Genomic DNA, 144,179 nt, shown 5'->3' with positions numbered 1-144,179 from the left:
AATCTGTAGAAGGTTTTTGATTGACCAATATTCTAAACCATTTTCATTACTAAATAACCATTTCAATCTTGCCTCTAACACACTATCAATCCTCTCATACACACCATCAAATCCTCTCATACTCACCATCAATCCTTTCACACACAACATTCGATAATGTGTGTGAGAGGTAAGACCTAAATGGCCTCTCATAAATAACCCTTGAAGAACATTTGTTTCCAATAAATAGGAAATAAAACTGCAAACTATACAATTCTCTTCATAGGTCAAGTATCTTGCCACCTTAGGGGGGCATATCCTTGGAGATTCAGTAAGACATACAATGCGCACAATGGCGTCCTCAAGAATATGGGCTTCATTTAGTCTGAAAGGAAAAAAAGGGAAAATTTCACTTCAGAACCTAACCATTTACAGAGTAATAATGAGTAACTGCATTTCTCTGCAGTGTTGATTGAGTTTAAAAATATTTGATTCATCTATGCAGAGGCAGTGATGAGAAGTCAACCAGGGTCAAACGCAGCAGACATTGAAGCTCACAAAGCTGAAATTCTGAAGCATGCACCAGAGATTGCGCTGCGAAAAGGGAATGTAAGTAAAAATCTAGTGAAACATGCAGTGTGTAAGCTTTAGGAGATTTATTAGCAGAAATTCAATACAGAGTACAAAACCATATACTAATTAGAGTATAATCACCTGTAACTACAAATCTGTGTGCTAGAAACATTATGTAGCGTATGTTGGTCATACGACGATAAATATAAATATATTTTTATATTTATATTTATAGTTTGTGTTTATAGCGTTGACCTTATCCAAGCTCTTATGATCTCTGATATTGACTTAATGATATTAATTAAAGTTTATAATTGGCTTAAGCAATTAAAACTTTAATAATTAGTTTGAGAATGGATTATAATCAAGCTAAGTGAGTACTTCAGGATTTTCAGGAAAATTAATGAACAAACTGTACACACTGTAATTACAAATAATGAAAGTTTTATTAATAAGAAGAAAGATATTTAATTAACATAGCATGACCTTGTAATCTCACGGCCTCACCGCAGGGGAAACCGATTTGACCTTAAAGGTGAGCTAGGCACTTCTGGCTTGTGACTAAAGTGTTGCTAACTGAGGTTTAATTAATATAAAAATTTATCAAGAGATTTGATTCAATTTTCAGCTCTGTAGGTGCGTAAGTTTAGCTTACTTTTTTGTCGATTCTCACCACTCGTTGAATACCGAGGCTCTCTGAGGTCCTGGGGGTGAAGGCGTCTCACTTAGTTTCGCGGTTCTCTCGCGGAAGTTTCCAGGCTGAGTCAGCGTGGAGGTTTTTCTTCGTAGGTTGAGTCGCCTCGGCGTACTCGGAGCGTGATGACGCAGGCGGCAGGATCCTCTCTTTGGCTTACGGTCTTGAGCAGGAGTGTCCAACCATATGGACGTTTTGGATGAGAAGTTTCGCTAGTTACTGCAGATCCAGAACTGAAAATCGATTCAATAAACTTACTTATTCTACGACTTTCTTTATCTCGGCGGTGTTTCTCACTCTGGCCACGAATAAGTTCACCTGCTTTGATCAGTCGTGAGATTAAACTTAGATTGGGCGATAAAACATAAACACGATTAAAAGAAAAGAAGATATTCAAATCACTCGACGTATTATTAAGGCTTCATACTCTTAGCTAATTCAAGACGTCTCTTGTGAGCTTTGATGAAGTCTTTAAGGTTCTTCTTTGTTCGTTCGTCGGCATGGAAAAGCGTCTCGCTTGGAGAGGTTAAGCTTGAAAAAGAACAAAGAGAACGCGTGCAGGCGTTCAGAGCGGAAGCGAAATTGAGAGTCAGAGAGAGACAAAGAGTTGAGATGAGTCGAATTTCCGATCTTCTGAGCTGAACCGCTGAATTGTGTTGTTCTCTTGTCTCTTTCTGTTCTGCTCGACTCTCCTTTTTTTTCAACTCACTTCACTTCGTTTTTCACTCTCCGTCTCTCTTTGTCAACTCTGCTCACTGTCTGTGTGCCGAGCTGAACTGTTTTTCAAAGCCAGCGCGGTCATGCCCTCATGGGAGGCGTCCTTTTCCGATTGAATGCGAGCTCGAGGCTCACGTGACTCTCACGAGAGAGAGAGAGAGAGAGAGGAGGGGTAGTTTGAATCAGCGATTCACAGAAACGGAATATAAATTTCGCGTATTGAAATTCCTTATATATGTTAGTAATATACAACACTGAGCGTACTGGATTATTAATATCAAACATTTACATAAGATTTCATCTTGGGTACGTTGTGTTTACGTCCTGGTTACAATAATACATTAGAAGTATTAATTCTGGTGTTATTTCACTTTTCTAATCAGAAACATAACTTCTTTTCATGGTTGACAACAGCAATACACATCATTTCATTAGAAGGTGGGCGTTCATCTGAGGACACAGAAAGTGACATTAATACATTTGTTTATACACATTAATCAGAATTTGATTTCATTTCCGCTATTGTTTAGGCGACCCCGAGCGAGGCGTTGTTTCGCCAGTGTCCATTTGGGGTCGCTGTTGGTCCATGCCGTTGGTTGTCGTGTAGATGAGTCAACGGGGGTTCAACCGAGGTCACTTTTGGTTAACCATTTGTTGATCCTGTAAGCGATAACAAGCGAGACCCTTAGGGGCCCCTGTCGTAAAAGGGGGCAGTAAAAGCTCCCTTCTTTGTTCTGTGTTCCTGTTTCTCACAAACATCATAAACTGGTTATCTCTTTAGTTCCTGAAGAGAGAAAGGGGGTCGGGGCCATGTGTCCCAGTCCGTCTTTTGATGTTTAGATCTTATGCGTGTGCGTAAGGTTCTGTGAGTGTGTGGGGGCTGCAGGATCTTTGCATCCCTGTGGTTTGTGGAATGTTGGTTTCGGGACCAGACGAAGGTTCTAGTCAGAGTGAGAAAGATTTAATTCAAAACTTTTCATTTCTTTATTTCTTCATTTTGATTTTTCATTGTCCGGTCCATACTCCACTACAATTATGAGAAGCATTATTAGGTACTATTTTTTATTTTTTGGGCTGATACTATAACCAATAATTAGCAACTTAGCGTGAAGCTTAGTAACAGCTTCCCATTGCAAAGTCTCAGCAGTGGTTTGACAGCTAAAACATAATTTTAGGAGGCAAAAACACTGCACAGAGCTTGCTTGAGGTTCTTGCACCAGTCAGATGTCAGTCACTTTTACTGTTAACTTTTCACACTTCCAGTCCCAGATACTTAAGTCCTCACCTAGGACTGATTCTGTAATTGGTTGGGAAAGAAGCTCATAGCTGGTTTACTTTTACATACAGGAACTCCATCTGAACCTTGGATTGATTTTGTAATTTCATACATCACTTTTATGTAGGTTTGCAAAATGGCAGGAAGAAGCTTCATGCATTTCCTGCTTTTCATTATTTTTGTTGGATATAAACGCTCGGGGGCTTTTGGGATGCATGGCATTTCATAGTGTATGACCACCTGCAAACAAGGAGCCGTTCTCCAAAGTTATAATAAATGAAATAAAACCTTTTCAGATGGTTATGTTCAAGAGTTTTTTTTTTTTTTTTTTTTTGGCAAAAACCTCACAGAACGTGAACTCAGTGATCCATTTTCATAGATGATGATGTTTGGCCATGCAGGTGCTGCAGTTTGAGACATGCTTTTTTGGCCTTGCTCTCAGTACATACACCAAACTTGGAAAGGGGAGTAACGCTATAAATTGAAGCAGTCACATTACAAAATGAACCAATCACACAATCCCACTAAGTAAGGACAAATATCTGTGTAGTAAAAAAAAAAATGGAAGGAATGAGCCCCACTAAAAGATTTTCCATTTCACTGCTAGATGTCACTAAATCTTACAGTGTTCCTTATATGACAATTCTAGCACAACTATAGGGATACAAGCAATGTTCATCACTTGTGAATTGTCTCATTTTTTTTCCCCCACATCCTTTGGCGAACCCAGACCCAGTGGAATCTGAAATGTAGCCAATGATTTCATTAGTCTATATGTATATGATATCTATAGCAGTTGAACCTAGTTATGTTACTTTTGTTAGTCCAGAGTTTATAAGGCTCACATCCTATAATTTCTTTACTTCTACACAAAAGTACTGTTCCTTAGAATTCAACAGACAGTGTTTGTTGTATAAATAAGTTAACTTTGTTCTGACTGACTCCTGTTTATTGTGTATTTAAAATGCAGTTGTTCTTAACTTCAATATGAGTGGATGGAGCTTAACTGTTGTAAAGAGTGTATGTTTGTTTATGTGTGTTTGTGTGTAATGTGTATAGACGTGCATCCTCTTTTTATAAAATTATTTTTGATTAAACTGCATTCTGAATTTTATTGTCATTGTCTGATATTTATGTTTATGTAATGTTTGTAGTTATGTTTTGCATCATTCTAACTTTGGAAACAAAACTATGCCTAAGTACATTATCATGTAATTATGCTTAAATATGAAAACAAAATGGATGACACAGATTAAATATGTTTTTTTGTTTTTTTTTAAATGTCTCTGTTCTTGCCACAGTGTCCATATTTTGTAAGACTAAAAATTATTGATGACGTGGAACAGGACAAATGCACTGACACAATGTTACTATGAGAAATATAGAACAGTATTTGCATAATGTTTTGATGTAATTTTATGTCTACATTTGACTATGAGTAATTAAATTTTAGGTTGTCCGAATGTGGCAGAATACATGAAAGTGGCCTTCTGGAATGTTGCAAATCTGTTGCTGAATGGTAGTGTAATATTGCACAAAAACATTGTGCCAACCCTATAAAGTGTTTCATTTTGACTTTCAGACAATATTTACACAACGTTCCAAATGACTAATGTAGTGGTTTTACCACTTTTTGAATAGGTATTTGTGTTTGCTGGAATCTATACACGTTAAAAAAAATGTGTAGACGTAAATATATGCTGTCTGTTCACGGAGAAAATATCTCTGCAGATACATAAACGTAAAAGAAATACGTCTCAATACATCAGAACGCACATATTTTACGTCTGTACACGTAATATTTATACGTGTACAGGCGTTAGAATTAAGACGATTTTGGCCCTAAATACATGCCATACGACTGTCCTCGTGCAACATGGGTGCTTCAAGTGCTGTGAAGAATGTCGAGAAAAGCGTCGCTCCCCACAATTCTGCGAACATTTCTTCCATATGTGGCAGAGGAAAACTGTCCACTACCACTCCCATGTTCGGCTCTCTTAAGTCCACACACAGTCTAACTCCCCCGTTTACTTTCTGGGAGAGACCCATACAGATGCTTCAATTGGCTCTATTACATCTCGTTCAACAAACTGCCTTAACTCAGCTGAAACTGCTTCGCGCACTGAAAATAGCAGGCATCAGGAGAAGTTAACTTTTAATGTTAAACTTAACAAACCAGCTTTTTTCATTCCCATTTTTGCCTCCCTCCTTCATCACATCCGGCAACAACTCTTCTCACACAACTCCGGATGCCCCTAGCGGTCCTCCTCAGACAAAGCACAACCCAAGGACCCTGGAGCTGTTTGATAGCAACAATACTTGTTGTGCCACAGTGACGCCTTTAAGTATTTTTAAAATGTTCTTTTCATATTTTATATATTTTATATAAAAGGTGTATATATATATATAGGGAATTACATTTTCATTTTGACAAATAAAATAAATATTTTGGACCCGAATTTGTGTTAAATATCTGCTTGAGATCTCGTTGGATGGAGTGACGGCAAAGACAAAGGCACTATTTATGCCAGATTTAATTATTTTACAAAATTACACAACATGCTGCCTCTCTTAGCAGAATATTGTATTGCCAGCCAAAATTGTATTTGGGTAGAATAATCCTTTAGATCTAAATTATAAGCGAATAGATAAAGTTCTATTTGGGCAAAATAAGCGTTTATAATAAACTGTAGGCTTAATGAACCTTTAAATCTAAATTATAACTTAGAATATTTGGGTTGAATAAGCCCTTAAAACGAAATTATAAGCATTTATATAGAGTACTAGGTGGATTCGGCATTTAAAACTAAATTATAAGGTTGCGTAAATTAGGGTTTGGGCTGAATAAGCCTTTAAATTGTAAGCCAGTAAAGCTTATTTTTGGGTCTAATGAAACTAGGTAAAAGTAGGTATATAGGCGGAATAAGTGTTTAAATTACAAGCAGATAAAGCTTATTTTTGGGTGGAATAATTTTAAATATACATTTTTATCTCTGTTAATAAAAGCCTTTAGGTACATCGCTAATGGGGTCCTATAATTGTGGTACTAAAACTACAGTCTTGTCGCCTCCTGTACCATTAGAGGGCAGTGTTACGAAAACACAGGGTCCTACACTTGTGGTCCTAAAACTGTAGCCTCTGGTACTGCAGGAACTAATGATTTTGGCTCTTGTGGCTCGGCTCTTCATAAAGAGCCGACTCTTTCGGCTCCTAAATGGCTCTTTGTTTTACCACTTATTTCCACTGGTACAGAACAATATTACCTACATTTTACATGACTATATGGACAAAATATTATTGTTCAATATTAAAAATAATAAATAGTGTTGCAATGGCCAATTGTTTTTATGTCTGTCTTGTAATAACTCACTGATTGCACTCACACATTCAATTGTATAAATAACTGTTTTTTTATTTAAACACCTTAATAAAAAATCACTTGTAAACTCTGAAATATAACCAATGGAACCCAAAAGTACAAAATAGCTTATTAAATTAAATAATCATCCATTTCTGGGTAATAAAATAAACAAATACTCTGCAAAGTGCAAAACAGCAGCATTCAATGGTAGTGATTAAAACAACCACAATTTTCAACAAACATTTAACTGATTTAACATTTTCTTCAACTATTTCTTGGAAGGCAGATTGGCATTCGGGAAAACCAAGTGTCTTCCAAGATTTTCGTGTGTAAGAAACTAGTGATTTATGGAGGACAAAACCTGCCAAAACTAAAAATAAATAAATGAATGAATAAAAGTGGAATTAAAGAAAGAAAGAAATGGGAAATATTAAATAAATAAATACTGAAATAAAAATGGACTTAACCCAGTGGGCACAGGTCAATTGAAATGGCGTTGAGACGACGTCTTTTCCTGACGTCAGCTGACAGTCGAAATATGGTTGATTTTGGAAGTTTTTGAGAACCCACATAATATGTGAAAGTGCAGTACACACACAAATATACACAGTGTGAGATTAAAGCAGAATATGACTGCATCTGTTACGTGGAAACATTTGCAAACGTATTTCAGATAACTTCCCCACCTGTTTTAAGCACCGTTACATTATGAGGCCGATCCGATTTGCTGTATTGCGGACGTTAACAGGTGTTTTTACATCACCTGTGAGTGGTTTTTATGTTATGGATGATCTGTTTATCCGAGCACGACCGGTTTGAAGAGCGTATGAAGTAAAATGAACGGTTTAGAACTCTCCAGTGTTTTGATTTGAACGTCTGTGAGCTGCTGATCTCCAGCTCATTTTACTCCGCAGCTGTGGCTGTGTTTGAAAAGAACTGGATCCAAACTTTAAGCAAAATTTTAGTTGCAACCCCAACCAAAATTCAGTACACTGCTTAAAATGTCTACAAATTCAAGTCGCATTTCAACGTCGTTATATCGACATCATATGCACAACCAAAACGTTGTGTATCTACTGGGAATATGGGACACCAACCAAAAACAAATAAATAAATCATGTGGGTGTATAATATAATTTATAATTTGTATATTTATCCATATATTTTTTTTACATTTATTTATTACTCGTTATATTTATTTCTGTGTTATTATAGTGTGTATTTTTAAACTTTTGTTTGATTTACTTTTTCATTTTTCATTTATTCATTCTTTTGTTCATTTATTAATTTATGTATTTCTTCCTCAATTTATGCAAAGGAAGGGGGCGTGTTTTTCACGTTCAGGCTTAGCCTCATGAACCGATTTTGTTTGAGGGAAATTTATTATGTTTTCCCATGTAATGAATAAGTGAATGGAATGGATGTTGTTGGTTTATATTCAGTTGACTTTGTAAAGTGATTTCTGATTAAGTTTTAAAAATTGAGGGACAAAGAATTGTCACCAAGATTTGTTTACAGAAATTACTTGAACTTAAACTGACTAAGACTATAATAATAAGAATTGAATATATTTTTAGCGCTATAATATTTACATTTATATCCTAAAAATATATGCTGAAATATTTATTAAAGGGCACATTATGCAAAACTATTGTGTTTTGTGTGCCTTTGTATTTGCATTTGGGTCTCTACTACTATAAACACTCAAGGCATGAAAACAAACTATCCATCCATATTCTGTGAGTCTGAAAGGTTTTGGTGTCAGGAATCATGCTTCTACAAGCCGTTTGGATGGCTCCCTTATTGTGATGTCACAATAAGGAAATTTTCATAGAACCACCCTGGCACCACCCCTCACCTGAGTAAACATGGGATGGGTGGGGTGTGGCCTTAAATGGCTCATTCTGAAAGGGACTGAAACTGGCATAAATAGAGCTGGCAAGATCTCTTTATGTGAGATTGATTTCATGCAAAGAACTTCATGAACATGTTTTATAAAGAGATATAATATGTCCCTTTTAATACATGGTATGTGTAATATATAAAATTTATTTCATTCATTCATTATCTGTAAGCGCTTATTCAGTTCAGGGTCACAATGGATCCAGAGCCTACCTGGAATCATTGGGCACAAGGCACCCTGGAGGAGGCGCCAGTCCTTCAATGGGCAACACACACACACTCACACATACGGACACTTTTGAGTCACCAATCCACCTACCAATGTGTGTTTTCTGAACTGTGGGAGGAAACCGGAGCACGCGGAAGAAACCCATACGAACACAGGGAGAACACACTATACTCCTCACAGACAGTCACCCGGAGAAAACCCACGCAGACACAGGGAGAACACACCAAACACCTTACAGACAGTCATCCGGAGTGGGACTCGAACCTGGAGTGTGACTGTGACACTACCTGCTGCACCAAAGTGCCACCCTAAAATTAATTTCAAATTAATTAAATTTTTTCCATTATGCATCTTAATTTGGTCTTTGTTTTGTCTTGGAATGGGCTCTTGACCACAACATTGCTAGTGACACTTACATCTTACATCTCTCCCTCTCTCTTTGTAGGAGGTCATTAGTCTGAAGCTGTATGAGAAAATAAAGAGATAAAATGGCGACTGCAAGCAACAGTGAGCCAAACATCCAGATTTTGATCAGTTTTTTATATTATTATTGTTTCCTGTAACAGATTTAACTGTGAACATTGTGATGTGTTTTCCTTCACAGCGTTTAAACTTATTGGGGCCTGTGATGATGAATATGATTTAGACTCTGCTGTTATTTTCTCCTGTCACCTGTCTCCTGAAGTCAGTGCTGTTGACCTGAAGATCCGATGGTTTAAGGAGAAGGAGTGTGTTTGTCTCTATAAGAACACACAGGTGACAGAGGGGCGGGGCTACGAGGGCAGAGTGAGTCTGTTCACTCAGGAGCTGCAGAGAGGAAATGTCTCCTTACAGATCAGAAACTGCACATGGTCAGATACAGGACATTACCTGTGTCAGGTCACTGATGGAGACACAACAGTGGAGTGTACAGTAGCAGTGGGTAAGTATCTCAGAACTCCCCTCTGTATAAATTCAGCCTCATCATCAGTATCTCATTTCAGAATAAAACATGAAAAGACGAGTGAGAAACACCGATGTTGAGAAGTGAGTTGTGTTCAGAAACAGGAGGTAAATCACACAGAGGATAAATGATGTTAATGTGGAGTGAAGGACAGACGGAGCATTTCAGTAAAATAAACAGTAACTCTGTTTCTGATAGAAATCTCCACACGGCTCAGAGACTCAGTCAGAGTTCTGTATTTAAACTTCTATAGTAAAAAAATAATTAAAATAAAATAAAGAGATTAGACAAATCTTATCCATTTTACTGATCACACTCAAAGCAATCTCAGAATACATGGACTATAGAACAAAACACTTTTAAAACAAAAAAAAACATAACTTTTAATAATGGTTTAATTGCTAATAATTAAAGATCCATTTTTAAAACGGAATAGTAAACAAATATATCTTTCGTCATGCTTTCAGTAAGATGTTATATAGTTAAACTGAGATGTTTCACTTCACAGGAGGTCACTGAGTTTAAAATCCAGTGACCACAACAAACACATACACTCAAAGAAAAGACTAGGTAAGCCTAGTTTTGCCGGACTGCCATTAGCCATATAACTATATTCACAGAGATGTTTCTGGTATTTCAAAAACAGGAACGCCAAAAAAATAACTCCCCTTGTCACTGGAAGGTCTGGAGAGGCTTTGGTGCTTCATATCAATGTCTTTGTTTACATGTGGTTTTTATGTTGTTATTGTGTTCTACAGAAAATATGGAGGGCAGGACTAATAAATGCAGGAATGAAAAAAAGGAGCACAAAGTTTTGTTCATAAAATATAACACTGGCATTAGCATTTTTCTTGTTCATTTTATTTAAAAATAATATACTGGATGATCTACCACCAAAGAACAAAGAAGACCAAGAACATTTTGTTGATATCAAAAATTACAATTACTTATTTATTCAATGTAACAGATTAGAGTAAAACGTGAAGTTTAATGTGGCTGTGCACAGCTATATCTGGTTTTATAAACACACTAATGCCAAAATAAATGTCTCCCCACCACTTCCTTTTACAATATTTCAGGCAAAGTCTTCCTCTCTCTGTGACATATAACGTGTGTGTAAATGTTGAGTTCTGAGTCATCCTGATGAGCTTGTGAACAGAGGAGAAACATAGCTAATCAACGTAGAGCCAAACACAGCCCCAGAAACACACACAACTGGAGCATGTATTGTCTTATTTCCTATTTATTTATATGAAATGTTGTAAATGTCCCCATCCAGCTCCACTGGATAAAATGAAATCTGGCAACATCAAGGTTAAAAATGTAATCATTTGAAACACTGATTCAATTCAAATGCTGCTGTGCTGCTTTGAAAGCACAAATTGGGATATGTTTTAAAAGCAGCAAGGGTGATATGAATGCTTTTATAGAATCCATAACTTGTTATCTTTCCTATTGTGGGGACTCTTTCATCCCAATCAGACAGGCCAAAGTATATCCTAATAATAAACCTTGGGTCACTAAGGATTTAAAAACCTGTCTAACACAGACAGAAGGTGAATTTTACAGGGTTTTGTACATAAGGTCCAGGAACTAGAGAAGGAGTTCAGGCAGAACCTTAAACTTGCTACAAAATAGATAAAATACAAAAAGAAGATAGAGTTTATTACAGGGTATGTTAGCAAGGCACAGCAAGGACTTAACACTATGATGGGAAATTTTCTGACCCTGACTCATTTGTGGAAGACTTGAACAATTTTTATGGTAGGTTTGATAACTATAGCAAGGCAGATAATTAATTTTTCACTCTCCAGCACAGACTATCCACTAATTAAGGTAGAACAAAGGAAGGTGATTTCAATTCTTGCCAAAGTAAACCTGTATATAGAATGTGGTCCAGATGGGCTTAGAGGTAGGGTGCTTAGGGATGTGCAGTCCAGTTGGGGAACATTTTATCAAAACAATATCAGGAGCTTTTAGATTCAAGTTGGGTTCCTCAGATATGCAGAGAATTTGTTATTAGACCCATTCCTAAGAAGCCAAATTCCTCAGCTTTAAATGAATTCAGGCCTGTAGCACTTAGAGTGGGTACGGACTATGAGAAATAAGATTCTCTGATTTAATGAGATGAAGATTGAACTTTCTGGTGTTAATTCTAAGCGGTATGTGTGGAGAAAACCAGGCACTGCTCATCACCTGCCCAATACAATCCTAACAGTGAAACATGGTGATGGCAGCATCATGGTATGGGGGTGTTTTTCAGCTGCAGGGATAGGGCGACTGGTTGCAATTGAAGGAACGATGAATGCGGTCAAGTACAGAGATATCCTGGACGAAAACCTATTCCAGAGTGCTCTGTGCCAAAGGTTCATCTTCCAACAAGACAATGACCCTAAACGCACAGCTAAAATAACAAAGGAGTAACTTCAGAACAACTCTGACCATTCTTACCATTCTCACATTCTGAAATGTGAAATTTCAGTTTTTCTTTTTTAATACATTTGCAAAAATTTCTATTTTTTATATCAAGATGGGTAGGGGGGGCAGTGTACATTAATGAGAAATAAAATTAACTTTTTTTTATTTTAGCATGAGTGAAAAATTTAAAGGAGTCTGAATACTTTCCGTACCCACTGTACATCTGTGCTGTGTTCATGTATGCTGAGAGTGGTGTGTGTGAGCATGTTTACATAGTGATTAAGGATAAACTCTATCCTCTGCAATTTGCTTTCAAGCTAAAGTGTGATAGTTGAAGAAGTTTGCCTTACCCTTCTAGAAAGTGTGACTGGACATCTGGACAGGACAAATTCCCGTACCAAGATTGTATTTATGAATTTTATATCTGCTTTTAACACAGTAAGAATATCAACCTTGTTTAGTCATCTTGAACGTCTACAGGCCTTTGTCTACATGGATTTTATGGATTAAGAGCTTTTTGTACAATAGACAGCAGCATGTGGTTGTTTGTGTTTTAAAATCTAATTTTAAGGTTTTAAATATAGGGCTTTCACAAGGATGTGCTCTATCCTGTTGTTTTTTCCATTTACATAAATGGAATTTTCTGTAGAAGGGAAAAGCTGTCTGTCCTACAATATGCAGATGGTATGGCCCTAGCGACTTTTTTTTCTAAATGAAAAGACTCCCCTGACCATATATCAAAAATGTGTGGACTCTGTGACTGCTACCATTGAGGAGAGCTCTTTAGAGCTTAATATATTTACAACCCCAATTCCAATGAAGTTGGGAAATTGTGTAAAACATAAATAATGACAGAATACAATGATTTGCAAATCCTTTTCAACCTATTTGAATACCTCAGTTGAATACACATACCTCAGTTGAATACACTACAAAGACAAGATATTTAATGTTCAAACAGATAAACTTTATTGATTTTCTGCAAATATTCACTTTTGGAACACGTTCAAAAAGAGTTGAGATGGGGGCAACAAAAGACTGGGAAATTTGTTAGTGCCCATGGCATGGGTAACTTGCACATCTGTGAAGGCACCATTAATGCTAAAAGGTACATACAGGTTTTGGAGCAACATATGCTGCCTTCCAAGCAACGTCTTTTTAAGGGACGTCCCTGCTTATTTCAGCAAGACAACGCCAAGCCACATTATGCATGTGTTACAACAGTGTTGCTTCATATTAAAAGAGTGTGGGTACTAGACTGGCCTGCCTGCAGTCCAGACCTGTCTCCCATTGAAAATGTGTGGCGCATTATGAAGCGCAAAATACGACAACAGAGACCCCGGACTGTTGAGCAACTGAAGTTGTACATCAAGCAAGAATTGCAAAGAATTCCACCTACAAAGCTTCAACAATTAGTGTCCTCGGTTCCCAAAAGCTTACTGAGTGTTGTTAAAAGGAAAGGTGATGTAACACAGTGGTAAACGTGCCCCTGTCCCAACTCTTTTGGAAAGTGTTGCAGGCCTCAAATTCAAAATGAGTGAATATTTGCCAAAAAACAATAACATTTATCCATTTGAACATTAAATATCTTGTGTTTATAGTGTATTCAATTGAATATAGGTTGAAAAGGATTTGCAAATCATTGTATTCTGTTTTTATATATTTTACACAACATCCCAACATCATTGGAATTAGGGGTGGAAGATTTTAAGGTTGTAAGGCCATAAGGAACCAAGCACATGACACTCCTTATTATCTTGTTAAGCCTAAAAGGGAATTTAGTGGAGCAGGTTGAAATCCATAAGTATCTAGGCATGGAGATAGACAAATCCTGTCTAAATTCTTGAGATTGTTCATGTAAAGTCTAGTTTAAATGTAAGTGTAGCCAGAAATTGACCTTTGGGTGAGCCAGGGCTGAAGTGCATGGACGCAACTATTCTTCCTAAAATAATAAACAAATGCAAATTTTAGGGGTTTGGAGGAACTGATTTCAGCACCTGCTTTGGTGTGCCATTGTGTGCTTTACACATTGTATTGGTCTAAGAGGTCTAAAAGACTCATTACATTACCATATTTAACTTCATCATCATCATCATCATTTTCTTCTCCGCTTCTCCATTTCAGGGTCGCGGTCATATTTAACTTATGTTCAGCAAAGATGTCATATAATTAATTATGTTTAAACATTTGCTGCCATTGTTTACTGCTATGTCCTAAGTTTAATATACAGACTAGCCTGATTATTTAGGACTCCTATATTTGTCTCACAATTTGTCACACTTTTGCTGTTTCCTAGTTTTTGTCATGTGCTTATTTAGCACATGGCTCTGTTTTGTTTTGGTTCTTGTCTCCTCCCTTAGCACCTAGCCCTGCCTTAGCCCCACCTTGTCATTAGTGTTCCCACCTGTGTTTCCTTTGTTGCCCTGCCCTCTTGTTATCCTTCTCAGGTGTCCCTTGTCTGTGCTCCTTGTGTATACCGGTATGTATAATGGTGTGAAAGAAATGATTGCTCCCTTCATGATTTCTTATTTATTTATTTATTTTATTTGATTAATTAACTTATTTATTTATTCACATGTTTTGGATGTTTTGCATGTTTGTCCATCTTAAATGTTTCAGATCATCAAACATCTGAACTGAAAGTCTGACGGACGGAGTTGCAGTAAATAAGAGAGACAGGGCTTTCTCACACTTTACAAAAAATACATTGTCTATAGTGTTTATTTTGTACAGTCAACATTTCTCTCTAACATTTAATCTTTTTATCTTTCTTTCTCTTTGATGTTTTAGGAACGTTATCAGGTAAGTGAATGTTGTGTATTTCTGCTGAAAGTACTGGATGTAATTTGTTCATTCATTCATTCATTCTCTGTAACCACTTATCCAGTTCAGGGTGGCGGTAGGTCCAGAGCCTACCTGGAATTGGGCGCAAGGCGGGAATACACCCTGGAGGGGGCGCCAGTCCTTCACAGGGCAACACACACACGCACACACACACACACACACATTCACTCACACTACAGACACTTTTTGTGTTGCCAATCCCCTACCAACGTGTGTTTTTGGACTTTGGGAGGAAACCCACGCGGACAACACAACAAACTCCTCACAGAGGGTCACCCGGAGTGGGAATGGAACCCACAACCTCCAGGTACCTGCAGCTGTGTGACTGCGACACTACCTGCTGCGCCACCGTGCCGCCCGATGTAATTTGGATGGTTTATAAAATCATAGGTCAGTTTTAATCCAAGTCAAACTCTCACATAAAATCCAGGTTCATCAGTTGCTCATGTTTTTAATAAAATTTGAAATGAGAGCTTTTAACTTCCATCTCCCACCTTCCTTCCCACAATGCACTGCATAATCCCACTGCACTGCAGGAACTTAGAGACAGTGAAGTTTACTGATGAGAAAAAGACACCAGAAGTAAAAGCAGTGGTCACTCTGTTGGGAGTGATTCCACTGTTCTTATGTGATGATACAATATTTCAGGTGTGTTATTATCAGTACATCACTCAGTCTCCTGCTTTATGTCATTTTCATCATCATCACAATGATCATTACAGTTTTCCCCATTACATGATCAATACAGTCTTTCTCATTACACCATCATAACAACACTCGCCCTCATTAAATAATCATTAAAGCCTTATTTATGGAGCTAAATCAATGACATAAGTATTTAAATTGAATTTTCATTATTTGAATTATATATTTTTTTATATTATATTTTATATCTGTTTTTTTTTGTCTGGCATTTGATAAACTTGAATTTTGAAGGTGGTGAAATATTCAGATTAGAAAAATGCACATTAAAAATATTTAGATTACAAAAATTCAGAGTTAAAAAATCTGCTTTAAAAAATACGGACCCATAAATTCAAGTTGAAAAATTTCAGATTGCAAAAATACAAATATAGGCCACAGGTCAAACAGTGCATGTAAAAGTAAACTTCCACAGAGTGATCGACTGCAGCATTAACCAATCACAGTGCCCTCTTCTTAAGGCCACCAATCACAGAGCTGTCTCATACTGTCCCAAATCCTGTCCTGAAACCTAAATACAAACCGGATTCCAAAAAATGTTGGGACACTAAACAAATTGTGAATAAAAACTGAATGCAATGATGTGGAGATGGCAAATGGCAATATTTTATTCGTAATAGAACATAGATTGCAGATCAAACGTTTAATCTGAGTAAATGTAACATTTTAAAGGAAAAATATGTTGATTCAAAATTTCACAGTGTCAACAAATCCCAAAAAAGTTGGGACAAGTAGCAATAAGTGGCTGGAAAAAGGAAATTGAGCATATAACGAACAGCTGGAAGACCAATTAACACTAATTAGGTCAATTGACAACATGATTGGATATAAAAAGAGCTTCTCAGAGTGTCAGTGTCTCTCTGAAGCCAAGATGGTAAGAGGATCACCAATTCCACCATTGTTGCGCAGAAAGATAGTGCAGCAATACCAGAATGGTGTTACCCAGTGTAAAATAGCAAATACTTTTAAGTTATCATCATCAACTGTGCATAACATAATCAAAAGATTCAGAGAATCTGGAACAATTGCTGTGCGTAAGGGTCAAGGCCGTAAAACTCTACTGGATGCTCGTGATCTCTGGGCGCTTAAACGTCACTGCACCTCAAACAGGAATGCCACTGTCAAGGAAATAACAGAATGGGCTCAGGAATACTTCCAGAAAGCATTGTCAGTGAACACAATCGACCGTGCCATCCGCCGTTGCCAGCTGAAACTCGGCAGTGCAAAGAGGAAGCCATTTCTAAGCAAGCTCCACAAGCTCAGATGTTTGCACTGGGCCAGGGGTCTTTTAAAATGCAGTGTGGCAAAATGGAAGACTGTTCTGTGGTCAGATGAGTCACAATTTGAAGTTCTTTATGGAACACTGGGACACCATGTCATCCGGACCAGAGAGGACAAGGATAACCCAGGTTGTTATCCACGCTCTGTTCAGAAGCCTGCATCACTGATGGTATGGGGTTGCATGAGTGCTTGTGGCATGGGCAGCTTGCATGTCTGGAAAGGCACCATTAATGCAGAGAACTATGTTCAGGTTCTAGAACAACATATGCTCTCATCTAGATGTCATCTCTTTCAGGGAAGACCCTGCATTTTTCAGCAAGATAATGCCAGACCACATTCTGCAGCAATCACAACATTATGGTTACGTAGGAGAAGGATCCGGGTACTGAAATGGCCAGCCTGCAGTCCAGATCTTTCACCTATAGAGAACATTTGGCGCATCATAAAGAGGAAGGTGCGACAAAGAAGGCCCAAGACAATTGAACAGTTAGAGGCCTGTATTAGACATGAATGGGAGAGCATTCCTATTTCTAAACTTGAGAAACTGGTCTCCTGTCTCCAGATGTCTGTTGAGTGTTGTAAGAAGGGGGGATGCCCCACAGTGGTAAAAAATGGCCTTGTCCCAACTTTTTGGGGAATTGTTGACGCCATGAAATTTTGAAACAACATATTTTTCCCTTAAAATGATACGTTCTCTCAGTTTAAACTGTTGATCTGTGATTTGTGTTCTATTCTGAATAAAATATTAGATGTTGGCACCTCCACATCATTGCATTCAGTTTTTATTCACAATTTGTTTAGTGTCCCAACTTTTTTTGGAATCCGGTTTGTATTTAAACTAATGCCTTCTCAGTAAGTGTGGTGCTTGTATAAAGTTATAAATTATCACAGTAAATACAAAATACATAATAATATAAAACAAATAAGGAATATAAGATCTTTTTTTTTCTCTAAAGTAGTAGGTAAGAGTGAGTTTGAAGAGCAATGTTTTGTTCAGATTCTCCTTGATTGAATTAAATTGTTAAATCAACAGCACACATTATTTAAAATCATTATTTATTAACCGGCAAAACTAGGTATTGGATGATAACCTCAAATAACATGGACTGCCATGAGGAGAGTTTTGGAAAAAGTTAAATCAACACATTCACACACAAAAATCACACTCACTGGAATAATGTTATAAACTTTTGATCTATTCCATTCAGTATTTCTTCATAATTTGTTTAGTGTCCCAACTTTTTTGGAATCCGGTTTGTACTTCTTTGAAGTAAGCACTTTAATGACAGTGTAAGCGTAAGCAAAAGGTGTCCAATGTTTAAGTGATGAAGGGGTCTGAAAGTAGAACGGGGTCACTTCGCCTAGTCACTTTGTGGCCATCACTACGGTGTTTAGCTGAGCTCTGCTCAACAGTACAGTGTTTTGCTGGACGTTCAGTCAGAAATGTGTTGAAAGTTGTTGAGATTTTAATCATAATCTCTTATTCATGTGTGGAGGTATTTCTGTGACAAGTCTTTCACTTAGGACTGGTGCCCCCTCCAGGGTGTATTCCCGCCTTGCACCCAATGATTCCAGATAGGCTCTGGATCCACTGCAACCCTGAACTGGATAAGTGGTTACAGACAATGAATGAATGAATGAACATCTTTCACTTTCTGAATGGAAAGTCAGCTCCTCTGTCCATAACCCACAGACTGCTACTACTTTTCTGACGGGTTTACCGAATCTTTTCTGTTTAACTTTAGAGAAAAACAGACAAGATCTCCAAATTAAGCCACAATATCAGAGAGCAAGTGGTCTTTTATGTAGAAATACTTATATTTTTATTATTGTCTGATTATTAAATTGCTGTGTGTAATGGAGGTCCAGTGGCCTCATGTTAAACTAGTGAGACAAAAAATAAACACGCACTCGTGGCTTTATCATCCGGACATTTGCCCTGTTTTGGTGTAAAGTTAAACAGAAATGCTCTGTAAATTGGTCATAGGTTCAGTCATTTATCCAGTTAAACAATGTGATCGATCTCTCTGTGGAAGCCCATTGGTTGACCTCTGGTCTAGATTCAAAATTTTGCAATCTGAATTTTTATTTACTTGAATTTATGGGTCTGTATTTTTTTAATCTGATCTTTTTTTTTATTATTTGAATATTTTGAATGTGAATTTTTCAAATCTGAATATTTCACCACCTCAAAATTTCAAGTTTATAAAATGCCATACAAAAATAATAAAAAAAAAATATTTAAACAAATATTATTAAAATATTTAAATTCAGACAAATATAATTCAAATATTCAAATTTCAGACAAATATAATTCAAATATTCAAAAATCAGATTCAAATACTTATGTCATTGATTTAGCTCCATACTTATCACAACATCAATAGCCTACCTCATTACATCATCATTAGGATTTTTTCATTACATCTCAATAAGTCACCCTTATTAAATCATTATTAGTCTTCCTCATTACGTAAATAAATATCCTGTATGATATTTTATTATATTTTGTTTATGAGGATAAAACAGGAGTTGAGCTCTAAACCGTAATTTATTTACAAAATGGATGACCCCAGGTCTGAACTGAAAGTCTAAAGGACAGAGCTGCAGTAAATAAAAGAGATAGGACTTCTCACATTCATTGTCTCTAACAGTTTAGGTTAGGAAACTCAGAGAAAACCCACGCAGACTAGAGGAGAACACACCAAATTCCACCGCGGTCACGCCATCTGCACTTCGCGAAAACGCAGTCACGCCATCTACACTAGAATTTCTTGTGCGCGTCTACATCACGGTTTACAGTAGAAGGTGTGCGAGCGAGAGGGGGGACTCGCAGAAAAGCGCAGATATTGAAATTTCATATTGAAGATCCATAAAATGGAGGGAATACAGTTTCACTGAAATTAAAATTAAAAATCAAATTGTTACCAGAAAATCTCACTGTTGTATTGAAAAACATGTCCTCAGCTACACAGGGTATAATATTTATGTGTATTTACTGTAAGAATTAGAAGTAATAGGCTTGAAAAACGCTTCAAAAAACCCTATGGATATTAAATTCCATAAAATGGTTAAATCAAACTGTTACCAGACCACTCCACTGCATTCTTGAAGAGCATGTTCTCAGGTACTCATGGTATAATTTTCATACATTTTTATTGTAGGAATATGAAGTAATATTATTTGATGATGTTTAATTTACATATATGGACAATTTTGAGTTCTATTAAAGGGTTAAATCAAACTGTTACCAAACCACTCCACAGCAGCCTTGAAGAACATGTTCTAGAGTACCCAGAGAATAATTGTTATACATTTTTACTGTAGGAATTTGGAGTAATATCATTTCAAACTCATAAATATGCTGTTTAATTTACAAATATTGCAGAATTTTGAGAGCTATTAAAGGGTTAAATCAAACTGTTACCAAACCATTCCACTGCAGCCTTGAAGAACATGTTCTCAGGTACCCAGAGAATAATTTTTATACATTTTTACTGTAGGAATTTGGAGTAATAGCATTACAAACTTCATAAGAATAACAACACAATTCCACAAATTGCAGAATGCTGAAGGCCATAAAATGGTTAAATCAAACTGTTACCAGAACACTCCACTGCAGTCTTGAAGAACATGTTCTAGACTACCCAGAGAATAATTGTCATACATTTTTACTGTAGGAATTTGGAGTAATATCATTTCAAACTCATAAATATGCTGTTTAATTTACAAATATTGCAAAATTTTGAGAGCTATTAAAGGGTTAAATCAAATTGTTACCAAATCACTTCACTGAAGCCTTGAAGAACATGTTCCAAGGTACCTAGACAATAATTTTTATACATTTTTACTGTAAGAATATGTATATATGTAATATATGTAAGAAGAGTAAGAGCATTTCAAATTTCAGTAAAAATTGTTTAATTTGCCAATATTGCAAAATTGTGAGCGCTATTAAATGGTTAAATCAAACTGTTACCAAACTATTCCACTGCAACCTTGAAGGACATCTTTTCAGGTACCCAGAGAATAATTTTCATACATTTTTACTGTAGGAGTTTGGAGTAATATTATTTCAAATCTCATAAAAATGATACTTAATTTACATATGTGGCCAATTCTGAGTGCTATTAAAGGGTTAAATCAAACTGTTACCAAACCACTCTACTGCAGTCTTGAAGAGCATGTTCTCAGGTACCCAGAGAATAATTGTTATACAATTTTACTGTAGGATTTTGGAGAAATATCATTTCAAACTTATAAATATGCTGTTTAATTTACAAATATTACAAAATTGTGAGAGCTATTAAAGGGTTAAATCAAATTGTTACCAAACAACTTCACTGCTTCACTGAAGCCTTGAAGAACATGTTCCAAGGTACCCAGAGAATAATTGTCATACATTTTTACTGTAGGAATTTGGAGTAATAATATTTCAAATCTCATTAAAATGATGTTTAATTTACATATATGGCAAAATTGTGAGTCCTATTAAAGAGTTAAATCAAATTGTTACTAAACCATTCCACTGCAGCCTTAAAGAATATGTTCTCAGGTACGCAGAGAATAAGTTTTATACATTTTTACTGTAGGAATTTGGAGTAAGAGCATTTCAAATTTCAGTAAAAATTGTTAAATTTGCAAATATTGCAAAATTCTGAGAGCTATTAATGGGTTAAATCAAACTGTTACCAAACCACTCCACTGCAGTCTTGAAGAACATGTTCTAGACTACCCAGAGAATAATTGTCATACATTTTTACTGTAGGAATTTGGAGTAATATCATTTCAAACTCATAAATATGCTGTTTAATTTACAAATATTGCAAAATTTTGAGAGCTATTAAAGGGTTAAATCAAATTGTTACCAAATCACTTCACTGAAGCCTTGAAGAACATGTTCCAAGGTACCTAGACAATAATTTTTATACATTTTTACTGTAAGAATATGTATATATGTAATATATGTAAGAAGAGTAAGAGCATTTCAAATTTCAGTAAAAATTGTTTAATTTGCCAATATTGCAAAATTGTGAGCGCTATTAAATGGTTAAATCAAACTGTTACCAAACTATTCCACTGCAACCTTGAAGGACATCTTTTCAGGTACCCAGAGAATAATTTTCATACATTTTTACTGTAGGAGTTTGGAGTAATATTATTTCAAATCTCATAAAAATGATACTTAATTTACATATGTGGCCAATTCTGAGTGCTATTAAAGGGTTAAATCAAACTGTTACCAAACCACTCTACTGCAGTCTTGAAGAGCATGTTCTCAGGTACCCAGAGAATAATTGTTATACAATTTTACTGTAGGATTTTGGAGAAATATCATTTCAAACTTATAAATATGCTGTTTAATTTACAAATATTACAAAATTGTGAGAGCTATTAAAGGGTTAAATCAAATTGTTACCAAACAACTTCACTGCTTCACTGAAGCCTTGAAGAACATGTTCCAAGGTACCCAGAGAATAATTGTCATACATTTTTACTGTAGGAATTTGGAGTAATAATATTTCAAATCTCATTAAAATGATGTTTAATTTACATATATGGCAAAATTGTGAGTCCTATTAAAGAGTTAAATCAAATTGTTACTAAACCATTCCACTGCAGCCTTAAAGAATATGTTCTCAGGTACGCAGAGAATAAGTTTTATACATTTTTACTGTAGGAATTTGGAGTAAGAGCATTTCAAATTTCAGTAAAAATTGTTAAATTTGCAAATATTGCAAAATTCTGAGAGCTATTAATGGGTTAAATCAAACTGTTACCAAACCACTCCACTGTAGCCTTAAAGAATATGTTCTCGGGTACTCAGAGAATAATTTTTATACATTTTTACTGTAGGAATTTGGAGTAATATCATTTCAAACTTATAAATATGCTGTTTAATTTACAAATATTGCAAAATTGTGAGAGCTATTAAAGGGTTAAATCAAATTGTTACCAAATCACTTCACTGAAGCCTTGAAGAACATATCCCAAGATACCCAGAGAATAATTGTCGTACATTTTTACTGTAGGAATTTGGAGTAATAGCATTACAAACTTCATAAGAATTTTGTTTAATTTGCATATAAGGCAAAATTGTGAGTCCTATTAAAGGGTTAAATCAAACTGTTACCAGACCACTCCATGACAGCCTTGAAGAACATGTTCTAGAGTACCCAGGGTACAATCGTCATAGATTTTTACTGTAGGAATTTGGAGTAATAGCATTGCAAATTCAGTAAAACTTTTTAATTTGCACATATTGCAATATTGTGAATGCTATTAAAGGGTTAAATCGAACTGTTACCAGACTACTCCACTGCAGCCTTGAAGAACATGTTCTAGAGTACCCAGATTATACTTTTCATACATATTTACAGTAGGAATTTGGAGTAATATTATTTTAATTCTCATAAAAAATGATGTTTGATTTACATACATAGCATTTTTGAGTGCTATTAAAGCGTTAAATCATACTGTTACCAGACTATTCCAATGCAGCCTTGAAGAACATGTACTAGAGTACTCAGAGAATAATTTTTACAGTAGGAATTTGGAGTAATAGCATTGCAAAATTCACTAAAATATTATGTTTAATTTGCACATATTGCAAAATTGAGTGCTAATAATGGGTTAAATCAAAATGTTACCAGATAATTTACAAGAAACTGTCCACTGTAGTCTTGAAGTACATATTTTCAGTTTCCCTGGGTATAATTCTCATAACTTTTTACTTTTTACAGGAATTTGGAGGAATAGTATGGTAAAATTCAGAAAAAATTATAATTTAATTTTATGAATCTCGTAATGTTTAAGACCGTAAAAAGTTTATAGTACTAGGTACTAATTACCAGGGATATGTACTGCATTTACAAAGAACATGGTCTCAGGTAAGTATATGTTTTTTTGTTTGTTTGTTGTTGTTTTTTTGTTTTGTTTTTTTGTGTGTTCGGAATAGTAATATTTAAAATTTCCCTAAAAATTATGGTTAAATACAATTGCAGTGTTACCAGGGAGCCAAGTGCAGTCTTTAAAACCTTTTTTCTTAGGTACAATGTGCATACGATTTCATTATCGTTTAGTTTTGGTATTGTGGGTAAAAGCAGTTAATGATTTTCTCCTGCTAGTAATTCATATTTCCTGAAAATGACAGTTATAATAGAATAACAATAAGACAATAACTTTCAAACTTTAAAAACTCTTTTCAAGACTACAGACATGATCTCTAGCATTTTTTGAATTTAACATTTTTAAACATTTTTAAAATGTATGACAATTCTTTCCTGTCATTTTCAGGAAATATGAATTACTAGCAGGAGAAAATCATTAACTGCTTAAAATGTATGACAATTATTCTCTGAGTACTCTAGTACATGTTCTTCAAGGCTGCATTGGAATAGTCTGGTAACAGTATGATTTAACGCTTTAATAGCACTCAAAAATGCTATGTATGTAAATCAAACATCATTTTTTATGAGAATTAAAATAATATTACTCCAAATTCCTACAGTAAAAATGTATGACAATTATTCTCTGGGTACTCTAGAACATGTTCTTCAAGGCTGCTGTGGAGTGGTTTGGTAACAGTTTGATTTAACCCTTTAATAGAACTCAAAATTGTCCATATATGTAAATTAAACATCATCAAATAATATTACTTCATATTCCTACAGTAAAAATGTATGAAAATTATACCATGAGTACCTGAGAACATGCTCTTCAAGAATGCAGTGGAGTGGTCTGGTAACAGTTTGATTTAACCATTTTATGGAATTTAATATCCATAGGGTTTTTTGAAGCGTTTTTCAAGCCTATTACTTCTAATTCTTACAGTAAATACACATAAATATTATACCCTGTGTAGCTGAGGACATGTTTTTCAATACAACAGTGAGATTTTCTGGTAACAATTTGATTTTTAATTTTAATTTCAGTGAAACTGTATTCCCTCCATTTTATGGATCTTCAATATGAAATTTCAATATCTGCGCTTTTCTGCGAGTCCCCCCTCTCGCTCGCACACCTTCTACTGTAAACCGTGATGTAGACGCGCACAAGAAATTCTAGTGTAGATGGCGTGACTGCGGTCAAATTCCTCACAGACAATCACCTGGAGCAGTGCTCTGTCACGGCTGCGCAGGGAGGACGAGGAGACGGACGTAAACGCAAGGAATTTTATTTAACACTGACAGAATCAAAATAAACACGGGTAGTAAAGACAAAACTATCTAAACAGAGCTTAACAAGGACAGGGAAGAGCCATGAACCGGAGTAGACACGTGAGAACAGAGAGACTGTGAAACACATATCTAATATATATATATACAGAGAGAGAGAGAGAGAGAGAGAGAGAGAGAGAGTATGGCAAGCCAAACAGGAAATATTTAATGAACTTTGATATATATAGAATGAACTTTCACTGTCTCGTTTCCGAAGGCTTTACTGCTATCTGTTTATTGTTGCCATGGAGGCAATCATCAGCCTCGCGGTGCGCGATTTCAAAATAAGAGCGGACAGCGCGATTGAAAAAAAAAATCATAATAAAAAAAAAACTTTTCAAAACAGCTCTCGTGCCAGAAATAGATGACCAATGGGCCTAAAAAGGCCAGGAGGCCGCTATTTGAGTATGGGGGATATAGAATGAACGCTGATATATATAGAATGATCATGGCCAAGGACTTCCGAACCATTCTGGAGGACCATGTGCATTCAATGGTTCAAACATTGTATCCTGAAGGCGATTCCGTGTATCAGGACGACAATACACGAATACACAAGCTGGGGACAAGAGACTAGACCGTAACTGACACTGGACAGGACTAGACACAGGAGACGGGACTCGTGACAAGACAGGGTGCTGGACCTTAGACGGAACACTGAATGGGGACTGAGACAGAACAGGAGCAGAGACATGAGACCGGACTTGGGACAAGACGGGAGCAGAGACGGGACTGGACTATACTGGAAACGGGGAGAGACACTGGACTGGAACATAGACTGGACAGGTGATGAGACGGCGGATCGATACTGGGAGTGGACAGGGGACTGGACTTGAGGCAGGGGAACTGGGACCAGGACATTCACAGGGACAGACACAAACACGGTGACAGGGACCGGAACAGAGACAAAGGCAGACACAGGTACTGGGACAAGGACAGAAATAGGAACCAGGACAGGGACAGACACGGGAATGAAGACAACTGGGGGGTACCCAGGACTGGCAAAAGTCTGTGCAGAAGTCCGAGGGACCAGCCTGGGCACAGTTCTGGGAATCGGCTTGGAAGTCCGCTTGGCCAATTTAGGGACACAAACTGAAGTGGCCGTAGCCAACGTCACAGGGGCAGAAGTAGCTGAGGAAGCCTCCCTCGCTGGGACAGGAGCGGCTGAGCAAGCTGCCTCCGCTGGGACAGGAGTAGCTGAGGAAGCCACCCTCTCTGGAGCAGGTGCGGCCGTGGAAGCCGCCCTCTCTGGAGCAGGTGCGGCCGTGGAAGCCGCCTTCTCGGGGACAGGAGCGGCTTGAGGCGCTGCTCTCACGGGGACAGGAGCGGAGAGTCCTGTGGAGACGTCCTTGGAGACATGGACTTGGGCTGCTTGCAAGGCACGTGCTGGAGCTGTTGAGGGTTTGAGAGGTCCAATGAGCGCATTTATGAGGAAATCCTAGATGTCATCTGAACAAGGATCCTCACGAAATGCGACCGTTAGCCTCAGCTCCTTTGCCCTGAGGCTTGAGGCTAACAATACCAACCCTCAACAAATTGAGCAAATTTTCCCAGGACTTGAGGGGGTAGTCAACTGGCGAGGGAGAGACTCCAGCATGCTGCTTCTGCCAACTCTGTTGTTTGCGGGGTGTAGAGGACACCTTAGCCTCCATTACATACCCCGCTGGAGTGCCCAGCGGGGTATGTAACCCCAGATCCCTAGAGCTGTGTGACAGCGATACTACCTGCTGTGCCATCGTGCCACCCGACTTTCTCACAGTTTGCAAATAATACATTATATATAGTGTTTATATATTGTGTAGAGTAAACATATCTCTCTTAACATTTCACTTTTTATCTTTCTTTCTCTTTGTTGTTTTAGGGACCTAAAAGGGTAAGTGAATGTTATGTATTTCTACTGAAAACACTGGATGTAATTTGTGTGGTTTATAAAATCAGAGGAGAGTTTTAATCCAAGTCAAGCTCTCACATAAAATCCAGTTTCATCAGTTGCTCATGTTTTAAACAAAGCTTGAAATGAGAGTTTTTAACTTCCATCTTCCACCTTCCTTCCCACAATGCACTGCTGTATAATCCCACTGCACTGCAGGAACGTAGAGACAGTGAAGTTTACTGATGAGAAAAAGACACCACAGATAAAAGCAGTGTGGGCTCTGTTGGGAGTGATGTCACTGTTCTTTCGTGATTATGCAATATTTCAGGTGTTATGTCATCAGTACATTGTCATTCAGTCTCCCTCATTAATTAATCATTATCATCATCATTAGTCTCTCTAATTACATCATAATTAGTCATCCTTTGTGATTATCATTTGTTTTATTCATTACATTATTGTTACAATCTTTATATATTATTACATCACCATTAGTCTCTCTAATTACTTCATCATTATTGCACTCTCTGATTACATCATTACAGTTTCCCTCATTATTTCCTTATCATCATTTTCATTACATTATTCTTAATAACAACACCATTAGTCTTCCCTATTGCATCATCATAACAGTCTCCCTTATTAAATCATTATTACAGTCTTACTCATTACAACATTATAACAATCTCCCTAGTTGTATTGTCATCATCGTCATTAGTTTCCCTCAATATATCACAACAGACTTCTTTATTACATCATCATTACAATCTCCCTCATTACATGAACAAACATCCTGTAAATGTTAAAGAGGATAAAACAGCGGCTGAGCTCTAAACGTTCATTTATTTACAAAGTGGATGACCCCAGGTCTAAACTGAAAGTCTAACGGACGGAGCTGCAGTAAATAAGAGAGACAGGACTTTCTCACACTTTACAAATAATACATTCTCTATAGTGTTTATATATTTTGTACAATCAACATTTCTCTCTAACATTTCATCTTTTTATTTTTGTTTCTCTTTGATGATTTAGGAAAGTTTAACGGTAAGTGAAAGTGTTACATTTCTACTGAAAGTACTGAATGTAGTTTGTGTAGTTTATAAAGTTTGTCTTCGGCAGCAGGGATTTCTCCTGCATCTAGAAGCTGCAAATCTCTTTTCTGTAAGTGGGAGTCACAAATTTTCACTCATTCTAATCCTCTGTTATACAGACCTTCCATTAAGGTTAAACACACACTGACTGTGATGAAAATCTGCTGTATTGACTGAGAAATTTAAACCCTGTGCTAAATTAGATAAATACTTTAATGTAATCCATTAATTTTACAAATGTAACTGTTCTGAATATTGTCTTTTCTCATTTAATTGTAACAGAATACAGTTACTTATATTTTGTATTCTAAATACGTAACACTGTTACATATATTCCATTACTCCCCAACACAGTTATATATCATTATTGCAGTCTTCCTCTTTACATCATCATTCCAGCCTCTCTCATTTCATCATTCCAGTCTCCCTAATTACATCATCATTACAGTGTCTGTTGTTACATCATCATATGTCATCCTCTGTTAAATTATTAAATTATTATTTTATTTTATTTTATTATTATTTTATTATTAAATCATTAAATTATTGTTACAGTCTTCATTCTGACACCACCATTACTGTCTCTCACTTCATTATTACACTCTCTGATTACATCAGTAGTCTCCCTCATTACATAAACAAACATCCTGTAAATTTGTAAGAGGATAAAACAGCAGCTGTGCTCTAAACCTTCATTTACTTAAAGTGGATGACCCCAGGTCTGAACTGAAAGTCTAACAGACGGAGCTGCAGTAAATAAGAGAGAAAGGACTTTTTCACACTTTAAAAATAATACATTGTCTATAGTGTTTATATATTGTGTACAGTCCACATTTCTCTCTAACATTTCATCTTTTTATCTTTGTTTCTCTTTGATGTTTTAGGGTGCTGGAGTGGTAAGTAAATATTGTGTATTTCTACTGAAAGTACTGAATGTATTTTGTGTAGTTTATAAAGTCAGAGGGGAGTTTTAATCCAAGTCAAGCTCTCACATAAAATCCAGTTTAATCAGTTGCTGATGTTTTAAGCAAAGCTTGAAATGAGAGCTTTTAACTCCCATCTCCCACCTTCCTTCCCACAATGCATTGCTGCATAATCCCACTGCACTGTAGGAGCATAGAAACAGTGAAGTTTACTGATGAAGAAAGCACCACAGATGAAAGCAGTGTGGACTCTGTTGGGAGTGATGTCACTGTTCTTGTGTGATGATGCAATTTTTCAGGTGTTATATCATCTGTACATTGTCATTCAGTCTCCCTCATTTCTTCGTCATCATCATCATCATCATTATTACAGTTTTCCTCATTACATCTTCATTAGTCACCCTCTTCATGATTATCATTGCGTTATGGTTAAAGTCTTCCTTATTACATCACCATTACAGTCGTTCTAATTACTTCATCATCATCATCATTGCACTCTCTCTGATTATATAATTACATTTTCCATCAATACATCATCATCATCATTTTCATGACATTGTTCTTAATTATATCACCATTACAGTCTCCCTCATTACATCATCATTACACTCCCTCATTACATAAACAAGCATCATATAAATGTTTAAGAGAATAAAACAGCAGCTGAGCTCTAAACCTTCATTTATTTACAAAGTGAATGACCCCAGGTCTGAACTGAAAATCTAACGGACGGAGCTGCAGTAAATAAGAGAGACAGGACTTTCTCACACTTTACAAATAATACGTTGTCTATAGTGTTTATATATTGTGTACAGTCAACATTTCTCTCTAATATTTCATCTTTTTATCTTTCTTTCTCTTTGATGTTTTAGGAAAGTTACATCATCATTACTGCTTTATTAAATCATCATTACAGTTTTCCCCATTACATCGTCAATGTTTTCCTTGTTATATTATCATAACTATCTCCCTTTTTATGTCATTGTTACATTCTCCCTCATTTCATCATTACAATCTCCCTAATCATCATTAGTCTCCATCATTACATCATCATTAGTTATCTTTTCATTGTTATCATTACAGTTTTCTTCATTAAATTATTGTTACAGTCATAGTTATTACACAACCATTAGTCTCTCTAATTATTTCATCATCATCATTGCACTCTCTCTGATTACATCATTACAGTACTACATTATCATCATTACAGTCTTCCTCATTATGTAAACAAACATCCTGTAAATGTTAAAGAGGATAAAACAGCGGCTGAGCTCTAAACTTTCATTTATTTACAAAGTGGATGACCCCAGGTCTAAACTGAAAATCTAACAGACGGAGCTGCAGTAAATAAGAGAGACAGGACTTTCTCACACTTTACAAATAATACATTGTCTATAGTGTTTATATATTGTGTACAGTCAACATTTCTCTCTAATATTTCATCTTTTTATCTTTCTTTCTCTTTGATGTTTTAGGAAAGTTTAACGGTAAGTAAATGTTGTGTATTTCCACTGAAAGTACTGGATGTAGTTTGTGTAGTTTATAAAGTCAGAGGAAAGTTTTTATCCAAGTCAAACTCTCACATAAAATCCAGTTTCATAAGTTGCTCATGTTTTAAACAAAGCTTGATATGAGAGCTTGTAACTTCCATCTCCCACCTTCCTTCCCACAATGCACTGCAGGAACTTAGAGAGGTTTATTGATGAGAAAAAGACACCACAGATAAAAGCAGTGTGGACTCTGTTGGGAGTGATGTCACTGTTCTTATGATGCAATATTTCAGGTGTTACATCATCAGTACATTGTCATTTAGTGTCCCTCATTTCATCATCATGAAATCAAATTTATTTTTATAGTGCTATTTACAACTGATGTTGTTACAAATCAGCTTCACAGAATTCCAGTAAAGACATAAATTTTAACAGGAAATGTAAAAAAACATGTCAGCCAGCCAGGGGTGATCCAGAATTCCAAAAAACAGGCAGGTACTGAACCACAAATTCCTGCGACTCTCACCAGTGAAGTTTTACTGGACTTTTCAAATAATAAAATAAAAAATATTAATAAATTTCAACCCATGTTATTAAATACGACTCGACTGTCATCTGACGTGACTGATATAAAACAAAACCTTGTTGCAGAAGAAAGACTAGAAACTTTTTACCCACTCCCACAGGTACAACTACAGAAGATTATCACCTTTGCAAATTTTACAACTTGCACACTTGTAGCAATTCCCTCAAAATTACTCAAAGTACTACCAGTCATTATCAGTGCTCTTTTAACTATAGTAAACTCATCCCTTAACCTGGGCCGTGTACCCAAAGCTTTTAAACTAGCAGTCAAATCAAGAAACCAAATATTGGTGCTAGTTTATTGTCTAATTACAGGCCTATTTCAATCCTACCATTTATATCTAAGATCATAGAAAAAGCTTTGGCCCAACAAATTATGGCCACATAATAGCACTGAGACAGCACTAGTTAAGATAACAAATGATCATCTTCTTGCTTCTGATCAAGGTCACGCATCCCTGTTGGTGCTACTTGACCACAGTGCAGCTTTTGATACGATAGTCTACAATATTCTCCTAGGGACAGGGACAGACCTATAGTGGTTCAAATCTTACTTAACGGAACATTATCCGTTTGTAAAGCTAAACTATTTATCTTCCAGTTATTCTAAAGTAAGATTTAAAGTAAGTTCTCTGCAAGACTCTGTTTTAGGACCATTATTATGCAGACAATACACAATTTTATATATCAGCTAAGTCTGATGACAAACCCAGATTAAAGGAGCAATCTGTAATTTATTTATTGTACTTGGTTATAAAATGTCCCGAGAGCATTGCTGGAGTAGTATATTCTCTTTGAGAAGTGCCCAGTCCAGAGCAGAGCTCAACTGTTATTTCAGCCTATGATCCCACCTTCTTTCCAAACACATTACAATTCAAATCTATGCATTGCCACTTCTACAAACATAGTGTCTTGCAGCCATGAAAAGTCCAAGTGAACAGAGTTAACGTAATTTTTTACTGTACCCAAAATGCCCCATATCATGACCAGTGGTGGAGTAAAATGAGAGGAAATATTGGCCTTGTGTTTGAAAAATGGAAGCAGTGTAGGATCAACAACACTGCAGAACAGAGGCAGAGCTGGTTAATTTTCTCCTGAACATTCATTCATTCATTCATTCATTCATTATCTGTAACCGCTTATCTAATTTAGGGTCGCGGTGGGTCCAGAGCCTACCTGGAATCATTGGGGGCAAGGCAGGAATACACCCTGGAGGGGGCGCCAGTCCTTCACAGGGCAACACACACACATTCACTTACACACTCACACCTACGGACACTTTTGAGTCACCAATTCACCTACCAACGTGTATTTTTGGACTGTGGGAGGAAAATGGAGCACCCGGAGGAAACCCACGTGGACACAGGGAGAACACACCAGCTCCTCACAGACAGGAATCGAACCCACAACCCCTGGAGCTGTGTGACTGCGCCACCATGCCACCCACTTCTCCTGAATAGTTAACAGCAAATAATTTCAGAAAAAAATATAAAAGTACATATGCCTATGTATAGATTAAAATGAGTAAATACCATAGGTTGTGTATTTTATATAAAAATTGAGGCATAACAACATTTGAAAGGCGTCAGCACTGTGTTTTGTGTGTTTTATACGAAGAAGGTGAATAACAACATGATTGAATGGTGTAAATACCATTGTTTTTTCATTGCATATTCATCTATTTAAGGTGGAATGGAGAATTCAAGCTTGGTATTACACAGCAAATATAAGCGTTTCACTAATAGGTAGATGTTTTAGTGACACGTATATATAAAGTGTTACAAGACAGGTTTTGTTTGTGACCACAGCAAATTACGAATTGAAGAAATCTGTGGAAGATTAATAATTGATAAGAACAGAAATAACAGAAGAAACATAAAAGGGTATGCAAAACAGATTCTTCCAAACAAATCCAGCCAACATGTACAGGAATGGCCAAACGAGTTGCCAGGTCATCATCATCATCATCACCATCTTCATTTACAACGTCATTACAGTCTCTGTCATTACATCCATTACATCATCATTAATCATCCTCTTTTGATGGTTATCATTACAGTCTTCTTCATTGCATTATTTTTAGTCTTTTTTATTACATCTTTACAGTCTCTCTAATTGCTTCATCATCATTACACTCTCTCTGATTACATTATTACAGTCTCCCTCAATCCTCATTATTATTACAGCCTTCTTAATTACATCATTAGTCGCCCTCATTACATCATCATAATTACAGTGTCCTTTATTACATAAACAAATGTCCTGTAGAGGTTTGAGAGGATAAAACAGCAGCTGAGCTCTAAACCTTCATTTATTCACAAAGTGAGCTGGAGAAAATAAGAGAGGCAGGACTTTCTCACACATTACACATAATACATTGTCTATAGTGTTTATATATTGTATAATGTTATAGTGTACGGTTAACACTTCTCTCTAACATTTCCTCTTTTTATCTTTGTTTCTCTTTGATGTTTAAGAGATTATTGGAGGTAAGTGAATGTTGTATATTTGTGCTGAAAGTGGATGTAGTTTATAAAATCAGAGGAGAGTTTTAATCCAAGTCAAGCTCTCACATAAAATCCAGTTTCATCAGTTGCTTTTTTTTTTAAACAAAGCTTGAAATGAGAGCTTTTAAATTCCATCTCCCACCTTCCTTCCCACAATGCACTGCTGCATAATCCCACTGCACTGAGAAAAAGACACAGATAAAAGCACTATCGGGAGTGATGTCAGTGTTCTTATATGATGATGCAATAATTCAGATGATAGAGCCTTAGAACTATTGATGAGTTACAAAACATCAACTGGGTGAAAAGTGGAGAAGTGATTAACAAATGCAGGATGTGTAAGAATTCAGTGGGCTAGGAGTAGTCTGAAAATTTGAATAAATTTTACTGAGCTTGTTAAAGACAGGCAGGAAATCATTATAAAAGACTGTTGATGGTTAATGGGAAGCTGTGAGCAGACTGCAGCACCTTATTAATTTGGAAAAGAGCAGTTAATTGAGCAGTTGGTAATATTAGTGGAATGGAATTCAGCCTTTGCTTTTTTTCAGAGCAGGTCTTTCAAAATGTGCTCTTTATAAGCAACTGTATGTACTGTGTCAGTTTAGTGTTTTGATTAAGGTGTTACAGTTGATGTCCCCTTGCTTTCATTAACCCAAGCTTAAGGATACACCAGGGCGCAGGATGACAGAATGTCACAATACTTGTTTGAGGAGGAGCATGCTGGATAAGCTAAACTAAAACGTTGTCAGTTTAATGATTTACCAGGGTCACAGGTGTAGTTAATGACTGTGGGGTGAGGAACCGGTTGAAGGTGTTTATAAAAGCTTCAGGACAGACCTTTCTAGTATTCCTAAATATGATTCTACGAGGAGTGTGTATCAGAGTGAGATTGATAAATCAAATATAACAACTGATTGATCAAAAATATGAAAATCAGTAGCTTGCATGTTGGAAGGAAAAAAAGTCACGCATATGTCTCTTAATGTGTGTCGCAGGCGCTACATGTTGGGAAAGTTCAAAGCAACAGTGCAACAGGTTAAAAAAACTCAACAGCATGTTTGCTTGAGTTAATGTGGACATTAAAATCACCTAGCACCATCTTTGAAGGTAATAATGGACAGAGCCCTGCTAGCAATTAAGACAGCTCACATAGAAAAACAGGTACAGAACTAGGTGTAGGTGGTCGGTAGACCAACAAAATCAATATGGGATTAAATGTGGTCGGTGGCTGATCCACATGCTGAAACCCAAAAGGTGTAGCTTCATTCAGTGCCAAATGTTTGCCTGGTTGCTGCAAGGTTTCAGTCAGCAAAATGAAGTCAATATTATGGTCTAGTATGACATCCACTATAAACTGCCTGATTATTCAAAAAACAAATGTTGAATGAGACAAATTTTGTGTGTTCAGCACAGTCAGATATGACAGGCCAATCAGCAGTTCTAGAGAGTGGGAGTAGCAAGGAATGGTCTACTGACCACTGGACAGTAAAGCTGTGGTTGTGTAAGCTTCATATGTGAGGGATAAATCCAGTTCCAGCTGTGTTATAGTTCACAGAATGTGAAGGAGACAAGCTGCAGTATATATAATGCAGGCGATGAGCTATTCCAATTTTTAAACAGTTAATAAACATTACAGGAAAAAAGCCTGCAGTTTCTGTCATTAAACTGAAGTAATTTGGAGGCAGAGTATGAAATTGCTACGTTAAGTAGCAGAGATGCTTCTTCGTGCAATCGTGGAATAAACAATGATTAGTTTCACTAACAAGCTTCAGGATACATACTGCAGCAACCTCCATTAAAAGTTGATAGAGAAACAGCCATATAATCCAGACACAGCCAAGTAAATATACCATGTTGGCTTACAGATCACAACCTCTGGCAAATGTCAAGTTTTGTCTACTCATCAGGAGAATATAAACACTACAACATGCGAAAGAGTGAAGAGGAAAAGCTATCATCATTATCATCATCATCAGTCTCTCTCAGTATATCATCATAAGAGTATCCTTAATTACATCATCATTAGATTATTCCTCATTACATCATCAATACTGTCTTCCTCATTACATCAACATAAGTCTCTCTCATTACATCATCATAACACTGGCCTTCATTACATTATCATTGCAGCTTTGTTACATCATCATTACTGCTTTATTAAATCATCATTACAGTTTTCCCCATTACATCGTCAATGTTTTCCTTGTTATATTATCATAACTATCTCCCTTTTTATGTCATTGTTACATTCTCCCTCATTTCATCATTACAATCTCCCTAATCATCATTAGTCTCCATCATTACATCATCATTAGTTATCTTTTCATTGTTATCATTACAGTTTTCTTCATTAAATTATTGTTACAGTCATAGTTATTACACAACCATTAGTCTCTCTAATTATTTCATCATCATCATTGCACTCTCTCTGATTACATCATTACAGTACTACATTATCATCATTACAGTCTTCCTCATTATGTAAACAAACATCCTGTAAATGTTAAAGAGGATAAAACAGCGGCTGAGCTCGAAACTTTCATTTATTTACAAAGTGGATGATCCCAGGTCTGAACTGAAAGTCTAACGGACGGAGCTGCAGTAAATAAGAGAGACAGGATTTTCTCACACTTTACAAATAATAAATTGTCTATACTGTTTATATATTGTGTACAGTCAACATTTCTCTATAACTTTTCATCTTTTTATCGTTTTTTCTATTGGCTGCTGTAGGCATTTGGAGCGGTAAGTGAATATTGTGTATTTCTACTGAAAGTACTGGATTTAGTTTGTGTAGTTTATAAAGTCAGAGGAGAGTTTTAATCCAAGTCAAGCTCTCACATAAAACCCAGTTTCGTCAATTGCTCATGTTTTAAACAAAGCTTGAAATTAGAGCTTTTAACTTCCATTTCACACCTTCCTTCCCACAATGCACTGCAGGAACTTAGAGACAGTGAAGTGTACTGATGAGAAAAAGACACCACAGATAAAAGCAGTGTGTACTCTATGGACTGTTCGGAGTGATGTCACTGTTCTTCTGTGATGATGCAATATTTTGGGTGTTACATCATCATCACAATCATCGCTTTCACTAATTACATCATCGTCTTCATTACTGATAGCAGTAGCACAAAAGACACGTTAGTTTGACTTAATTAGTCTCTACCTCAGTAAATCGAATAATAAGGGTCATCACCAATGACACACTAATTCTAATGACATATTTTTCCAATGACGTCTCCTCCACTTCACTTGTTACGCCTCATATTTGTGACCATTGAAACGTCCAGATTCTCTGTTCTAGTGTGTAGTGTGTTAGTTCATTTTCCTGTGTGTAAATTCATTTTCCTTCTCTGCTGTATCAAATAAAATATAAAAATCTACAGTTTTCATCAGATTTATTTTGAAATTGGTCAGGATCACTTTCCACTGATTTAGACGTTATAATTATGTCAAAATTATATTAAAGAAATATTCACATTATATTATTCTCTTCCACAGGTAAACAGAGGTGAGTGTAACTGAGTGGAAGAGAAATGTCTGCTCTGATGCTCCTGTGTTGATTCTTTATGAAGAAGCTGTGCTTTGTGTCAGAGCAGTGTTCAGCTGAACATCATCAGCAGAAACACACTTCTGAACAATAAAATGACACACACATATACACACCCACACACCAGATAACTTATCTAAACACTGATACTTTGAGAGGTTCCAAATATTTTAGATAGATTTTTAATAGAATCTAAATATGTGTATAATGTGTTTAATATGGAGCAAATTTTGTGTCAAAAGTTTTACAAAAGCAAATATTAATCAGCTAGCAAAATTCCTAGAATCAAGAGCAGAAATTATCTGCAAAACAGAAAAAATATATCAACCGTATACTTTTAAAATATACTTTGTTGCCTTTTTACTCTTTGCAGTTATTAGATACGGATTTTTGTTTGTATTTTGCTAGACTTTGCTTTCATTGTTGTTGTTGTTTTTTTGTTTGTTTGTTTGTTTGTTTTTTCAGTCAGTTCTTTTGCTTGTGGAATCTCACTTTGCTTCTGCTTTACTTTTTTCCTTCTGAGTTCTGAAACAAATTTCATCTGTGGGAGTGTCTTAGAGAAAGGCATTCACTTTGAATCTCCTCTGGTCACTGATGGGTGCTCTGAAACTGTCTATGGAACCTAACCACCCCCACCCCATCAGCTTTCATGCCTTCATGTTCAGTTACAGTTCCTTAGATCTTAAACACTTTTCATGTGATACAGAACTTACAGGTGAATATGTTTGTGTTATTATGTACTTTCTGTATTTAGATGATCTAATTTTGTCTCTAATCTGATTCTCTATTCAGTCTACATTTCTCAGGTGAGAACATTATCTTATAATATCTAATAACCTAAGTTAATATTATCTGTAGACATAAACATTAAAGTGTATAAAGTTGTGTAGAACATGTTTTTGTTCTGAATCTTTAGATTAATGCAATTTGTTTGTTGGATGTTCATTTCTCTTTCATCTTAATATAATTTGTTACTTTGACCACAGCATAAAGTATAAATTACAGTGTTTTGATTTCATTGCTCAGTTTGACTGAGTTTGTTGGATCACATCATATTTAAAACTTCTCTGAGCCTCTTCTTTCCTGTTGGTTTAAATGGCACTGCTTTTCAAACACAGTCTCGGTAGAAAGTCCTCAGTGTCTGAACTGATAGTAATCTCAGCTCTTAGTGATTCAGAGACTAAACAGAGACTCGGTTATTGTTCATATCACATAAATATTAACATTCATACGTGAACCTTCACACTGTTTTATTCACTTCTACAGATCGTCAGAGAATGGACAGAAGAGGAGAGAAAGAAAATGGAGGAATCTGCTCTGAGGACGGGTGAGTAATGAAAAGATACAAAATAAAAGTCACAGATAGTTCTACCTTTAATTCTCTGTTTAGTAACAGAAGAGTCCAGTGTGTTTATATCATTTTTACACTCTTCTCAAATCACATTTTATTTTCTAAGTGTAAATTACAGGGAAGTTAGAATCTGCAGATTTAGATGCACACTTTATTTTCTTAATTAAACATACTGAATGAAACATGGAAAATAAAAATGTGTCATAATTTTGCACAGGTCACATTATCATTATTGTGATTATTTTTTCTAAACATGTTAAACTGAATAAATTAACAGTCATATTGCTATTTATAAATGTGTATAAATGTATGTGAAATCAGGAAAGTGACCAGTTTGATCTTGAGTGTTTTATTAATGTGTTTCTCACAGAGTTAAAAGGACTGAAAGTCATTGTTAAAGACAGAGAGAGACTTTTAATGGAGAGAAATGAAGAACTGAAAGAAAGAGACAAAGAAATTCAAGAGAAAGAAAAACTTGTGACAAATAACACAGAGACACTTCAGATGAAGGACAGAATGCTGCAGGAGAAAGACTCACTTCTTACAGAAACTAAAGAAAAATTAGAACCAATGAGCAGAGAGCTGAAAGAGAAACAGAACATTTTAACAGAACGAGAAACAGAGCTAATGGAGAGAGAGACACAGCTTCAGGAGAAAGACACAGAGCTGGAGAATGTGAGGAAAATGCTGAGAGAGAAAGAGTCTCTACTGGAGGACACAGTGAAAGAGGTGGACAGCTGTAAAAATCAACTGGAGACACAGAGAAAGGAGCTGCAGGAAAAGAGCAGCACACTCCAGAAGATGAAGATCCAACTGGAAGAACAGAAAACTGAAGTGAGTGAAAAAGACAAACAGCTTGAAGAAAAGGAGAGGATTGTAAGTGAGATACACACACAGCTAATGGAGAGAGAGGAGGAAGTTAAAGAGAAAGAGAGACTTCTAGAGGAGAGAAACAAGCAGCTGCAGGAAAGAACACGTCCTCCATCATCAGTTCCAGTCAGGAGGAGAAACAGCAAGGAGGGGATTCCATGTAAGTAACTGACCAGGTCACTTATAATACTTTGTGCAATAAATACATTTTCTGAATTTTTTATTATTGTGCAGGTTTTATCACACGCTGTCTGTGTTTAATGTAATGAAGGATTGGATTTATGACTAAAAATATTATTATTAAATATATAGTTTATATTTTATAATATTTATCATGGTTGGTTTTCATTTATTTACAGAGTTTAATGTTTTGCTTTGGCCACAGTAGAGCTTTTCCTCCTGGAAATAAATAATAACAGTTTCATAAAGTTTCTGAAATATTTCTGTAGACTAAACATTCTCTCACCCTCAGTAATTAATGAACCCCTTCATTCAGGACCCCACGCTTTCCTCCTAGTCATACCAGTGAAGCAGACCTCAGGAGAGGAGAGAGACATGCTGCAGAAAATGGAGGAGGTATTTCGAGAGAGATGCTGGAGGAACACCATGATTCTCTTCACCGTCACTGATGAAGACCAAGAGAAGAGGATTGAAGAGTTTGTCCAGTCAGGACACCAGGAGGTCCAGAGCCTTGTGGAGAAATGTGGGAACACTGTCTCAACATTAAGGAGAGTGGAGAGGGGTCTCAGGTCTCAGAGCTGCTGGAGAAGATCGAGAAGATGGTGGAAAGAAACAGAGAGGAGTTCTACAGCAGTGAGATCTACCTGGAGACAGAAGCTCAGATCAGAGCAATGGACAAAGATCGTGAAAGAAATGGAAAAAAGAAAGATGAAGGAAGAGAGAGAAATGAAGGAAAAACATGAAAAGGAGCTGCAGAACTCTCTGAGAAGGATAGAGGGAGCAGTACAAGAGCACGAAGGAGAGATAAAACAGCTTAACCACCGAACAACTGACCTAGAGAGAAGAACAAAAGAAGAGAGGGATGAAGAGAAAAGGAGGGGGCTGGAACGAGAGCTGGAGAGAGAGTTAGAGAGAAGGGCAGAAATGGAAGAAAAGGTGAAGAGACTGAAAGAGAAGAGAGAGAGGGACAGGTGTGTGATAGAGGAGAGACACAGACGGGAGATGGAGAAGATCATGGAGACATATGAAGGAGAAGCCAGAGCTGAAGCAGAGAGAATCTTAATGAAGATCCTGCTGCCTGAACTCCAGAGGGACATTTTTGCTTCAAAGACGAAGATGCAGGAGGAGATCATCAGACAGATGGAGGAGAAAAACATGGAGCTGGAGAATCTGAGAGAGCATTACTCAGAGCTTAGAAAGACTCCAGCTGCAGATACTAATGCACAGCCCTCTAGGAGCAGTGGTGGATGGATGTGTTGTTTCTTGCCACAACGCAGATGATAAATTGTCTTGTGCAGACCCACTGACCAATCTACAGCTCCAATAAAATCAATGTAATATTGTCAGTTGCTGACCCTTTACTACTGGAAAAAGACAATAACCACAGAAAAGAAAGGCAGTGATATCTGCCATGTTTGTTGTTGCAGTCACTGCATGCAATACAGTTAGCCGAGGGATCTGAACCTGCCTAATAATTAGTGATTGGTGGGAATATGTGATCCTGGGGTCAGGCTAGCTTAAATGATGTGGGGAACCTTTTGAGGTTTTTGAGATTTGCTTGTTGCAACATACATTTAAAAAATGTGTTCCTGTTGGGAAGCATATAGCAGTTGTACTGTGGTGCCTTGCAAAAAATGTAGACTGCTGTACCTTAGCTCGCCTATTTGAGGTGGTGAAAACCATGTCTTTCTTGTAATCATTATTACTAGTATAGTAATATTAATAATAATAATAATGCATTTATTTAAAGAGCACCGTTCCCATACCCAATGTCCAAACATAGTACAAAGTACCCCATAAGACAAACAAAACTACAGCAATGCAAAGAGTATAAACTGCACCAATAGCACTGGTGAGATTAGGCAGCCAAACCAGACTTGTGCCAGACTTTGTTCACAATGCAGGGTAAATCAGAGGTACTCTACGTATAGTGTGTAGATGGAGATGGGCTCCCTAGGTCTACATAAGCAGCAGTAATAAGAAGACATTGGTCTCAGCCACTGTCACTCTGCCTACAAGTTGACAGAGTGTCTGATATCAGTGTATTAAGTTGGCCTCACTGTCAGGATTCTGCCAGTTATGTTCTGTTTGGCTACTTGCCTCCTTCTAAACATCATGCTAAAATAGCAGACTTTTGATCATTTTGCCTGTCAGGGAAATTTATTTCCTGCAGTAGTACAAGGTTCTTGGCCGTGTTAAAGGAACACTATGTAGTATTTCTACTACAAAATTACAGCATCTAAATGATTATGATATTCCACTGAGCTGTAATAGGGAGAATAGAGCCTATGTGGCTGCTACGCCAGGTCTTCTGTTGGTTTACTGGACTAAGCAACTTCTGAATCACGAGGCAGAGGACTCTCTGAAACAGACATGAGGACACAAGTTGGAGTAGTAAGTTATTGCAATGTAACGTCCTTCATGTGTTGCTGTGTTAGTTAGTAATAAGTTTTGTTTGCATAAGTTTTATAAATGGGTTTTTCGCCAGATTAGCTCACTTTTTAGCGTTGAACATCGATTCAGGTAATAAGTGCTTTTCTGTCGGCTGCTGTGGTTATACTGGCTAGAGCAATACTAAAGTTACATTTTATGGTTGAAATAACACAATCCAGTGTATACTATGAGGGATATATGGGTTTTATCATATAGTCAACTTCATTTTATCCGAGTACACACAGTTGAACACCAGTTGAAGCACAGAGAGCCCTTCGTGACAGATGTAAAAGATATTACATGGACCCTTAATGACCGTATGAATTGGCAGAGTATCACTTCACCCTCAGAGACCCAGAGCAGAGATGGATTCTGACCAAGTACCAGCTCAGTGACCACAACCTGTCAGTGGAGAAGGGCAGATATAAACAGTCCTAGCTGCCCAGAGACCAGAGAGTGTGTGGAGAGGTTGAGACAGAGCTTTTTTTTCTTTTTTTTTTAGTTTTATATTTTGTTTTGTGTGGCACAGTGGTACAGAAGGAAGTGTCGCAGTCACACATCTTCAGGGACCTGCTCCAGGTGACTGTCTGTGCAGAGTTTGGTGTGTTCTCCCAGTGTACGCGTGGATTTCCTATGGGTGCTCTGGTTTCCTCCCACAGTCCAAAAACTCACATCGGTACTCTAAATTGTCCATAGGTGTGATTGTGTGAGTGAATGTGTTTGTGTGTGTGTTGCCCTGTGAAGGATTGGTACCCCCTCCAGGGTGTATTCCTGCCTTGCGCCCAATGATTCCAGGTAGGTTCCGGACCCACCGTGACCCTGAACTGGATAAGCGGTTACAGATAATGAATGAATGAATGAATATTTTGTTTGTATTTTTATAATTTTGCCTTGCTGATTACTTTAAGATTACAGTTCATATTATACAATCCCGTGTCTTTCACAGTTCAGTAAGACACAATGTTCTGAATTGTTTGTGTTTGGCAGCTTTGTACTCCATCAGTCATGCCAATAAACTACTATGAATTGAAATGAGAGAGAGAGATGGTTGTAAGACTTCATTTCACAAAAATACTGTTACTGTGAATTGCATTCAGCAGCAGGTAGGGGGAGCAAAAAAAGCCTATTGTTATATTGTATTCCTTTAAGTGGTGAAAGGTACCAGACAATATCTAGCGATGCGAGACTAGCAGGACATTAACAGTGATTGGCTCCGTCAGTCAACATTAGCAGCAGTATTAGCAGGCCCCTGGAGATGGACTTCCCTCAGTCAACATTAGCAGCAGTATTAGCAGGCCCCTGGAGATTGGCTTCCCTCAGTCAACATTAGCAGCAGTATTAGCAGGCTATTACCTGGAGACACATTGCCACTGTGAGAAAATGTTCAGAATCCTTGCGAGTTTAAATGAACATTCCAATAGTTCAGTTTAAAGATCAGTTTCAATAATAATAAAAGTAGTATTGATTCATGCATAAAAGGAGTTCCTCAGTCTGCAAAGGGCATCAGAAGGTGCATGCAAACTCACTGTAGAGGAGTAATGAAGTGGCATTTGCTAAACATTTTTGCTACAAATGCCCAAGTCTGAAGTCACTGTGCTCAGTGCTGAGTGTGAGCTGGTGGAACTCCATGCATTACCTGCTGCTTAAATCACAGCTGTAGTCAGTGAAATCAGTTCCAATCTTGTCAAGTCTGCTTGTAAATGTGGAAGTAAAGATAAACTATACCCACAAACTTTATGATGAGTTCTTTCATGAAGCTGGTGACTAAGGACACTTCAGGGTCATGACTCATTGACCCTCTCATTAAAAAACATTTGTTACTGTTATGGTATTGTAATTGTTTACTTTTCCTGTCTAATCCTAGGGTACACTTTTAATACTGATCTTTTTGATTTTTTTCTTAATTAATGATTATAAAACCCATGTGACTTTTAGTGTGGATATGAAATAATTTTAATATGGTTAAAACTAAAATTTTTAATTTAATTCCTAACCTACTGAAGGAAGAAATAGTGATGAACAAACACCACTATTTATATATAATCGCAGAAAATGAAACAGCCATTAAAGCCTCAGTAGCTCTGATATAATAAGCCTTTAGAATGAAGCTTCATTTCATTGAGATACTTCTGCCCTCTTGTGGTAAGAGACCAGACTGAATATTTTAAAATGTTCAAATATCTCCAGATGAAGTTTAGTACAAAACCTCCTGAAACCTTAAAGAGCTTTACTCACAGTGAAGCAGTACTGTCTGTTTTTTTTAATTAATTGATTAATTAAATATTTATAATCAGTACTTTGTGTTTCTTTGAAAGTTTTCTTTTTGGGAAACTTCCCTGAGAGGGAAAGGAAAGAGAGAGGGAGCATCATTTTAACGAATGGCTTGAGTCATCACCTACTGCCTCAAGCTTCACGACGCTGGAGGGTGCACAGCTCTAAAACTACTGCACACCCTGGAGCTGCTGTTCTGAAACGTCTGCTCTAGAACTGCAGCTGCTCTCCAAATCTGCAGACATCACAACATTATTACAGGAGCAAACTGTAATATAGTTACCGTACTAAATAATAAAATGTACAGGGGTGTCACCAATGGTGTCTCTGATCGCAGTATATTCTCTTTGAGAAGTGCCCAGTCCAGAGAGGAGCTCTGTTGGAGTTTCGGCCTCAGATCCACCCTCTGTCACACTACAGTCCAAAACCACTGGCTTGTCAGTACACACAATAGCTGACATAAACAAAGCATCCTTCAGCCAAGAAGTGACCAAGTGAACAGAGATAATGTTAGATTTTAGCAGACCTGAAGTCTCAGTGACCTACCATGATTCTCCATGACCAGAGACGGAGTAAAATGAGAGGAAACACTGGTCATGTGTTTGAAAGATGGAGGCAGCCTAGAAGCAGCAAGACTACAGACAAATCCAATTTACCTTCATGCAGTTAGTGGTTTCACAAATTTGATTTCAGTTCCACCATAAGTAATTCAAAACAGCAACACATTTGTCAATGTTACTCACTTATGGAGCAGGAACAGAGCAATATCCTCTTCTCTTTTCATGCTTTTCAACGTTTGGAGGTCTCTCTACAAAACTAAACAACTCGAGTTACAAATGAGTTTCTGTGGTAATTCAAAAAGTGAATAAAAATTTAAACTGTTGCCACATACAAAAGTGTTGTTTTTATCTTCAAACACACTGTTCCATCTTAAATGTCACAGAGAACAGCAGTGCTCCAGAATCGTCGATGTTGCCTTTAATGTTGCTTTTGCACCCTTCCTGAAATGATCTGAACAAACTAATATAGGCACTGCTGGAGTGTGAACCTTACGTTAGTAAACTTAAAATGATAAATGTCAGTAATAACTGAAGATGAGTATTTGACCTAAAAAGGAATGTAAAACCCAGACTGTAAAGGAATTTGAACCTAAAACTTCTTTAATTGTTTCAAACCTATGTTTAGAAATCCAACACACTGACCATGACCCCACACAGAACTTTCTGTTGGCACTTATTGTTACAGCCTTCCCAGAAAATGCTTGAACTTACCTGTAATAGAGAGAATGTTGTCTAGCACTGCAGAAAGTGCACTAGGTAACTTCTGGAGGAGGGTAAGAAACAGTACATAAAAGTAGGATATGAATTTTAAAAACAGTTGTTTCATCAAAACATGCATCTAAAACATTGCCCTAATATCACCCAATCATTCTAAAGGAGAACTACATTATTATTATTTTTTTATGTTATTAAAGTATTATTATCATTCATTTATTGTCTGTAACCGCTTATCCAGTTCAGGTTCACGGTGGGTGTGGAGCCTACCCAGAATCACTGGGCTCAAGGCTTATTATTATTATTATTTAAATTTAAAATCCAAAACCTTCAAATGGAAATGTTCGTGCCTAAATCTGATGAAACAATAACAGAGAGTATTTTATTAAATTAAAGCAGCAGAAGCTTAATATAACATCTTCTGCTCAGGTTTGTTCAGATAATACAGAAGACAACAACACAATAATAAACAGAGTAAAAATAAACAGAGCTCTGGGGAACGTTCTGAGTTATTGGAGCAGTAACTGATTTTTGTATCCCAATATTCACAAACAGATCTGTTAAGTAAGAAATTAACCACCAACAGAGGAAAGTCAAGAAATTACATGAAATCACACAGCTTCAGGGTCCTGGGGTTGTGAGTTCAAGCCCTGCTTCTGGTGACTGCCGGTGAGGAGTTGTCCCCGTGTCCCTGTGGGTTGCCTCTGGGTGCTCTGTTGAGTGTGCTAGTGAATGGGTATTTATCGCCCTGCAAAGAACTGGCGCCCCCCTCCAGGGTGTGGAGCCCACCTTGTGCCCAGTTATTCAGTCTCCAGACTAAACACAACCCTGAACTGGATAAGCGGTTAAAAACGGTGAATGAATTAATGAATTTATTGAAGACAGCAGTCAGATGAAGTCAGATGCACAGCCAGATTCAGAGGATAGACGCAGGTCAAAAATGACAAAGACAACAGCAGTTTGAGTACTATGATAACAAAAACTGAAACGACTCAAAAAATTCACTGCTGCATTTCATTCCACAGGGTCCCCAAGCAGTGCCCTTGTATTCACTACACAATGATTACATGATTGGTTAAGGGAACTTCAGTTGGTTAAATCCCCTTATTTAGAAAGCCCTGCAACACCATCATCATGTAAAAGAAAGCATATCTCATTGACAGTAATATTTGACCGCTCCTTTGGTTTCTAAAGGAGCTAGCAACTAATGAACTGCAGCTATGTGTCATACTGTGTGTGTAATATGGGAATACATTTGATTTTATGTACATATAACAGGTTTAATGCTGTGTACTGTAAAACATGAATAAACTGCACTGTGAACTTTCTGTGCAGTTGTTGAACTGTTGCTCACTACTCCCTCCCATTTTTAAGTTCCCTTTGAACGGAATATTTTCACTCCCTATGGTCTGGAATCTCAATTAAGGTGGCTGAATTCCCTGTGTAGTCCACTCCACATGGAACTACAGAGGTGATTGGAACGCACAGAAGAACTTCAAATACAACTGGCATGTTAGAGATGGGTCTAAACAGTTTTAACTGAACTTTCAAGGCCCAGCTTTTAAACAATTGTTGAAACAGGCTATTTTCAAGGAACAGGAAATGTGACTAGTGCTAAGTGAGAGATTCAGGAGAGATGTTAGAGAAGTGTTTAATTTAAACATGGTGTTAATGTATATGAGAGAGGTTGGTCATTATGTTTAGCAAGCTGTGGTAGAAATGGCTTTAAATAAACACACTGCTCTGAAGTCACCCACCTACAGCTTCACCCCATGATGCTAGGACGCAGCCCTAAAACTACTGCATGCAATGTTTCTTTACTGTGGATCTCACAATAAAGCTCCTTTTATATCCTTTTATATAACCTGGAGTGAGAAAAATATATAAATAAATATTACCCACCTATGAAGCAGGAAAAGAGCAACTTTGGAGCTCTCTCTGTCATCTAAAAACCCCCAATGCCTTTTCTGTGCTGTGGTCAGGGCTTTGTAAACAGATTAGACTGGTCTTGAGCATACAAACAGATTGGAAAGCTAGCAAATGATGAGGAAACAACATCATAATGTGTTTTTTTTTTAACAATTGTAAACATTGCCTAAGTTAACTCCGGAACTACCCAGTCGATAGATGTTGCTAAACAAAAAAAAGGACATAGTAGGTAAGAATTTACTTTTGTGTCTCTGTGGGCTCGCCATACCTGTTGCTGAGTGTAATTCATTTTTACAGTACTGCCGTGAAACCAAGTCAAACAAGCGCGCCTTTTTCTCTGTTTCTCACACACACATGCACACACACAGGGTCAGTTAACGAAGGACTGAACATAACATAATGACAAAGGTTTACATTTGGAAAACAAATAGCATTTCCAAACTATTTATTATTTATTTATTAGATAGCATTGTTTGCTTTGGCAAGGTGTGTAATCGAATAAAACGATATACATTCATATATACTGAATGATCTTGTGTTGATGCGTGTAATGTATGTAAATATATGTTTTATGTTTAACATTTTCTGTGCACCTTTAGCATCAGAGTGGTCTATAAGCACTGTGTGCAGACTTATCTGTAACTGTGAATCCAACATCAACTCTATGTTGATGAATATAATGAATCCTGATGATTCCATTTTTTCGTATTATAGAACACATCAAACTCCTTACAGACAGTCACCCAGAGTGGGACTAGAACCCACAACCCCAGGATCCTGGAGCTGTGTAACTGCGGCACTACTTGCTGTGTGACTGTGCCACCCTGTTCTGGTTCCCACATAACAAATTGAGTTTTGAGTGGGAGTCAAACCTACAGCCTTTGAACAGCTGCAAAACTGACTAGACATTCATTAAATAGAAAGTCACAATTTCTTTTTTTTTTTTTTATGATTAATTCCTCCAGCATTAATCCTGAGCTTGCCCAGGCAGCAACCGACTTGTTCACAAAAAGCCACAATAGTTATATATGTATATTTTTCTCTGGGCGAAGTATGTCAACCTGACCTGTCCTTCCCCCTCTTAATGACCTCAATTACTGTTTACCATAATTTCCAAACCTTGCCATTGAAACATCATTATTTCTTTGATTTATTAATTTCAGTGTCAGCAATTCTCCACAAACTTACTTGGCACAGAACAAGATCAGTTAGTCACAACCTGCGCTCAAACAAAGAAAACTCAGTGTAGATCTTGTATACAGATTAAGCCCAACCAGCATATCAGAATCTACAGGTGCATCACAATAAATTAGAATATCATCAAAAAGTTAATTTATTTCAGCAATTTGATTCAAAATGTGAAACTCATATTTTATATGAATTCATTACAAACAGAGTCATTTATTTCAAGCGTTTATTACTTTTAATGTTGATTATTTGGGTTCATAGCCAATGAAAACCCAATAATCAATTCTCAGAAAATTAGAATAAAAAACACAAAATACCTGCAAATGTTTCTTAATCCTTTAAAATTGTCCCTTAGTCTGGTTCAGTAGGATGCACAATCATGGGGAAGACTGCTGACTTGATAGATGTCCATAAGGCAGTCATTGACACTTTCCTGCTGTATCCAAGCATATTAATGGAAAGTTAAGTGGAAGGAAAAAGTGTGGTAGAAAATGGTGCACAAGCAACAGGGATAACCGCAGCCTTGAAAGTACTGTCAAAAAAAGGCCATTCAAAAATTTGGGGGAGATTCACAAGGAGTGGACTGCTGCTGGAGTCAGTGCTTCAAGATCCATTTCTTTTCATTTGTTATCAAGAGGAAGATGAAAGACACCAGAAGGCAGCTATCAAAGCAACCCGGGCTTACATAACACCTCAGGCTGATCGCCTCCATGCCATGCCACATTGATGCAGTCATTCATACAAAACGAGCCGCTACTAAGTATTGATCATATACTGTACATATTTTTCAGTAGGCCAAAATGTCTGTATTAAAAATCTTTTTCTACATTGGTCTGATATAATATTCTAATTTTCTGAGATAATGTATTTTGTGTTTTCATTGGATGTAAAGCATAATCATCAACATTAAAAGAAATAAACACTAGAAATAGATCACTCTTTGAAATGAATATATGAGTTTTGCTTTTTGAATTGAATTACTGGAATAAATAAACTTTTTAATTATGCTTCTGTTAACGTAAAATTAAAAAAATAATAATAAAAAAAAGTAATTTGTTGACTTTGAACTTAGTTTATCTTCCTGTAGGTAACTGTCAGCACATTTTGTGTTCCAATAAAACCAGCTTTATCGAGAGATAGAGTGTGTGAGACCGCGAAATACATTTCCGTGTGTGACGACACGTCCTCTTGACATAAGCTCGGCGCCCGATTGGTTGTCCCGGTGCGATGTCACATTTCCCCTTTCTCCATATTTGGGAGCTGTATAATGGCGGAGTGTTAAGAGGCGCTGGGCTGTGTTTGTGTCCCTCTGGAGAAGCTCTGGAGTCGTCGCGGGGCCTGGAGTGAATGATTCGGGTCCTAACAGATTCTCCCGCTTAACTCCTGCAGCACCGAGGCATTTTTCCGAACAGAGTTCCTTAGATGTGAGATATATTTTGCAGGTGATTTAATGTAAGGGCTTGGGAAGCATTAGCTAGCTAGCTCCTGTAACATAAAGCTGGGTAACTTCAGCCTAAATTGAGAGTTTCTTGAGATAAATGTCTCTTTCCTTTGCTTTTATTTCACTGACTGCAGTCTTTTGTTCCTCAAGCTATGTGTATGAATTCAACGAGGTTGAAATGAGCTGTATTTTCCCTTTCTGTATCATCTTCTTCGAACTTTTCGTTCTACCTTAAATGGTGCAGCAGTAAACGTAAAATAGCCTACGCCACTTAAGGTGGAACGGAACATTATAGCTTTGTTAGCTGAATAATCTACCGCCGTGAAAACTCTTTGCACCAGCCACAGAGGAAATAAAACGACACATTTGTGTCTCTCCCACATTTAAGAATTTCAAAATGACATTTTGGCGTTTGATTAACTGACCAATATGCTGCATTTATTTTTTACCTATTTCCATTGTAAACATTGCGTTATTTTATTACACGTATTACCCAGAATAGTCTAAAATTAGTTTCACATGGGCACGTTTTATCTCTTAGAATACAAAAAAGTTGATGTTCCTGCATATTTAAGGCTGATCAGGTCTATCTGAGGATTGTAAATGCAGCCTTGGATCCAACACAACTTTTAATTTCAGATATACGACTACTGCTGGTTTCATAGTCAGATACATGTCAGTGTTTGTCTTCTGTGATATCACTTTCACTGCAGATTCAAATCAAGTCTGATTTGGAGTTGGGACTGAGGACATGTTTTTACTTATTGATGATGGTGAATGTGGGCTTTGATGTCTTACTTTAGTAAATCATATATAGCTATAAGTTGTTTGTCTAGTTAATTTCACTCTTTTGCTTTTATTAGCAACTCTCCTATAATAGGTAAAAGCACCTTCTTTTTCATAAGTCAACATCCAGTATTTGAATTAGAATCACTTTATTGGCCACAGGAATTTGTTCTCTGCTTTTAACCTAATCTATGCAGTGAAACACATTTACACACACTAGTGAACATCAGGATGCAGGGAGCACACATGCTTGGAGTGGTGGGCAGCCCTAGCCATTGCGCTTCCTCAAACTGGAGAACTTCTGGTTACAAGCCCCATTCCCTAACCACCATGGGTATAAAAATGTTGCTATATGACCCTCCCCATTATTGTAGCTCTTAGATGTTGTGATGGTGAGGGTGGTCCTTGATACAGTCAGCTGTTAATGAGATTTCTTGTCATTTGATTTGCAGTCAATATGGCTGACAAAAAAGGGAAATCTACAGGAGTGAAGAGGGTTCTCACGAAGAAAGAGCAAGAGGAGATCAAGAAAAAGGTGATTTGGTGATTGATAATCTAGTGACCTGACCTTCATTTGGTTTGATAGGTCACCTCACCACTATGCAAACAGAAGACTCTGATCCTGTATCTTTTGTTAAGTACACGGAATACCCCATGGTGCAGATGTCTTCATAGTTTGTAATAAGGACATGTATCAGAAAGCACAAAAATTGCATTAGGTTTTATATTAAATCATAGTTCTGTTTGTCAAAAAGCTGTAAGCAGCGTAGTATACAATACTGAAGATGTGAGTAGTGGATTTCTTCAGCATGCCTTATGAATTTCATGATGTAACAACAGTTATTAAAACAAAGTATAAACAGTAATAAAACTTAGGTTTTTTTTGTTTGTTTTTAAAGGATAGCAGTGAATAGTTCCACGTGGCTACTGCAGTTGTTTATCTCTGTGGTTTGATTTTATAAATATATTTTTTTAAAACTGAATTCCATCCCACCCTTCCATAATCTTTCAATTATACAGGAAGAAGAGAAGGCTGCCGAGGTCTTTGAGGAGTTCTTGGCATCTTTTGACGGCAGTGAGAAGAGCGGAGTTAAGACTTTTGTACGAGGGGGGATTGTCAATGCAACTAAAGGTAGAACAGTGTAGAAAATGCTTGTTACAGGAAATCTGATTAATCTGTGGGCTAATCAGAGCTGCTTGTGGATGTGCTCGGATAATAACAATTGCTAAATGTTCAGGTACATAGAAACCTCTTAAAACCAGCAAATTCAACTAATTTAAGGTATAACCCATAGGTTAAGCTGTTCTCGTCTATAATATTCATAGACAAGCTTTCTATAGATGTCTAGGTGCTTGAGCAGGTGCACATAAGCCTGAGGTCAACATGCTCAATGCTAAGAGTGGACTAGAGAAATATAATAAAGACCCTCAGCATTAAACTGTGGACATCCAGTATCAGCACAGGATATTCATCTCATATCAATACTGACATCACATCTCTAATGTTCTCAAGGCTGAATGTAATCAGAACTTCTCTAATGCAAAGACTTTGTAAAACCTACAGGAAAAGTGGAGTCTGATACTGCAGCAAATAAAGACCATGACCTATTAATAACTTTTTATTTATTTACAAATTTACATTTCTATTTTCTTTGTATGCTTTAAGCTGATTGTCTTTTTAGTAATGTGCATTCTTCAGAATTAATTCTTTTTTACATAATGCTATTGTTGAAAGTTTTGTCTCTCCCTTGCAGAGGAAGAGTCAGCAGAGATTAAGAAAAACAAACTCTACAGACCTTCTTCTAAATTCACTCCTGTACCACAGAATGTGTCACCATCACATCATGCAGAGCATAAAAAAACGGTACTGAACCACTGTTAACAAGTGAATTGGATAGTCTATCTGATACAAGTACTGTGTTCTAGTTATAGACAATGTATATTATGTAGTTATATGTTCCAGAATAGAGTTGAGAAATGCCACAGTACGATTGAGTATTTTACTGCCTGAGAAAATCTGAGCTTAAATCAGCATGGATATTTATCTGTTGCAGGTTGTTAAAAAGAAAACTGAAGAAAAGAAAAAGAGTAACCTGGAACTGTTTAAAGAGGAGCTAAAACAGTAAGTGACTGTAGAGCATATTGGGAGCACTGGGCGATTTAATATAAGCCTCAAATCTTGGGTAGTTCCAAATAGAACTACCCAACTTTTTAGAATTTCACTGTTTACATAATACTTTTCTATTTATTTAAATAAATAAACTTAAATGTACAATTTTGCACATTTTATTTTCACTTGTGACATTTAGGATGACTTAATAAAATGTTTTAATAATGTCATTTTTTCAATATATTAAACAGTAAATACATAATGTGCAGAAGATGTGTAATGATTTTAACCCAGAAGACCATTTAAACATGTTTGGCTAGGAGTGCTCAAAAACTCAGACACTGGACTGTGTACTTCTGTATGATACTTCTGAATATATTTATAGATGGAAGTATCTCATGCAGTGTTAGAAGCCACATAAGTCTATTTGAGTTGCAAAAGAGTGTCACTTGAGGCACGTGTGACGCTGTTTGCCTTGTCTGTCAGAATCCAGGAGGAGAGAGAGGAGCGCTATAAAAGGAAGAAAAATGACCCAGGAGGGGTTTATCCAGATGTGGATCTTCCACTGGCACGACGGTCAAGTGAGGCATATACACAAACACGCATTAGCAGTTGGTCATTTTAACTGAATGTTTGTCAGTGTTGGCCAACTCATATTCACATCCAGGAATTGGTTACTGTTTCTCAGGTTGTGTATGCTTGGGTTTCAAATAAGTCTGTGTTCACTGTGTTTTTAAATGTAGTATTTGATGATGACCCAACTGTGCCAACCACCACTAACCTCTACATCGGCTGCATCAATCCCAAGGTATGCTGCAGTAGAACATAATACAATCAGGAATATAAATGGTGTTGACCATGTATTTTACACTTTGACATGCAATGTATCATTATCCATATGCTTCCACTTTGGGAACCATAGAGATTTAAACATACTGTGTATTATGTATGTTATTCTTTAGGTCATTTTGGATATAAATATATATTAAATTAATAAATGTCATCTTCATGATTTTTCTTTTCATACACTGCTTAAAAAAACTGCCACTTCCCTCCCACCCACCCCCAATTTAATTTTTTTTATCTCCATGTGTTGGCTCTGTAGATGACAGAGGAGATGCTGTGTAAGGAGTTTGGAAAGTACGGCCCACTGGCCAGTGTTAAAATCATGTGGCCTCGGACAGAAGAGGAGAGGACCAGAGTGACTAACCGTGGCTTTGTGGCCTTTATGACACGGAAAGATGCTGAGAGGGCATTGGCTGCTTTAGATGGTCAGTGACATTTTTGTTTTTAGCAGATATCATTTTAACATATACTTATAATGAAAGGCAATCCTTAACTTAAGGATGTTAAGTTAGGATAAATGATTAACATTAAAGTACAACATTGTATTGTTGTCAGTGTTTCTAATTCCTGATGAGCTTTTGAACTTCTTAAATCTGATCTATTGCAAATAAATCCTTTAAATCCATACTGTAATTGCATTACCTCCACTTGCAGGTAAAACAATAATGGGATTTGAAATGAAGTTGGGTTGGGGGAAGGCTGTGCGGATCCCACCTCAGCCCTTGTACACACCCATCGGAGTCCTGAAGACCACAGCCCCGCCGCCACCCTCTGGACTTCCTTTCAATGCTCAATCGAGGGATCGCTTCCGCAATGACTTCACTAAACCACGCAGCCGCTCACAGGAGGATTTCTACAAGGTGAACTCAGTCTCCTAACAGTTCTCTGTGCATGGCACAGAGGGCCTGCACTTGTGATGTGCTTAGTGTTTGATATTGAGTTGGTGAGGTTTTTAAAACCTGGTCAGACTTACAGGGTGCTCTTAAAGTGTGTATATATATATATATATATATATATATATATATATATATATATATATATATATATATATATATATATTCATTCATTCATTCATTCATTCATGGTCATCCTTTATTTTGATGGTCTCCTGTAACTCTTGCTGTTAAATTACTCAGTGGAACACAAGCCTAAGTTCAGGTTTTGGGGAGGTTCATCTTAAGACTAAAATTACTTTAAGGAAAAATAGATTTACTGGACTGGATTTAGCCTAGTTCTGGACCACACAGTCCAGATAGGTGAGTATACTACAGGACTTGGCTTAATTCTGATCTACCAAAACCAACTTTTAGGTTGTTTTTTTTGATATTATCTGAATGCAAGTTCAAGTTAGGAACTGTTAAAATTAGGGTTAGGGAAATGTTAAGAGTTATGAAAATGTTGAGCTAAATTAAATATTTATACAATTTAAGGCAGAGTTAGCATCTGCAAACTATCTGAAGTGGACCATCAAAATAATGTGTTAATACAGTTTCAAAGCTAGAAAGTTTAAGTCATAGACAGCACGCACGCACACACACAAGAAGGTAATGGAACAGGACTTTTAAAGATTTACTTAATGTAAATATGTTGACATCTGATAGGTTCATTTGACCGTTTTAGCACTGGTCAGATTGGACTGTTTACTGCTCTGCATATGCTTTCATTCATTGTTAGCCACAGATTTATTTGGTTTTATTTTTGAATCTGTATATTTACCTAAACACTTTGGCCTTGTTAAGTAATTTCAATTCTACTTCTCATACAGATTAATTGTAGGTTGCAGTAGTCTTAACGTGTCTACATGAGATTAGAAGGGGTTCTGTTGGGGAGGATGTTATGCAGTATTGTGTGACTGTGCTACGGTTTTTTTATAAACATAAACTCACGTTATATTGTTCGTATCTTCATCACGTGGTTTGACGTCACGAACAGACTCTGTACGACGCCGCAGTGACAGTGGTTATCCCATCAGAAAGGTACACACTCTTTATCCATTTAATATCACAGTATGGCTCAGAAAACTGCATAAACATATCAGTAAGCTTAGATGGTACTGATTAACCCAACAGAACTGTACACGCTCTGCTGGGATAGATGACTGTTTTTGTTTATGACCTAAGATACATGCAGTATTAGCCTAAGACCACAGTACGTTACATGCAGGGAGTGTATGCGAAGACTGAGAATAACTTCAAAAATTCTCTTAACAAAAGCTTCCCAAATTGTTCAGTGACAGTAGATTGAAGTGGACAGAATGGCCAAGTTATTTATTTACCCAAGAAGCAAAATGTTATCTGAAAAATAAAATAAAAATAAATAATCCTAGAATTTATTTTACCTGTTAGATAAAGCATGCATTAGACAGTAGGGTTTATCTTAACTGCTTTTATTCCTGCCTTCAAATGTGATACATGCATTGGAAAGTGAATTTAAAAAATAAAAAAGACAACTGCAGGGTAATTTGTAATTTATTGTATGATTTTAGTGAAATATTCAGGGCATGCCACCAATTAATTCATAATCACTGATATTAGTAAATTATGTAACTATAAGGGTGTGGGACCACATATGGGGTCCCCTTATTTTGAGTTTAGGACCTTAATGTGAAAGACACTCGAGATCCAGCCATTGGAGAACTACCCTCCTACAGAATTTAGTTGCACATTCCTGGAACCTGCTTTTATAAAGCATTTGTATGCACAGATACTATCTTTTAAATTTCAGTAGTGTTTTATTAAAATGTGAATTAAAATCTGCAGCAGCAGTGTGTTATAGCCATTAAGGAAATTTATGAACTGTTTTAATAAAACTTTTGTTTGCAGCTGCTGAGAACTTAAGAATATGTTTATAATAAACATTGAGAGCCTTTTATGATTGTCACCCCTTATCCAGCTAAACAGGCTTTTCAGAGCCATCTAAAAATGAGACTTCTCTCCAGGAATCATATTGTAGGTTTAAAGAAAGAAAGAGGAGGGAGGAGTATACACTCGTTCATGCTCTCATCCCTCTGTCTCTTTGAATACATAGGAACCTGCTGTGCCTCATCCACAGGATGATTGAGTTTGTTGTAAGAGAGGGACCCATGTTTGAGGCCATAATCATGAGCCGAGAAAAGAACAACCCAGATTTCAGGTGTGTGGGCAATTAAACTTTGTGTATGTACATGAGCATTGAAAGATTTTTCTCTCCATTTTTTTAGGTAATTATTTAACTCAGCACAACATTTAAAATATTTCCATAAAATAAATTATAAAACCGAATTTGTGTGTTGTGATTTTTCAGGTTTCTGTTTGATAATAAGAGTCAGGAACATGTTTACTATAGATGGAAGCTTTATTCCATACTGCAGGTATGTATGTTTTCTTTCACTTTAGTTGCTCCCCCTCCCTGAAAACACATCTAAATATGAGTGCCTCAGTGTCTTTGACTGTGTCTATTCAATGTTGTAATTTTGTGTTCGTTTACTGACAGATCCCTTGTTAGGGATATATAACAAATTTGTCCATGTTCATTCTGTCCACTAAGTGTACAGACGCCTGCACTTGTAATATTCTTCTTTAATAAATGGTATTAATAGGGAGCATTCTCTCTGTCTCTCTTAGGGAGACAGTCAGAGCGAGTGGAAGACATCACATTTCCGAATGTTTCGGGGTGGCTCTTTATGGCGGCCCCCTGTCCTAAAGCCGTATATCCATGGAGACGAGGAGTCGGAGGAAGAACCCCCACCCACCCAGGAGGAGGAGCTGAAGAAAGGACAGCTGAAGACAGAGTATGGGCTAGACTTTTAACTTCTCTGGTTGCCATCCAAAAGATAGTTCCGGAAATGTATGGAAATACATTGTTTTTAGCTGTGCAACAGAAGTAGGAGTCACTTGTTAAGCCTGAGTTCTAGCCTTTCTTTTGTCTGGGTGTTTAAAATTATTATTATTGTTATAACAGCATTAGAAACCACACAAGCAAATTATCTTGCTTTTTTAATATTACCCTCAAAGTGCTACATTTAGACCACAGAACATGTCTTGGACCTTTGACTGCATTTTAAAATATGGGAAGAATACATGAAGATAATTTTCTTCTTCAAAATATTTGAGAGAGGTGTGTGCATGTTTAGAGAGGGGTGTGCATGGGAATAGTTAAGGAAATTATTGACTGTGTATGTGTGTGTCTCTCAGACACAGAGAGCAATTGGAAGAACTGTTGCGGAGTTTAACTCCCCGTAGAGTAGAGATTGGTGATGCCATGCTGTTTTGTCTGGAGAAAGCTGAAGCTGCAGAGGAGGTGGTCTCCTGCATCGCTGAGTCACTCTCTATACTCCACACACCACTACAGAAGAAGGTGAACACACACCTTTATTTTCCTCTTCCCAAGTTCCTGTTCATTTATCAGAACATCCCATTTCAAATCAGTGTGAAATTAAACTGATTAGAATGCTGTGTCACAAGCCAGAAAGAACACCTGTGTATTGTGATAATTGTATTTTTTTTTTCCTGCAGGTTGCAAGACTGTATCTGGTTTCAGACATCTTGTATAACTCCTGTGCCAAAGTTGCAAACGCATCCTACTACCGAAAATAGTAAGAGATTAATCTTTGCATTTGACTTTGTGGTGTATTTCACTGGTTACCAGAATTTACGGTGTGTATAATGTGATTAATGTGTGCTGGGTTGTGGCAGCTTTGAGCCCAAGCTGCCTCAGATTTTCAGTGATGTTGGCGAGGCATATCGAAACATCCAGGCCAGATTGCAGGCTGAGCAGTTTAAGGTGAGTGCTCCGTTATGGAGAAGTGGTTTTGTCTCTTGTTCATGACAGATTTTCCTTCGAAGACTTACACAACCTTATACATTCCTTTTGTTCCTTTATTTATTTATTTATTTATATATATATATATATTTTTTTTTTTTACCCCACACACACATTAATAAAAAATATGTTCTCTTTCTTTCTCTTTAGCAAAAGATAATGAATTGTTTCCGGGCTTGGGAAGACTGGGCTATTTACCCGGAATCCTATTTGATCCAGTTGCAGAACATTTTCCTTGGCCTTATCAAGCCAGGAGAAGAAATGATTGACAGGACTGAGGTGACCTGTGACCTCCAACACAGTTGGTCTTCAGTGGTCAATAAGCACAGCAAAAATTCCCATCATTTGGTCAGCCTCAATGTTTTAGATGTGGATTCTGCATAGTTTGATGCTTAGTTGCATTTAAATAAAATGGAATATAAATTCTGATTAATATAAATTGCTTTCACATAATCAAATCACATGCCAAAAATACTCTTAAATTTTGTCTATTAGTTATTAACTTATTAACACAGCCCGTTTTTCTTCACATTAGCAGCCTGCTTCTCCAGACTTGGATGGTGCTCCATTAGATGGAGCTCCTCTGGACGAGGCTGAAATTGATGGGATGCCTTTGGATGATCTGGATGGCTCTCCCATGCAGTGGGACCCCTCCTCAATTGATGGGGTTCCCGTGGATGACTTGGACGGCGTCCCCCTCGGGACCCAGATAGATGACATTGACGGTGTGCCTTGTGAGTAAAGATTCTCAAGATTGTTGTTGCTGTATTTGTTGTGTTTAGTATGATGACTTACCAGACATTTATGTAAGCATTTTCTAGGACTGTTGATTTCTAACTTTGTAAATCTGCATATTGCAGTGGATGAAGGCTTGGATAAAACAGTGCCCAGTGTTGCCTTGTCTAAATGGGAAAGAGTGGATGATGTTGAACCTTCAGGTAAAAATGTTTGAAAGATATTTATATCCCTAACAGGGCACTGTATTAGCCTTTATTTAAAACGTATCTCATATATGACTTGATTGCTGGAGATGGATAAAGCCAAGTCTTGAACTTTAACTACAATGCCCTGTGGAACTAAAATATTTTGATCTAGGCTATGATTTATTCCTTAATTTAAACTACTTCTGTGGAACTGAAGTGGAGTGTCACTTTTTTTCCAGCTCTTGCAGGATTAATTATTTTGGTTTCAATAAAAAAAATTAAGTCACAGGAATAAACTTCCTAACACTTATCTCCTGTTCTGTTTATAACAGTAAATATAAAAAGAATTAACCTGACCCTTGATGTCCTCTTTCACCCTGCAGCTAAATCAGATTCGGAGGATGAGACAAATGCAGGGTAAGTCTTTATGAACATTAGCAGAATGTTTCCTTTATTGAAAAATAAGCATTTATCGTTAACAGGGCCAGCACAGTATGACATATAAAGGCACAAACTGCTGAGGCATCATATTGCCTGTGGCACACAAATCTATCTGTGGCACACAAATCTATTTTATAAGTTATAAATAATAAATTGTATTAAAATTATTGAAAAATATTGCAGCCACACACAGATATTGCATTTCACTATTGGGGAACTGTGTGATTATACGGGAAGTGTTATACTCTTACCTCTCTTAGTGATGTGAAGGAGAATGAGGTGGACTCTGATGTCAGCAGCAGTGATGATGCAGCCAGTCCAAGCAGGTATGAAGGAGCAGAGTTTAAGAGCAGCCTGAGAAACTTTGAGATGTCTGAGAGCAAGAGGACTCGACTCCGAGAGCTGGAGGTGAGAGAGGAACTCAAAGAATAAGAGAATTTGCCATTTAAAGCTTGATTTACCAAGCCAGCGCATGGTTTACATTGTGGTGTTAAGAAAACTATTACTTTTAATGTGAATAGAAGTCATTAGAATCATAATTATTCCAGAGCTGAAGCCACACTAGACAAAGCTGATTGTGTTTGTGTGTGCGGCAGGTGAAGGTCATGAAGTTTCAGGATGAGTTGGAGTCTGGGAAGAGACAAAAGAAGTCCAACATGAGCCTCCAACAGCAAGTTCAACACTACAGAAACAAACTACTACAAAAGGTAAAATAATAATAATATTAGATTTATATAGCTTCTTTCTAAAACCGATGGTCGCTTTACACAGAGGGGGGGGGGGGTACACTTATGCCTGCAGAGTGCAGAAGTACTGAGAGAAGAGATGGGTCTTTAGCTGGGTTTTAAAGGCAGAAAATGAAGAGCAGAGGTGCTTTGTGGTAATGAATTCCAGAGCTTGGTTGCCATCACGGTGAATGATCTACCACCAGCGGTAACTAATTTAAATTTTGGTACTGATAAAAGACCGCTCTGAGGACCTCTGATCTTGTAGGACAATAGGAGTGTAAAAGTTCAGAAAGGTAGGCTGGCGCCAGACCGAATACGGAGAGAGACAGGTAACCAGTGGAGCTGATGAAGAACAGGGGTGATATGAGCTGATTTTGTAGAATAAGAGAGGACCCGAGCAGCAGAGTTCTGGACACACTGAAGGGAGTGTATGGTCATAGAAGGAAGGCCAATGAAGAGAGAATTACAGTAGTCTAAACGGGAGGAAATGAATGCATGGACCAGAATTTCAGTGTTCTTAACAGAAAGCAGGGGACAAAGGTAAGCAATATTACGTAGATGGAAAAAGGATGTTTTGGTTAGGCCCTTAATGGTGTTTGAAGGACGGAGAGGAGTCGAGCAGTACACCGAAATTGCGAACAACTGGAGAAGTTTTTACAGCCACACCAAGTTAAGTGTGATATCAGAAATTTTTGATAGAGTGGACTTGGGGCCAGCGAGTAAGACTTCAGTTTTTCTGTGAGTTTCAAAAGTTGGCGTGCAACCAGTGTCTCAGGTCCTGAACGCAGGAAAATAAGGGCAGAGGGAGGCAGAGTGGAGGTATTTTTGGTGCTCACATATATTTGAGTATCATCTGCATAACAATGATAATTAAGACCATGGCTGTGGATGATCTGACCAAGTGGCAGCATGTATATGATTAATAGTATAGGGCCTAGGACAGAACATTGGGGAACACCTTGCATAACAGTACTAGAAGAAGATCTGTGTGTACCAAGGGCAACAGTTATGCCAATAGCTGAGAGACGGGAGATGAGTATGTTGTGATTAACATTGTTGAATGCTGGACTCAAATCTAAGAGAAGAAGGATACTGAGCGCACCAGAATCAGTAGTGAGCAGGATATCGTTTAAAACCTGCAAAAGGGCTGTCTCAGTACTGTGTTTTGTGCAGAAGCCAGATTGAAAAGTCTCAAAAAGATTATTGTCCATCAGGAATTACTCTAACTGAATGGCCACCACCCTTTCTAACAGCTTGGCTAAAAAGGGGAGGTTAGAAATAGGTCGGAAATTATCAAGATTGGCTGTGTTCAGACCAGGTTTTTTGAGAATGGTTGTGATGACAGATGTTTTAAGGCCTATGGGAACATAACCTGAGGCAAGAGACATATTAATGAGATGGGAAATGGGGCTGGATATGATGGTGGAATATGTTTTAAGAAGTGTGGTAGGAGCAGCATCGAGGAGATGGGTACAAGCATCGGAATTAACTATAAGCTCTGATATAAAGGCTGGATCAATGGGAGAGATATTAACCAGAGGTTTATGAGCTGGTCTCAAATGGAAACAATGCTCAGGTGAAGAAGATGATGAGAGGAGCTGATGGTAGATTTTAGTAATCTTGTCATTAAAAAAATCTATGGAAAACTTCACATTGCTCAGCAGTGTTAAAGTTCTTGATTGTTTGTGGCTGAATGAGTTTACTAACAGTAGCGAAAAGTGTTTTGGGTGTTTGGGCAGAATTATTAATAAGAGATGATGTGTGCAGAACGGGCAGATTTTAAAGCAGTATTATAAAAAATCATGTGGTCAGTATATGCCATTAAGTGCAAAGTAAGAAGATTTCTTGAAGCGGAGCTCCAGACACCTACCAGTGGTTTTTAAAGCACAGAGTTCAGGAGTGAACCAAGGGGAGGAGCGACCAGCAGGGACCTGTCTATTCTTTAAGGGAGCCAATTGGTCTAGTACACCAGAAACGGTGTCATTAAAAAGAGTCAGAATGTCATCAGGACAGGACAGCCGAGAAATAGAAGACTGAAGAAGGGCAGAAAACGATTGAGGTTTGATAGCTTTGATTCTATGGAAGGAGACGGTAGATTTAATGCACTGGCATGAAACTGAGATGTTTACAGATGCTTCAACAAGCTTGTGGTCAGAAACACCAACAATAGAGCCAGGGACAGAGGTAACAGATAGACCAGAAGAACAAATTAAATCCAATGTGTGGGGAAAATCGTGTCAAGCTAAAGCAGTCCAACAGAGACTCAAATTCAGTTGTCAATGAACAGATGGCATCAACATGGATGTTAAAATCCCCTAGCATGACCAGAGCTGGACATACAGAACTGGCCAATGTGAGTATCTTAGAGTTCTGTGAAGAAGTCAGAGGAAGTCTTTGGTGGGTAATAGATTAACAGAAACAGCACAGGGGTTGAGCTGACCAGTTTCAGAGCCATGTATTCAAATCATTTTACCTCAAACTCACAGAGACGTACATTAAGTGAATCATCAAGAATGACAGCGAGACAACCCCCCTGTGGCCTGGGCTCAGCTAAATATCTAAAACCAGTAGGAGTCAACAAATTAAGGTGGAAATGATCACCAGGTTTTTGCCATGTCTCTGTGAGGAAAAATACACTGATGTGGTTCACAACCATGAAATCATTAAATAAAGGAGCTTTATCTGTTTGAGTCTGTGTGATGTGTTGGAGCAGTTCATTGATACACACCACAGATGAAGACTTGAGTGGCAAGTTGGCTAACAACTCTAACCCAAGACTTAAGACTCAGCCTAGGTTAAAATAACATTAAACTGATTGAATTTGTAAAATAAGCAAAACTAGGGTCTCCAGCCTTCAGCTGAAAAAATTTTTGGTGTCTGAAATTTTTCTTAAATCCGCAGCAAGGAGGATAATGTTGCTAACACGTAAATTAAATATGTATCCTACCTATTAGCACTGTGTATACTTCCTCTTTGAATCTTCACACACTCACTAGTTTTGACATTTAAGAGAAAAATTCTCTTTCCACAGGAGTTTGATAAAGACGATGAAGAACAGCAAGACAAACCAGTGAGCAAGCAGAAGGACAGACCGAAGAAAGAGGAGCGGAGAGACAGGGGGGAAGACAAAAGCAAAGGGAGGGAGCGGGAGAAGGAAAGAGAGAAGGAGAAAGAGAGAGATAAAGAGAGGGACAGAGAGAGGAGCAAGAAGAGTGAAGACCGAGAGAGAAGCAGGGGGAGGAGTCGAGATAAAGAGGAGAAAAGAGACAGGTAAACACACTCATGGCCTTATTGCTGGTAAAATCTTCAAATATAAGAATAAAATTTGTTTTATAAATTGTTTAATCTGAGTAAAAATGTTTACTTTAGTTATTTGTATTCTCTAATATATATATGATCCTACTTTTTTATTTGTTTTATTATTGCATATTGTGTTTTGTGTCCAGAACAATTGCTGGATGGTTTTGACTGCAAAACAACTATTCACAAAACTTAACCCGATATGTTTTCCCATTTAGTAAACATTCACTGTTCATTAGAGGCCTGTGGTAAGCCACGTTCAATGAAAATGCTAATACACCATCTTTCTCTGTTAATGAAGAACAAGATCTCGGTCCCCAAAGAAATCAAAGCGTTCCCGCTCTCCATCGCCACAGAGAAAGTCCTGGAGGTCTTCGTCTCGATCACCCCACCGCTCACACAAGAAGTCCAAGAAAAGCAAGCACTGACCCCCCTCACCTGACATCTGTGACCTTTTACTCTAGTCTCTGAAGCAGCACGGTGGACAGTTCATACACTCACTTCTGTCCTGCAATGCTTCAACAGCTGGACTTGGGCTAGCAACTGCTGTCTATCCATTTCCCAGAATCCTCTTCTCTCTGGCTGCTCTGAATAACAGAAGGGCTTGGCCCGGATTTTTTTGTAAAATGAAGTTTAAGTGTTTATTTGTACAGTTCTTAATTTTGTTTTTAAAAAAAATGCCCTCTTTGGAAAGATCTGTTGCAGGATTTGCCCCACGATCTTTACAATAAACGGCTCTTGGCTGTAACTGGTGGAATGTGGGTGGAGTTTGTTTTTCTTTTTCCCATCAGCAGGAGGTTTCTTTACTGGTCAGGCACCACAATCCAAAAATCAGTGTTGCTATTCTTGAAAGTAACTGCCATTTTATAATAGTAGAAAAATAAAATGTAAATGAAGTTGCAGATTATGATATGACACAGGATTTGCAAGGACATTTTTCATTGCTGTATGTAAATGATTTAGACCACCTCACCCTTTTTATTTTATTTTTTTCAGTTATTCTAAGGTGTGCCCAGGCATTGATTTGTGTGCAAAAGGTATGTACAATATCCCTGAAATAACATTTAAAGAAGAGTGGACACAAAAGTGCATTTTAAGGGGCATAACGCCACCTACTGCCCACTTTCATGTGCGCACACACCAAACAGCTTGGTGTCCATCTCAACGTTCATGAGAATGGCTGCCACAAAATACTGCCTACAAAAATATTGTAGGCTACTGCCTTACAAATTTTCAGTATTATAAACAGACAAATGTTCAGTATTGCATATATTATAAAACTACAAACATCTGTGAACTGATACTTGCTGATAAACTGAAACGAAGCACATCTCTGCGCTGAAAGCACCAATACAAGTGCTTTAAAAGACCGTTGGTCTTCCCCCCCCCCCCCCACACGGTGTTCGGAAACTAATAGGCGCGTTACCTGTGACGTAGATGGTGGACAAGAACTCTCGAAGTTGCGCTTAATTTAATGCTAACTCCGTTATCTGTAGCTCATTTCACTGGCGCTTTTCCAACAATATGGGCATGTAAGGACACCAACGAAAGGTGTTCAAGAGCCTCTGTAAACAGGGTGAGTACACTTACTTCGCCTGTTTTAGTTGGTGTTAACGGTAGCTTGACTTGCTAAACTCGGTGGCTCAGATTATACTCGGCTACGTAGCGATAGTTGCATTACGGAGGTTTATAGAGTCGGATGAATTCGAGTTCGACTTCGATCACATTTACGAGAATAACGGTACCTCTAAATTTGACTTTAGCTTATTGCTAGATTATTGTCATGAATAATGGTTATTTAGCTATCGCTAGATACTGTCATAACAGTCAGTCTTAACGGTGTTTTACCGCGGCGTTGTTCAGCTCAAGAATTTCCGTAGCGAGCTCTGGTTTTTCTGTCAATTTAATAAAATTGTTAGTTTTGAAGCAAATTAAGCTGCTATTTTCATTTTAATTCATACTTATATATGTCAGTAACTAAAATAATGTGAAATATTCATGGAGGTCCATTAAGTGGTGCTGAGCCTTTAAGGAAAATGGACAGGCTAATTTATAGCGGAAGTGGGGGAAAATCCTAATTTGTGGAGAGGAGCTCGCTGTTAAAAGTAATAAATAAATCACACCAAACACGTAGTTTTTGTTTGTACCACTCTACGAGAAGAGCATTGTATCTTTAAGAGTAATTTGACTGCAGCATATTTCTCTTCAAAAACCTAAAAAAGACGAAGATCGTGGTGACACAGGTACGTGGTGAGTGAGCTGATCGAAGATGAACAGTTTTCTGAAGGGTGTCCATATTTGTTGGCTGTGTGTAACTTTATTAACAGTCTGTGAACCTCGACCAAATCTCTAATTATTAACTTAACTCTCCACATCTGCCCTAATGATTTAAGAAAGCAGAACTTTGAGCAAAATATGTTGAATTCCCCTGTTCCTCGGTCCTCGTGCTCGCAAACATTAACAATCTAACGGAAAAGTCAACGGTTCAGCGCGACAACCATACGAGTCAGGAAACATTAGTTTTATTATTATATTACACTCCAAAGATTTTATATCATGGAATGTCGTTTTTGTAAGGTTACACATCTGCTTTATTTATCGTGACTAAGCGGTTCTTTATGATGCCATATCAAACAAGGCTAGTCATATCAAAACAACTCTGACTACAATGTTATAAGCAGTAAGTTAGTGATTTTATAATTCTGTCTTAACACAGTAATAGAGCTGACACCTGTTTTCAAATGTTTAAACTTTATTTCAGGTCGCTGCCAGGTCTTGAGGCCCTTTGTTTAATCGTGATTTGGTGTGTTCTGTTTCTGTGGGTTTCTTCCAACAATCTAAAAAACCCATGCTGGTGGTTGGATTGACTGTGAAATTGTCCTCAGTTGTGAATGACTGTGATGGAGTATAGGGTTCCTGTCTGCACCTGGTATTTTTGGTTATGCTTCTGTGACCCTGATAATGATTAACTGGTTTCAGAAGATTAATGAATGAAATAATTAATGAATAAAGTAATTTAAATCAACACATTTTATATGAAACCTATATGTAGGGATTTCTACCCACATATCTTAACAATAATGATGTGAAGGCCCAGGCAATCCATTCTGACTGAATTTGTTTATAATTTATGAAATCTGCATTATTTAATTTTCTGAAAAATTAGCAGACTATTTGCTTAAAGAAAAGGATACACACAAAAAAAGGATACACATATATGTGCAATAGTTTACAAGGACATGGTGCAAGTGCAAAGTTAGCCTATTTTATCTGATCTTTAGACTGTGGGTTGAACAGCATTGTGGCTAACACTTCTGAACTCCACCCTGTAGACTGAGTTTTTCTCCACTGAGGCAAACATTCTGGACAACATCAGTGGACAAAATAATGAGATTAGACTCTAAATTATTGTGGGTTAATGTGAAAATGTTGTATGTCATGTAGGTTTTATTTTTACTTTTAAGGTGTGTTCGAAGACTAATACCTCATTCATCAAGTCGAAAATACCTTGGTTATATCAAAGTACATTATATAAAGTCTGGTTAAAGTGTTTGCAGCTGTGGGCGGCCTAATGTGATGATGCACATTAAATACAAACTGATCAATGCTTTCAGTTTTTATGTTTGGACAACAGTGCATCCATATATTTTATGGCACTAAATGCATGGTCCTGGATAATGCAGTCATTTAGGTTTATGAGTGGGGCATGGTGCTTTATTCTACAGAGCTGAAATACAGGGGCTGGACAATGAAACTGAAACACCTGTCATTTTAGTGTGGGAGGTTTCATGGCTAAATTGGACCAGCCTGGTGGTCAATCTTCATTAATTGCAGTTTACAATTACAGTTTTGCTCAAAATATTGCAATGCACACAACATTATGGGTGACATACCAGAGTTCAAAAGAGGAGAAATTTTTGATGCACGTCTTGCTGGCGCATCTGTGACCAAGACAGCAAGTCTTTGTGATGTATCAAGAGCCACGGTATCCAGGGTAATGTCAGCATACCAGCAAGAAGGACGAAACACATCTAACAGGATTAACTGTGGATGCAAGAGGAAGCTGTCTGAAAGGGATGTTCGGGTGCTAACCCGGATTGTATCCAAAAAACATAAAGCCAGCCCAAAGGCTGCCCAAATCACGGCAGAATTAAATGTGCACCTCAACTCTCCTGTTTCCACCAGAACTGTCTGTCGGGAGCTCCACAGGGTCAATATACACGGCTGGGCTGCTATAGCCAAACCTTTGGTCACTCATGCCAATGTCAAACATTGGTTTTAATGGTGCAAGGAGCGCAAATCTTGGGCTGTGGACAATGTGAAACATGTATTGTTCTCTGATGAGTCCACCTTTACTGTTTTCCCCACATCCGGGAGAGTTACGGTGTGGAGAAACCCCAAAGAAGCGTACCACCCAGCGTAACCACTTGTGCTAGATGGGCGCGTTCATGGGGATGGGGGCGTCCACTGCCAAGGACTACCGAACCATTCTGGAGGACCACGTGCATCCAGTGGTTCAAACACTGTATCCTGAAGGCAGTGCCATGTATCAGGATGACAATGCACCAATACACACAGTAAGACTGGTGAAAGTTGAGGAACATGAAAGTGAAGTTGAACATCTCCCATGGCCTGCACAGTCACCAGATCTAAATATTATTGAGCCACTTTGGGGTGTTTTGGAGGAGCGAGTCAGGAAATGTTTTCCTCCACCAGCATCATGTAGTGACCTGACCACTATCCTGCAAGAAGAAAGGCTTAAAATCCCTCTGACCACTGTGCAGGACTTGTATATGTCATTCCCAAGATGAACTGATGCTGTATTGGCCGCAAAAGGAGGCCCTGCACCATACTAATAAATTATTTTGGTCTAAAGCCAGGTGTTTCAGTTTCATTGTCCACCCCCTTTGTATATATATATATATATATACAAAGGGGGTGGATATATATATATATATATATATATGATCATATGCTGTGAGGATTTGATTGCTTTCAGCCAGGAAAGCCGTTAAGTTCGTTACTGATGTTGGATGATGATTAATTATAGATTACAAACATCACTCTAGCTCATCCCAAAAGGTACTGGGTGGAGCTCCATCCCTCCACAGAACACAGTTCTCCAGCTCCACAGCCCAATGCTTGGTGACTATATACTTCAGGAAAGAGGAGTCTGCATCAACGTGCGTGTCATCGACGCTCTGTATTAACGCTAAACGCACGAGCGTACGTGCCCCTTCCCTCCGCCCCGAAATCCCCGCGCCTCTTCTTCCCCTCTCGTGCGCCCTCCACTGCGCATGGGCGGAGCGCGGAACCGAGCCGCTGTTATTATTGTCGGCGCGCGCACACATCCCTCTTGTTTGTGAAAATGGCGGCGAGTCAGTGCGGAGGTGCTGCGGCGGGGTCCGGGTCCGTGTCCGTATCCGCGTCCGCGGCGGCGGCGGCGGCGGCGGCTGCGTCGGCGCTGCACGCGGAGCTGTACCCGGGCGCGCCGCCACCGCACTGGAGCACGGCCGCGCTGCACGGGCTCAACCCGCAGCAGCCGCTGCACACCGCGCGCAGCCTGGAGCGTGCACTGGACGACGCTGTGTGCTCGGGCATCCTCAACATCAGCGGCAGGAAGCTGCGCGAGTACCCGGGAGTCAGCTACGACCTCACGGACACCACGCAGGCAGGTGGGTCGGGCTGCTCTTCTGGTGTCTCTCTCCCTCGCTCTCTCTCTCTCTCTGTTTGCATGCATCCATGCAGTTCCTTTAATTCTTCAAATGTATTTCTAATGCACACGTTGTTGGGAGTGAGCTTCTCACGTGAAAGAAATAATGTTCTTATTGTTTACTAGCAGTAGCACATTATGGAAACATGCATTTTGCATTAGGCTGTGTATTTATGGCATATATGATAGGATCTGTAGCACACAAGGTGTATTTAGTATATATCACACATAGCAATATGCACACACACAGATGTGTTTTTATATATATGTGTGTGTGATATATATATATAATGTATATGCTATACTATTATCATTAGCAAGTGTGTCACAGAAACAAAATGCATTTCCCTATGTGTGTATACGTTTATACATACAGTACTACACTGTTAATATCTAAGACAAATATATATCATTTCCAGAATGAAAATCTCTCAGACCTCTCAAATGTAGCTCACGGTTGTCAGTGTGTGCTGCAGGCTCTTTCCGTTTGGATCCCTCGTGCTTGTGTGAAAAATGTGCCGTTGCATTAAGAGGGGCTTGTTTCCTCCTCACAAACTCCTTTGAACGTCATTTGTCTGGAGAGTACGCGAGTGGGCTTTAAACTAATGAAAGAAAAACCCAGGATAGTACTGTTTTTCCGTTTGTGGTGTGGTGGTGCGCGTGCGTGTGTGCTCTTTGCAAACGTAGTGGCTACAGTGAAGGAGGAAGCCTTTCTTAATGGCTCCATAAGGGTAGCATGTGCATGAATGAGGCGGCGGCAGCATGGTTGCAGACTGAGCCACCGCTCAGAGATGGAGCAGGTGGAGCTAAGTACAGATAAAATGCCCGTCTACTGCTTGGTGTTGGGGTAGCGTAGAACGCTCTTTCCTTTCACTGAAGATTAGGGTTTGGGTAAACACACAATGCTCCACTAAAGAGAGTCCATGGGCTAGACTCTTAACTCTGCCTTGTTTAGAAATGTGAAGTGCTCTGGATATATAAAATGGAAATGTGAAGTCTGTAATTCAGTAGTGAGGCAGAGAGGAAGAGAGAGTGGTGCTGGCTCCAGGAGAGAAGACAAAAGATGCTGCTGTCTCCATCTCCACAGCGGGGCAGCACCCCTCCTCCTGCTCCTCCTCCTCCTCCTCCTCTTCATTCAGGAGGGGTTTAGCCTCACATCAGACCCTGGTGGGATTCAGGAGTAACACCATGTGTTACTGTTGGCTTACTGATTTAACCTCACATATAAAGCAAGGGCCATATTAGTGTGTGTGTGTGTGTGTGTGTATATATATGCGTATAAAACAGTTGGATTCTTGATCCTCAACATACACAAAAATAAGCTAAATGTCAGATTTACTGCATTTTATTCTTTTTGGCATTTTATTCCTTTTGACCTTAATGTACATCCTCACTGTCCGAACAAAGCTTTTCATCTCTTTACTCCTTCTAGGCTTTATACAGGAGTTATTGTAAAAAGCTTTCCTCCGAACAATTTTCTGCAATTTCTATAGATCCATGGGTCTGTTCATCATGAGCACAAGGCAATGCAAGCAATGATATGTGGCAGATTTCTCTTTGTTTTTGTGTGAGTTTCTGGAGGAAATGAGGTGAAATGTCTTGAGTGTCAGACCTCCTTGAGGTGCATTAAGAGGAAGTGACTTTAAGAGAAAAAACAGATGCTGAATCAGCAGGAAACTAAGTTTGTCTTGTAACCTGCTGTAATGTCACTGGACAGACAAACAGGCTCAGAGGAGAAAACTAAATGCCCAGTTTTTATGATGAGTGAGTGAGTGGCCAGAGAGATCTCCCAGGACATTCTTCATTCTTTTCAGTAGCACAATGGCCATTTCTTACATGTATCTGTGAGTGTATTTGCACACTAGAGAAGCTCAGGGCCCGAGTAATTAGTTTGAGTGAGTGTTTGTGTATGTGTGTGTGTGTGTATGTGTCCTAGTGACCCACTTCATACTCCTTGCAGTTGGCAGGCAGTGGTCTGTGCTGTGGGATGAGGCCTCAGTTTGACAAATACCCTTCAGTGATTAGTAAGCAAACCCATATACCTTAGTGTTTCACCACACTGTCTCTCTCTGATCACTGATGCTATAAGCAGTGTTTCAGCCTGGACTGCTTTTTGATTGAGGCACAATTCAGGGGCAGCCAGTCAACTCTGTTTTTCGTTGTGCAGATGTTAAGTCCAATAAAAACAAGGGTGCTGTTCTTCGAACTCCTGGGTACAGGTTATTACACTTTCTTTATTCAGAGTAAATGCAGCTGAAGTTATAGTTTCTTTTCAAATCCCGGGTTGTGACTTGGAAACAGCCTTTTTTATATTTAGTCTGGTCTCCATGCAGAAGCTTTGTCACCATTGCGTGAAATTAGTCACAAGGGGAAGTGGTCAAGTTCATGACAGGAACCATCCAGGACTATTTTTTTGTCAAGGGGATGCATGAGAGATGCATGAGACTGAATTTTTTTTTCTAGACGCAGACATGGCATGTCTGCCAAGCCCCCCTCTCTCTTTCTTTGTCACTCACTTGTGACATTTTTAAAGGGCCCTAATAATTGAAAGCTAAGGTTTTAACATAGCAAGGAGATGGCGGACCACTGTTGGTCCACTGAGTGCAAAGTTGGAGGTCCACTTGTGTTTTGCAGCGTTTTCTGGGCGGACCACTGGTGATTAAACAGAATTTTAGACAAATTACCACATTTTAGCACTTTTCCATTCACAGTCCAATTTACATTTTTTCCTTCATTATGTTCTTTTGTCATTCTTTATAAATAAGATTAGTAAATAATTTTAATCCAGCACAGTGTCAACATTTCAGTATAATAATTTTATATCAGGCTCATACTCATTATTATATCTCTCATAGTTGATGGTAATATTTGTGTTAGTTTGTTTTCCAGAATAAAAGCCTCTGTGAATTTAAAATCTGTTTGAGGAGATTATAAATGAGTTCTATCCTGTACAGGACAGTAATCTGAGTGCTCCGATAGTGGACCAGCAGTGGTCTACAGTCAGTGGTGTGCCAGCCTTTTTGGACCGATATATGCTCGCTGTCTGGGATGTAAGAGTTCCACTTATACTTACAACCTATATAGAGAAACCAAGCTGCAATAACAACCCATTTTAATTTTATAGCATATATAGCCCATCCATGATCACTGCTGTTATTTGAGTGTTGCTGTGTGGACTGCTTTTCTATCATATTTGCCTGTATATCTTAAAAGCATAAAAGAAATGTGATAAATGTAATAAGATATTAATATTAAACTCAAAGAAATAGAGATACATAAAAAAATTTAAGGGTTCTAATAATAATAATAATAATAAAAAAAACAATAATATACAATTATAATATTAATACCTGGTATTTAATAATACTATTTCATTTGTCATTGAAGTTGTATGGACAAAACACTGGTATTATGATACTGATACATTTTGTGATATGCTGTACAATATGTTTAAACACAGTGCTGAATCTGAAATGTGACCCAGTTAGTGAATGTCCTGTAATATATCGACAAATTTCCATCTGTTCTTTTCCATGGACTTATTGATTCATCAAAACATCTCATCATCAAAACACCCACAGGACCAGTGACCACTGTGATTCTCAGGCCTCGTTGGCGCAGTAGGCAGCGCGTCAGTCTCATAATCTGAAGGTCGTGAGTTCGAGCCTCACACGGGGCAAGGATTTTTCTTGTTTGTAAAATCCAAAGAGCACAGTATCAAAAACCACATAATCAAGTCTGTTTAACATTACTTAGCTGAAGGGGGGCTGACACAAGTGTGTGATGATTTAAACATGCATTTGATGCTAATCTATGGCTGTAAACTTCCATTAATTAGCAACATTAGCCGTGTAGATCCAAAGCAGAAATCAAGCACAAATTTCACACTCCAGCTTTAAAAATTGAAAAATTGCTTACATTTTTGTCAGTAACAAAGCTTAAATATTTTGAGGTGAATTTCTGGCATGTGGTTTTAAACTTTAAATATTGGTTAGGTACGTTAGCCTCTTAGCTACCGTGCAAAAGCAACTTCAGACTCCAGGCATATATGAGTTTATTGACTATGTTTTAGGGTACTAGGAAAATTTTGTAGACTGAAATATAGACCAAACCAAATTTTAAATGATAGGCCTTAATATTTGGGCATAACTTGTTCTTTAAGTTTAGAGAGTTAGCTGAGCGCAGCAAATCCTGCTGCTATTTGTCTTGTTATTTGTTATTCTGTTTAACTTAGCACAATATTTCATGGCATACCAGCCACAGCTGAGGCTAGTTTGACCTTCATGGACCAACACACACTGAGAGTGTCTCTAGGGAATGAAGTAATTACGCTCTAACTGACATGCTTGTCGCATTTGTAGGTTGTCACCTTTGAACCCCACTGCTCGGCATTATGGGATTTGTAGTTTATAAAGACTGTTAAATCACCTTAAAGAGAACAAAAGAAAGGGACAAAAAAAACAGCCTTTAAACAAAGCATTTTTCATGTTTTATGGCTGCTGTAGCAGAACCTTGTTCCAGCGTGTACTGAAGGGGAAACTCTAATGTGTTATGAGTGGCTGAGACTCTCAGGCCTCGTTGGCGCAGTAGGCAGCGCGTCAGTCTCATAATCTGAAGGTCGTGAGTTCGAGCCTCACACGGGGCAGAAGCTTTTCTGCTCTGATCTGATTTTCTCACGCACACATACTGCATTCCTCCTGCTGTGCCTTAAAACACATTATCCATGGATTAGTCTCAGATAAAAACAAAGAGTGCTGTTTTAGTTTATTTTTAGCACTGCATTTTGGAATGGGCTTATATATTTATTTTTGCCTTTTCCTAACAGTGATATTTTTAAACACCTCAGACCATGTGCTGTGTTTTAATGTCTCAGTTTCTTCAGGTTTGATCATTTTAAATGAAGCCGTAAAGTGAGCTTTTGTTGAAATTATAGCTTGCTTCTCTTTATTTCACGACCGTTTTGCCCATCCCCCACCCCCCAAACCCAAACCCTCCACCCCTCCTTTTCTTCTTTCTGTAGCCTGAACCTGAAGGGAGTTCCTGAGGTTTATGGTACAAAATGCTATAAATCAAAGAAATACCCTTTTCTCTTTCTGACCTTCATTTCTCTTTCTCTTTTTTCCTCTTTTTCCCCATAGCCATGTTTTAGCCGTGAGTTAAACTGCAGATAAATGTTTTCACTCAGAATTTTATCAATGGTCTGAATGATATGGGTAAAATATTTAATTGTGATTTGTAGAATTAATATTGTAACTATGACTTGAAACAACCATGTTTATATTTATTTATTTAATAAAGAAATTTTGTGATGTCACAACATTTGGGATTTTCTGATTGGTGGAACTCAAATGTATCGTGACTATGGGGGTGTAACAAAAATGCACTGAATGACCTGGTTCAAAATGTTTATTCTGAAATATCGCCATATCTCTGTACTACAAAATGTGATGACCTATGTTCAAGACAGATGTTTGATGGTATAACTGGACCGCTTTAAACCTTAAATCTTATTTTCGTAGTATAAAAGAACATTTTTAGTAATCACTCTAGTAATGAATATAGTTTGCCCTACATATCCATTGAGCAATGGTTACACAACCCTGGTGGATACCAAAATCTGACATGAAAATATTTGTTAAACACTATATACTGTAATGTTTTTGGAAATGACAAGAAGCACGTAGAGAATAAAGAAGACGCAAGGCGAACAGTGCTTAAATAGCAAGTGCTGGAGAGACTGAGGATCAATAAGAGGGCTGACTGTGTATATTATACTTAAAAGAACAAAAACAAAAGGAAGCCTGTGCGTTTAGGGGTTTACTGTGGAGCCATGTTGTAACTGTTAACAGAGGAACAGGCAGAGTTCATCTGAGAATAACTGCTCTTTGACTCAGTGTCTTGGAACATGCTCTACTGAGAAGAATCGTCTTCACAAATCCCTGCACACACACAAACCACAGCACAGTGCATACATTCAGAGTGATTAGTATAAAGCATGTAGATTCAGAGACATTCTTAAAACCAGATGACTAAGTTTCAGTTTGAGTTAACTACACACTTAAAATGATAGTTATACAAGGGTTATTTGTTAAAGTAAATGGTTCTATACAAAACAGTGAACACTCAAAGAATGATTAAATGGTTCTTTGTATCATAAGGGGGTCTTCAGATTCATGGTGAATGTGCTTTAGATGGTTTTATATAGCACCTTTTAGAGAACAAAACTGGATCTTCTATTGTTACAAGCTTGACATCGTAACCATAGAAGAACCATTTTCTTAAAGGTGCTATTTAGAACCATCTTAAGCACATTCACCATTAATCTGAAGAACCCATTCATGATGCAAAGAACCATTTAATCATGTAAAAAAAATTGAGTGTTCAGGGTTCTATATAGAACATTTTCATTGCTAAGTACCACTGAAGTGGTTTAAGGGCTTGAAGTCTTGGACTGCACAAATCTAAGGTCTGAATACCTTATAGATGAGCTAAAATGAATCATCTGTAGGATCAAAATCAACACTTTAAAATAAGGATTTTACACAGGAAAGTTAGAACACCATACATTAACTGTCAGAACTTTTAGTCTCTCTTCTGCTATTTGGTGTGGTTTTTGGGGAGGAAAAGGTGGTGAGGTTTTGGTTCCTGCATGGTTCCAACTTTTCTCTGTCTCTGAAAACTGGGTGAGTCTGTCTTCCCCAGTTTGACTGTGTTCAGGTTAGAATCAGTGAAGTGACAATAGACTCTTCAAGAGGTCATGCATCAGACAGGATTAGTGTCTGAAATAAACTTTTTTGCACTGAAGCTACCAGGCTAGTGTAGCCATCAATTCATACTCTTACTAATATACAATTAGGGTATAGCCCACAAATTAGCATTGTAAACACTGCATGTTCGCTTACTGACTGTGTCAGTTTATAATGAAATCTCAGGCAGGCTTGACACAATTGACGTAATAGGAACAGTCTACAGCCAGGATACCTGGTGGTGGTTGTGCGGCATTGGGTTAAATGTGAATGAGTGAATGGGTAATGCATGAGTGAGTTATTAGGTAGTTCCATGTGGTGCTTGGTATCTGAAAATGGTTAAAAGCACATTTAAAGCTCATATAACATGTAGCAGTAGTAATAGTAGTAGCCGGAAAAGCAGGAATCAGTTTGCAACTCTTTGCAGATGTCTGTGTGTGTGTGTGTGTGTGTGTGTGTGTGTGTGTGTGTGTGTGTGTGTGTGTGTGTGTGTGTGTGTGTGTGTGTGTGTGTGTGTGTGTGTGTGTGTGTGTGTGTGTGTGTGTTTGTGTATGCATGCTTGTAAGTATGATCTGATTTGTGGTGTGATAAGTAACGTCTTCATTTTATCTTCTGTTGAGAGGATAGAGCCTGAAGCAGTTGGCAACGTTAAGGCCCATGTGTCTCTACTGCTCATACGTTGATACTGTTCTCCACCCCAAGGCTAGTTTGGTTCAGAATGGCAACCTCATGATAAGTGTGTGTGTGTGTGTGTGTACCACGTGCACTTTAAGAGTTTGCTGCAGGCTGCTGAATTTAGATCTGTAGGATTTATTGAATTTGCTGTTCAATGTGTGATACATTATGAGGTTTTCACTGTTTATTTATTTATTTTTTTGTGCCCTAAACTTTCAAAGTCAGCTAGAGGTGGGAGAAACTGCTTAACTAGGCAGGACTGTTCTTACTGCCCAGCTGTTTTAACCCTGATGATAGAAACAGAATTAGAGCAAGGCTTGATTGAGCAGAAAAGAAAGATATCATTCCGTGAATGGTTAATCCACTGTGATGGCAATTGTTAACAAGTGAACCATCTCAGACCCAGCGCTGGCCACTGCTGTTTTTTAAGATTAATGTTAACCCTGGCTTTAAGATTAGGGCATATAATGATTTGCAAAACTATACAAAATCCAGAACTCAACTGATACAGTATATTTTCAGATGCAATTAAAACAAGTGTTGCCTGATGCGTTTCTCTATTTTGATTTTAATTTTAATATCTGCATTTCAGAATGTATGTCTACAGTGGCCATGTTGGCTGCTAATTTTATTATGCACTCAAACAGATACAGTAGGTCTGTGGCTGTATCTCCTGACTTAAAAAAGAAAAACAAGGGGAGAAGGAAGTGAAGGGGGTTGGGGAGAGAGAGAGAGAGAGAGAAAGAAGGGGGGATGGAGGCATTGAAGGCTGAGGAGTGAAAGTGACAGAGCTGGAGGGAGGAGTGTACATGGATATAGAGTGATACAGTGCCTGATTCTGAGTGGCAGGCATATCCAGAGATTGTGTGTGTGTGTGTGTGTGTGTGTGGAGGGGGGGTTATTGGTGCATATCTAGCTTGATTCTGACTCTCTGTCAGCATGCCCCTAACAACCAATGACAACAGCCCTCATAAGCATTGTAGAGATAACAAACACCCACACAGTCCTGCTTTTCTCTCTGTCTCACACCCCCATCTCTCTCTATCTCTCACACACACACACACACACACACACACACACACACACACACTTTTGCATGTTGTCAGTGTTTGTCAAGCTCCAAAAGCTGGAGGTGATGATTTTATTTTGTTTAGTCTCAGCAGCTTGTGGAATGTGTGTGTGCAGTGAGAACAGAAGTCAGTGCTGTCTGATTTCACACAGAGTTTCTGATGTATTTAAGTTCATTTTTAGCTTTTCCCACTGTTTCTGCACTCTCACAGCAGCTCACTACACACAAACTACACACTGTAACAGTTCAGCTAAAACAACCTCAAATGCCACATTTCACTATGATTTGATATGACAAGTTATTTTGGGGGCGGCACAGTGGCGCAGCAGGTAGTGTCGCAGTCACACAGCTCCAGGGGCCTGGAGGTTGTGGGTTCGATTCCAGCTCCGGGTGACTGTCTGTGAGGAGTTGGTGTGTTCTCCCCGTGTCCGCGTGGGTTTCCTCCGGGTGCTCCGGTTTCCTCCCACAGTCCAAAAACACACATTGCAGGTGGATTGGCGACTCGAAAGTGTCCGTGAGTGAATGTGTGTGTGTGACTGGCGTCCCCTCCAGGGTGTATTCCTGCCTTGCGCCCGATGATTCCAGGTAGGCTCTGGACCCCCCGCGACCCTAAATTGGATAAGCGGTTACAGATAATGGATGGATGGAAGTTATTTTGGTACTATTCCAAATTATTTTAAAAACAGCCTGGATACAGACAGAATTCCAGGAACACCATGGCTTCAAATTTTGAGTAAAATCTAGATTATAAGCATAAGCTTTGTTGTTGATCTGAAGTATTATTTTATTAATTAAAAGAATGAATTTAATTTTAATGCAAATTTAGAAAAGTCAGGTTTTGTACGCAATACATTTAGCAGCCTTTATCTTTTTAAAAATGTCACCTTACAATATATAAATGATTGGTTGTGCAGGCTGTATTTTGTATTATAATTGCTGATTAAACCTAATGATAACATTTACAAATGGTAATTTTCCAGCCCTGAGCAGCAGCAGTTCTGTGTGGTGAATGGTGGCATGAATCTTTTTAATGTGAAAGCAGCTTGTGACAGGCAGTGTTGCTGCTGCCAGTGTTACATTGTATAATATATAGGCTAAAAAAACTTTATATAACCTCCTCTATTGAAGTGGAAATCAGGTAGATGTATTTCAGAATGGCCTTGGAGACTGTGGATGTGTGGAGTCTTTGACTCTGTGGAGCGTGTGGCTATGAGGTTGTGTGCAGTGTGTTGGTGTGTGGTTTTGTGGAGTGTGTGGCTCTGTGAGATTGTGTGGAGTGTGTGACTGTGTAGAGTATGTGGTTTTGTGGCTGTGGAGTGTGTGTTCATGGTTGTAGGGAGTGTATGATTATGGGGAGTATGTGGCTGTGTAGAGTGTAGCTCTGTTTAATTGGTTGTGTTTAACTGAGTGTGTCAGGTGTCAAAGTCCATCTCTATCATACCTTTCTATCTCTATCTGTCCTCTTGCTCACACTCTCTCTCTCCCTCACACAACTTCCCCATTCTCTCTCTCTTTCTCCCTCACTCTCTTCTGTCCCTCTTTTTCTGTCTAACTCTTTATCCGTTTTCTGTCTGTGCTGTGATAAAGGTTTGCTTCATTAGAGACACATCCCCAGTCTCCTCTGCTAAAGAACATACTTTGCATTTGTGTGATTAGTTGGTTATGCCTGTTAAATTAGCACATGTAAATGATCATCTAATCACTCCTGGTGGCACTGCTGTGTGTGTGTGTGTGTGTGTGGGAAGTGATCTGGGGAAACAGACCAATGGATCTAAGTGTGAAGGGAGAGAGGGGGAAGGAGAGAGAGAGAAAAAGAGAGCTGGAAATTATCTATGGAGCTTTGAGCTTTGTGAGGGTGTATTTTCCATACTCTCTTAGCTTCCTAATCTCCTGCTGGTGTACCCAGTCTTGGCCTACTTGCTTATCAAACCCACAGTTATGATCTGTGTTTCAGTGCCCTAACTGTAGCTATGCTCTGTACGAAGGCTGTATTGGTCTACAGTAATCCAAAGTATTTGGACAGGGTGTATGGTTTTAAGTGTTGTTTTTATTATTTTATTTATTTATTTTTGTTTTATTGTATAGAAAATAACAAATATGTTTCATATTTGTCCCTTTCATTTTAGGAAATGTACGTTCAGTGGTTAAGGAATTCTTTTAGACCATCAGGTGTATATTTTTGCTCTGAAAGTCTTTGGAGGCAGTTACTTGGAATAGGGATGGGTGGTATGCACGTTTTTTTTTGTAATGTCTCAAAATATTATCTCGGTATACGGTATTACCGTGGGGAGGCGGTGCTCTGTCAAAGCCCAAAGTCGAGTGAATTTAGCTAAACACAGCCCGATAGTGCACACTGACACACGTGTTAACGATAAAAACCCGTTTCTGTGAGAGCAAAGTTCAGCAACTGGTGCTGAAGGAAGAGAACGGTTAAAAAAATAAGCGAAATAAGACGGTGGACACTGTTTAGAAGCACAGCTGCCGCAAACGGGCACTTGTGGTTTAGCACACCACAGCAGATTTTTCAGGGAATTGAGGCTCAAAACACATATTTAGAGGATAAAACATTATATCTGTGAGCACAGCGTCGAGTGAAGGATTTTCCGAGAATTATATCTGTTTACAGCTTAATTTCTTTCTCTTTTAACCCAAACTCACCGCTAAACTTATGTAAAAGCGATAACTGTTGTGCTGCCGTTAATGTGGGTTTTTGTCCTACCCTGATTCAGTTGTGTGTCGGTTCCGCTGGTGCAGGGTAGCGTGGTTTGGATGGGGAGGAAAGAAGTGAAAGAGACTCGGACATGAACTTCACTATTTAATGTAGGATAAACTGTTACTCTGGCTACTAGTTATCGCTATCTAACTGCGAGCTAAAACACATCTGACCACCATCTCTCCTCTCTTTTCTCTCTCTCTTCGCTCCGCTCATCCCTCCACATCTTACCTCATCATATTTTTCCATCCCATTCTGCATCATAGTAAACCATTTACAGTGTATTTGTAGAATGAACGATTTTCTGATTATTGCCGTTAAACTTACAACTGCGGTGGGCTACTGGGCTTGTGTTTTTCTCCACCCGTTTTCAGACCGTGTCATCGGCAGTCATTAAGCTCCCACAGCGCCCCCTCCCTGTGGCTCTCTTAAGTGCACATGGTCATTTTAGCCGACTTTTAAAGACACAGAACCGAAATTTGACACACCACACATGTCCTTTTAAGATACTGCCCACATTTTAAAATACCGTGGTATACGGCATTATTGTTATACCGCCCAAACCTAACTTGGAACTACTTTTATCACAAATTCAATTTGCACATTTGGACTGTTTTAAATCATGTTAGAGATGAAGGCTAATGCAGTATTATGAGTGCTGCTCCGTGTGGCTTATTGGTGTCCTCTGGTAGCTTGCCCAAGTTGGTAATTCAACCCTAGTCCCACCTGTGTGGTGGGCAGTTGTTTCAGACTAAAATTGCTAAACAAATACCTGCTGTGGTTGAAGGGCTGAGTGCCAGTCTTCATTTGATGAAATGAACACAATGGCAACGAACCTAGCAGCAAAACCAAATGCAACCTTGCCAGTTTGGGAGCATTTCAGCATTCAACTAAATAAAAAAAAGTAGAGCCAGCAAATTTCAACAAGGCAGAATGCAAAATCTGTGCCAGAAAGGTTGCTGTGAAAGGGGAAATGCGAATTTGAGATCTCATCTAGCTACCTCCACTACCAGCAAATCATGGAGCAGCCTCAAAAGGAACAGTTCAGACCGCATATTGCTGTGTTGAGCCCCATTTAAAACAAAGCATGGGAAATCCTTTCACTGCGACAGCCCTAGTTGTTAAGCTTAATGTTGCTGTTTCTTGCAAATATACCAAGACACACTATATCGGTTTGTCTGCTGACTTCTGATTTTATAAATGCTTTTCTAAATATTTATTCCATATTCTCCAAATTTAGTTTTAGATCCAAAATCAAAAACCCTCTCACGGTCTGAATGCTTAGCCACTGCCCTGTAGCTGTGACTCCGTATGCTAGCTTTGACCATTTTAAATTCTCTTTGATAGCCTTAAGTGTCGTTCCTGTGACAAGAGAAAAGCTGAAGTTATATTTGGTTGAAAGGCTAGTGCAAAATTAATAAAAGGTGGAAAAAAATAAGAGGAAAAGAATGTGTCATAGACACTATATGTGAAATGTTTAATGGCCCAGTTTCTGTAAAAGCACCAGTTTACCACAGGAATAACTTCAGTTAAGTCATTTCCAACTTCTGCTAAACTTAGTAAAAATGTTAAATGAGAAAAGCGTTATAGCTAAACACAAGTTAGACGCTAACAAGTCTGTCAGTTAAAAAAAGCAGCTTGAGATGGCAAAGCTAGCCAGCATGCTAATCCACACCTAAAACTAATACAAAAAAGTAGGATTTGACGGTGCTTATTTAGACAGCTCACTACGTATTAAGATAGTGTTGATCTCTCTCTCTCTCTCTCTCTCTCTCTCTCTCTTTCTCCCTCCATCCATGCTGTCATTCTTGTCTGCCTTTTGTTTTGGCACCAGATGGTGTTGGCTGAGGGTATTACAGTGAGATGGACCAAACTAGCCTCTTATTCATTCTACTTTAGCCTCATTAACGCTCTGTGAACCAGCACGGCCCCTCCCCCAGTGACGGGACAGGAACAAAGCCAGAGGAAGATGGACATTGAATATCGCTGCGACCTGACAGAGTCTGTGCATGTTAGAAGTACTCATGTTTTTTATGTCCTTGTGGTTATTTGTTGGCAGCAAATAGAACAGATGTACTCTCGCTAAGATTAGATATTTACATTTTTTTATAGTTTTATTTAAATGTAGTTAATTACTTTTCAATGCATTAATTTCCAATGTTTCTTCTCTAGCTTCTTCTCTAGTTTCCACACTCCTTATGGCGAAAATGTGAGATTTAAATATTTGTGATCCCACTGCGATATCAGAGTGCACAATGACATATCAAAATGTAATGCACGTATCTTTTGTGAATATTGTAATAAGGATTTATGATGAACACAAACCTTTCAAAAGGCTTTTAGCACTCTTCTCCTATACAGGAAAGATTATTTTCCCATTTGTTGTCGCCCACTCAGACACTTTCTCACTCCCCTGGATATTTTTCCCCGTCATTATTTACAGCTTTGTTTTAGTGTTTCTGTTTCTCTCTGTCCCACAGCGCTCATATGTTTTGTCGGCTCTGTTATTGCCTACAATGTTTTTGGAGAAATTAGTCTGCACTGAGGGGGATGAGGGACCTTCAGCTCTTTAGTTCTGTATCAGTGTGAGAGAATTAGAAAACAGGAAATCAACTACAACACATTTATTGAAAGAGTAGGCAGCAGATTTCAATTCACACAGAGAGCCATCAGACACCTTGAGTTTAACAGTCAAGTGTTTAGGCTCCTATCAATCTCCTGACTGAATATATGATGAAAGCGGTCACCGTGGAACTATTTTTCCACATCTCTGTAGATTCTCAGCTGTGCATTGCGGCTGATATTGAAGAAATTATGCATGACAAAAACGACTATAATTTCCCTATGTGTAGTTGTGCATAGACTGTCTGCTCTGATATTGTCACTCACTTGAGAAGCAGGTGAACACATCATTTGTCATTTGGATCACAGTTTCTAGCTATATAAACTGAGCTTTTTCTGAATGTAAATGTGGATCTCATTCAGTCATTGCTCCTGATAATACACTACACAGTTGAGCAGTCTCTAGAAATAAACCAACTTTCAAATATCTTGAGATCTATTTTAATGCAAAGTAAAAGTAGTGTAAGTAAAAGTAAAAGCTTTGACATGTTAAAGCTACGCTCCGGCGTAGAAGAGGCATTTGCGCTTACTGACTGATACCTAAAGTTGAAATGTGTGTGCACGAGCAGCAACGGTTAATTCAGCTGTATTTCACAGAGAGAACTTAAGGTAGCGCCACTTCACCACTACACCATCTGTTGTTAATTCAGCCATATTTCACATTCCAGTTCATGAACTAAATTTGGAAACATTCGGCAGTGACCAGAGGTCCTCTTTTCCCTGGACAAGTACTCTTTTTGGGACCTAAAAAATGCGTGTTCAAGTGTTCAGAGAGTTGAGAGCTGAAATGGGGGACGCTTGCGCCGCTTCAGCGCTGTAGGTCTGTTTAGGTCTGTTCAGCGCTGTTTTACTGGAGCCTCGAACAGAAATATATTGAAAATTGTTGAGGTAATATTTATCATAGTCTCTTCTTTATGTTTGGAGAATGTTTCTGTGACACAGCCTTTGTTTTCTACTATATAACAGAAAGTCATTTGTCTGTTTCTATAACGACACAAATACACGGACACATCTCACCGTTACTGACTTTCTGATGAGTAAAATACATCTGCACAACTTTTTGTTTAACTTTACACAAAAATGGACAAAATCCCCGGATTATTAAAGCCAGAACACCAGAGCGAGGTGTTATTCAAAATAAACGAGGCTGTGAATTTGACCCTTATAGAAATGTAAGTCAGTAATAAATATCTAGTTCCCAGCGATGCCCTATGTTGAAATGTTATCTTGTTGCTTTCTGGTAAACAGGTTGCTTTAATGTCATCTTGACACAGTGCTTCAGTTTTGTAGCGTGGTATGAACAGCAAATAACAGGCTTTCCATGATCACACACACATTGGCAGCAACTGACAAGATAAACTATTTTATAGTTTGTTATTATTTGTTATTAATGTAAACCAAGACATTGATATGAAGCACCAAAGCTTCTCCAGACCTTCCAATGACAAAGGTATGTATTTTGGGTTTTCCTGTTTTTGAAATGCCAGAAAAACCTCTGTGACAATGGCTATATGTCTATAACGGTGGTCCGGCTAAACTAGGCATAGCTAGTTTCTTTTGCTCTTGTTTCTTCAGAATGTTCTTCTGATTTGTTCACACTATAATCAATAATATATATTTAAACATGTTTAAACTCTCATTTTCTTTGGGACATGTGCATCACTGGAATGATGATATTTAATAACTGATTATGTTTATAATTTTGCATGTTAACAGCCACAAATACATATTATATGTTTCAAACTTGCTATATGCTTCCTATAATTAGGTAATTTCAGCTACTGCACACAGGCGTTAAGTTGTACGCAGTCATCTTGTACATTCTCCATAGAAAAGCATACATTTAAGTGGGACGCTCCTAAGCCTAAGGTCACCATGTTTGATGCCAAGCTTTGGCTAGAGTAGTATAAAGCCCCCCAGCACTGGGCTGTGGAGCAACAGAATTGGGTTCTCTGGAGTGGTTGAGCTTAATCCAATACCTCTGGGGTGAGTTGGAGTGGGGTTTATGATTCAGAACTAATAATATATGCAATTATTTAAAGAAATATCCCAGTATCTATTAAAAATCTTGGAAGAGTAGAAACTTTATTAGTAGAAAAGGGATCAAGATTTCTTTTAGTAACCTTCACATTTTCTGTCTAATATTTTCAAGCTCACTCTCTCTCTCTCTCTCTCTCTCTCTCTCTCGTCAGACTGAGCAGTGATGAAAAGCAAAGACTCAAAGATTGTGTGTATGTGTAAAAACCTACAGGTTTCATTGATGTAGACCAGAGGAAGGGAGGAGTGTCTTTATTTATTTCTGGATTTCACTGGTTTATCTATAGTTCAGAAAACTGTAACACATCCAAGAGTCTAAACAGTAACAGACTGCGAGCGAGAGAGAGAACGACTGATGAAGAGTAGGAAAAAGGAAAATGTGTGTACATTAGAAGTCCAAAAGTATCTAGATGCCTCTTCAAATGAGTGAATTTCGTTAATTTAATGTGCGCTGGAGCAGCTGCAAATAAGCCTAAGGTCAGAAAGTTCAATGTCAAACTTTGGGTAGAAGGGTGTACACCCTCCCACTATTGGGCTGTAGAGCAGTGGACCTGTTCTGTGTTGGTGCTCCTTTCACTACCTTTGGGATGAGTTGGAGTGGTGTGTTTGTGAATGAATCATGATTCAGAAGTCATCATCCAACATCAGGGATGCTCTCATGGTGGGATACAGTCATTTCCTCACAGCAATGTTCCAAAGCAGTTTCAAAACTGTAGAGGTTGTAACTGCTGCATAGCAGGGCAAGCAAAATGTATGTGTGTGTGTGTGTGTGTGTGTGTGTGTGTGTGTGTGTGTGTGTGTGTTATCAGGTCTGTAACAGATTCTCTTCTCTCTTTAATTACCTTTTCACTTGCTGATGATCAATCAATGGCTGCCATGGCAACGCATAGACCCCAGTGGGCCAATTAAATTCAGGCACCTTTAGAGACACCTTACTGTGAGTTCACACACACACCGTCTGTCCATCCATTGCTGTGTGTGTTTGTGTGTTTAGAAGGGAAACTCCAGCATATGGTACACTGTATGTTGTTATGACATGTTATATATTAATATTTTGTTTAATATTGTTTTATAAATAAACTTGTTTAATAAGACACCACATAAATGACCAGTTGAAATTCGTTACTGTAGGTGTACAGCAGGAGTGCATCTTGTACACCACATTACACTTGTATTGTTGGGTCTGCAATAGAGAAGAACCCACTGCAGACCAGAACCAAATCCATACTTCACAATTAAAACCAGCATTCACTCAGAATTATTCTGATACATTTTGATGAAATGTAAAATATATTAAAATTACGAAATAGAGATGATAAAAAATTGCATTTTTTTCTTTATTTAAGTGTGTTTTTACAAACTCATTAGAATTATAAAACACATCTGACAGACCTGATTTGAAAAGGCTCTGATGGTTATTCATAAGCCACATGTGTCACATCATGGGTGTCTGCATGTGTGCATGTTTGCGTGTGTGTATGAGCGAGAGAAAGAGGGAGAAAGAAACATGAGACATCTGATGAAGACATTAAGGAAGCCCTGCACTTTTCTGTGACCTTGAGGTCAATGGTATATACACACACACACATATGTATAAACACACACCCTACAGACAGGGGTGTAAATGGTTTAAGTGACTCACCATTTGAGTCCATTAGACAATACAGATCTCGTTATAAGACAAAGCGTGAGTATGTGTGTGTGTCACCCACCCCATCCCTGTTGGCTCATAATTGAATAGGAAAGGCGACTGTTTGATATCCCAAAAGAGATCCTCTCTGGTCTTGTGTGTGTGTGTGTTAGGGGGTGACTATGAACCTTCTGTTGCACAGCTGAGCCTTACAGCCATTGTTTTGAATAAATAATGAATAATGAATAAAATGAAAAATTATAGGAAAAGAAAAATAAGTGTGGAGCACACTTAACTAATAGCGCTAATACTAATAGAGAATGGTTAACCGCACTGAAACAAATTCCTATTGGATTTATTGCGTTAACATGGAAGTAAAACATTTGAAACATTCTAAGATATAATGAATATTCGTTATATCTATATACAGGGTGAGTCAAAAGTCGCAGGGTATCCTTTTATTTAAGAAATGAAAGGGAAAATGACATATCTGTAATTGCCTATGGTGGAACATGGCCACAATATTGGATCAAGGGCAAGTTTTTCCAGTGGGAAGGAGGTCATGTAGCAAATCAAAAAAGATCACAATTATCTCACAATGTGATTGCCAATTCAGATTTGCAATATCTCTGTGTGTCTTTTTTTTTTTTTTTAATAAAAGACATTGGATTAATTTGGGTTTCTACAACTACTTATTTTAATTCTTATTTTTATTCATGTTTTGTTAAGTACATTTGATTCTTAAGTACATATTCTTATCATTTTGTTTACTTCTTAACTTTTCTAACTTTTCCAGTATAATTTTTTTTCATATTAATTTGGTTAATTCTGTATTATTTTAACTTTGTGTCTATAGCATATTAAGAGAAAATAAGAGAATCAAATAAGAGAAGCATATTACAAATGGATTTTATTATATATGTACAACATTATTATTATTGTTTAATTCATTCATTTGTTTATTTTTTTTCAACACAGAATGCAGTCAAACCAAGTATGATATAAAAAGTGTTATGAGTAAATATTAATGTTTCACCGATACCGTATCTGTATCGGCACCTATATTGGTACTTACACACAGTATCGGTATTGGCTACAGAGAGCACCGATACCAGAGGTGTGTTGGAAACGGCCCATTACTCACTGTTCCCTACATGCAGTACACAGGGCACTTTTTGAGACACTCCATGAAGCAGGTACCGACGCTCATGCGCGCCGCTAGATGCAGCTTGAATTTAAAGTTCGGGCAGATTATAAACAGACTGGGTACACACAACTGTTTTTGTCAATTTTCATGGAGACTGGAAAAATGTCATACACACTACACAACCCCAAATTCCCCAACCAAACAGCCAACTCACATTTCATAGGAGACACAGACAAATACGGATATACAGTTTGCTGCGGTTATTGTTTGAGCTGCTATTTGTGTAGATGAACAAAGAAAAAAAGGTCTTTGGGTTGTGGATGGTCAAATATAGTCAGTCTCTACACAGCGCAGCGGAAGCTGGAGATTAGTAGAATAGCACATAGTTCCACCTTAAATAGTTCAGAAATATTAACTGTAGAAGTAACGCGTTCCACAGTGCTGTGTCTTTTAAGGTGGAATTGAAAATTAGAATAAAGTTGGAATAAAGGATGTAACAGCGTGTTTTATGGCTCACTATGTTCTCCTACAGGTATTACAGGTAATTTGCGGACGTGCATCCAGCTCTATGTAACGTATTGTTGTTTGTATAATTTTACCATTTAATCTGTTCTCCACCATAGAGCTCCACTGCACGCACCTGTGTTTACTTCCTGTGCTCTGTTCTAATTGGCTGTTGACAGGACTCATTCAGAGTTGAGTTGGAGAGTTTACACTACGTGATTACGTCCAAAGTCGGGTCGAAAAAATCAAACATTTGATAAACATAAAAAACACAGTAAAATCGGGCTAAAAGTCATGTGACTTAATTGAAGCAACTACAAAGAATCACGCTAACACAGGTTAGCAGGAGTCTTGGAAAGTGCATTTCACAGCCGTGACAAATATCCTCATGGTTGTGTAAAAATCTTTTCAATCAGGCTTAGTAAGATTATGCCTTCCTACTTGTACTTGTTACTGCATTAGCGATACAGAACACTGCTTTAACAAAATACAATCTGTAAGTATAGCAATATAAATATCTGGATTTATAGGCACCTATATAGTAGTTAAGATAGAATTGGTATCTGTGCTCAGTATCGACGGATACTTGAACATGAAATATTGTATCGGTATCGTAAGGGTAAAAGTGGTATCGGTGCATCCCTAGTAAATATATGTATATATGTGTTTGTGTTTTTTGTGTGAGAGACTTTACATTAACTGTACATATAAGTTAACCTCCTTTTTAACTTGTCAATAATGTCAATATTGGGTATGAAAACAATGGCAGACTGTTGGAATTTACTTGACAAGAAGTTTATGTAACAGTATTTACTTCATTATATTCATTATAAGTCTGATTGGAAGGGGTGTCTTTTCTAAAGCTGCTGCTGGAAGGGAGGAAGTCACTGTAGGTCAGTGGTCACAGTCACTTATTGCCGCACACTTTCCTCTTTCGTACATGTGTGTCTTTTGTGCAGTGACCAATTTGAGTCTTGTACAAGCACACACACACTGGACAGAAAGGATGATATTAGAAATGTCAGTGTCACTACAAATACTCATCAGTTCTTCTTCTACCCCTCACTATACACACAGACTGTACTTCTGACTCTTTATCATATCGTCTAGATATTTTCCTCTCTTTTGCCCAGCGAAAGGGCCTGGCCCACACACCATATTTTCAGTCTGTGTTCTTGCCACAGGTGCACAATAAAATAAAATAACTTATTGTTCAAATGATCATACTTGTTTGTATTCCCTTTTTGTTGAGACACACTGAGGCTAACATCATTTGGAATATTGATATTCTTCTCTGATATACAGTGTGTAAAAATGTCTCTAGAGTATTGTCTTTAGGGAATTTTTTGTTCCCCATAAATTTTCATGAGTTTCTGTGGAGTTCTACCTTTGAACTATATTTTTTTCATTCATTCATTATCTGTAACCGCTTATCCAGTTCAGGGTCATGGTGGGTCCAGAGCCTACCTGGAATCATTGGGCGCAAGGCAGGAATACACCCTGGAGGGAGCGCCAGTCCTTCACAGGGCAACACAGACACACATTCACTCACACACTCATACCTACGGACACTTTTGAGTCGCCAATCAACCTACCAACGTGTGTTTTTGGACTGTGGGAGGAAACCGGAGCACCCGGAGGAAACCTGAACTATATTTGCACAATTTAATTTTTTGGTGTCAAAACACGGGTCAAAATTAATTGTCTCCTTTTTTTTTAACTTACAAGGAATCTGAAACTCTTAGAAGATACAGAAACAGTTGAAGATGATGTAAGGAGATTTTTGTCAAGGTGTAAATGCCATGAGCAACAAGCTCAGCAAGCAGTGTCATGCAATCATTAAACTTATAACTAGCAGTAATGTGGCCTGAGGAAATGTCAGCATCTTTGTTCTCTTGGAATCTGGGCCATGTGTGAGACCCTGTGGATGGCTTCTCGTTGAATATTTCATTCAGAGTATAGCAGTGATTCTTGCGGTTTTCACAGCAGGCTGGAGACCTGAACAGATGAATCGAGAAACTGTGAAAGAAAGAAAATAGCAATGCAGAAAGACAATGTTTTTTGTTATTGTTTCTAGAAATAATGAAGCACATTTTTTGTGAAGTAAATACTTTCAACACATGAGTTTGTGCTGTAAAACAGAGGAATCTTGTCTGTGGAGTGATGGAGCATCTTCTGAGCGTTTTGGATGTGTTGAAGTGGTGTTTGTGATCCAGAACTAATCATTCAATATCCACTCCAGACCTCAGTGATGTTCCTGTGGCTGAATGCAATTTATTCTTCTCTAAAAAGTTTCAGCAGGTTTGTATATGGTCCAGGTGGGTGCAGCAGGGGGTGTCGATTCTGGATTTTTCCCTCGCCTTATGTCTGAAAGGGGTTTGGTGTGTTCTTTCCATGTCTGCATGAGTTTTCTCTAGCAGTTTTAAAACATATTGGTAGGTTGGCTGTGTGAAATTGTGAGTGTGCAATATACTGTAATAAACCGAGATCTCCAGTAGGAACGGCCAGATTTTCTCTTTTTCTTGGTTAAACTGGACCTCAAGCTGTAGTTTTCTGGAATACATCCATCAGGCTTCACCCAGTTTTGTTATGTTTGAGTGTCCTTTTATTTTATCTGCAGCGATTGTTTTTTTTTTTTTACATTTGTATAATTTATCCCTACACTCCATCTTGTTGTATTTTGACTTCTCACATTGGCACAGCCCACACTGTTCTGCTCGATGACATTTTCCAAATGTTCCTTCTAATCTTGAGCCAAAGTATTACCCACACTGTCTCAATCTACTTACACACATAATCGCATATACACAGTTTTTATAGTGATCCTGTCATGATCCCAGAAGTGTGTGTGTGAGTGTGTGTGTGTGCCAGGCAGTGTTTATGTAGGTTAGTGAGTGGGTGGTGAAGGCAACTGGGGTCTCTCTCCGCAGACTGTGTAACAGTTCTGTGCGTCTGAGTGTGTAAGTGTGTGTGTTGCCTCCAGTTAATGGACATTAACATTAGTCACGGCCAACAGAGCGATGTAAACCCATAGCGGTGAAGATGGACAGATTTACAACAATGACAGTGATGGCAGTTTTGGGAAAGAGCTTAGAGAAAACTAGAGAAGACTAATTTAACATTAAACAACTTTTTATAAAAAAATATTCAGAGATATCTTTTACTTCCATCTGCTGTTTAACAGAGGGTTCCCAGAGTGAAACATACCATCTGTGGGACATTCTCGGCATGTCCTGCTCAGCTCAAGTGTCTTATTAATTCAGACGAGTTGGCCAGTGATGATGTGCGATTGATTTGAAAGGCCAAACCTGGCCCTAGATCAGCACTGAACTTAGAGCCAAGTTGCACACTATTTTAAAGTATTTGTGGATGCTGGTAACCACACCTCTCCAACTCTAAGCAGCCAATGGAATGTGAGCTCTGGTCTAAGTGAAACCTCTGAAGCGGAAACGGTTGCCAGGCAGCACAGCTTGAGTTAGGAACGGTTGCCATGTTCAACGCAGTACACAGCGAATCTGGGTCACAACTGCGTTCAGCAATTTGATCTCATTGGTTAATCAATGCCGAGCCCATCACGGGGAAGTACTTCTCACTGGCTGAGTTTGAGCCACACCCCCCTCCTGGGCCAAAATGTCCAAACTCCCTCTCTTCCTGTGTCATTAATATTTTTCCTCTTTTCTATATTTCTCTCTACTTTTGCCCTCATTTTGGATGTGTCTCTTTCTTTTTCACTTTGTTATTTGTTCTTGTTCTTGTTCACTTTGTTCTTGGGTATCCGACAGATTTATTTAAAAATAAAACATGTTGTTGTTTGGGGTAAACAGTAATTTTCTATGGTAATGTTTAATTTACCTCATGTGTATGATCATTTCAATTCATTGTGTTTAACACACCGTCCTGAGTCTCAAATAGAAAAAGGTGTCGAACACTGAAATGCTGTAAAATGGAAAAGAAATCTGAGGCTATTATTTTGCCCTCCACCCTTGAATGTCCCGATCCAGGTGTATGGAGATTAGTATAGAAAATTCAGCTGCTGGTTCTTAAGGTGAACCCACCTTTTAGGCTGTAGCGTTTATGGCACTTTAATTTTGCTTTTATTAATAAAAGTAGTGCTTGATCAACAAGAACATGCAGTGTAATTTATGTAAAGGGCAGCTATAATAAGCACCAAATATTCAGGGGTGCTAATAGGGCCTCTTGCTTGTGACCTGTCAACATGCAGAAGGTGAGTCGCTGAGGGAGTGACAAGACATGCCCATGAGGTGCAACACAACTAAAACTTGTTTAAAAAACTGGCCTTTCACCCTTTCTTTTTACTGCAGTGACATTAAGAGTTGTGTGGATGAAGTAGTTTAAAGTGCTGCATGTTTTCTGAGACACTTCCTTCTTGTTTTTAAACAAAACATGTATCTATTTTCAGTCTGGAGCTTTGCCAAGTCTGATCTATCAAAACTGAGAAGTTGAGAAGTGTTCCTCTTGCTGTTTTAGAAAGTATGCGTGTGGACAAAAAAGGTGGACAAAACGGTTGGACACGTCCTAACAGAGCTTTGCCTGTCTTACAAATCATGGCGGTTTCTTGCTCTGATACCAGCCTCTAGTCAAACATGTGACTGACATTCCAGTCCTCGCAAATATTGCTTAATTGCCGAAGCAGCAATGGAAAAAAGGTTCGTTTTCCTTGCTGTAGTAGCACATATTTAAGTTATGTGTTTGCCTAATAAATCAATTAATAATTAAAGAAAACTGAGTGGACTTGTGGTCAAGGGATTTTATAGCTACTGACTTGTCATAAAATATACAATATAAAAATGTAGGGAGAGATTGTACTTTTACTCAACTGTAAAAATTATCTGTTGCAGAATAACTTCATGTTTGAGCATCAAAAAGCTTAAAGATCCAATCTGTTTATCCCTACGTCCCGCAGACGGGTTCTGTGTCCTGAGTAAAGCTAACTGTGTTAAGAAAATTGGGATCAGCACATTTTGTTAGTGTTCCATGTTGAACCATGTCCATGTGGAAAAGCTACTTGAACGTTTCGAACCTTTAGTGGCCTGGGATGGGTTCCCCTTTTCAATCTTGGTTTCTCTCATTGGTTCTTCCTTGTGATTCGTTGAGTTTTTCCTGGTCACGTTGACTTGCTGTGTTTGCGCTAGAGCCTGGAATACTGGAAAGCTCCTTTGTGGCTACACCATTTCACTAAAACATCAATCTACACACAAAAATAAAGTGAACTGGTGGCTGCTATTTCCCACCTGAAATATTTTGACTAGCAAAGCTGGTGTTACTTATCGATTTTCCCTGCCACCATAAATGTCGTTTAGTCAATTTAATTTTCGTAGTCAAACTTTTCTTTCCACGTTACATGTGTCCGTTTATGAGTCTTATTGGCGTTATACACCAGGTTTTTTAATTGTCTGTTCCACCTTCACCTCCAAGAGCTGAAGCTAGAACAATAGCTTTTGAAACTTTTTGGAGCAACTGTTATTCCATTTTATCCATTTAAATTACAAAAACCAATTGTATTATTCAATCAGTTACTCATAATTTTCATATTCAAGCATTTACTTACACCATAAATGGGTCTTTTTAAGAGTCTTATTTGCTTTGTTCTCTAGCTTCTTATTGAATACCCATTTAAACAGCTAATACCACATTAAACAGTTATGCGAAGCTAAAGATAGCGCTAGGTTTATAAACAAAACTAATTTTGAGTCACTTATTTCCCATTTTATCCATTTATAACATATGGCTAAGTGTACATCATGTCATTAAATCATCTACCTACTAGAGAAACGCATATTTGCTATGTACTGCCAAGCTTGATTTCTCCGTTGCACCTTAAATAGGTGAATATGCAAGGTTTTTCAAACACAATTCTTACACGGTTTGTTTAAAAAACACACACGCGCACACACACACACACACACACACACACACACCATGGAGAAACATATGTATCTGCATCAATTTCTTTAAAAAACAATGGAATTTACACATTTCAATCATGTTATTATTCTCCTTCATATAAAACACAGCCCAGTGGGGCTTTTTGGTCCGGTAAATGTTTGGACTGAGGGCGGGATGACAGGAGGTCCGCTCCGGACTGACCACTTTTCAAAGAGAATGCTTTAGCATTGCTGTGAGAGGCAGCAGTGTTTTAGCTTTGACTGTTTCCTTAATCTATGATCACACACCCTGGACATTTTATGGCCAAGTACAGTAAATATCCTACAGACTGCTCCTTTAATAAATACAATTCAACCCACATGTGTTTCCTCCCACTGTCACACGTTGGTGGATTGAGGACTCAGATGTGTCCATAGGTGTGACTGTGTGTTGCCCTGTGAATAACTCCATGGTGTGTTCCTGCATTGTGCCCAGTGATTCCAGGCAGGTTTTGGACCAACTGCGAACCCTGAACTGGATAAGCGGTTAAACACTAGTGAATGAGTGAATGAATGAGACATATAAACATGGGCTACACACACACAAACACAGAGACACACACTCCTTTCAACAAACACATGATTAATACTGTATTCTCCCAGGCAAAAGTATGCATCTGACTGGCAGTTACAACGGTTATGAGCGCCCACACACACACATTATCCAAAACATAAGCATATGCAATAAGTATTTGCAGTGGAGGATGTTTTATTCCTTTGTAATTTGAGGACAGAGTTTCATCAGTGGAAGCAGAAAAATCTAATTAAACCAAATGGTACATAATACCATAGTGTGGCTCTCATTCTGTAACAGATCTACCCTGAAAAAACCCACTCACACAGCCATTATCTGTTTTTCTTCCATAAGTATTTAAGTGGTTAGATCAGAAGCATTATTTCATTTTAAAGCATGTTACTACAAAGATGTTTATTCCAAATTGTTTCGAAGCATTTCTATCGGTTAATGTGATCAAATGTTTTCAAAATTTGAAACAGTTGTTAAATAAATGTACTAACTAATAAGTAAACGTTTTGTTTGGGCTTTTGAGAACTGCCACCAACTCAGTCTCATATTAATATCATGCATACTGTCAATACACCCTGGAGGGGTCATCAGTCCTTCACAAAGTGACACCGACACTCACAATTATGGACACTTTTGAGTCGCCAATCCACCTACTAACATGTGTTTTTGGACTGTGGGAGGAAACCGGAGCACCCGGAGGAAACCCACGCAGACATTGGGAGAACACACCAAACTCCTCACAGTCAGTCACCCAGAGCGGGACTTGAACCCCCAACCTCCAGGTCCCTGGAGCTGTGTGACTGCAACACTACCTGCTGCACCACTGTGCCACCCCAGATTATTCATATTTTATTAAAATATTTGTGCTCAGGGACATTAGCAAACACACCCTCACTCCCACACTCCTTACAAGGAGTGGGACTGTTTCAGTGCCTGTCAGGACATGAAGAGAAAAGTTCTCACTTTGGAGTAGTCTCTGTCTTGTGCACTCTGTGAAAATGCTGAATCTCTTTACCTTTCCACCCAGATTTGTCCAAGAACCGTTTTGGAGAAATCCCCCCTGATGTGTGTATGTTTGCTCCACTGGAGTCACTCAACCTCTACCACAACTGCATCAAGGCCATTCCTGAAGCCATTGTGAATCTACAGATGCTAACATACCTCAACATCAGGTGAGCAGATCTTTAGATGCTGAAATATGTCCAGAACACACATTTGTTTCAGTGTACCTGTCATCTCTGGTTCTGTGTTTTCTGTTGTGTGTCAAAGATACAGATCTTGGGTTATAATTCAGCTTCAGTTTGAATGCAATTTCTCATACAGTATTTTAGAATACACTGAAAGCAGAAATGTTTGAAGTCCCTAAGATGTCAAGAAAAATATTAAACCCATTTTCTATGTTAAATGGATCTTCTATCTGTTTTAATAAAGTGTCTCTTAATTTATCCGTTTAGTGAAACGGAATAAGACTTTATTCCTGGGACATCTCAGATTCCTTTAAACATATAGTAGTAGTAGTAATAATAATAATGTTAATAATAAAAATAAATTTGATTTATAATATAATATATTAATCTCAAAGTGCTACAAGGTAAAACATTTTCACGAGAAAAAGAAAAACAAATATAATGATGAAAACCTCAGCAGGTTACTTATGAGTTATATTCTTCTAAAGAGGAATGTTTTGAGTCCTTTTTTAAAATTCTCACTCGTCGGAGCAGAAGGCCCATGGTGCTGAGCTTAGTTCTAGGGATTGGAAGGTGATTTGATGTGAGCAGTCCTTTCAGGTTGGAAGGGGCATTGCCATAGATGCACTGGTGAGTAAGAAGGGGAATCTTGTATTTGATCCGGGCATGCCTTCCCAAATATAGCCCTGTGTGAATGTGGAATGTTTAAGCTTAAAGTGGAAACATGAATATATGATTTTTTTTCTCTCTAAAAAGATAAGAATGAGAAGTTATTGCTGCTAAGTCCCTAATACCCAGAGTCTTACAATGATGTTCTGGTCTGGCTCAGTGTTGGGAACTGAGCCTGATTCAGTAGTGCTTTCATCAGTTACTGAACAGATTCAGATTTATATTTATATATTTAAATTCAGCTTTGATACTGTAAACTTTTATCATGATTCATGATGTTTTCTAATATTTTTGTGTGTATTCTCATATTTTCCAGCCGGAATCAGCTGTCAGTCCTCCCCAAGTTTCTCTTCAACCTTCCTCTGCGGGTACTTGTGGTCAGCAACAATAAACTTGTGTCCATTCCTGATGAGATTGGGAAGGCCAAAGACCTCATGGAATTGGTTAGTGTGTGTGTGTGTGTGTGTGTGTGTGTGTGTGTGTGTGTTGAAAAGGCCTGTAATGTTCTTATATGTTGTGTGTGCGATTTTTCTAGAGGAACTTAATAGTTTGTCTGTGTGTGTAGGACATCAGCTGTAATGAAATTCAGGTGCTTCCTGCTCAGATGGGAAAACTCCTCGCCTTACGAGAACTTAACATCAGGAGAAATTGCCTACAAGTTCTACCGGATGGTACAGATTCACACACAAACACACAAACACACACCTGCTGGACCACTGTAGAAACCTTCTCCACACCTGAACACTGAATGGGGGTCTTTATAGGCACTCTATCCGACACTTGGCATTGAGCAGAATAACCTTACACACTGGATGCAACCTTATGCAGCTGAATTCACTCTATTTACACAGTCCCTACACATATTTGGACAAATTGTAGGTTCTGCATTATTAACGGATTGAGTTGAGTGGTGCCAAAGCTGGTCTAACATGATTCCAGTTTCCACACACCTCCACACTGCTCTCTCAGGGGGAATGGGTTTGTTTTCACTGATTTCATAGATTGTATATTTGTATTTAAAAGCAGATCTGAGGTAATTATTTTCAGATAAATGAAGTGCAGCCTAAAAGACTCTAGAGATTGTCTGAACCCACTGCTTTTAGGTTAGGGCAAAGGTTAATCTGGAAATCCTGTCCTTTGAGATTTTCTTTTTTTCCCCTTAGGCTTCTTAATGCTTTACAGGATTTTAATTATACATTATAATCAGTTGACTTCCTGCTAGGAGAATGACTAATGTTTCTCTCTCTCTCTCTCTCTCTCTCTCTCTCTCTCTCTCTCTCTCTCTCTCTCTCTCTCTCTTCTCTCTCTCTCTCTTTCAGAGCTGTCTGATCTGCCACTGATCAGGTTGGATTTCTCTTGTAATAAAATCACTGAAATCCCTCCATCTTACCGAAAGCTCTGTGAGTTGCAGCACATCGTTCTCGACAACAACCCCATGCAATCTCCTCCTGCACAGGTATGTGTGTGTCATATACAGACCTTTTCTTTCCTCTGACAGACGTGATTAAATGCACAGAACAGTTCAAAATATTTGATCAATAGAAGTCTCTGAAGTGATGGAAGTTTTATGTGCAATGGTTATGTAATATTTACTAGAAAGGTGTATGTGGTGGTGGATAGGTTAGCAACACCAAATGGTTTCTCACAAAGAAATGTGGGAGAGCTTTTCGGGGGATACTTTTTGGGGGTGAAAGTAACATATTGCTTCTTTAAACACAACACAGAAGGCCTGAACTGGGAACACTCCTGAATCCCTCAGTGTCAAATGGCTCCTTACTCCCTACGTAGTGCAGTTATTTTATAAAATATATTATACTGTAAAAGTGTGGTAGGTCCAGTAGGGCATTGCACAGACAAAATCGTAAGTATAGTATAGGAGTATAGGAGGCAATAATTTAAGACCTGTGTAGTGCATTAAGCAGAAAACGGAGTGAGACAGCATCTACAACAGAGCCAGGCCTCCCTTTGCTTTCTTGCCTTAAATTTGTGTTTTGGCGCCATCTAGTGACTGCCGTTAAATTTCATATCAGGAGCCCATCCAGATGATATTAATTTGTGTGAGAACGTCCCTGTGAATTAGCAGTGCGTTGTTTTATAAGCTCCTCCTATACAAACTTTCAGGCTTATTCTCGTATCTGCCACTATATTAGAAATCATTTAATTAAACCTCCACCTGGGAATGTGTTCCTTTCACGCACTGTTTGTGCTAGTTATCCTCTAGATGCTATCCTCCAGGTTTTTATACATGGTCAGCATCTGACCAAAGAGAGGCTCCTGGCTCCACATTTTTGAGTTATGGAATCTTGGTTAATATTTTTTTTTCATAACTTTGTGTGAATACTGTTCAGTGCTACACGAGGAATCGGGATCCTTTTGGTGATGTGAAAATGATGTATTTAATGCATATGACAAACTTAATATGGCTTAAGAATGAGATATTATCCCCATGCATTAATAATTTAATTCCCATACCTTTTAATTTGTTTCCACTGATTAATATTTTAGGGCGGCATGGTGGCGCAGCAGGTAGTGTTGCAGTCACACAGCTCCAGGGACCTGGAGGTTGTGGGTTAGTTTCCCGCTCCGGGTGACTGTCTGTGAGGAGTTGGTGTGTTCTCCCCGTGTCCGTGTGGGTTTCCTCCGGGTGCTCCGGTTTCCTCCCACAGTCCAAAAACACACATTGCAGGTGGATTGGCGACTCAAAAGTGTCCGTAGGTGTGAGTGAATGTGTGTGTGTGTGTTGCCCTGTGAAGGACTGACGCCCCCTCCAGGGTGTATACCCGCCTTGCGCCCAATGACTCCAGGTAGGCTCTGGACCCACTGCGACCCTGAATTGGATAAGCAGTTACAGATAATGAATGAATGAATGAATGAATGATTAATATTTTGTTCCCATGCATTATTACATCATTCTCATGCCTTTATTTTATGGAATTGTGTGAATTAATTTTTTTTTTTAGCAGAAACTTTTAATTACATTTTGAGCTGATTCATGGTGATTTTCTCCACTGTGTGTATTGTTTAAGAAAATGTAAAGCTGGTGGTTTTTACAATGTTATCTTGTCGTTTCAGATTTGTCTGAAGGGAAAGATTCATATCTTTAAGTATTTGAACATGCAGGCGTGTCGGCTGGATAAAAAGCCAGACTCGCTGGATCTCCCCACCCTGGGCAAGCGCTGTTTACCACCCCAGTTAACAGACAGGTACGCACATGCTTCTTTTTCACCTGTCTCCATCATCTCTCCATCCACCCACACAGCAGATTACACAAGCAAAAGCTTTAGTCAAGTGATAACTTAACCCTTTCCATAGCCACTGGGTCTACCATGATAGTGAATATATATTGTGATATGTCTACACTTATGTTTTTTATCTTTTGATGTCATATAAACTGAAAATCTGCCTTTTTCGATGAACAGATCAGTATAAATATTCCAAAATGACTTATGAATGTATTGTTCTTATTAACTTGAATGTAAAGGTATGTTATACATGCATGTATTTTCTGGATGTATGAGTATGTTACATCATTGTATGACACTGTATAATTAATTCATATAAACAGCACTTCACTCTTCAGAACATTTCTGGATTTATGTAAATAGTATTGATAATTATTATTATATATATATATAGGCGGCACGGTGGCGGAGCAGGTAGTGTCGCAGTCACACAGCTCCAGGGGCCTGGAGGTTGTGGGTTCGATTCCCGCTCCGGGTGACTGTCTGTGAGGAGTTGGTGTGTTCTCCCTGTGTCTGCGTGGGTTTCCTCCGGGTGCTCTGGTTTCCTCCCACAGTCCAAAAACACACGTTGGTAGGTGGACTGGCGACTCAAAAGTGTCCATAGGTGTGAGTGAATGTGTGTGTGTTGCCCTGTGAAGGACTGGCGCCCCCTCCAGGGTGTATTCCTGCCTTGCGCCCAATGATTCCAGGTAGGCTCTGGACCCACTGCGACCCTGAACTGGATAAGCGCTTACAGATAATGAATGAATATATATATATATATATATATATATATATATACATTTTTTTTCTTACCACATGTAAATATTGTGAACTGTGTGTGTGTGTATGCATGTAGTATGGAGGATTTTTACCCTAGTAAGAACCATGGTCCTGATTCGGGGATTGGCAGTGACAACGGTGATAAAAGACTCTCCACTACCGAGGTACACACGCACGCATGCATACACACCCACACACACAAAGAAAACTTGCACACACTTGTAGCGTGTGTCATTGCTGTAGTTCGGAATAATTTGTTGCTTTAAATGAATGGTAAATGATAATGAGAGGCCTAAAGCTACATAATAAAACAATAGCATCAAAGCACAATGTTGCTATGGAAGCATTACAACGTCGAACAAACAGCTGGGCATCAGTCTGAAACTATGGATGGAGTAAATGGTTAAAAAGAATGTTTTAAATGTTTTAGTTTTACTTCTTTTACTGTAATATGCACATCTGAGCATTATTGCTTGATCTTTCAGTGTAGATGTCTGCCTCTTCCCCTCTCTCTCCCTCTGTCTTCCACCTTTTCTCTTTTTAGCCTTCTGATGATGACACTATCAGTCTACACTCTCAGGTTTCTGAGACAGCTCGAGCGGATGCTCACTCAATCCTTTGCAAACTGGACCCTAGTAAAGGTAAAGTGTGTGTGTGTGTGTGTGTGTGTTCATTTATGAAGAATTTTGTTGAACTGTGGCAAAATGTGTTTTTTCAGACATGGGTCTGGTCACTATTCGTAAAAAAGAATAAAAAGGATCATCATGTGATTTCAAATTCTGACATATTTTGACAAATAAACACAATGAGGCTATAAATCTGACAGATTCAGCCCAGTCCATTAGTGTTTTCTGCAGTCAGAGGTCAGGTTGACGGTCATATTGATCCAGCAATCGTTTTTAATTCAACAAAATTAATTTGTATTATAAATTATAACATTTCTATCAATATATAACTTTTTATATGCTTCTTTCTTATACATAACACATTTCGACAACAAGTCTCGACTCTGCAAAAAGCCCAAAACATAATTAAATGTTTGTGTACGTTGGCTTACAGATTTGAGTATCTATTAAACTTTCTGTGTGTGTGTGCGTGCAGATCAGGACCCATATGATTTCATTGATCCAAACCAAGAAGAAGAGGCAACACTTTCTGAGGGTGATCTGCAGCAAAACACACCTTATGTGACATGTATAAAGGTATAAACACGCACACAATCACAGTTTTCTCTGTCTCTATTAATGAAGAGTGCTTAATTATTTATTATGAAGTTACTGTTTTATCTCTCTCCCTCTTTACTCTTCCCTCTCTCTGTTTTTCCTCTGTCTTTCTATCTGCAGGAATTGGAGAGAGTTCTTAAAACACACCAAAGCAAAGATAAGGAGAACTGGAAAGAGGAATCTGGGTAAATACCTTGAAACACACACACACACAAATGGCCACTAGGGGTCAGTGAGGAATTTCTGGAAATCTGTATTTGTGTGTGTGTGTGTGTGTGTGTGTGTGTGTGTGTGTGTGAGAGAGAGAGAGAGAGAGAGAGAGAGAGAGAGAGAGAGAGAGAGTGGGGAGGGAAAGAAATACAGATGGATGACTCACCCTTCTTTAGAAATGTTGTCTTTTACCTGGAAAAATATACTTACAAATTGCGTCACTTGAGCCCACACCCACCACTCCCAGAGGATATCAGAGAAAAATACCCATATGGGTGTGTGTCCTTTTGTGTGTGTGTGTGTGTGTATGTATGTATGTGTACCAATAATTACAATCTTTTCTACGTTTGTGGAAGTAAACCTACTGGAATTGTTGGATGAATTAGCAAATTTACACTTGTTCACTTTCCCAGATTGAGTGTATCAGCCATGAAACACTTTGTGTATATTAGACTTAGGAACCCACTGAAACCTCATCCAAGTCTTCATTAATGTCTTTCAACAGTTGTCAGCATGGTTTATGACACAGCAGGATGTAATTTTGAAATGAACACAACCTCAGCTTGTAGTTGAATGCAATAGGTCTCTACAGACAACTCCTGTTTGACTGATTTTAGGATGCTTTTACAGAAAGGATAAACACAGCTCTAAAATAAAGAAGCAAGAAATGCGTCTTGGCTGACTGACTACAACTGGAGCAAGTGGAACAACTCTGTCTAATGATTCTAAATAATTCCATATATGTGCTGTATGACCTAGAGTACCTGCTGAATAATTCATATTATGTACTGCGCTATTTATAATGGATACTGGGTTGTTCATAGTAGTTGTTGAAAAGTTCGTAATAGTTCTGAAAAAAATATTTAATTACTATATGGTTAATGGTATTTATTACTGTCTAATAAGAATACTTGAAGAAAAAGCATGCTGTTTAAACGGTTCAGGTGTTGCTTGAAAAGTATTACATGCTTTTGCAGTTTAATTACGGCAATGGGATGAAAGTAGTGCACTGCCTTGTAATCTAACCGTTTGTCTTGATTGATTGATCATTGCCTCAACTATTATTTAGAAAAAGAATATGTGATGAGTGATACATGTACCTGAGCTTTTATTATCCTTCCACTTTGTTGTTGCAATTTGTGGGTAATTTTTTTCCAAAGAAGCACCAGCCTACAACAGGAAATGGCAGTGCCTTCCACAAACCTGCAAAAACAAGGAACCCTACTTCCAGGGAGTCCTGTAAATAAATTATTTTAATTTTTCCTGCAAACAAATCATCGCAGAGTTCCATTTTTTCTTTGTTTCTACAGCCACACTGTGTGTGTGCGTGTGTGTGTGTGTGTGTGTGTGTGTTCTAGAGCCACTGTGAGTGTGTTAGTAGTGTGGAGGTTATGTCCTCTAGCATCAGCACAGTCTGGGATACCCTGTATTATGGCATCATTTTTCAGAAAACATAGAATTTAATCAGATTTACTGAGATGCATCTTTGTTTTGGGATTTATACCAAAGAAAAAAAACTAAAGCTAAAGCTTAGTATCTCCAAAATGATAGATTTTAAGGAGAAGTGGGATAATCATAATTATTCAGTGCAAATAAAATGAGTTTTAAACCCATTAAATTCATTTTTTCTTTGTTGGCCTGGTGTGCAATTGTGCTGTGTCTCTCTCTATCTCAACACTTACCTCTCTCTCTCTCTCTCTCTCTCTCTCTCTCTCTCTGAAAGATCTGAAAAAGAGCAGCTTGCAGAAGAAGAGGAGGATGAACTCAAGGAGGTTTTGGATCTGAGGAAGATAGCAGTGCAGCTTCTTCAACAGGAGCAACAGAACAGGTGAGACACAGACAGAATTACACACACACGTGAGCACACTAGCAAACACGTGTTCATGTCTGATCAGTTTCTGTATAGAAACAATTATATTAGAATATTCACAATGTCCATATCTCTGCCTTTTTGCCTCTTTGACTTTTTTTCATGATGTTATTTTCCACTTTTTCTATCTATCTATCTATCTATCTATCTATCTATCTATCTATCTATCTATCTATCTTTCTCCCCATCCTCTGCTAACTAACAAATGTTACATGCTTTCCTCCCTTTCCCCTTTTATTCTGCCACATCTTTCATCGCATCTTTTCCCTTCTCCTGCTTCACTGCTCCACTGCTGGGACACAATTGGTGCTCACATGACCATGTGATCATCAGGAGGCGGTCCTTAATTTGTAGAGCAGAAAGTCTTATCCACCGTAGGAGGGCAGCGGGGCGAGCGCACAGGTAGAGAGAGAGAAAGAGAGAGAGAGAGAGATTTTATGTGTGTATGTTAATGTGTAATGATTTCAGTACCATACATTTAAATTCTTTGCACATTTTGAATTACATTCTTAAGTGGAAACAAATGTTGAGGATAATAAGAAGGGCTTTTTTTGGATGCTTTCTCATGAGGCAATCAGAACTAAATCACAAATCACTGCAGTACATCGTTATAGAAGGTTTCTGGCACTGTTTTAAACAACAACAACAAAAAAACAGATTTACAGACATCAAGGTCCTATCCCAAAGTGAACAAAATGAACTCCTTCTAAACCAGAGAAAGAACCACTGAGAGGAACAAGGACCCAACAACCTCTGAACAAAAAGAGGAGCCAGTGAAAGGAACCAACAGAACAACAGGTTGAACCACGGAATGAAACCAAGACCTAAAAATTGCTCTGAACATGTGGAAGTACCGCTGAGAGGAATCAAGTCTCGGAAGTAAAGCAAATAATTACTACAATATGAGGAACCGGATTAAAGATTTAGGACACAGTGGGTAAACAATGGTGCATATACAACAGAAGAATAGTATTGACGTCATAGAAAAATGATTCAGATTAACTATTCTCTGTGACCAGAGTGAACCATAGTAAAACTAGTCAAAACAAACGAAGAAAGACATGATGTCAGTGAAGGAAAATTATTAGGAGTGAAAATAAGCTTTGAAACTATTGTCAAGTGTGCCTTCAAGTCAAAATGTTTTTAAAATAAAACATTCAGTCATGTGTGACACTTCCTCATATCAGTGTAATCTCACTGATGATCTTATGGAAATGCACTTTTCGGTAGCACCCAGAAGGGATGCGTACTGTAACTGATACTTGTGTGTGTGTGTGTGTAGGTGGGTGTGTGTTTGTTTGTTCTAAAGCTTTGTACATGTTTCCTTGTTATTGTAGTTTGTTTGGACCAAAATAACCGTAACTACCATATCTGATACTTTTGCTGTCAAGTCCTATTGAGACATGATTTGTTTTACGTTTACGTTATGGGAGTGGGTGGATGGCTCTAAATTAGACATTAAAGTTAAAGACATAAAAGTGAGGAACCCTGACACATTAGTCTGCCTCACATTTGTACACAGATCCCAGTTCAACTTTGTCAGTCATTAGAGCACCAAACTTCCTACACAGTGCACCTTGCAGATTATGAAACTAAGACTGGTTTGAAACATCGCCAGTCATCTCAGATTTCCAGAAAAGAATAACTATTTTATTTACATTTAAGGCAGTGAAATACTAGACAGTTGTGATTAAATTGTGATCATTTTCCTCCAGGAATGTTTTCAAAGATATTCTCAGAGCACAGGGTTAGCATAATCAGATTATTTAACCTGTGAAAAGCTTGAAAATACTGCTTGTATTCTGAAGCATGCTGAAGCAAAACATGAATGATGTAACATGATTACTGATGTTTGTATATAGGCGGTGTATGAATAACTCTCACAGGCTAAAATGCTGTCATTTTTCAGTTAGATTATTTGATGAAAATGCTAATATTCCTGCTTTTCACAACCAGAGCTTTGGTCACCAAAATGGCACCCACAGCAAATAATCACATGACACACAAGGGATGTCAAGTTGTACTGTAGAATGTGTGTAATATTTGTGGTTAATAAAAGATGCCTATGTAAATTACAAATTCAGGAGAGACTACTACATAGACTATAAGCTATTTTACAAAACTGACTTTTAGTTCTGTTCTGAATGGCACAAATTTGAATGTTGTTCAAGTCTGTGGTATAACTCCATGCTCAAGCCATTACGAGTTCAGAACTAAACACCACTTCAAGCACCTCCATATACTATGTTTCCAAAGAATATGACAGAATATTTGCACACATTCGTTCAACATCTATACATGAGATTACATTAACTAGGGTCTTCTTTAAGGACGAGATTAAAATCACTGAGATCCACTGATATTACATTAACATTATATCCTCACGTAAAACTAATCCTGTCTGAATAAGGCTGTAGAGTGATTTTGCTGTGACAATTTCCGTAGAGTCCTAATGCATGCATTTATTTCCAGTTAAAGCTGCTACATTGTGGGAATAATACAGTTGCATTTCAATAATAAAAATATCATCAAAAAGTTCATTTATGTCAGTAATTCAATTCAACAGTGAAACTCTTATTATATAGAGTCATTACAAACAGAGCAATCTATTTCAAGTGTTTTTCTTTTAATGTTGATGATTATGGTGTAATGAAAACCCAAAAAGTCATTATCTTTAAACTAGAAAAATCCACACAAAACTTCCTGCAAAGGTTTCCTAAGCCTTTAAAATGGTCCCTTAGTCTGGTTCAGTAGGCTACACAATCATGGAGAAGACTGCTGACTTTGACAGATGTCCAGAAGGCAGTCACTGACACCCTCTTGCTGTAAGCATAATAATGGGAAGTTGAGAGGAAGGAAGCAACAGGGATAACACTAGCCTTAAAAGGATTGTCTAGAAAAGGCCATTCAAAAATGCTACCAGGAAATTTTAGGGCACTTTATGCTTCCCTCTGCTGACATCTATGGGGTATTGTCAAGATGGAAGATGAGAGCAATGCAGACGAGCTGAAGGCCACTATCAAAAGTACCTGGTCTTCCATAACACCTCGGCAGTGCCATAGGTTGATCGCCTCCATGCCATGCCGCATTGATGCAGTAATTTATGCAAGAGAAGCCCAGCCATGGATTGATCATATACTGTACATACCTTTCAGTAGGTCAACAATTCTAAAAATCATTAAAAATCATTTATTTAAATTGGTCTTATAATCTGAGATAATGATTTTGGGTTTTCATTGGCTGTAAGCCATAATCATCAACATTAAAAGAAATAAATGCTTGAAATAGATCGCTCTTTGTAATTAATCTATAATCTAAATAGAATTACTAAAAAACAAATTAACATTTTGATGATATTCCAATTCATTGAGATGCACCTGTATATTAATACTGTGTTGTGTTCTAAAATAGGTTTCTCAGTCATTCAGGAGGAAGCAGCAAGCAGAGGTCACCGGCGCAAGCTGTCAGGAGGTATACACACACTCACACGCATGCAAACACAAACAAACAGGCTTCACCTCCGGTTTGATTTACACAAATAGGTTATCTTTAAAACATTGCACCACCCAGCTGACACACCCTGACGCACAAAGGCACGTGTGAAACATGCATGCATGCACGGACGCACGCACGCACGCACAGTCACGCTCACAACCTTGCAGCAAGACTAGATTCCAGGACATCAAAAACTACAGTGTAATTTTACGAGCTGCCGTTGTGAGTCAGATAAAAACACATGCAGCTACTGTAGCTTGGAGATTTTACAAATGGCTTAATTGTGCTGGATTTCATAGTGTAGACAAGTCTCTGGCCAATCAGAACTCTACAATGTTTACATGTCACATATAGTCCCTGCTTGGCTCACTTGAATCTGTGAGCATGCAGGGATTGAAAAAGTACCAGCTTCCAGGGACCAGGGACCAGATTTACCAACCGGATAAGCAAAAGAGCCGAGTAAAGGATAGTCGGGTAAGGTCCATGCTTTGGAAAAGCACTTCTTGTGTTCATCTGAAAATCAGAATGAAAAAAGGATTTAGCCAAAGGGTCAGCTGGCAGGTGTTGAAAGTAAAAATGACACAAAAATCAGTAGTCAGTTTTCTTAAAGCCCATTTTAACCAGAGAACTGAAATGTATCCACCAGGAGTAAATTGGATTTTGGATTTAGATTTCAGATGGAGGTGATATCTGGTGACTGGTGATACCAGTCAACAGACTAACCTCTTCTGTTAAGCTTTAATTTTTCGTAGACATACATGACAGAAAAAAACACCCACATCATCAGTCCATTATTGATATATATATCAATAATGGACTGATGATGTGGGTGTTTTTTTTCTGTCATGTATATATATATATATATATATATATATAATTAGTACATTAATACATAATGGCTGGTGTGTTTGTGTGTGTTTTCGAGCACACACCCATAGCTCCATCATCAGTTGAATATCTTACAGCACAAAAGAAAACAGAGCAAATGCCCGACACTATCTGAACAATCTCAGCCTTGATTACCTGTTTAACGGCTGCCAATGTAAAGATTTTTTGCCTTGTTTCAAATTTAAACAGTAAAAAAAAAAAGAAATGATGGCTTTTCACAAATTAGTCAGAGCCCACTGAATAAAATCATGTCTCGTTAAGGAAGAAAAATTTGATCTTACGATTTAGGTTAAATTTAACTCAGAGTGGCTGCCATTTCTGCAGTTTCATCTGTAAATCTCTTAATAATGTGGTGTTTTACTAAAGTTGTGCTTCTGTTTGCTATGTAATAAATGCGGTGGAACAAAAGGCAGACATTGCCAGATATTTTGCAAATTTTGAACAATAAAACACATATAATTAACGTATTAATTGCATTTAATATTGCTCTATTTCAGCAAAACACATAGAATCTAGCTGGCTGTATGACCAGAAGAGCGCCTGTGGTCAGAGGCAACACTGACTTTACTATGGTCTGGACCATGAACACCTCACAGGGTTATAAATATTTACCATGACTGGCTTCACATGTAAATGTACATGAGCAATGTCAAAATGTTTTTGCTTTCTTGTGTGAACAGAGGAAAAATGAATACTGTGCTACTAGAATACTACTTTCCAGGAATAGCCAGATGTGCCCCAGATGCACAGTAATGTTTAATTACGCTTTTGTTTTTTTGCTGATAAACATGCAATGTTAAACTTTTCATGTTTATTTTTCCAAAGTTGGTGAAGCTTGTAAGCGTTTAGCCTGGCGTATAGATGCTGGTAACTGTCACCAGCCGTCTATGATTGAGGCTGAGGATTTTCCCAGCCCCAAATATCACTTACAGGCTTTTGACATACATTGGATTATATGAGGCTTTTTGTATTATTTCTCTGGCAGCGCTTCACTGGATGAAGGCAGCAGTGCAGCTTCAGCAGTGTGTGGCCAGGTAACACACACACAACCTCACCCCTAAACCCTAACACGCACACACACACACACATGCAGAATTGAGTAAAATTCCTTTAAAGTTAATTGGGATGAGTCAAAGAGGTATTTTAGATCCAGAATGGTTACATGTCTGTACACTTTTATGTACATGCATAAACGCATATGCACATGAACTCTTCATCATTTCACCACTGAGACACTTCCAAGAAGTATTTGTGTTTTTCTTTGTAATTCCTAGAGTTGCATTTGCATTTTCCATGGCAGAATTACATTTTGGCTCAGTTTTTGTTTTGCTGATTATAGATTTCAGCTGTTATTTTTTTTCCCTTCTCATATTCAATCCTGGATAGTTTTCATCCATATGAAAGCTTTTAAATGGAGACAAGCCATTTTTCGTTGCCCTCATACTTGACTTATGTTAGATTTGATGTGTTGTTACATAAACTGCCAAGTGCCATAGTTTGTTTTCACTGCTTCACGCATTCATTCTATTCTCTCTGTGTGATTCTGTGGTTTGTCCATTCATTTGTCTTTTTTGAAGGATGGAGACCTCACAGATGAAGATGCAGCTTTCTCAGAGGTCTCTTATCGTCATCATCATCATAATTATCATTGTCTTCATCATCAATTGTTTCACTTTAGCACACATTTAATGTTAACCAGATGTAGAGACCCAGTCTAGAGATTTGTTTCCTGATATCTTAGAAACAGTTCTAATGCCTCATCTTTTGCAAAAAAAAAAAAATGGACGTTCCTGTCCAACCCAGTGATAAACCCTAATTTGACACAGAGTCGTGACTATGATATACATATGCCAAGTAGTGATGTAGACCAGTGTTTCCCAAACGTTTTCTGAAGTGGTGGCTCCATTTGTACAAGACCCATAGATATTTTAAACAGTGTTATACATACAAATGCCAACTTCTAATTAAACATTGGCACAACCACTGATGTATTCTGATGTTAGTTGTTGATGAAGACTGTTGATGCACTGTTCTGGTCATGATGGACTATGTTTCTCTCTTTAGCCTTCATCCTCCTGCTCATTTGATGGGAGCCTTAAGTCAGAAAACAGTGACTCTGAGCCAAAATGGCCTGAACTTCCCCCCATACTCAACCAGAATGAGGACCGTAGACGGAACAAGTATCTGAGGAAAGACTATCTGAAGGTACACACACACACACACACACACACACAAAACCAAAACCAAAAGGACAGCAGTGCCAAGTACAACAACCATGGTTTGGTGATGATTACATTGTGCTTTTGTGGGGCATCACCACAAACGAAGCACACTGGCTTTCTTTCAATTTCAATGAGAAAGGTTGGGCAGAGGCCATATTGTTCCCACCACTGGAATACATATTCCACACGTTCTTCACACACCACCTCTGCTTTATCAGATGAGTAGTGGAACTAAGGAAATAATGTGCTTTTGTTTTTATGGTTCATGCTCATGAAAAGGGAGAGTGATAGTAAAAGCTTTCCAAGAGCTGGAAAGCATGTTGGGAGATTGTGTTTCTTCACAGAAACTGAGAGTGAACCTGTGTTTCCGAGTGAAAGCGACAGGCACCATCATGGACTTGGCTTGACAAAAAAGAGATGGAGGTTGAGATGAACAGAGGGATAGAGAAAGAATATGGTTTAGGAGTGAGATTAAAAGGTGAAGTAAGTTTGACGTCTGAGTTTATGTTTTGAATGTTTTATCAAGATCATATGCCTATTTGAGCCCTACAACTAAGAGTATTGGCTTTCACATGAAGAGACACAATCAGTGAATCAATCTTGGTACGTCTGTCTCTTTGTCTGACACACACACACACAGACTTAAACATTCATCTGTTCATCTGTATGTAGGTTAGGAATTAAGTGACGTAAAGAAAAATAGTATACATCACACAACATTTAGGTTCAGTAGGTATTGGACTCGATACATTTCAAAATATAAGGACATTGCCCCGCCACTTAGAGTATTTCTCTTATTAAAAACCCACCCCACCTTCCTTAAGTGCTTGGATCTCTAGTTATGTTTACACACAAAGATTGTCACTGATCCACTTAAATTTATTTTGATTCTAGATTAAGATTGAGCTGTGTCTGCACACTCCTCAAAAATCCAATGGAAATCTCTGTTTACATACACACTTCAAGTGATCAGATTCAAAATTGCAAGCATGCATAAAGGACCATTAAGTGTAGGTACTGTCATCACAGCAATCATCACATAAGTCCAGATTAGTTGAGTGATATAAGCTGATTTTAAATATAGTTCTGGCTTTTGTATTTGTAATTCGCTGATTTGTTCCTGGTCTGTTTTATTTTGCTTCGTAGGTCGTGTTAACTCACTTTTGTTAATTTTGCTCATATACTTGCCTGAACAGCTCAATTTCATGAATCATCCGTTGGCTTCTGGCATGCAGAAATTTTAACTTTAATGGCTATATCTGATTTCCAGATTAATCTGATTAATGTTGCTGTTTTTTTTTTTTGTTTGTTTGTTTGTTTTTTTAAAATAGTATGCTCTGAGTAGACCATAGTAGACCATTTTGATTGGTGTTTGTTCATGATGTTCTATTCCAGTTGAGCTATTAGCAAGACTACTAACAGTCTGTCAGACTACATGTAGATATTGCTAGAGATCTATAGAGACAAACATAAAGCCAAAACAGTTAAAATATTCGGGTTAAGGGTTGGGACATTTCCCAAAATATGAATACTGTGTTCAGATCTGAGGAAAATCTGTTAGGTTTTTCAAACAAGTATAAACACATGCACTTTTTCTTTTAGTTTGTTTGGCTGTTTCTAACAGATGTGAGCTGTCTAGCAAAACCCACTGAACCAGACAGAACTGACTCAATGCAAGGTAGTAGTGTAGATGGATCAGCTAAGTCTGAATAGGCTCCAACAATAACTGCACCGTTTAAAAGCTTACACAAGTTTTACTGATCACTTCAAACTTGTACTCAGTGTCATTCCTAGAATGTGCTGTGCCTCACTTAGTGTGTGTGTGCACTAGCTAGTGGAAAGATGTGAGAACCTCAGTGTCAGTGTACTCAGTGAGGACCTTTTATAGCTGCATTATTCTCCCTCTTTAAGTACAGAGGTTAATGTGTTTCTGCAAATCAGATCTCACATCAGATCTACTGTGTCTGCTGGCTCCATCTTTTCATCAGAAGGATTTTCAGAAAAAAAAGTCTGAGGGAATGAGGCAGGCACACAAAAATGCACATTCACTCTCTCACACACACACACACACACATACACACACACACAGAGAGAGAGAGAGACGTCATTCATTCTCCTAGCACTAGCAGGAAGTCAACTGATTATAATGACTTGGAGTATTACTAGTCAAATAATAACCATAAAACTAACCTTACTCTAACCTTAAAACATGTCTCCACACTAAAATGTAGGTATTTACAATGTGGGGACAGTTTGTGGCCGCCACCAGTAAACACAATGTGATTAAAAGTAGTCTGCACAATTTGCATGCACACACACACACACACACACATAAACGCACACCACATATCTAAACCTTACACAAAGCCCCTCTGTTTATTGTCTTCTGCTGTGCTTTCCTTTTCATTTCTGAGACAGATACACAGTGTTGCCATTTATCGCTTTAAACTCTGACTCCCACTTTTTTTTTCCCATAAAAACATTCCTCTGGAAAATACTTTCACACACTTCCATGCCAAAGTCGTTACAGTGGAGGACGAAACAGGTCAATAATTTAAAAAAGAAAAAAAAAAACCTTAACATGACAGTTATCGATGGGAAAAGCCTTTCACTGAATGAAGTGCCTGTCAGCTCTGGGAAAGCCACAGGGGTGAAGCCATCTGTCACCGTTACAAGAAAAATAAATAACAGATATTGGCAGTCTGAGACACAAACACGCACACAAAAACAAAAAGTATATTTATGTGATATTTGTGATGCTTCCAGCAGGACAGAAGATTTTTAATATTGAAAGTCTCTAAAAGCTTCCATTATTTTGAATGGGTGAAAAAGAGATCAGTCTGAACATAGTTTGGCAGGGCAGGAAATGAGGGCGGACACGTTTTACAACTCCTCGTTCTCTAAAGCTGGAAATATTGGAAGGTTAGAGAGAGAGATAAGATCCTCTTTCAGCCATGTGAGTTTAATAATCCATAGTCATGAAAGTAATCATCATATATCGTCTTTACAGCACTACACCTCTTACAGTCGCCTGTGAGGGACTGGCACCCTGTCCAGAGTGTGTCCCTGCCTTGTGCCCATTGATTCTTGGTAGTCTCCAGGCCCACTACAACACTGAACAAGATGGAATTGCAGAAAATGAATGAATGAATTGCCATTCATTTCAAATATGCTTTTGAAGCATTCTGTTTAAGATTAAGTATCTCATTTTTACAGAGAGAGGTTTTAGATCTTGACTAGAAATATCTATCCAGAATGTTACAGAGTTGACAGACACTACTTTTTCTTTACCACTAAAAGCACGATATCTTTCGGAAGGCAAAGATTCCCCCTATAACCCTACTGGAAAGCAGTTAGTGCTTATCATTTTACTAAGAAGTGAAGAACTGGGCCAAAAAAAAAAAAAAAACTGGATGCACATGATGGCTAAAATACAAGTAGCGCCCAAACGCTAAAACATTTCTCTCATCCGAAGCTGGTATTTGGCAGGAGATAATCTCTTGCAATAATATATATGGTGCGTGAATGATAGGATATATGCACATATGTGAATACTTGCTTGCTCCACGAAAGCCAAATAGTAGACTCTGCAGAGTTCAGTAAGAAAGGAAACACTTTCAACAACGAAGGGCAGAGAAATCAAATACTCTTTCTCTCTCTCTCTCTCTCTCTCTCTCTCTCTCTCTCTCTCTCTCTCTCTCTCTCTCTTTCTTTTGTCGCACAGGAGTCGCGAGCTGGTTCTTTATTATGCTGCTCAAAACAAACACTTTGTACATACTCATCCGACGCTGCTATTTTGTCATTCGTTAGATTGCTTTTATTTATTTATTTTTGTTACATTATGGTTAGGGTTAGAGACACTTTCTCCATTTTTTTAATTGATTCAATGTGGCTTCAAGCTAAGTGAAATATGATACCAGTATCATCAGTAAAAAAGTTTATTTGTTAGATCATAATTTTTTACAATAATTACAAGTTCTACAGGGTGTTTAATTAAGCCTGGAGGTTGTGGGTTCGATTCCCACTCCGGGTGACTGTCTGTGAGGAGTTAGTGTGTTCTCCCTTGGTCTGCGTGGGTTTCCTCCGGGTGCTCCGGTTTCCTCCCACAGTCCAAAAAAAACACGTTGATAGGTGGATTGGCGACTCAACAATGTCCATAGGTGTGAATGTGGCTGTGTGTGTGTTGCCCTGTGAAGGACTGGTGCCCCCTCCAGGGTGTATTCCCGCCCCGCGCCCAATGATTCCAGGTAGGCTCTGGACCCACCACGACCCTGAACTGGATAAGCGCTTAACAGATAATGAATGAATGAATGAAAATAGAGCTCATGTGTCCTTCTCTGCTTTGCCTTGTTTACATAAGAATGGGTAGAAAATAGTTCACTAATGGGCTGCAAGAGGGTCTTGAGAGAGTCTTGTCCTCAGGTTGTGAAAATTTCAGCCTTTCTAGTGTTAATTGGTGTTATGTAATAACATTTTGGGAGTAGGATGGCACCCCTCCCCTCAGCTCTATATATATCCTCAGGTAATTTTCATGTCAGACAAACTCACTGCACTTGGCTCACAAGATGGACTGCTTCGCAATGTGAGCTTGTTCCTCTACTCTGGATTTGTTTCTGCTGATCCTGTGCCTCATATTAGGAGTTTCATTTCCCCCACTGCTTCAGGCTCTGTAGCTCACAAGCTCTCGCACAGCTTCTCCCGCTCCCCTGCGACCTCCATCCACAGCGAAATCCTGCCTCTGCCTTCATTGTCGGTGTGTGGCCCCAAGCCTCCCACTTTCCCCTTCTCCAGCTGAATAGCTACAGCACTGCCTCGTGTTTGGAGCTGGAATCGACCGTTGTCGTGCTTGCTTCCTCTGCCACTCCAAGCTCTGAGGCGCGATCCAGTCTTTCCCGCTTTGGATCCATGTGCGGCCTCAGCATTCTCCTACAGCACAGACCCGACTTCTACTGCTTCTCTTCCTGCTGTGACTAGTGTCTTCCTATTACTCTTCCTGGCTGTGTCTTAGCTAGCAGGCATTAGCCTCGATGCCTTATTGTTTTGCTGTCTCACAAATCAGTACCTTAGTGTGCTGCATTGTTTTTACCTAAGTTGCACAAGAATCAGGCTTGGAATCTGCATGTTGCACTTTCATGCAGAAAGCAGGCAGCATGTTAAAGCATTCATTCTGACACGACTCAACACCTTCTTCCTTCAGAATATGCCCTTGATAGACAGTATTGTGCTCGTTTAGACACAGCCCTTCCCTGCTCCTCCTGTTCTGTCTCTCACCTTTCCTTTCCTTTTTTCAATCTCTCCTTCTCTTTCTCTATTTATCATCCCAACCCATCCCTGCGCTACTTCCAGTCTCTTACTTTCCAGCTCATTCTCTTTTCAGGTGATGCAATGGACCTTCATCCCATCCTCTCCTCTTGGCAGCTACAAAATCAAATTAAATCAAATTCATTTGTATAGCACTTTTTACAGCTGATGTTGTTACAAAGCAGCTTCACAGAATTCCAGTAAAGATAAAGGTTTAACATGAAATGTAAAGAATGTAAAAATCCCCCAGTAGAGCAAGCCAGGGGCAACAGTGGCAAGGAAAAACTCCCTCCGAGCTGAGGAAGATACCTTGGGAGGAAGCAAGGCTCACAAGGGGGGACCTATCCTCGTCTGGTCAGTCTACTGGTAATAGTGGTTAGGAGTCTGTGAAAACTTCAATGTAGGGTGGGCAGCTCCAAGGCAATTGGTAGTGGCTGGAGCGTGGGCAGCCGGTCTGAAGGACCTCAAGAGGCGGGACGATAGCACCAGTGTCTAAGTTTGCTATAATTCCCATGGATCTGCCAACTTTATCTATGGGGGAGCATTAACTACCTAAAGCTAAACTAAACAAATTACATTTTTTTATCCTAAATTGGAAGATTGCAATTGTGTTTGAGTCCTGAACATTTTCTGGAAGATCATTCCAGAGTTGGGGGGCTTTATATATTAAAAAAAAAAAAAGTTCTTGCCCCAGCTGAGGGCTTCTGAATTCTGGGAACTATTAAAAGTCCAGTGTGGCACTGTGGCGCAGGTGTGAGTGTGTATTGCTCTGTGAAGGACTGGTGCCCGCACCAGGGTGTATTCTCGCCTTGCGCCCAATGATTCCAGGTAGGCTCTGGACCCACCGTGACCCTCAACTGGATAAGTGGTTACAGATAATGAATGGATGGATTAAAAGTCCAGTACTCTGTGATCTGAGTAATTGTGTAGGCTCATAATAGGAAATTGAAGGTATTCAGGAGCGAGCCTATGTAGGGCTTTATACATTAATAACAGAATTTTGTAATCGATACTGAATTTAACAGTCAGCCAATGGAGTGATGATAGAATTGGACTGATATGTTACATTTTTAAGTTTTAGGACCCTGGCTGCATTTTGAACCAGTTGGAAGTTTATTTAAATTTCTGCAGGTGCATCCTAACAGTAATGTGTTACAACAGTCAAGCCTTGGAGTAATAAAGGCATGTACTAATGTTTCTGCGTCATGTAGGGATAAGGCATTTCTAATCTTGTCAATGTTGCGAAGAGATCTGTCCTAGTGATACCGCCTATGTGTTGATCAAATGATAAATCAGGGTCAATTATGACGCCAAGATTTTTTGCTGCTGAACCAGGATTAACTGGAAAGTCAGCAAGATTTTAAATTAAATCTGATAAATAATTTCTGGCCATTTTTGGACCCAGAAGTAGAACCTCTGTTTTATTACTGTTTAGAAGGAGGAAGTTACACAACATCCAGCCTTTGATGTCTTTTACATGGTCCTCTATTTTCTTTAATCTTTGTTTGTCATCGGGCTTGGCTGATATTAACAATTGGTGTTGTCTGGGTAACAGTGAAGATTCATGTCATGGTTTCTTATAACTGTGCCTAGTGGTAACATAAATAATGTAAATAATAATGGTCCTAAAATAGAGCCTTGTGTAATTCCAAATCTTACTTTAGAATGATTGGAAGATCATTTACCTTTACAAATTTATAACCTTCCATTAAGTAAGACTTGAACCATGATAGGGTTGTCCCTGTGATTCCAACTATGTTTTCTAAACTTTCTAGGAGAATATTGTGGTCTATTGAATCGAAAGCTGCAATGAGGTCAAGTAGCACCAACAGGGATACATGGCCTTGATCAGAGGCAAGAAGATCATTTGTTATCTTACCTAGAGCTGTCTCAGTGCTATGATTTGGCCTGAATCCAGGTTGGAATTTTCATATACATGATTCTTATATAGATATGAACTAAGTTGTTGGGCCACAGCTTTTTCTAAGATGTTGTATATAAATGGTAGATTAGAAATAGGGCTGTAATTAGACAATATGCTAGCATCAAGATTTGTTTTTTTGATCAGACGTTTAATAACTGGTAGTTTAAAAGATCTGGGTACATTGCCCAGGCTAAGGGATGAGTTTACTATAATTAAAAGAGGATTGATAATAGCTGGTAGTAATACTTTGAGTAATGTTGTGGTAATTACATCAAGTGTGAAAGTTGGACAGTTTGCAGAGGTAATGATCTTCTCTAGTAGTAATTTTCTCTGTCTAATATTTTCAATGGGGTGGCACATTGGCACAGCAGGTAGTGTCACAGTCACACAACTCCCGGGGCCTGGAAGTTGTGGGTTCGATTCCCGTGTCCGCGTGGATTTCCTCCGGGTGCTCCAGTTTCCTCCCACAGTCCAAAAACACACGTTGCAGGTGAATTGGTGACTCAAAAGTGTCCGCAGGTGTGAGTGAATGTGTGTGTGTCTGTGTTGCCCTGTGAAGGACTGGCGCCCCCTCCAGGGTGTATTCCCGCCTTGCGCCCAATGATTCCAGTTAGGCTCTGGACCCACTGCGACCCTGAATTGGTTAAGCGGTGATGAATGAATGAATGAATGAATAATATTTTCGATTTTATTATTAAAAGAGTCCATAAAGTTGGCACGGTGGTGCAGCAGGTAGTGTCGCAGTCACACAGCTCCAGGGACCTGCAGGTTGTGGGTTCGATTCCCACTCCGGGTGACTGTCTGTGAGGAGTTGGTGTGTTTTCCCTGTGTCTGTGTGGGTTTCCTCCGGGTGCTCCGGTTTCCTCCCACAGTCCAAAACCACACGTTGGATAAGCGGTTACAGATAATGAATGAATGAAGTCCATAAAGACATTACTTGTGACAGCTGCCGGAATTTGTGGTTCAGTACCTGCCTGATTTTTTTGTAGTTCTGGAAAACACACTAAATAGCACTCTAGTATTATATTTATTATTGTAGATCAGCAAGACCACATATGCTTAGCAAGCTTTAATGTCTATAAAGTCTATAAAGCCCGCTTGATTTTTGAAACACCACTTGGACATCTAGCAGTTTAACACTAAAAGTCTGCTGTATGCTTCAGTGCTTCAGCGCCCCGCCACATTGGGATGGGACCAGAGCAGACTACAGCATCAGACATTGTCTGGGCCATTTACCTCAGACGAATATCATTGGCCCCTACATTAATGACTGTCCTCGAATATCTCCTATTAGCTAACAGTCTAAGGTTGCCACTAACTGTTACAGCTAACTGTTACTGCTGGCGCCCCTAAAGGAGTAGCTAATTTCAACTGTCGAACGATAGAGTCTTCTATAACCAGAGCACTTTGAGCAAGCAAAACAACACAGCAGTAGCCATGGTATTGCAGGTACTTACTGCTTTTTGTTGATTTAGGAAATTACACCAGAAACATTGCTACAGGAGCAGGTGGCATGACAACTTTTGCCTCTAGTGAAGAATAGAGATAATCTATAGATTAAATCAACGGATTAACAGAATTAACAGAAGAAACAGAAATAACATAAAAACCAGGTCAACAGTCAGGTACAGGAAAGGAACCAAACGGGTTGCCAAAGAACAAGGGCACACCATCTCTCTCTCTCTCTCTCTCTCTCAAAACACAACCAGCTCTCAGGGCATCTACTCACATAAATTCTCCCTGTCTCTCACACAGACAATCACACATGCACATCTCTCTCTTTCTTTCTCTTGCACACTCTTTCTCTCATATTTACACCGGTCACAAACGGTTCTCAGAGCATCAGCTGATGTTGAGTCAGGGGAATGTGTGTAATTGAATAAAATGTTGTTGACTACATGATAAAACCCATACATCGCTCATAATATATACACTGGACCGTGTTATTACAACAATAAAATGTAAGTTTGATGGTACTGCAGCCATTTTAGCCACAGCAACAGAAAATCACTTATTACCATAATAGATGTCTAATGCAAAAAATGAGAGAAGTTAGCAGGTGCTAGCACTCTCCCTTGTTCATCAGTAACAAAAAACTGATTCTATCACTTTGTCGTCACAAAGTGTAACTCTAGCCATTTCATCCACACAGCAACCAGAATAAAGCATTCATTTCCAAAATTGATGTCTAACGACGACCCTAAATTGGATAAGCGGTTACAGATAATGGATGGATGGATGGATGTCTAACGAGATAAAGATTTTTTACCCAATTCTTGCTAGAGCCCTCTGCCCCATGATTCAGAATTTTCTTAGTCCAGTAAACAAGCAGAGGATCTGGCGTAATAGCCACAGAGGCTCTCTTCTGCCTATTCGCTTGTTAAGTGTGATGCGTGACATTTTGACATTTCCGGGTCCAATCACGCCTCTGGTCCTATAATGTATTTGCAGTGTGGATAAAGCTAAATAATTCAGATTTATTGGCATGACCATATTCAATGACAATGACATAGTATTGCCAAAGTAAATATCTCAATCATTGATGGCACCTTGGTTCATGGCTCAATTAAAAGGAATAATTTAAATGTGAAAAGAAGCAAACAGTCTTTGTCAGCACTGTTTGCATATTTTAATGCGTATGAGCTGCCTTGCAGATGTCTCTGCGAGCAGCGGTGCCACGGGGAGAGAGAGCTGCTGCTGCTCTGTCTCTGGGAGCAGAGAAACTGCATAGAGAGAGCTGTTTCTCCTGCAGCACCGTCACTGGGAGCCAAGGTACTGTAGGGAGACAGCTGTGTCTTATGTAGCTCTGTCTTTGGGAGCCGAGGGATCGCGGAGAAAGAGAGCCATGTCTCCCATTGCTCTGTTTCTGGAAGAAGAAAAAACATGGATAGAGACGTGTCTCCTGCTCATGGTCAATTCCGGTGTTCTAACGAGTGTGCTATTGATTATCTAATATAAAGTAGCTAAGGTCTGTACAGAGAACCAAATGCATGTGGTTCTCATAGCTATGGAAGCACACACATACATGAGCGCCCGCACCCACCCACACACACAAACACTTTCTCTTTATTTATTTTCCACCACACCCAAACAGGTCAGTCTTCCCTCTAACTCACACAAACAGATGAGAATGGCATAAAACCTCTGAATTCTTTCTGGTTTGACAGCTGCGCGGGTGGCAGAAAGAAAGCGTTAGTTTAAGATGTTTGTGTAGATGCATTTTAGTCTTGATTCCATTTTCATTTTGGCTTAATCATGTTCACAATCGCAGTCGACTATTATGATAAAGGCATAACTCACTCTCCCTGGACACAAACTGATGACCTGATAACGAATATGCAGTCTCTCTTTGTCTTGATTCTCATTCCTGTTTACCTGAGTCACTCAACTTCAAATGAACATTATTTAACAGTGTTTATGGGTCCTCTCTTGGTTGAGTGTTTAATGCATATGTAATCAATTGGTGATGTTTTCAGTGTGATAGGTGGGTGACAGGAGTGCAACTCCAGTAATTACATACATGTATCAATTGCAGGGGTTTAGCTAATGCCTTTTTCACACATGAACTCCAGAGATTTTCAAGAGAAACACAGAGTATCAGGTCTGGTGATGTCCCGGAATGGGCATTCACACATGCGGCACACAGATTTCCTGCCTCAGGCTTGCTCTTGCAGCGAGAGATGAAACACGTACTTTAGACGTGGTGCTTTACCTGGGCTGTGTGTGCAGGCGAAACATTCGGAACATTTCTGGATTACCATGCATGTGTGAAAGGGGCATAATTAATTGGGTGGAGAAGGGTTATAATCACACCAAGGTGCATCACAGAGGGTTTATTCACTCAGAGTAGCTCTGCTAGCACGTACAGTCAGGTATAATCACGTGAAGTCATTAGCAACTAATTGCTGGCCTTATTTCCCCTCTTGTCCTGTCATTGTTGACAGTGATAAAAGAATATTGGCGCTGTCAGCTTTCTGTCTTCAGCCAGTAGAAAACAGGGGGTCATTTATGTCTTGACTCTGAGCCAGATAAAAAGAGCGGTAATTGTGACTTACTCTAAGCAAATAAAAGAGGGGATTTTTTTGTTTCCCTTGACATGCTCTTTGACATTACTCCCTTTCAGTTCTGCTCATCTACCTTGATACATTTGGAGCAGAAATTTTTGATTTTTTTTTTTTCATATTGCCATATTTTTCACACACCCTTTTCACACCACCAAGCCCTAAATTATACTCTTTTCTGATACATGTTTGAAAAAGGAGCCTACCTGGAAATATTGGGCACAAGGCAGGAATACACCCTGGAGGGGGTGCCACACAGGGCAACACACACACATTCACTCACACCTACGGACACTTTTGAGTCGCCAATCCACCTACCAACGTGTGTTTTTGGACTGTGGGAAGAAACCGGAGCACCCGGAGGAAACCCACGCAGACACAGGAAGAACACACCTCCTCACAGACAGTCACCCGGAGCGGGAGTCGAACCTACAACCTCCAGGTCCCTGGAGCTGTATGACTGCGACACTACCTGCTGCTCCACTGTGCCGCCCAAAAATTTTGATTTGAAACACTTAAATGCTGAAAAACATCTTAAATCAAATCAAAGTTATGTAAAGAAGTCTGGGAATAAAATGAGCACAGAGGTAAGCCTGGTCCTTTAATGAGCAAAAATGAAAGGAACTATGTACATAGAACATATTAATCACTGTTCTGTTGTACTATCATCATGCACTCTGACTTTCATGAAATTGTGTTTTGTAAACAGGAAATGAGATTATTAAGATGACATTTTTAATCATTATTCAGCAGTGACATGGTGTCCAGCCTGGAAACCAGCCTGCATTACCTAATATTTACACCCATAATGTTATTTATTGTGCAGCTATGTAATTACATAAATAATGATGTAAGTTTTGATGATCGTCATAGCTGCTGGAAATACATGCATGAGATAATAAATGCTTTCTCTCTCTCTCTCTCTCTCTCTCTCTCTCTTTCTCGCTTTCTCTCACTCTCTCTCAATAGTACAAGTGCCAGAGTGCACGGAGAAACTCCACTGACAATGACTGTGAGGTGAGGTCTGTGTTTTTTTTGTGGGTGTGTTTGTCTGAGAGTTTGTGCATTCCTTGTATTATGACGTGTGTGATGTTCCTTAGTGTTGAATTACAGCTTCAACTCATCTGCGCTTGTAATCTGATATGATCTTTGTTCTTACCTTTTGTTTTCAAGATATTTCATGTCTCCCCTTTTTGATACCAGTTACACCAATGGTTCCCCCGGTTTTTTTTTTGTTTTGTTTTGTTTTTTTTGCAGTCACCTCTTGTAGATGAGAGTATTTTTAAGCTTCCTCATTTCGACACACTGAAACATGTCCACATGTGCTTCCACACTCCACTGGATTTTATTTTAAAAACTGTAATTCATAAGAACATTTTCTACAAAAAATAAAGTAACAAAACACCGTTGTAGGTGCTAAATTTTTAACTCCTTTTACTTCTGAAAACCGGTGATCTGCACTCATAAGAAGTGATAAAAGGATTGCGTGTCAGGCTAGCTTGCTGTCTGTCTATTCTTCTTTTTTCTGTGCTCTGCAAAAGAAGACGTATCTCCAGAAGCAATGTTTTAAGTGGAGAAGGGACTGATGTATCCCTTACAAAACCCATTATTAAGGCAGAGACTGTGGGGAGTGATGGCTTTTTGAAAAAATGTGGCACGACAGTGTGCTCTTATTGTTGTCGACACATGACAAACAATTTTCAGTGACACTAGGTAGCGCAAAGGCTGGTGACACAAAGTGGTCAGTCAAATTGTCAAGCCAGTGACACAATGAACTGAGCAAAATTTAGCTTTATGATTAAAGCAATATGACAAAAACCAATAGGAATTCATTAGCAGGATCTCTGGATTGCTTCCACAGTGACCACCAGTCTAGGATGAGCCAGATATGAATCACATAAACACCACTCTGACTCACACCATATGTATTGAATGGAGCTCATAATACAGTTCCAATGTTTCTCAACCCCATGCTGAGCAATTTGTGCCCTTCTAGCTGAGGGCATGGTAATCTCAAGCTCATGAGTGGCTGCTTTTCCTTTCCTCATTTTGCAAATATGTTAAAATATATGAATACATGTATAACACATAGTGAGGTTTTAAAAGCGGGATAAACTTTCCCACCACCTCTTCGCTCATCCATGTTCAGGCAAGGCTTGTGTCACGTGGTGGTATGTAGGGGAGGTCAAAGAGCAATGAACAGGGAGGAGGTAATCGCAGTAGACTTTTAATTAACACAAAAAGGGAACTAAACACAGAGACAAGGGAACTAGACAAAGACTACTAAACTCACTTAGCAAGACTAATTTAACTTATAGACCAAAACAATACAAAGATCTTGAAACAAAAACAAAGAACACTAAACAAGTCTAGACACTAAACACAAAGAGACTAATACTAAACAAGACTAAAAGCAGAGAAAGTAAACAAGAACAAAACAGAACAGGCTAAACACTTAACAGATGATGAACACAAAACAGGCTAAACTATAAACAACAAGGCTAAACACAAAGGCTAGGACATTAAACACAAGGGCTAAACACTAAACAGGAACAGATCTAAAGGGGCAAGACACTAAACCATAAGATAAACATCAAACAAGGCTAAACAAGATGGCTAAACAGCAGAACACAAACTAAACAGAACACCAAAACTTAGCATCTTAGAATCTTGCACACAGACATGAACCACAAACATACATGCAATCACAATGTCCCACAACAAAGAAACACTGACATGGACTATAAAAAGACTAAACAAACAAGAAACACCTGGGACAGATAACGAGGGGGCAGGAACACAAAAGAGGCACAAGAGGGAGAAGCAAAGGCTGAGACAAATGAGACAGACAGCAGGAACACACTAGACCGGGCTATACATTACAGCTTGTGTACATGTTGTTTAGCCCAGTTCCATTCTGTAGACTAAAAAAGCTTCCTTCAAGTAGGACATAGATCCCATTATCTGTCTCAGTCGATATGGATGGAAAATGTGATGTGCGATAACTACATTTGACATTCCCGTGATGGGTTGGATTATGATAAAATTAGTGTGTGAATAAGCTCATTATGAAAAACATTAACCTTTTGGAGGTTGTTGTGTATGTAATGCATACACCAAGCCAGCCATACCATTATGACCATCTCCTAGCTCCACGGAGAATAATCCACCAGCCAGAAATATCCAGCCAACAACATCTTGTGGGCAGGATGAAGGACTAGAGGACAATCCAAACAAACTGTGTAGCAACAGATGGGCTACTGTCTTTGATTTTACATCTGCAAGGTGTGTCTAATGGAGTGCAGACAGTGAGTAACCACAGTGTTTAAAACCCCTGCTGTGTTTCATTCATATCAGTGCCACACAAACTACACACCATCACCACATCAATGTCATTGCAGCACAGAGAATGATCCAACACTTAAATTATATATGCTTTGTGGTGGACCATGGGTGTCCTGACCATTTGAAAACAGGGTGATTGTGGGAAAACAAACTATGCAGAGCAACAGGTGGACAACACTCTTTAATTGTAGACCTGAAAAATGCTCATATGTGGTCAGTGAAGCTGAGAGAGAGAGTGTTTAAATAAGGTGGTCATAATGTTATGGCTGATCAGTGTATATTGTATACTGCAATTTGAAAATTAATGGACGTTGTCTGTATGTGGCTCGTTATTAATTCACTGGGCTGTCTTAAAGAGTTGAGTGAAAAATATAATCAAGTTAAAGAAATAAAAATCTGTTTTTCACTCCACTTGCTTCCTAACTGTTTAAAGTATGTCTTTACATAGTATGCAATTAGGCTCTGTTTGTAGTGAGCGTGCATTCCTTAGCCCAGCACATGTCCCAGGTGTTGCCTGATTGCTTACGTCAGATGTGCTGGAATCCAAAGTAAAGCAGATACAAACATGACCATCTGGAGGGGTCCACAAGTAGGATGGGTGAATTTTAAATTTTTCTGGGGTTTGTTGAGACACAATCTACTATTAAAACACGAGAACACAACAAGATCCAACAGAAAAAAACACACATCAGGCTAACATTTGGTCTGCTCTTTATTTTACAGTGTTTTAAAGTGAGTGGTCTGACCATCTGCTCTTATCTAGATTTCTTTTATAAAAAACATACACACTGGCAATGATTCCTAGAATTCCCAATGATATCTGCTCAGGAAATCATGAATCATTTATTACAGGAATAATGCTATAATATGATGAAGTTACATTACCAAGGAGCAGATAACCTTTCTCTGAAAGCTTTGTGAGAAAGTATTGTGTGAAAAATGGGACTGTTTTTGTTGGTTACAGGAAGCAATGCGGTCCAGTGACTTCAGCACGACCCTAACTGTCTTTGGCCTGAAGCCCAGATCAGGTATCTGACTCTCTGTACAGTATCTACATCATTAACATCATCGTCACACTGTCTATCTGCCTGTAGTAATGCGACATCGACATCTCATGGGATACACTATAAAAATGTAATAACCTGTCAGCCTTAGAGATTTTATTTTATACAGCTTAAAATGTAAGTAAACAAAACCCACATGACAGGCTTACTCACAGAAGAATACACTCTTATTTTAGTGTGTTTATCCTTTTAAGTAATTGATCCTAATTCAGTTTTAACCCAAAAAAATAACAAAAAAGAAAAACACAAATCTTAAGACTCCAGTCACCAGTGAAAAGGAATGTAATTTGGAATAACAGAGATGATTTTACAGGGGTTTCATCGATGGCTGGTAAGAGAATTTAATGATATCTGAATCTATATGTCATACCTGCATATCATCTGTGAAAATGATAATATGAAATATTAAGCTGTACTTGAATGTGAAAGACAACAAAACCGACCGGCAACAGACTGCAGCCCTTCTTGTTCCTCCATGTTTTAGTGCACTATTCTGATGTTAGGAGCAGAACACAATCTCTATTAACAGCAATGATGTGTATTCTTGTCATACTTGGAATTTATCTTTCATAAATCACCAAAAAGATGAACAATCTGATTTTGAAAAATCAGGAAGAAACCAGTGAATGTCATTTGCCTTTATTCTCTGTGTGCCTTCACTCAGATCAAAAACCATGCTGATTTATTTTTGCCCAAGACTTTAAAGCACCTTTTATGATAGTTACAATTGTGAGTATTAGAGGCTTCTTGTTGTCAGCTACCAACAACTGTTAATGTCCATTAACCTTCTGTCATACCCTTTCCTTAGAAAAATTAAACAATATTAAAAAAACATTCAATATTTAGCTCTCCCTGTGACCAGTTATGATCGATGAACATGCTGTTGGCTGTCATGATCCATCACGTGTTCTTAAACAGTGAAGTTTCATATCATGAAACTTCAAGCGTTCAAGAATCAAGATTCACATTCCAAGCATTCAACAGCTTTAACACAGCATTCAGCATGTTCTTAGAGTTAGGATTAATGTGAAAACCACAATCAAAAATCCCACATAGAGACATTCCTAGATTTGTGTATGTTTCATGAATTCCTTTAGCGTTTCTAAACCTCCAAGAATAAACAGAATAAATTTACTTTCCTGTTATATGTTGATTGATTAAGCTAAAAACCTCTGAAGCCTGAAACAAATTATGAAGAATATAAATATATCATCGCTGTCCAATTAAAGACATGCATCTCGACTTTTGCAGATTTTTTAATTTACAGCATCATTGGAACACAGCAGATGTTATTCACATCATGTGAACATTTAATGATGAATTAACCAATACAAATACTCCAGAATTACTTGGAATATAATTTTTTTACATTTACTTCCATTAAAAGTTAAGAAGGTTTTTTCCTTCTCCTGTAAATTTGGATTTGGTAGATACATGTTTTGAATTGGACAGCAACATTCTAAAAAAACTTTGTCACTCTGAAGCTGTGATGTTTGTATGTGGCTACTGCATGGTTGTAGGCAGCCAGATTAGGAGGGTTAAGCATTCAGGGGTTAGTGTGACCTTTTTTACTCAGTTAAAAACAATAGATAGCTTATAAGCTTGCCAAGAAAAGGCTATGGGAGTTCATTTATTTCAGGCACTGTGGAAAACAATGACATTCCAGTTTTTAAAAAATAATAAATTGGAAGTCCACAGGAAAGTTCTGTGGAACTTGCAGGGCTATGATTTTGAAAGAAAACAGGTTGACCATACAATCACCTCCCTCAGGTGACCTATGGAACTCAATCTTCTCTGGAACCGTGCCATGAGTTTGCTAGGCACAACCCATACCTTTGCCTGGTTAGAGGTTATCTACTCTATTGTTCATGGTCCTCATCTTTTTTTATTAACTGGGAATTCTGAGGAAGCTGTTATGAAGCCTGTGGCTTCCCTTCTCACTGCATCCTGATAACAGCAATGTTTTGTATGAGAGGAAATTGTACAAAGTATTGGGCCCGCATACTTTCATAGGATTACTGCGCCCTTTTTCTCATTAAATTTACCAGGAAAATGCAAGTGGTTCTAGACGTAATAAATTGAGCCCAGGTTAAAAATCTGGTTTTAATCATATTAAAAGTCAGACCCATTTTGTTATATCCTTTTGCACTTTCCTAACTGGTGATAAATAGCATGATTTGGCAAGCTAGTAATTATTTTTTTTAGGCTTGTAGCTGAAAATTTGAATGTGGTAGGCGTAGCTTCTAATTCTATCCATGTGACATGCCCGGACAGAGTTGATGCACCTTTGTGCAAATAAGTAGGATATTAATGCATGTCCGATTTGGCATTACACTAAAGGCCCACAATCTACCTTCTTCAGAATGGCTGCCATCAGCTGCCCAAGGCTTTTATTTAATTGGTGCTTTAAATCCTTACCAGTTTTCATTGTCAGTAAATGTCCTGAAGCGCCAATTCATGCAAGCATGCCTATTTCCACTCCTCACCTTTTAATCAATCTCTAGATCAAAGTGAATCAGATGCAGAGAACATTTGAAACCATGGAAAATTCTGACAGCTGTGACTGGATTACAGTTAATCAATCTAGTTATTACTATTAGATCAATAGTTAATATAACAATTACTATTAACCAGATGATGTGCTCCTATCTGTGACAAAATTTTGCCCACAGAGTAAAAATAGGTGGTTCAAAATCCAGCCTAACGATGAATGAGTGTTGCTCATATTTTAACTTAGTTTTCACCACAGATTGTTCTCTGCATAAACTGTGAAAAACATCCACATGACAGACAATTTACAGGCATCTATTCATATGCTCAAGCTGCTGCTGGTGTGGTCTGGCTAGAAATTGTAAAAATAAATTAAAGGTTTGCGAAAACCCACAATAAAGCTGCAATGAATATCTAACTACTTTTCTGGGTGATGAAATGAGCCCCTAAAAAATGTGACCATTCTTAGAGGTGTATGTGTCCAGATTGAATCCACATAGACACATTTTAAAACAACAAAAATGATGTGGTGTAATGTTAAACTTTTTTTTTTTTAAATCAAGAACAGCAGCCACTAGAAGTAGAAGCATAAAAATAAAATAACTTCAACATGGCCTTCATATAGTGCTGCATAGTGGACAAAAATATACTGAACCAAGGAGCATTTTATCCATTTTATTACCAACTAGTTACTGTTGCAAGTATTAACTTTCCATTAATGTGATATTTGTTCTATTCAGTATGGTTTTTTACCAAATTACCAACTCACAGCAAAATATAACATGTAATTAATAGTGATCCATTCACTGTTACAGATGAAGACAGTAGTATAGTTAGGACTGGGCGATATATTGAAACTGCATGCTGCAGCCCAGATCGTGAAGCTTTCCCTGCCTTGTGCCCCAAATCAAACCATCTTACAAAACTCATTTACCATGCTGTGCTTTATGAGAGAAAAAGTAAGAAGTGGGGTGACATTACTAAAGCAGTAGCATGTCATATTAGCCGTGGAACAAGAGGGCTTTATACAACAGCTTGACCGAAGAGACAAGTTACCTAGTTAGAATTACTTTGTGAGAGAAGTATTGCCAAAAATGTATACTGAAGTTAGAGAGAGTCTCGCCATCAGACTTGCCAAAGTGTATCACTTCGCACTGACCAGCGGTCTGTGGTCCAGCAGGAATGGTGCGCAATACATGAGTGTGACTATACATTTCATGAAATACTGGGAACTGAAAAGTGCCTGTCTCCAGACAAGCAACTTTCCCCAGGACCGCACTGGCGAGCTTATAGCTGAAGCCCTGCAGGATGCCCTCACAGGCTGGAAGCTCAACCCGGCGAGACTGGTTGCTATAACTACTGACAACGGGGCTAATATCGTTAAGGCGCTGCATTTTAACAGGGGGCTGAAGATGCAGTGTTTTGGTCAAAGACAACATCAGGCCATCGGTGAGTGTAATATTCAATCAATTGATTTTAAATTTAAAAAAATACGTTAAAATGCATAGATGGATCCTGTTAAAAAGTTTATAGAATCACATACTGACTACAAGATAATCTATTTTAATAAGCGATAGCTGGCTTATACATCTACCAACTGAAATTAGTTAGAGAAACTGTCAGACTTATTGGCGTGTCTGTGCTTGAATTAGGCTGGTAGTGACATTGAATGAGGACACCAGCTGAGACAAAAACAGATGCATTTTAAATACATAAGTGTTTGAGATTGAAAAGATCTAAAAATATAAATATCTGTTTAACTCATTTGCTGGTGATTTTAGCAAGGTAGTTTAACTAAAACAATGTTAAGGTTACCAAATACAGTTTACAAATGTAGTTCAATCTTATACATCCCTACTAAACAGATGAATGTTGCCTTTGCATGATTTGACTCTTTATATGAAAATGAAAGTGATTGTTATAAAAGGCTTTTATTTTGTGTGTTACAGGACATGGTATGGATGATGCCTGCATCACCCAGGCCATTTCTCTGTGAAAGAAAGTTGTCTCCTACAGCTGGAGGAAGAAAAGAGAACTGGCTGAAGTGCAAATGCAGCTGGGCATTTTCATGCCACCATCTCATCACAATCAATCAATCACTTGTTGGGGATCAAGGCTGCTAATGATAGAGAGGATTCTGGAGTAGGAAAGAGCACTTTCTAATGTCCTGTGTGTTGATGTGAAAACCAGGCCTTTTGTCCTTACCTCGCAGGACACAGAGGTCTTGGAGGCAGTTCATAACGCTTTGAAACCCCTTCAGGACTTTACTGATGCTCTTTCAGAAGAAGACTATGTGACCCTGTTGTATGTCAAACCTGTGCTACACCGGTTCAACACTAGTCTCCTGGCACATGGATAACATGTACAGGATACTGAGCTGTGTAAATCCATTCAAGACCAGCATTGTGAATTACCTTAACAATAAATATGTTGACCCATGCACCAGTACCCTTTTGTGGATCCACGGTTCACGGCCAAATACATCCTGAATGAGAGAATGGATTCACTAAAACATAAAGTCATCTTGGAGGCAGAGTCTCTGCTAAGCTGTCAAAGCAGGTGTTTGTCTGAGCTGCCTGACGGAGAAGAAGCAGCAGTGGTGCACACAGCTAAAACGAAGAGATCACTGGCAAGCCTTTTCCAGCACAGCACAGCCACCAGCACCACTTTTACACACTAGGAAGCAATAGAAAATGCACTTTCTAGCTATCTGTTGTCAAGTTTGTTTGGAGAGTTATGCTGATCCTCTCAGATTGTGGAAAGACCATTAAGTTGCCTATCCAGCACTGGGCTGCCTGGCCAAGAAATATCTTTGTGTGCCAGCCACCAGCTCACCTTTCTGAAAGGATTTTCAGTTGCAGTGGGAACACTGTCACCTGCCAGAGGGCATCCTTGAAGCCTGACACAGTTGACAGACTAGTTATCCTTGCACAAAATATGTAAGATGTATAGTAATTGGCCTGGCCTGTTGTTGTGTTCTCATTATACCTTTATTGTTATTTGAGATTTACACAAAAGATGCACTGACTGAAGGATGGAATTGTTTTAATTTCATTCAGTCTGTTTACATGTTTTGTTATTTGCACAAAGTACTAGATGTACAGGAAGGAAGCATTTTGGTGAAGTGTGCTTCACTGGAAACATACTTTTTAAAGAACAAGTCAGCCTTTTGCTATATTTGCTCTGTATGTTTTCTGTTTACAGTTTAATAGCACAGCTTTGAGTCTTTTGTTATGCAGGAAAATAACATTTTATTTAAGGAGCATTATTACTTAATATACGTCTACAGTTTAATTTTGTCTCCTGTACATCTACAGCTGAATGCTAATAAAAGTTCCTGTGTGACATCTGGGACATGTAGCTTTGACTCAGAAATGCCTTTTTGTTATTACCTCATAAGAAGAAAAAATATCAAGATATATATCGTATTTCTCCACTCAGCCTAAAAATATAGAGATATCATTTTTGGTCCATATCGCCCAGCTCTAAGTGTAGTAGTATGTTAATACCTTTGTGTATCAACTTCAGCTCCACTCATGTAAATAGATACTACCTGATGCCAGGTAATTATATGTAATTGCATAATTAAAACATTCATAACTGTAAATCACATAGGCTGGTTGTATACAAGTAAGTCAGCAGATGTAAAATGCAACATTGTGTAGGGATTCACTGTAAATCATTTTTAAATTGACTTATACAAATTGGCTCCAATCTACAAACTGAGAACTCGTACTTCATTTGATTCTTTGTGTGTGTGTGTGTGTGTGTATTTTAGCATTTTCTCGTAGCAGTCGTCAGGAATACAGCTCCACAGACCCCAGCTTCACCATGAGAAGGAAGATGGAACACCTCAGAGAGGAAATGGAGCAGATACGGCTCTTACGGCAGGTCAGGCAGCACAAACTCAACTAGGTTCCACTTTAGAAAAAGATTACACTTATAAAGTTTTATTAATGGTTTACAACCTGTTCATTAATTGTTATTAATTAGGTTGTAAACATATTAAAACTCTTTAATAATCAGTTATAAGACAGAGAAAGAAAGTGCAATAGTGGCCTGTTATTTGCCAAATAGTGAACCCATATCCATCTACACTGTGAAATCTCAGACCTCTTGATACTGCCCTAACTTTGTCTCCTGCATCAGTCGACATGAACTCTGTCAGCTACAGCACATATTTGTTTAACCATTTATTCACCAAGTTTAATCATTAACCTCAGATAGAATGGCTTTTAAGACACTGATGATAATGTGATGTGCATCTAAAGTCTGAACTTATTCTTTACCTCTGCATTTTCAGTAGGTTTTGACACTTTTACTACTAGATGAAAAAGTGGTCACTGTTTCCCTTTATATCTCTGTTACAAATGATTATTAATGACTTTTAATGTATTTACAACCTAATTAATAACCATGAATTAGACAGATTTTTAAATCAGTTATTTTTTACAAAATGTTATGTGTAGTCTTATTTAAAGTGGTACCCTCAAGTATAACATCTCATATTGCAAATACTGCTGAATAACAAACATAACAGGGTTGATAAAAGACATATGTGAAACAACAGAGGGCATATTTATGAAGGCTGGAATTGATTGGAGACATGTTGGAATACCTAACTGCTTGTGGAACAACCTTGTCAGTAAATGTATAATATACCACATCAGTCGCTTTTAAAATATATAACTGGATTTAGTTCTGAAAAATCTGGGGACATAAACACCAATATTGCAACCTTGTTTTAAATGTGGGTTGTCGTTGTGATGTCACAGCTCAGGTTTGTTTTTCTGCATATGATTTGTGGAGCTCATCTACAGGCTGGGCGTTCGTTAACTTTTAACACTCAAATTAGCAAAGACTAGGTTTAAACTATATGTTTAATGACGTAGACTCTAATAAAAATTGTACTGGCAAATTGTGATTGCAATATAAATTATGTTTACACTTTCAGGCCTACCTGGATCTCTCAGATTGGGACATATTTGCAAATAAAGTTAAACATTAATTAAAACTTTCCACACTTAAAATGTCTGAAACATTTTCTTACACATGATATATGAGAATCTAATGAACCTCCATTTCTGACATAAACCCTGTTGTTCTAGTGACCACAGGCCCCTAATAGAATTAGATCCTTAAGGCAGTGTTATCATAGATCAACATTATTTCAGTTAGATTCTTTGGTAAATACGATACAGGTAAAGACTCAGGGCAATAATTTAATTATGGCTTAGATACAGGCTTCTGAGGAGATCCTTTAATTAAATACACAGCCACTTAAAAGGTTAGATTAGTTCATGTCTGCACAATATACCAGCTGGGCCAGAGGCGTGTGCGTGTGCATGTGTGCAATGTCCTGATGTTAATAAGAAAACAAGATAAAGAATGAATGAATACAAGGGCGTGTGTTTTATTACTATTATTAATTCTATTACCTAAGTTTTTCTTTTCATCCCAGTAAAAAATAAAACATAAAATAGTGTGTTGCCTAGCATCATCGCATGGGGAAAAAAAGAAAGGCCAATTTTTGTTGACTCAGTGCAGAGCTTATGCCACAGGCTACGTGTTGGTGTCTGCGTTGCTCTGTAATTACACACTAAACCACTAAGGCTGAAAACACCTTCCTCTACAATATGTAGTACAGAGTGTAGTGGTGTAGTACTATTATTTTTCATTAATCTTTAAAGTGAACTATTTAATGAGTAGGGCACTGTTTGAGACAGAGCATAGTAAGGTGCCAGGAATGAAACCAATACAAAGCCCACCCTCAACATTTCTATTCTTCAATGTACAAAACAAGTCTGAGGTCTCTGTAGTGTGGATAAGAGGAGGTCATGTTTCTGTATTTCTTTGGTTCATTCTAAACAATGTCCAGCTGACTACTGATCATCACAGTTGTTGTGAAGTGCGTCAATTCAAAGCATAGTTACATTTTTACAGAGGTGCACATAGGTTTCCCATCTATGTGTTGCCTATGGTGTAGCTTGAATTCAGAAGCATAAATTGGGCTTAAAAAATCAATTCATATAAATTACTAGGTTTTGGAGTGTTACAGACCTACAGGTTCATATTGAGCTTTTTGAAATACAGATTGTTTTTCATATAGACTGTAGGTAAACAGACACAAAATCATTTGCTATTTGCTTTTTTTTATTATTAAGTATGTCAGTGAAAGTCGTCTATATTTCATTTTCTGCAATTTGCATGTAAAATATTAAATGTGAAAATATATATTAAATATATGTGTATAATTAAGTGTAGCAAAGGCTGTCTAATACATTTTACGGTCTGTGCATATTTGTGTGTGTGTCTATGCATGTGTGTGTTTGTGTTTTGCAGAACCTGGAGTCAAGGTTGAAGGTCTTGTTGCCTGAAGATGTTGGTGCAGCTTTAATGGATGGTGTGGTTCTTTGCCATCTGGCCAATCACATCCGACCTCGCTCTGTGGCCAGCATTCATGTACCCTCCCCTGCTGTAGTGAGTTGTTCTGCTTACTTTCTGTTTGTCCTTTTATCCGTTTGACTGTCTGTTACAATCCCAATTCCAGTGAAGTTGGGACGTTGTGTGAAACATAAATTAAAACAGAATACGATGATTTGCAAATCATTTCAACCTATATATTTAATTAAATACACTACAATATATTTATTGTTCAGACTGATACATTTTTTGCAAATATTCACTCATTTTGATTCTGAGGCCCGCAACAGGTTCCAAAAGAGTTTGGACAGGGTCAGCAGATAACTTGGAAAGTTGAGGAATGGTCACAAAACACCTGTTTGGAACATTTCACAGGTGAACAGGTTAATTGGAAACAGGTGAGTGTCATGATTGGGTATAAAGAGAGCATCCGCAAAGGGCTCGGTCACTCCCAGGCAAGGATGGGATGAGATTCACCACTTTGTGAAAAACTGCATGAGCTAACAGTTTAAGAACAACGTTTCTCAACGTACAATTGCAAGGAATTTAGGGATTTCATCATCTACAGTCCATAATATCATCAAATGATTCAGAGAATCTGGAGAAATCTCTGCAAGTAAGCAGCAAGGCCGAAAACCAACATTGAATGCATGTTATCTTCAATTCCTCATGTGGCACTGCATTAAAAACTGACATCATTCTGTAATGAATATTACCACATGGGCTCAGGAACACTTCAGAAAACCATTGTCTGTAAACACAGTTTGTAGCTCCATCTACAAGTGCAAGTTAAAACTCTACCATGCAAAGCAAAAGCCATATAGCAACAACACCCAGAAATGCCTCCGACTGACACAAAGTGGAAAAGTGTCCTGTGGTCTGACCAGTCCACATTTTAAATTGTTCTTGGAAATCATGGACGTGTCCTCGGGGCCAAAGAGGACAAGGACTTATCCGGATTGTTATCAGCACAAAGTTCAAAAGCCAGCATCTCTGATGGTATGGGGGTGTGTTAGGGCCCATGGCATGTGTAACTTGCATATCTGTGAAGGCACCATTAATGCTGTAAGGTTCATGCAGGTTTTGGAGCAACATATGCTGCTATCCAAGCAATGTTATTTTCAGGGACTTCCCTGCTTATTTCAGCAAAACAGTGCCCAAATACTGTCAAAATATGACAACAAAGTCCCCAGATTGTTGAGAAACTGCAGTTATACATTAAGTAAGAATGAGAAAGAATTCCACCTACAAAGCTTCAACAGTTGCTGTCCTCAGTTCCCAAACTCCTACTGAGTGTTGTTAAAGGCTAAGCACCAGCTATATGAAAGTGTCAAACAAATACAGTGGAATTTGAGTTCCTAGCTTGTGTTTATTGATAGTCAACCCCCCAACGGTGTTCGGAAACTCTAATAGGCGTCTTGCATGTGATGTAGATGGTGGACAACAACTCTAGAACTTTTTTTTTTTTTACACTTAATTTAATGCAAAATGACGAAAAGGTGTGTTGTTTTTGGCTGCAATAATTCAATATACAGTGGGACATCTGTGCACAAATAGCCCAAAGATCCCAAAATATCCAGAAAATGGACTAAACTTTGAACGGGCACTTTGGAAAGGACCATCCGCTAACTCCGTTATCTGTAGTGCTCATTTCACTGGCTTTTTTCCAACAATATGGGCATGTAAGGAAACCAAGGAAAGGTGTTCAAGAGCCTCTGTAAACATGGAGGTAAACAGGGTAAGTTCACTTACTTTGCCTGTTTTAGTTTCTGTCAATTTAATAAAATTATCAGTATTAAAGCAAATTTAGCATGCTATTTACATTTTAATTCATACTTATATATGTCAGTAACTAAAATAATATGAAATATTCATGGAGGTCTATTAAGTGGTGCTTAGCCTTTGAAAGGAAAGGTGATGTAACACAGTGGTAAATATGCCCCTGTCCCAACTTTTTTGGAATGTGTTTCTGGCCTCAAATTCAAAATGAGCGAATATTTGCAAAAAACAATGAAGTTAGTCCATTTGAACATTAATTATCTTGTGTTTGTAGTGTATTCAATTGAATATACACTGTAAAAAAAAAAAAAAAAGAAATCCATAAAATTTAGGGTAAAAAACAGGCAGCTGTGGTTGCCAGAATTTCACCGTAAAATATACGGTCACGTTTGTGGCAATCATAAATTTTATATTTAAGAACTGTTTTATTTACAGTACTTTTTTCTTTAAAAAACAGATATCCACCATAAAAAACATAGTATTTACATAAAAATAACAAAGAAACATTGTTTTGCCATAAAATTAACATGTAAATTGTGTGACAAATGAGAGAATGGAGACTGAGATATAGCCGTATTTAGGTAGAGCCAAACCACATCATATATTCAGCACTTAAAAGAAGATATTGCTAAAAGGACCAAAGAAATGTGCGGTATCTGGGTGCCACACTCCAGCACAGGCTGATGGTGAACTTTCCTGACCAACACACATCTCATCATAACATGCACCAGAACACACACACACACACACACACACACACACAAATGCACACAATAATCACCTCAATGCAACCCAAAATCAAAAAGTCTCAAAGACAGAAAAAACAAAGAAACTCTGAAAATCTTAGAAAATATGGAGAAACAAGACATGCTTGGAGCTCCCTAATGAGTCTCAGTTCCTCCCAGTACTTGGACACTTGTACCGCCCCTAATGGTTTGTGTGTTTAACAGTGAAATAATGTATTTTTTATAGTAAAGAGATGTGGCTGATGAAAGTATTTATGGTATTTCACTGTTACAGAAACTGTTTTCAACCTTTTTAGAGTCTACAGTCATTTACTGTCATGGTTTTACAATGTTCCACCTTAAAATTCACAGACATTTTTATGGTGAAGGTTGAAAAGGATGTTTTACACAACGTCCCAACTTCATTGGAATTGGGGTTATAGGTTCTGGGTGAGATTATTTGTGAATAATTTTTTAAATAATTCTTTTATGTGTCTCTTCAAAAATATTTTTTGACATTTTGACATGTTACCATAATTTTGACTAGATTATCTTAGATATATTCAGTTTAAAAATACACAAAAATGCTGGTCTAATGGTGTGTCTGTGTGTGTCTATTTTCCAGCCAAAGCTCAGCATGGCCAAGTGCCGGCGGAATGTGGAGAATTTTCTAGAAGCATGTAAGAAACTTGGTGTGCCACAGGTGAGTCTGAAATCACCTTACAATACATAAATTACATTTTGACACAGTATTCTTCAGGGCAAAACAGAAAAAACATAAAGCTTTTATCTGTATAACAACTGATAGTGAATATTATATTGCATTTAGCCCCCTGAGCCAAAAATCACCAAGAAGAGTCTGGAGACTATGTTGATCACCTGCTCACCATCTGTTAAATCCTGAAGAACATATCTGGCCTTATGTTAAATGTTTTCTACCTCATGAGCAGTTAAGCCATAAAAGCAGAGTCAAACTGTACTGAGTACAGTTCTGGAAGTACAGATTTTCTGGCTCTCACACTAAAGAATTGTTTTCTCAGTACCCAGTAAGTAGCCTGTAGGCCATTGACAAAAAAATGTACAAAGGTGCACTGGGTGTGGACTGGGTATTAGTGGAAAAAATGTGTGGTATATGCTTGTTTTTTTGAAGGAAGCTTAAGCATCAGGAAAAAAAATCCATATATAAACATGCATCATTCCTAAAATGAGGTTGTTTTCATGTGGGAATGTTTAGCTCAATACAGAGTACACTAAGAATAAACAGAGTTTGGGAGCAGTTCTGAGAAGGTGATTATATACTACAAGACGTTTTCTGTCACACAGTGTTTCTCTCTCTCTCTCACACACACACCCAGCCCACCCCCAACCATGGAAAATCAGGGATATAAGCATGTGGAAACATGTCAGTGCTTTCATGGTTGAAGGGAATGCATTAAGGGATGAAATTATATAAAAACCATCTCACGTTCTGCTGCATTTTATATATCTATATACGTTGCACTCTAAGTCCTAATAATACCATACTTATTGCTCAGTACCTACACAGATATAAACATCTCAACCCTCAGAGTTGGTTTAAAGCTGATTTATGTAAGACAAAATAGATTTAAAAAAGGTAGGACTATTTTGTGTGTTCACCAGCAGTCATCCACATAATCATTCACATAACTTTCAATCATTAGATTCATCTGCAATAATCCATTCTGTCCTCTCAGGGAAGTGTCTGGAGCACAGCTCCATTTACAAAATATTTTTTCACATGAACCTGCCTGAGTTGCTGGTTCTTTGGCACTAGATGTGTGTGAGAGCCTGGCCAGTAATTTTGGGTAAAGGGTTGAGAGTTTTTGCGCTCCCCCTTCTTTCTGTATAAAAATAATTATTCTGAGAGTAGTGAGTTTACCTGCTCCTTCTCACTATCTCTTTGATTTTCTCCCCTGCTACCACATTACTGGGGCTAAGAGATTCCTCTCTCTTTCCCCATTTGTGGTGTCTATATACTCCGGGTGACTGTCTGTGAGGAGTTGGTGTGTTCTCCCCTTGTCCGCGTGAATTTCCTCTGGGTGCTCCGGTTTGCTCCCACAGTCCAAAAACACACGTCTGTAGGTGGACTGGCGACTCAGAAGTGTCTGTAGTTGTGAGTGTGTGTGAGGGAATGTGTGAGTGTGTGTGTTGCCCTGTGAAAGACTGGTGCCCCCTCCAGGGTGTATTCCTGCCTTGCGCCCAATGATTCCAGGTAGACTCTGGACCCACCGCGACCCTGAACTGGATAAGTTGTTACAGATAATGAATGAATGAATGAATGAATGAATGAATTAGTGTTAACCTCCGCTTTTGATCGGGGTAGCCAGTCTCCCCTGGCGTCCTTTGTTTTCCCCTTCTCGCTCAAACTTTTCCTGAAAACGGGTGGGCTTATGCGGTTTATAGCTTTTCCCACCCGTTTTACTTTTTCCACCCGTTATCGCACCTTTTCTCCCTGATGAAATAAGACACTTGCGGTACACTCGCCATAGCCCAGCGGTAGATCACATCGCTACTAACACAGCAGTGCAAATTCGAATCTCACCTCTGGTAGGATCGAATTCAGTTTTTAATTTGTTTCACTCTCTTACTGCTTAGCACTTGGGTTCATTCCTCAATTACGCCAGTAACTCTCCCAGTAGAATTTCCAGATAGCATCCAGGAATCGTAAGTTCCAACCTCACTGGGAGCTACCATTACACCCTGTGACTCCTGCTAGTTCAGATGTGGTGTAGTTAAAGACTGGTTTGTGTAATACAAAAAAAAAAAGCAAAACTGCTGTATCATGTAATTTTTCGATTTTATCAAAGCACCCACTAAAACGTCAGATCATCTGATCAGGAGGATCAAGTGGATTATATCAGGGATTATCATTTTACTCAGTACAATATCAGTATTATCACAACACTGGAATGAACAAACAGGAAAGGAAGATGAGCTCAGATGAGATGAGTTTCAATACTGCATATGCCAGTGTAGTTATGATGATTGTCAAAATATTACACAGCCCCAACCTGAAGCCTTGTTTTTTTTTCTTTTTTTTCTTGTGTTTTTTTTTCTTTCTCCCACAGGACAAGTTGTGTTTGCCTCACCATATTCTGGAGGAACGTGGACTTGTAAAAGTTGGGGTCACTGTTCAAGCCCTGCTGGACTTACCATCCTCAAAACCCACGCAGCTGTCCACCATGTAGCACTGCACTAAAAGCCATGATAAAGCCCTGAAAGAGGGATCACCAGGCACTCTCTAGCATCTCATCCACTGACCTCAAGAGAGCCTTGAACCCTTCTATGAGCAGATGGCCCTTTATGTGTTATATTTCTCTTTTAAACTGACCGGTGCTGGTGCTGGTGTCTAATCTCAGAGGTGTTCACCATGAAATAAGGTGAAACATGTGCAACTGTGGCCTCACTGACCTGGCACCAGTGGAACGGTGTTAGTTGTATTACCATGTAAAGTTGTTTACAGACGAAGATGAAAATGAAGAGGAAAATACTAGCAAAAACAAAACAGGAGGGGTCAGCTTCACTGATAATATGAGCTTAGAGAGAACTTGTTAAAAGCTCACAAAACAAAAAGCCAAATTGTATATGAAATTGGGATGATGCTTAGAACTGGATTCAGCAAAAACAGCAAATTATAAACACACTGAGGAAACTGAGTTTCTTTTTCTATCCTGAGCAGAGTTCCCTCCAGTTTTACACTCTGGGAACTAGCACTAGCACCATGTCGGTGCAAGAGGCACATTACCAGAGAAGTCAAGAAGTTCAGGCTCCATATTTGTTGTAGAGACAGTGACAATACTCGCTTTTGTTTCTACTGAGGAGATAAAGATATTGAGAAGATAAATAGCAGAGTCATATTACATTGTTCCAGGGAATTGAATGCAACTACATTTGGCTTTATACCAAGCTGGGTTTACTGGAACTTCTCTTTTTTCACTCTTCTTGTATTTTGTCCTCTGTTGGATCATTGAGCCCGCAAGGCAGAGGGCTGGAAGACATCTAACAGCTGATTGGCTGATATGGATAAGTGGGCAGAGTTTGCTACTGAACACAGAATGCCCTTCTCCTGCATGAAGCCAATGAAGCTCCATAAATGAACGTAGCTTCACCTCGTCCCCCACACCATGTACAGCATCAGGTCAGGTGTCAGAGAGCCGTGTACATATTGTAAAGATGGACTGGAGGTGAGGCTTGTGGATGTGAAAGCTGGTGCCTGGGTGATTATTATTATTATTTATTTTTTCCCCTTTTTAAATGAGTCACATATGTCACAATACTTTAAATGTTGTTGAAACAACTTCAGACAATGTAGCCGACAGGGATTGTGATGCATATATGTAGTCATTTCAATGAGTTTGTGCCATACGCACCACTCCCATTCCAGTTTTTCATATTTATTCACTCCTTTTAACTTAATATCACTACTAAGAAGGTTTTCAGGTATAGCCCACAAATCTGACCCAACCACAGCTTCCATTTTGTATCAGAACACAACCCAATGAAACAGATTTACACTGCCGTGTCTCCATAAGCACTTTCAATTCAGCTGGGAATTACAATTGTGTAAACACTTTACTGTAGGTCATCATTTATAAGGTGGCATGTCACCTGCATAAACCTTTAATGCATAAACATCTTGTATTACGGATATGGCCAGTATAAGATTTATGAAGGCTGATTTGGTCATGTTATGCCCCTAAGACCCCCCCCACACCCCCACCCCCGAAACCGTAGACCACTGCCCTCAACCTCATTTCCTAAACACTGGGATATGTTATGTATGTTCACTGTCCAAGTTGATTTATTTATTGTACATGTAAATAAATGTAGAATTTGTTTCTTTCAACATTTTTTGCAGTTATATATGGGCTTTTTTGCTCTTTTTTGCTTAAAACAAAACTTCAGCAAGGCAAGACACATCAAATTCAACTGCTCAACACTGCATTGACCCCATTGTCTGATTTTCCTCTTCATTATGTGCCATAGGGGACAGATCTGGACTGCAGGCAGGCAAGTCAAGCATATGCATTCTTTGTGTGTATACACTGTAGCACACACAGAATAATTACTGGTATTGTCTTGCATTTTAGGAGAGACTTGAAGGTCACACACATTTAAAAGTGGTTTCTTGCCTTGCCCTAAATTTGAGACTGAGATTTCTCTGCGTTCTCTGATACTTTTCACAATATTGTATACTTTAGGTGATGAAAAAAATATGTTATTTGCATTCTTGAGCTGAGAAATGTTTTGCCATAACCCATCTTTGCCTGCAATGGTTGATCCTTTGTTCCTCATGTTATACCTTTTACCTGCTTACAGTGTAATGCTACAAAACTGTATGACATGAAGGCTCTCTTATTTTATTCTCATTAATTTTGTCTTATTTTACCCCATTTTTACTTATAAAACACAAATAAGTAGGACACAGAAAACATTGGAAATCTTTTCTTGCAAATTTGTCCTTTTAAATAAAGATCCAAGAAAATTAACAAACCATAGAATTATGTTTCATGGCACTTTACAAAATTTCTCACTTTTTAAAAAAAATGGGGTTTGTAGATAGTAGTTAATCTTAATTTGTAGTTAATGTAGGTTTATGTCATTTTTCATAACAAGCTTATGGGGGTGTCATGCAGCCTTGACCTAAAGCAGGTGTTCTTTACTTGGGGGGCACAAATCCCTGGGTTGATTTTTGTGGACTTTTTTCTGAATTGCAACAAAACAAGCTTAAAATGTTCAGCTGTTGACAATTGTACTGATATACTCTGTCACTGTTATAGACTTTCAGTAGTGGTTATGTTTTATATTTCTTGACCGCCAGGGTTGTGCTAAAAGTGGATGTAGCCCTGCCATGCCACAGCCAACCGAGAGTATGCCCACACAATCCACGTGACACAGCATGAGAATCCCGTGCAGTATATAA

The 144,179-nt window shown here is 38.4% G+C and overlaps 3 protein-coding genes and 2 non-coding genes across 9 annotated transcripts; all 5 read left to right on the top strand.

Annotated features, from left to right (window-relative positions):
- Positions 1 to 33,021: 33,021 nt before the first annotated feature.
- On the top strand, positions 33,022 to 40,839 carry LOC136676366 (trichohyalin-like). The gene is made up of 7 exons (XM_066653316.1): positions 33,022 to 33,096; positions 33,578 to 33,589; positions 37,109 to 37,118; positions 37,950 to 37,963; positions 38,424 to 38,484; positions 38,879 to 39,538; positions 39,851 to 40,839. Exons 1-7 carry the CDS (start codon positions 33,022 to 33,024, stop codon positions 40,837 to 40,839), a joined length of 1,821 nt encoding a protein of 606 aa, XP_066509413.1.
- A 9,038-nt stretch (positions 40,840 to 49,877) lies between these two features.
- Positions 49,878 to 64,778, top strand: zgc:163098 (uncharacterized protein LOC100037380 homolog). Of its 5 annotated transcripts, none has more exons than XM_066658806.1 (24): positions 49,878 to 50,077; positions 51,333 to 51,415; positions 51,901 to 52,012; positions 52,635 to 52,744; positions 52,935 to 53,002; positions 53,477 to 53,571; positions 53,734 to 53,798; positions 54,096 to 54,261; positions 54,491 to 54,696; positions 55,769 to 55,812; positions 56,864 to 56,968; positions 57,119 to 57,185; positions 57,439 to 57,605; positions 58,009 to 58,171; positions 58,330 to 58,409; positions 58,510 to 58,597; positions 58,787 to 58,984; positions 59,172 to 59,370; positions 59,497 to 59,574; positions 59,943 to 59,976; positions 60,261 to 60,408; positions 60,597 to 60,707; positions 63,760 to 63,998; positions 64,330 to 64,778. In XM_066658806.1, exons 2-24 carry the CDS (start codon positions 51,338 to 51,340, stop codon positions 64,454 to 64,456), a joined length of 2,748 nt encoding a protein of 915 aa, XP_066514903.1. In that variant the 5' UTR covers positions 49,878 to 50,077; positions 51,333 to 51,337; the 3' UTR covers positions 64,457 to 64,778. The 5 variants fall into 5 exon arrangements, with proteins under 5 accessions (XP_066514903.1, XP_066514906.1, XP_066514905.1 ...); XM_066658809.1 differs by having other exon boundaries at positions 49,878 to 50,095; positions 58,787 to 58,915; positions 59,175 to 59,370; XM_066658808.1 differs by having other exon boundaries at positions 49,878 to 50,095; positions 58,787 to 58,915.
- A 4,618-nt stretch (positions 64,779 to 69,396) lies between these two features.
- Positions 69,397 to 143,674, top strand: lrch2 (leucine-rich repeats and calponin homology (CH) domain containing 2). The gene is made up of 22 exons (XM_066653307.1): positions 69,397 to 69,703; positions 96,383 to 96,527; positions 97,528 to 97,654; positions 97,777 to 97,882; positions 98,531 to 98,667; positions 100,284 to 100,414; positions 101,292 to 101,379; positions 101,760 to 101,856; positions 102,317 to 102,417; positions 102,559 to 102,623; positions 104,372 to 104,476; positions 104,852 to 104,920; positions 107,930 to 107,989; positions 109,887 to 109,935; positions 110,479 to 110,517; positions 110,966 to 111,106; positions 123,379 to 123,426; positions 126,719 to 126,782; positions 133,087 to 133,199; positions 135,651 to 135,788; positions 138,861 to 138,938; positions 141,325 to 143,674. Exons 1-22 carry the CDS (start codon positions 69,397 to 69,399, stop codon positions 141,442 to 141,444), a joined length of 2,328 nt encoding a protein of 775 aa, XP_066509404.1. The 3' UTR covers positions 141,445 to 143,674.
- trnam-cau (transfer RNA methionine (anticodon CAU)) lies at positions 73,348 to 73,420 on the top strand. The gene has a single exon. It is a non-coding gene; the product is annotated as a tRNA-Met (tRNA).
- Positions 74,314 to 74,386, top strand: trnam-cau (transfer RNA methionine (anticodon CAU)). Its single transcript has one exon. It is a non-coding gene; the product is annotated as a tRNA-Met (tRNA).
- Positions 143,675 to 144,179: the final 505 nt, after the last annotated feature.

Source organism: Hoplias malabaricus, chromosome 2 (assembly GCF_029633855.1).
Source record: "Hoplias malabaricus isolate fHopMal1 chromosome 2, fHopMal1.hap1, whole genome shotgun sequence".
Lineage (NCBI taxonomy): Eukaryota > Metazoa > Chordata > Actinopteri > Characiformes > Erythrinidae > Hoplias > Hoplias malabaricus.
Note: the sequence above shows the minus strand (reverse complement) of the source record. Positions and strands in the feature narration are given on the sequence as shown.

What these genes read in the sequence shown, in the direction of transcription:
- zgc:163098 (XM_066658806.1), top strand. Translation starts at nt 51,338, where the DNA reads ATGGCTGACAAAAAAGGGAAATCTACAGGAGTGAAGAGGGTTCTCACG. An exon ending in GCAAAAATTCCCATCATTTG is followed by an intron (nt 58,985 to 59,171) that starts GTCAGCCTCAAT and finishes TCTTCACATTAG; the next exon opens with CAGCCTGCTTCTCCAGACTT. An exon ending in GGATGATGTTGAACCTTCAG is followed by an intron (nt 59,575 to 59,942) that starts GTAAAAATGTTT and finishes TTCACCCTGCAG; the next exon opens with CTAAATCAGATTCGGAGGAT.
- LOC136676366 (XM_066653316.1), top strand. Translation starts at nt 33,022, where the DNA reads ATGTACAGGAATGGCCAAACGAGTTGCCAGGTCATCATCATCATCATC. An exon ending in GGAATCTGCTCTGAGGACGG is followed by an intron (nt 38,485 to 38,878) that starts GTGAGTAATGAA and finishes TGTTTCTCACAG; the next exon opens with AGTTAAAAGGACTGAAAGTC. An exon ending in CAGCAAGGAGGGGATTCCAT is followed by an intron (nt 39,539 to 39,850) that starts GTAAGTAACTGA and finishes TCTCACCCTCAG; the next exon opens with TAATTAATGAACCCCTTCAT.
- lrch2 (XM_066653307.1), top strand. Translation starts at nt 69,397, where the DNA reads ATGGCGGCGAGTCAGTGCGGAGGTGCTGCGGCGGGGTCCGGGTCCGTG. An exon ending in CCAAAGACCTCATGGAATTG is followed by an intron (nt 97,655 to 97,776) that starts GTTAGTGTGTGT and finishes CTGTGTGTGTAG; the next exon opens with GACATCAGCTGTAATGAAAT. An exon ending in AGAAACTTGGTGTGCCACAG is followed by an intron (nt 138,939 to 141,324) that starts GTGAGTCTGAAA and finishes TTTCTCCCACAG; the next exon opens with GACAAGTTGTGTTTGCCTCA.